We start from the raw sequence: 144,179 nt of genomic DNA on the forward strand, positions 1-144,179 counted from the left end.
CACTCTTTCCCTTTTGCTGCGACTGCTCTGCGTCCCTCTAAGTTGGTGCATCTTAGAACCTCCTCAATGATGTTGTCACTGATGAATTTATCCAGGTGTAGGTCCTGGGCAGCTCCTCAGAATGATATTCTGCTGTGAGTGGGGGGATTCTCATTCCAGTAAGACCTGTTTTTACGAAAACTATTTGACTGGGTCTGAATTTCCTCTTCAGAAGACTCATCAGATGAGCCCTCTTTGTCATCTTCAGGAGAGACACACCCATAACTCCAACTTGACCCTGAGGCACATAGGCTGGGTCATTATCATCATCTGAGATTTCAGACTCAGGACCAATTCCATCCTCATCTTCCTGATCTAGTCCCTTCTGCAGCATCTTCACAATCATTTCAGCAGTGAATCTATGAATAGCCATGATCTGAATATAGAAAAGCAAATGCACAAAATATTATCATCAGTATACAGAGACAAGCTTGATAGTGAGGCAGCTAGGGTTTAATATGATCTTGAGGCATTTCTAGTGACAGGATCTGTCAACTGTCGCACTAAGCTTAATTTTGGTGTCTTGGTAGATTGCTAGCTACAATATAATATGCTAGAATACAATATAGCTATATTTTCCTCTCTGACAAGTAATGTACTTTTTCTCAAGGTAACTTAAACCTTATATTTTCCTCTCTGACAAGTAATGTACTTTTTCTCAAGGTAACTTAAACCTTATCAGTTATATTTACTTATATTTATTATTTATTTTATATTTACTTAGTTATATTTCACAAGTCTAGCTAGCTAGCAGCAGTTACTTTGACAAGTCTAACTAGCGAACTAATAGGCTAGTTATTTTTCTTTCTGAAATAAGTTGTCTAATATACTTATTTAATAGACTATGACTAATTCTCAGGGTAACTTAAACCCTTATCAATTATCATATACTTATGTTTCACAAGTCATCAAATGTCAACAGCTAGCTAGCTACGGTAGCTAGCTAGCTAACAGTAGCCGATTGAAAATTCTTCCCTTTCTGACAAGAAAAGGAGCTACTTAGTCTTAAAATGACCTTAAACATAATCAATAATTATGCAGAGTTATCACATCAAATTTATTATCAGGTAAGACGATAATTATTGTAAAATAAGACTTACATGTTTCAGGTCTTCAAAAATTTCCAGTGGTAAATACTATATGTTACACAAATGTGGGTCATTTCTGACCCATGTGTGAAAACTTCATGAAGACTGACAAAAGCTATGCTTATTCATAAAGGAAGAACAGAACACTTAATGTGATGATTTGTGCTGAATAAAACAATTAAAATTTACTGAATAGTTGGATTAATAAATGATTAAATACATAGATTATAAACATTCAGCATAGAAACACTCAGCCATACATGAAATAACATGGGAAATGGATATGGGTCATTTTAGACCCATGTTGTGCCTTAGAGGGGTTGTGACATAAAAAGTGTTTTTATTCAAAATGTAAAAAAGAAAAATATATAAGAAGGATGAATTATGATCAAAAACAAGGTAATTGAGGAATACCTGGAATGCTGAGTAATAAAATTAATTAATTGCAAAGATAAAGCAAATAAAAACTCAGTCGGGTCACTTTAGAGTTTAAAGTTTAGACCCATGTTGTGCATCATGTTGTGCATAACTGTCTAAAATGAACATGGCTATATCAAATAAAAACCACAATAAATATCAATTGGTGGAACTCAGTCCGCCAATTTCTTTGTCTCCTCTCTGGTCATGACGTTGTGGTGGTACCGTGAGTGAACTCAACAGGATGTTTCCCAGAGGACAAACTCACAGCATTTTTTTAAAAAAAAGCAATTAAAAAAAAAAAGTTTCTCCTGGAAGCAGTAGTGGAGTCTCAGTGGATTAGGCTCCTGAACAGAGGACGTTATTTAGAGCAGTTTCAACCACTGTGCCGCGGCACACCAGTGTGCCGTGAGATATTATCAGGTGTGCCGTGGGAAATTATCAAATTTTTGTGCCTGTGCGGTCTAGCACCTGGCAGAGTAACCATATAGTACTCTTCCATACCAGTAGGTGGTGGTAGATAGGTAGCTAATTGTTAATTGCATTGTGCTTGGAGACAAGCGAATTAGTGACGCATCGATGCCGCGGCAGGTGACGTTTACGGTGGCGTTGTGGATAGCGGGACAGCGGTGAGAGTGATGGATACATTTTTGAAGAGAAAAAATTCTGGCCCTGAACTGGACCCTGGACAAAATCCAGACCCAGATGAAGGCCCCAGTATGAGTGGAGGTCAAAAGAAAGCAAAGACGGTGACGTCGAGCAAAGTTTCTGGCGCGAGGCAATACAACGAAAGCTATCTTTCATTTGGATTTACTTTTACCGGAGATGCAACGGCGCCGACTCCATTGTGTTTGGTATGTGGTGAAAAGCTCTCCAACAGTGCTATGGTCCCAAGTAAGCTTAAACGCCATCTCCAAACGAAACACCCTTCACTTCAAAATAAAAATGTTGAGTATTTTGTTCGCCTGTGTGAACACACAGAGAAACAGGTAGATGTGCTCATCACTCACTGTTTTTTACACCGCGAAGCCCTCGTTGCCAAGACTTTACCAGCAGACCTCGTTCCTGTGTTTGATGATGTTGTGCACATGGTAAACTTTGTGAAGTCATGACCTGTGAAAAGTCGCATTTTTGCGGCTTTGTGTGAGGAAATGGGAACGGAGCATAAAGCCTTGCTGTTTCATACGGAGGTGCGATGGTTGTCACGCGGCAAGGTGCTGGCCCGTGTGTATGAGCTGCGAGAGGAACTTAAAGTTTTTTTGACAAATGAGGGTTCCGATTATGCAAAGCTGCTTGCATGTGATGAGTGGTGTGCAAGGCTGGCATACCTGGCAGATATTTTTCATCATCTGAATGAACTGAACACACGAATGCAAGGCCAAAATGAAAACCTGCTTACAAGTACAGATAAAATAAATGGATTCCGTTCAAAGGTGCAACTCTGGCAGCAACATGTGGAAAGTGGCAATCTTGAAATGTTCCCACTCACCAATAAATGGCAAGATGTTAATACTGCTGCACTGGGTGAGATAATAGTTAAACATCTGAAAACTCTTGAGGAGAAGATGTCATTTTATTTCTCTTCAGCCTCCACAGAGTGCCTTGACTGGGTTAGGGACCCATTCAGCTCAGCATCAGCTCTTGGAAAGGACATGACTTTACAGGAGCAGGAGCAACTAACTGAACTGAGACAAGATCGTGGTCTCAAGCTAAGCTTTGCTGATCTACCTTCGGACAGTTTTTGGTTGGCAGCTGCAAAGGGATTCCCAATGCTGGCCAACAAAGCTATTTTAACACTGCTCCCATTTTCCACAACATATCTGTGTGAGGTGAGCTTTTCAAGCCTGACTGCTGTAAAAACTAAAAACAGAGAAAGACTGAGAGCTGTGGAGGAAGAGCTTCGTGTGTGTCTTTCATCGATTCCTGCCAGGATATCAGCTCTGTGTTCATCCAAACAGGCCCAGGTTTCACACTGAGTGAGTAAAAAATGGAAAGATTGTAAAATACCTTTTTCGTTTTGTTTACTTGATTCCTATTCAAGACACTATAATATAACATAATTCTTCAGTGTTAAAATAAGCTTTTTTTCTGCTGGTGGTGTGCCACGAGATTTTTTCAATTAAAAAAATGTGCCTTGGCTCAAAAAAGGTTGAAAAACACTGATTTAGAGAGCCTGAATATTCAAGGTCAGTAGTTTTGACATCTGTAACACAGATCACATGCACCCCCTTGTGTCGAAGTAACGAACTACACAAAACTAGAACACGGTTTCCGTGTGGAGCTTCTACAGTAGGTTTGTCTACCTACATGTTGTAAAATCAGAACTATATCTTTATTTTGCAATAAAGATTTTAATATTCACATTATAAAATTAAACAAAAAAAAAAAAACAACTGAAGAGGACATCTTAAAAATCAGGAGTCTTTAACAATAGGTATAGTCTATTGCATACTTTTTTGGTTAACATTTACTGTGCTACTTTGCTAGGCCAAGGCTGCTGGGGTAGAGAATCATGATCCACTGACAGGTTCCTCTCATCTTGATGGTTCATGCCTTCTGCAGATAAATTGATATGAATAAACATAATTTTTTGCAGCAGAAAAAGGGGAAGCAGCGTGACGTCTTTCACACGATAATATTGCTGGTACAGCATGACATCACCAGCCTAAATATAATATGGTTAACTCAGCTGTCATCTATAAACAAGTGTCTGACATGAACGTCACTCACCTGACCCCAACCACACAACCCTCTTTACTGTAGTCTGACAAATAGGCTGTAAATGAAATTTCAGAAAGTAAATGGTAATAAATAAGTACCGGTACTGGCAATAAACTGGTTTCAACTCCTAAATGACAAATAATGTATTTCGTAAACCCTGTTAAGTGTACAGTGATGGCCTGCACGTCTTGACTGTTTTATTAGTAACTGCATAAGAAAAACATCAGAAATTCTATTAACTGACGATCTCGACTTGAACACAATCATATGGTAACTGTAAACTGCATTTATTAACCCAAACCAGCTCACAGAGCTCACAAATGTAACATCTTATTTACTGATGGCATATTCATACAAATAAATTGTATATTGTATGCAATTTAACAAAACTTTCCCTAAAAAAATAAAGTGATGTATAATAAAATATATAACAATAAAATAAAACACAGCAAACAGAATTACAACACATGGAGTTCAGACAGTATCTGAAGCTTTTCACAGAAAACAAAGAAAATAAAACTCAATCAATATTTTGTAACCTATTGTATGATTTACATAATTAAAAAGCATTTGCCCTCTATTCGACTGTGGACTTCTTATGAGTTTTAATGTGTGAAAGAGGAAATTGCCCCCAAACTCAATAGCTGGTTGAGACACCCCTGAATTTACCACTGCAATCAAGCATTTACCGTAACTAATGAGTGTTTCACTCTGCTGCCACAATCCTCTACCGAGTTGTTTCAATTCAGCTCTGAGAACCTAACTGGTCCCTTTAAGGTTATGCTTTTGTTTTCTTTTTGTAGCAGTAGTGGCATCATGGATTAATTGTTGATGTGCTCCAGGAGTGATTTTGGCATGGAATATTCAGCAGGTCTGGCACTAATTAGTTTTAATGTGAAGCTGTACTTATTGTTGATCACAATAAATTAATAATAACTCAACCTAAACAATGTGATCATTACAATAAATTCATGATTTCACCTATTGAATGAATCATCTATTCCAACTAGGGTCAGGTTTTGGATAGCTCATTGCCAAGATAAATATGTGAGTAATTTCAGGCCCAGTTTAGAGACAGAGGCACTGAGAAGATAGGATGTTGAGGTTGTCTGGGAGTAAAGAGGATGTAGAGGATCAGGAATGAGAACATCAGAGGGACAGCGCAAGTTAGATGTTCTGGAGGTAAAGCCAGAGGTGGTAAGGACATGTCAAGAGGATGGACAGTTAATACGTTGGTCGAAGGAGGCTGAGGTTGGAACTGCAGACAGGAGGTCTAGAGGAAGACCAAGAGGAGACTGATGGATGTAGTGAGAGAAGATGTGGAGTTAGTTGGTGTGAGAATGCAGAGAAAAGAAGAAGATGCAGGAGGGTGATTCACTGTGATGACCCCTGATGAGGAACAGCCCAAAGAAGGAGGTTTGGATAGCTATTTTATATTAATACATGAAATTATCCATTAAAAGATGTACTGTGTAGTTGCTGGGTTTATCGTTGTCTAATTTTAAAATTAGTATGATGATCTGAGACATCTCTATGTGATAAGGATTTGCCCCTTCCTCCTTTTCAAAACACAGCATGCTTACTTTGATACAATAGTATAAACCTAGTAATCTCAACTATGCCATAGTTGGGCTTGCTTAGTTTTATTGTACTAAAGCGACAAATTTTAATAAACACATGTGAAGGATGTCTTGCTTTGTTGGAGTGAATTCAGTCTAAAAACATATCAAATGCTCTCACATTGTACACAAAACATTCATGAAAGAAATTAATACATGAACCACTGCATCATGTGTGTTTTGGCCTCAAGCTGCATCCACACAGTCCAACTGTTCACGATAATCACTTTAAACATTTACATTAAGACAACAAGACCGTAGGCACACTCGGCTGTCATTCTGACAGCTGGGTTTTGTATCATCTCATCTTTTTACCTGGTCACACTCATCACTTTAGCACCTTCTGGAATTGGGTCCCAGCTATCCAGAATAGAAAACTGAAGGTAAATATTATTTAGAATCCACATCAAAACCACAACTTTGTCAAATTTGCCCCAGAATTTGGATCTAAAAAAATTATAACATTTTCATTTACAATTTCATACCAACCATCTGGACAAAAATGAAAATAAGGACACACAGTGTACACAATAGAAAAGGAGGATCCTATGGTAGCTACAGAGACCACACTGTCTAGAGGCCAGTGAGATCCACGATGACCTTGATGAAGATGGTGTCATCACGTATGTAGGAGTTTTTACAGTCCAGCTTAGGGAGAGGACAGAAGAGGGGGCAACCGCTGGCAATATTCATGTCACTGACTGGCCTCTGAAAGGACGAGGAGGAGATGTCGGGCCGGAAAGCATCGATTATGTGCTCCCTGTTGTTCTGGTCAAGCAGCATTAGGGTGACCTGAACACACAGGTTAGGAGGATATCCGCACTGATCAAATACATTGATGCCGACTCTTTTATCCATTAAACATTAGCTCTAATGTCTTTTAGGGGAAAAAACACATTTAAACTGCAAAACATCTCCCCAACACACATTTGGAGTAAGCGTTACCTTTTGGTTGAAAGGCCATTTAAGGAGGGCGTCGCTGTGGCCTCTCATGACCACAAAAAATAGAGATAAGTGGGTCCCACGGCCTGTGCCATCACCATTCAGGTAGATCCGCAGGCACATCTTATAGCCATATTTACTTGTATAAAATGCTGAAAAACACAGTAGACTCAATCAATCAATCAATCAATCAATCAATTTTTATTTATATAGCGTCTTTTACAATCAAAATTGTTTCTAGGCGCTTTACAGAATCCCAAGGCCTAACCCCAAACGACAGACTGGTAAAGAAATCAGAACTTCTGAGAGATCCCAATAACAAAAGTGATATTTTTCATAATAAAAAGTGTTACCGGATGAAAACATGGCAGGAGCACGACCAGCCACAGCATCTTGCCTCTTCTTAGTGAAATCTGAAATCTTCCAGACAAAAACACCATCATATGTGGCAGCAGACAACTCCCTCATTTTCTCATCAATCTCCACGATGGATAAGTCTCTCAGACTCACAGTCCTCTCAAGCTGACGGACCTGCAGTAACAGGAAGAGTGTTCAGGGACAGTAAAACTCATTTCCTCTACTTCATATACTTAAAAGGTCAGATTTTTATATATTTTGGAATTTAGCACAACAGAAGTACAACAAAAATCCTGAAAATCCTAATAGGCAATATAGGACAAGAATATTGGAGTTTGTCACTTGGGACACTTGTTATTGAGCACAATGATGAAATATTACAGATCTGTTTTTGCTACACAGCACACATGAAGCTCACAAACGCATACTGGGGAAATGTCCGCCTTGCATGAATGTAGATTGTGGCTTTCAGTCATTTTAAGCTATTTGCTGTCCAGAAGATTTTGTTTGTACTGGTCGATAAACGTTTGTCCCATTTTAAGATATTTAAACAAAGTATTCCTCTTCATTCTAAATTACCCCACCATGTTTTGGAATGGGATGAAATTGTTGCCATGGGAAGCATGTCAAAGATCTTTAAATGCTTTAGAATCTGAGATTTAAAAGAATAACTTATTCTGCAGGATATCAGGATGATTCCATGTGGGGGATAATTTGCAGAGGACATGTGAAGCTGTCATTGTAAAGATACTTATATTGTAAAACAGTAATGTTGGTTGATTTTCCCATGAATGCAAAATAAGATATTTTAATATCTCAACTGTCTGATCTACATTTTCATCCAAGAGTCAATGACACTGTTGGAATTATACATTTTAAGATATAGTGTATTCTACTGGCAAGGAAAGAAAACTTGGGTAAATCTAGTGGGACAATCTGTGTGCTGCGCCTCTGTTCTGTGGTTCTGATATATAGACTCCCTTAAAACCATCAAGGCAGAAAACAGTCATTCATTTTCAGCAGGGCCATCATCTTTAACTTTCCACAAGTGATGTGGGTAAGTTCTTCCTAAGCATGATGTCATCTGGTTTTGAGATGCTATTTTGAGATATGATAAAGCCTTCCACAATCTGATAACCTGGAGGATTGAGACAACATTGAGACAAAGATGTTTCATGCCTATGTAGAGGTATCAATGATAGCTATTGGAATATTTAGAGATACTTGGTCATTGACGTTTCATTTCCATAGAGCAGTTATGCAATATGTGACAAGAGATTCTCATTAAGTGTGATAGTTTTGCATTCTTCTTGATAAGAACAACTTCTTTTTTTTTTTAACTTTTCTAGACACCTTCATAAGACAGCTACATCAAGACTGCAGTTATTCGCATTAAAGTGCTTTATTTTAAGTTGCATGTTTTAAACATTGGAATGCCTTTAGCCATATTGTTGAGCTAATAATCACAGTTTAAAAAGCACTTTATAGGTGCAATGTAGTAATAGATTGGAATAATGAAGCTGAGCACCAAAAGTTGTGTCTTTTGAACCTAAAATAAAAGATTCTGCAGTTTCAGAACATTGGGCCAGATTCACCAATATGTTCTTAAGAATCTTCTTAGATTCTTTCTTAAGTTGTTCTTAAGAAGTTCCTTAAGAAAACCCTACATCGGATTCACCAACGCGTTCGTAAACCCCAGAATTGTTCGCAGCTGTGTTCTTAGATTGATGAATGCCATCTATTCGTAAATTGAAAGCGCGTGCCAGGTGAGTCTAATTAACATACGATTAGCATAAGTCACTGCCCACCAATGCCCATAAAAGGAACTGCAGCAGGACCCTGTAGACAGAGCAAAAAGCAGCCAAATGCCCAAAGCTTGCCTCTCCACGCCTGATTTCTGATGCCGTGTTGCACAATCAAGAAAGGATGGCTAACATGCTTGATAAAATTGCCTCAACCCTAATGACTATAGCCAACACACTTAAAGAAATCAACGAGAATGTAAAAAAAAATAAGAATGTAAAAAGAATAAAAACGTGTAAAAGCTGTGCTCTGAAACCGGTCTTTCTTTTTTTTCTTTTTGAAGTGAATCAAGACTGTTAGACTAAAATTGTGACAATAATGCATTTTATTCACAAATTAATCGCGCTCAAACGTGAACCGCGTGCCTGCAGTCTGGCCCCATCATTGCGTCAGGACGCACATCCTCAAGGGGTTGTGGCTCTGTGTCCAAACATATCCAGCGCCCCTTTAAAATGTCGATGGTGCGTTCAATGGTGGAGCGACTGCGCGCATGCATCTGATTGAATAAAATTTCCTGTGGAGTCTGAGGGTTGGTCAGTGGTGTCAACAACCCGGGAGCTAGGGCATATCCTCGATCCCCTAATAAAATAAATCAGGATAAAATCAAATAAAAAGACAGTTTTGGCATGGTTTCCAATTTGGTTGATTAAAGTTAAGTCATTGGCACATTTACGTAATTTTAAAATTCTCCGTAAATCACCAAAAATAGGAAATAAACAAATAAATGACAGAATTATCATTGTAATATTGAATTTTATTGATTTCCACAAGAGAAGAAAACACAACCATGCCAACATGTCGGCACTGAAATGTGCGTAAGAGTACTCCTGAGTGTTCGTAGGATTTGTTCTTACCTACGCATAAATCCAGGATAAGAAGAAATTGGTGAATGCCATAATCTTCGTAAAATGTTCGTAAATGGGACTTAAGAACAAATTTGTTCGTAAGAATGTTTCGTGAATCTGGCCCATTGATGGTAAAATGTTAAAATACGTTATTTGTTCCTTGAAATCTTATTTTAAAGTTCATTTTTTGTTCCACATCACACCTAGTGAAGCCCTTTTCACTTGCAGATTTTGTAATTTGAAAATATTTCTTCTTGATTTCTGCTCTTATATTTATATCATACGTGAGGAATGACAATGAACAGGACTGGCACCAGTCACCTTGTTGTTTAGGATTTCAATCTTGTCCTGGTCCAGTCGATGCTGGCGGTTGTATGCTTCCATGGTGGTGCATGAGCGCTCCACCTCCCTGTTGAGGACACACACGATGTTTTCGAAAGTTCTCACTTTTAACTCGAGGTCCTGGCAGCGCCGGCTCAGCTCAGCCACCTTAGTCTTCTCGCTTTGTAACTGTAACTCCAGAGCAGCTCTTACGCTACTAGGTAATGGTGTGAAAGAGGTCGCTACAGATGGGGCGCAAACACCCTGTGCAATGGTCAGACCACTACCGCTGATCTGGCTCATCTTAAGTTCAAGATCCCTGAGGGACTGATGAAGCTCCAACAACTTGTGACTGGCCACATCCAGACTCTGAGGCGGCAAGCTCTCCAGGCTGATCTTGATGCCCATGATGAAATGCAGCAGAAGATTTAAATGCTCATAGGAACACTGTCGCTCATGGTCATGGATTTTCTCTTTTTCAACCTTGGTGTCAAAGACACAAGCAGAATCTAGATGATTTAACCTTTACCAGAGCAAGAAAAATGCAATTTTAATGATATTCAAAAAACTGCAAATGAGAAAAAAGTCAAACTATGCAGCCAGCAGTAATTGTATTAGCAATGCATATTCAGTATAAATACAAATTGCCATATACATATAGTCCTACAAAGCTTTATAATGTGTATGAAGGGTGTTGGAATATTCTTTTCTATTGAGTCAAGAGAGTAAATAAGAGATTTCACTTGTACTAAGTTGCAATCTGTTATCTGTTTCCATAAATAATATTTTGTCTCATCACAAATGTAAAATTTTCCTCTATATATTATATATTGAATAGAACGATTTACAGGGTTAAAACAATATTCAACAAATGTTCGCCAACACCACAAAAGACAGTGGTGAGATTAATAAATGCACTTTATGTATTTCATATTATATGATGTTAAAAATAGAGCCTTAAATTTAGATAAGAAACTGCTGCATCTGGTCAAGCCACACTTATCACTGTCAGTACACATTATCACTGGTTACATCATTGCCTCAGTGTTTCACTTATATCTGATAATATATCCATCTCATTTAATCACAAATGTAATGTTGTAATGTATGTTGATCAATAGATTGGAAGAGGTTTTGTCTACTACTGCTATAAAGTTATAAGATATATGTTTCTCTATAACACACAGAACAAATTGTGAAAAAGTAGTTACTTACTGATGTGTTGCAGCCAACAACATGAAATCTGCACGGTGATTTAAATTTACTGCAGTACTTAATATGATCCACATACTAAAAATAGAAGAAAAACCAACTCACAATCTATTCAAGGACAATAGTATTGTTAAACTGAATTATAGGTTAAAAACAACGTCTACCTTTTCCCTTGGGATCTTTTTCTTTGAACAACCTTCACATATCATTGGATACTTTGGACAAATTTCATCATGAGCCTAAAAAAAGTCAAAAAGAGTTAGTAGACAAAAAAACAGAATATACAGTAGTGATATTATGTATATAATATGTACACTGTATGACAGCTTCAGTAATTCCCTGACAGTAGTGGATATTTAAATTTATAGATCTATTGGAGACAAATAACATTTGCAGTTATTATTAAAGACATTGAATGTTCACCCATCAGCACGTCAAACTGCAGATTGTATGTTCCAACATCATAACAGTCATTATAACTAGAATAACCTTATTTAACAGACACAAATCTTTAAAAAAAAAAAAGGCTGACCTTGATGTTCTTTAACTGGAAGGGGTCTTTGCAGTACTTGCAGTTGAGAGTCCGCTCTGGACATTCTCTTTCATTGTGACGCTCCTGTTCATTGACTCTCATAAGCTCTTTACAGGAAGGACACAAGATAATCATGAAGTCACAGCTGTCCTCATGCCTAGCCTGCAGATAAGAACAATTATGTTCACGGTAAGCCTGGGGGCATCTCAGACTTGATACCAAACTGGTCCCCAAAAGTGAAAAGAAGGCTCGTATAACATGTGCTGTACTTTTGATTGATTTAAGTTTGAAAAGCCCCACCAGGGTATCATTTTGAAGCTCTTTCATTCCCTTTTATAGTGATTGCTGTTGCTGCAAATATATAGCTATAGAAAGTAAGTAGGGTATTTCTATTTTCAAATAAGGTCCTAAATACAACCCCAATTCCAAAACAGTTGGGACACTAAGCAACATGTAAAGAAATCAGAATAACTTTCAAATCTCATAAATCCAACAGCGCAAAAGGAACATGTAGACATTTTTTCTATTCATCGAAAATATTAGCTTTGATGTTGAAGGCGGTGGCATCTTTAAAGAGTTGGACCAAAAAGCTGGAGCTGTAACTGGCACAAATAAAAAACAACTGGAGCAGCATTTGACAACTAATTAGGTAAACGGGTCAATACCACATCCAGCGATGAAGGCGTGCTGGGACTGTTGAGCAGTTACAATCCTGCACTGACAGGAATGGGATGACAACAACCCTCTCCTAAAACTCCAGTAACTGCTCTCTTTACTCCCAGACTGACAGTTTCTGTTGTTTAAGGTATTTTCTACTGCAGGAAATACATGTTAATTTCCAGCTGTAATGGCTAAAAGGCTAAATAAAAATGGCTGTCAGCCTACTGTGCATACCTCAAATTCTTTGATAGTTCCTGTCCATATGCATCCTTCATTGGGACAGACAGCAGCCAAGGCCTCCACTTCCCTCCGGGCTGCATTGTCAGGGAAAGCCTGGGAAACCAAACGCTGTTACAGCCTGACACAAGTTGGGATAAATTGTTTCACCAGTGTTGTGAGCAGCATTTATGCTATTCTCATGTGTATCCCTGCCATTCCACATTTTAATTTTGCTCTCAGAGGATTGTGAGTTGATGGCTCAATATTCAGTGATTAACTGATGCCAAAAGCACATGTCCACCTATACTGGTCAATGATAAGTCTTATGATGAAAGCCATGGAACAAGAAAATCAATACACTTTAAAAAGAAAAGTAAAGAAGAATTGAAATTACTTACACCACCTAACTTGAGAATAGAGGCAGGTTCCTCAAACAGATCTTCACTTATACATGCACTGCATGTCTGTGGTCCCGCACTTAAAAGGAAAGAAAATGACTTTTTAACAGTGTAAACTGTGCACAATGTGTAAAACTACAAAAAATAATATTGAGTTGATTCCTGACTGGTGAATATGAAGGGAAAATTACACCCTCTCTGAAACAAATAGTTTGTCCTAAATTGTCCTATAGATTGACCTTTACTCTCAGGCCTCTCTTATTTATTTGAAGTAGCTTCAGAGCTCTCTGTGACCACATCTTGTTTTTGATTCTTCTTGTAGACAAGGTAGTGCTGAAGAGACAAGCAAGCTAGAGGATTCTCCTGCATTCAAGGTTAGCATTCTCTGTTTGGGACAGCTGAAGACAGGCAGGCTGGCACCACACATTGCCGTAGCTAGCCAGTGACCTCTCACCCATTTTATGACTGATATTCCTCTCGGTATGTATGTCTCCTCAGAACTGGTGCTGGCTCTGCACGCATGAATTGTTCTTGTGTTGGTACCACTTCTCCTGACTTCATTTCATGTCATCTGAATCTCCTGTATGCCAGTTCCACAAACTCCATCTAGTATTTTCACACCAAATCAGGGTCACGAAAAGGATCTCAACAGTATAGCCTTGTATATGCAAAATTAATTTTAATTCTTTTGCTACTCTCATGTCTGTCGTTAATGAGATTCTACTAAAGTACCTTGTGGAATGGGAGCTAGTTGGATACTCTGCACAGCTACAGTGGAGAAAGATGCTGCCAATGGGCTTTAATAGGTAGCAGGTTTGAAGTTCAAACTTGACTGAGATAAGCAGTGAGTGCGCAAGTCATCCTTGAGAAGATGTATTGGATTAATTTAAAATATTTAACCTGTAATAAATGTGATTGTAATGAGGTTGTGAATAAAATTGGATCAAATATTAAATTAAAATTCATAAAAATAACTGGGCTACCACCTTATCGTGGTAGAGGGGTTTGCGTGTCCCCATGATCCTAGGAGCTCCGTTGTCTGGGGCTATATGCCCCTGGTAGGGCCACCCATGGCAAACAGGTCCTAGGTGAGGGATCAGATAAAGCGTAGCCCAGGACCCCCTCATGATGAAGAACAATATTGGTGCCAAGTTTCCCTTGCCTGGATGCGGGTCACCGGGGCCCCCTCCTGGAGCCAGACCTGGGGGTGGGGCACGTTGGCGAGCGCCTGGTGGCCAGACCTCTGCCCCTGGAGTCCGGCCGGGCACAGCCCGAAGAGGCAACATGGGACCCCCTTCCCGTGGGCTCACCACCTGCAGGAGGGGCCAAGGGGGTCCGGTGCATTGTGTTTTGGGTAGCGGCCGAAGGCAGGGACCTTGGCGGTCTGATCCCCAGCTGCATAAACTGGCTCTAGGGACATGGAATGTCACCTCTCTGGTGGGAAAGGAGCCTGAGTTGGTGCGCGAGGTTGAGAAGTTCCGACTAGATATAGTTGGCCTCACCTCGACGCACGGCAAGGGCTCTGGAACCAGTCTTCTCGAGAAGGGTTGGACTTTCTACCACTCTGGAGTTGCCGATGGTGAAAGGCAACGGGCAGCGGTGGCAATTCTCGTTGCTCCCCAGCTCAGTGCCTGTATATTGGAGTTTACCCTGGTGGATGAGAGGGTAGCCTCCCTTCGCCTTCGAGTGGGGGGACAGATCCTGACTGTTGTTTGTGCCTATGGCCCAAACAGCAGTTCAGCATATCCACCCTTTTTGAAGTCCTTAGAGGGAGTGCTGGAGAGTGCTCCTTCTGGGGGCTCCCTCGTCCTCCTGGGTGACTTCAATGCTCACGTTGGTAATGACAGTGTGACCTGGAGAGGTGTGATTGGGAAGAACGCCCCCCCCTGATCTGAACCCGAGTGGTGTTTTGTTATTGGACTTCTGTGCTTGTCTCAGATTGTCCATAACAAACGCCTTGTTCAGGCATAAAGGTGTTCACATGTGCACTTGGCACCAGACCACGCCTTAGACCGCAGATCGATTATCGACTTTGTAGGATAAGGATAAGGATAAAAGACTTTATTGATCCCACATCGGGGAAATTGCACGTTACAGCGGTAGCCCGTGGTGTACAATACAGAAAAGTACTAAAAAAAATAAAATAAACCTCTTATATTATTTACATTGCTATGTACATTGTACAGTATATACAGAAATTAAAAATTGTAAAAATGTACAGGAGGAGTGTCGGACAGCGTGAGGAAAAAAATAAGGTGCAAATAAGATGTGCAAATAAGACATTCCAGAGGTAGGATGATTAGTTAGTGCAAATATGCCAACCCTGGGTTATTGGTGCTACAATTAAGTGCTGTGCATGTTGAACAGTCTTACGGCAGTTGGGATGAATGACCTGCGGTAAGGCTCCCTTTTACACCGTGGGTGTAACAGTCTGCTGCTGAAGGAGCTGCTTAGGGGTGTCCATAATTGTCAGCTTGGCTAACATCCTCCTCTCACCCACCTCCTCAATGGAGTCCAGAGAGCAGTCCAGGACTGAGCCAGCCCGTCTGACCAACTTGTTGAGTCTCTTCCTGTCCCTCTCTGAGCTTCCACAGCTCCAGCAGACCACAGCGTAGAAGATCACCGATGCCACCACAGAGTCATAAAAAGTCCTAAGCAGTGACCTGCATACTCCAAAGGACCTCAGTCTCCTCAACAGATGAAGACGACTTTGGCCCTTCTTGTACAGGGCGTCTGTGTTATGAGTCCAGTCCAGTTTATTGTTGAGGTGAACACCCAGGTATTTGTACTCCTCTATGATCTCAATGTCCAAACCCTGGATGTTCACGGGTGCAATGTGAGAAGCCTTCCTACTGAAGTCGATCACCACCTCCTTTGTCTTCCTGGTGTTGATGCGCAGATGGTTCAGTGCACACCAGGCGACAAAGTTGGTGATGACCTCCCTGTATTCCAGTTAGTTCCCCTCAGACACACGTCCAACGATGGTTGTATCGTCGGAGAACTTCTGGAGGTGGCAGCTGTCCGAGTTGTGGCTGAAGTCCGATGTGTAGAGAGTGAAGAGGAAGGGAGAGAGAACTGTACCCTGCGGGCCCCCCGTGCTGCAGACTACCACGTCGGACTCACAATCACGGAGCCTCACGTACTGTAGTCTGTTGGTAAGGTAGTCGGTGGTCCAGGCAGCTAGGTGACAGTCGACTCCGGCTCCCTCCATCTTCCCTCTCAGCAATGATGGCTGGATTGTGTTAAAGGCACTGGAGAAGTCAAATAACATGACTCTCCCAGTGCTCCCAGTGCTCTCTAGGTGTGAGAGTTACCGGTGCAGCAGGTAGATGACCGCGTCATCCACACCAATGCCCGGTCGATATGCAAACTGTAGAGGGTCCATCTTGCTGTCCACCAGCTGTCGGAGGTGGGTGAGGACGATCCTCTCCATGGTCTTCATCAGGTGAGAGGTTAAAGCCACTGGCCTGAAGTGGTTGGGCTCCCTGGCATGCGCAGTCTTAGGAACCGGAACCACACATGATGTTTTCCACAGTAGTGGAACTCTCTCCAGACTGAGGCTTAGGTTGAAGATGTGCAGGAGTACTCCACAGAGCTGATCTGCACAGTCCTTGAGTAGTCTGGAGTTGATGCCATCAGGGCCAGTAGCTTTCCTTGTCTTGGTCCTCCTCAGCTCCTTCCTCACCTGATCAGCTGTAATGGAGAGGCGAGGTGTGACTCCTGGTGGGTGAGGATGGGGGTTGGACTGGGAGGGTTGATCTGGCAGGGGGTGGAGGGAGGTGGCGTGGTGTGAGGAGAGAGCTGCCGGTGCCGGAGATGTTACGGGGGGAGAGGGGGGATGGTGATGTGACAGCACAGTCAGGTCTGGGCTTTGGTGAGGGGGAGAGGGAGGGGGGGCAACACAGTCGAATCTGTTGAAAAAGGAATTCAACTCATTTGCCAAGTCCTGGCCCCCAGATTTATTTATGCAGAAGATTGGCCATTTTGTGAGGATAAATTTCTCATATTGAGAGGTGAAACGGTGGGATATTGGCCTTCAGATACGAACCTGGAGGGCTGGTTGAAAGATAGAGCTAAAGAAGCCATTATGAAATGTGCCCGCACCACTGGTGGCCCCTCTAAGTGGGTCCATCTAAGACACAAGTGGAATAATTTGGTAGGTAGGTACAGTAATGGAAATTATTCCACCCCTGCAAAAAGTAAACAACTGGTGTAGGTTGTAAGTCCATTACCATTACCGCCCTATGCAAAAACTAAAACAGATGCACATCAGGCAACTCAAAAGACATGAAAGTGCCATAGGTGTGGTCAATTCAGACACTGGACACATGACTGCCAATTCATAAGATCCCCACATCAACAAAATCAGGATCAATTTACCTCAATGGTCATCAGGCCCCACAATGTTGGTACACACTGCTGGATTACAGACTCTCCAGTATTTGCAATCGGCTAATGATTTTCAGCTTTGCTGGACATTTCCAGGTTTTAATCAATCTGAAACCTTCATCCTGGCAAGTATTCTCCATCCATTGTCGAGTCCAAAGATTCAGTGGCTTTTTCCCTACAAAAACAATTCCAGTTGACCTTGAAAATTATTTTCTTATTGGGCCTGAAGGGTGTTATTTGCCAATTCAATTGACAAGAGAACAACAGATTTAATACAGATTTCCTGATGTGTCGCCTCAAGTTGCTGTGAAGACAGGAAACAAGTGAGTGATATGATAAGAAGGTGCTACAGTCTGCAGTCTTCAGAATGATGTTGTCACGTCTTTGAGGAGTGAATGGTTGAGACTTCCACAGTGTCTCTCTCCCCCACAGCACTTTTATTCCACGGAGAATACCTCTTCCTCTTCTGTATGGGCCACCCTCTGATTCCTCTGAAGGTCCTAATGAATTATGGACCAAGCATGTGGGATTTGTGACATCTGCTCTGCCTCATGTTGTTAAACTCAAACCTAATTCTAAACTTCCAATGATAACAGAATATAAATTACCCCAAAAAGCAATAGCAGCAATAAAGGGTGTAATTCAGTCCCTCTTGGATCAGAGTGTGCTTGTGGAGATGAGCAGTCCATGTAACACTCCCATTCTCCCTGTCCCAAAACAGATGTGATGAAAGGAGGCTTGTTCAAGCTCTGCAAACTATTAATAACATTGTTGTACCTACAGCTCCAATTGTGCCTGACACATATTCTATTTTGGCCTCTGTGCCTCAATTTCAAAGTACTTCACAGTCGTTGATCTGAGTTCTGCATTTTTCTCTTTGCTTCTCCATCCAGATAGCCAGAATCTGTTTGCATTCACATTAATGTAGCCTCAGTTGACATGGACCAGGCTGCCACCCTTTCTTAGTCATGACTAATTATTTTTGTCAATGAATGTGACTATGGATCCGCTATTGACTCTGTTTAGAGAGCAGCTATGTTGCAGCATTTTCCTCCTACAGGACAATGGACAGATGAAATGCGCAAGATCCTTGTGGATTTAAAGAGTGCTTTAATCTCAACACCAGCACTGGACCTGCTGGACTACACACAGCCTTTCCATCTGTGTGCAACTGAGAAAGAGGGTTTAGCTTCTGGCCTGTTGGTCCAGAAACATGGGTATCGTCCGGTGGTATATAATTCGTCAAAGGTCTCCATCAACATTATCAAACATCAACTAATCAAAGATTCGTTGGCTACTATTCTGTTGCCTAAAAGATTGACTATTGTTACGTATGAAGCCCACAATAATAGTTCTGATTCTGTGTCCCTTGAAACATGCATGAGCTGATTCAGCCAAACTCCTCAACTTCTTTGGTTTATTAACGTGTTTCTACTTAACCTCCTGATCCTGTTGTGTCCTCTGTAAATGATGTGGCAGCATTGCAAACCCACGCTGATAGTGAGGAGAAAAGGATTTGGACATGGAAACGTGCTCAGCAGGAGTCTATCTTGTTGCTCCACTCTGATGGAGTTGCCCCTGGTCTCTTGTCCATGTGTTGGCTTGTGCGGCACACCGACCAACTCACGTTGGAAATTGAGAGATAAATGAGATAGTTCACTCTCAGTGGTTTGAACCAGCTATCACACATTTAGAAAACATTGGTAAACACTTATGATCTGTCAGCAGGGCTGGAAACCTCATTAAACCTGATCATCTGCCATCGCCTTTTGTCATATGCAAAGAGATTTGTACATATGCCGAGCTTAAGGTTATACCAAAACTATCCTATGCTACCAGAAAACAAGATGCAAAGACAGTTGTGAAATTTGGTGAAAGAAATAATCCCCTGTTTTGCAGTACGCATGAGGGTGAAAAGTGACCGAGGCCCAGCCTTTGACTCAGAGTCTAGCAGCGGTGATGGCAGTTACATGTTCCCTATCATCCTCAGAGCTCAGGACAGGTGGAGAGGACAAACTCTCAAACATCAAGGGCAAAATTGCCTTAAACATCTGCACTTGAAGAGCGACCACTCCACAAACTCTTGAAATTTGCACAAAGAGGGAAAAACAAGGAACCTGACTGTATTATTCTAGCAACCTACCTCACTTCACTGTATTGCACTCTATGTACATTCTTGTTTTTGGCACCTTATTTATCCTTTTTTTGCCTTATTTATATTTCTTGCTATTCTATTCATTTTTTATTTTAGTTTTACAGCACGATAAGCTAGAGAGAGAGAGAGAGAAAAATGGTATTTCAGTTCATCTGTATATTCAAAACATGGAGTGAACTGACAATAAAATGTATCTTTATCTTTAAATGCCAAAGGTAATGGTGACGACAGGTCTGAACTGGCCGGACGCAAGCCCCATTGTGCTATATTCAGTCTGCAGCACACCAAACATCACAATGGGGATAAAACTTCATGAGGCATCGATGGGCTGGTCTATGTTAAAAGGGGCAAGTCAACCTTTGACCATCTCCACACACAGTCACTTTAATGTGGACTGATGATTACCGTATTTTCTGGACTATATGTCGCTCCGGAGTTTAAGTCGCACTAGCCAAAAAATGCATAATAAAGAAGAAAAATAGATATATAAGTCGCACTGGACAATAAGTCGCATTTTGGGGGAAAATTTATTTGATAATAAAGACCAAGAACATACATTTCATCTTGAAAGGCAATTAGCAATCCATTAGTATGGATTAGCAATAGCGTTACGGTATGCTAACATAACAAATTCAGCTACATGACCCACAATCGAACTGAGTACGTATCTGCTTTGTTAACGTAACATATTAACAGTTATTCAGATAACTATAGCATAAAGAACATCTAAGAAAGTTTACCAAACAATCAAGTCTAACTCCAAAGACGAAGCACCGCTTCTTCTTCTGCGTCGCTAAAGGAACTCGTTTCTCAGGTACACACGCCTAGAGCGCCCTCTTGTTGCTGTCAGTGTGAAAATAATGAAAATATGAAATTCTGTAATAATGTATTTATATAAGTCGCTCCAGAGTACAAGTCGCACCCCCTGACAAACTATGAAAAAAAGTGCGACTTATAGTCCGGAAAATACGGTATATGACCAAGTAGGTGAGATGCCTGAGCGAGAAGTTTTATTCACAGGTTTCTGACAGGCTCCCCAAAACCTCAGCTGAGCCCATTCAACCATTTTAGTGTCATGATTATGTACTAATTAAATCCTTGGATAAGGATTCTCTTTCTCCTAGGTGGAAAGAACCATACCAGGTGCTGCTGGTGAAGAGAATTGTCTTTATTTTATTATCATGTGTTGTACCATATGTTTCTGTTTTCTGTTAGAAGCACTTTAGAAGTTAGGAATGGTAGAATGTTTAGTAAGTGGAATAAAGATAAGCAGTCAGTTGACTCTTCCTTGACATGAATGATGTTTAGACAGTTGGAGGCAGGAGGAGACAGTCAGATGGAAAGAGTTAAACCCCCATCGTAAAACGCGACAAAATAGTTTACTGGTGTTGATAAGTTCCTCTGCAAGAAGGTGAACTTTGAACTGGCCATTTGGGACAATGGAGAACAAGGACTGTGTAAGCATCCAATGGGACTGGAAGAAGAAGACGAGGTCATCCAAGAAGAAGGACTGGATTGGACTGAATTAGCATTGATAATTTGCATCTGTGTTTCTATAAAAGATTGGGTCAAGGGATAGTTAGGTTGTCAGACTTCATGCCCTGACAATTGACTCTGTTATTGCAGGGTTATGAACTGGCCCGGAGCTCTGTTGTATTTGTATCTTGAATTAATTCTATTGTTAAATACATTTTGAAATTGGCATTATTCTTCTTGAAGTCTTCATTCAAAGAACACGCGGATTGGCAGTGCAATTTATTCATGCAATGTGGTGCTGGCTGGCCCCAGTGGCAGGGAGGGCCCAATAGGGGCATAGCCATTTTTCTACTTTTCCTCCTGCTTGTGAGCTCAGCACGATCTGACGTCACTGAGGACAAAATCTCCACAGCTTGGAGCCATAGCAATGAGACAGAGAGAAACATATCTTTTCCTTCTCGGAGACAAGGTGTAACCTCGATGACTGTCACATTTCATACCCTGACTGTGATTCTGACAGTAACTGGATGTGGAGCACTGTTCATCACACTGACTATTCCACATTTAATTTCTGACACTCCGGATCTGTGGTGTTTTACCACTGCACCGTTGAAGGCCATCCTTGAATGTTCTAAGTATGCAGCAAACTTCCATGGATTGCATGCAGATAAAATAGAGACACTTTGTTTTGGAGAAACAGCTTAATGCTTTGAGGCATGCTATGCTGGCTACAAACAAAGTACTGCAGCAGGTGAAGACTGTAGCACTGCAGAACAGGATGCTCTAAGGGAATAGGTCCTCAGTGCTGGTTCTGTATTTCTGATGCTAGCAGGGGTTTCTGAACCCTGGGCTCTCCTGTTTAAGAGGTAGTAGCTCAGTCTGTTGTGGGTTGGGCTGAGAAGCAGGAGGTTCTTGGTTCCAAGTGATTTCTGTTTTACTCTGACTATTATTAATTATGAAGCACTTGTTCTTTTTGTAAGAATCAGTGAAGCTTTAATAGTCAAACGGGCTGTTAAGCTGTTATGCAGATCTCTAAAATCGCCGCCCCTTAGTTTGAGTTTAATCATCCATCTCTGAAGTTATACGGTGATGGTAGGAACATTTTTCAATTGGGTTTTTGTCGCTACCTGCATAACCCTCCTCTCTCATTTTCCATTCTTTCTGTAGACAAAGCAGTGCTGAAGGGAACATGCTAGAGGATTCTGCTGAATCCAAGGTCAGCATTCTCTGTTTGGGACAGACAGGCTGGCACCACACATGCCTGTAGCAGCCACTGACCTTCCACCTATCTTATATTCCTCTCAGTTTCTCATTCAAAATGAAGAGCAGGAATATTTTAGCAACTCCTGTTCTAATGATGAACATTAATAAATATAATAATGACACTAGCTTCAGAATTACTGACTATAAACTTTCTCATAGAGGAAGGGTTACAGCTTCAGAGGGAGTCATCCTCCTACACCTGGACAGGAAGCTGGTTCCACAGCAAGTGAGTCCAGGCCCCCCATTTGACTGTTCATTCTGGTAACCATGAGTAAACCAGCACTCTGAGAGTGGAGCAGTCTACGGGGATGATCTGATGCTCTCAGCTTCTCCAGACACAAAGGAGCTTGGCTGCTGATGACCTTCGTGGTCAGGAGGTGCATTTTGAAATCTATTCATGATTTCAAGGGCAGCTAATGTAAAGATCATGCAAAACTATAAAGTATGAGACTTTAGCAGGTATGCTTCAACTTCCACAACCCAGTGGGAATGCAAGCACACCAAGTCCTCCTTTCAGACAATCAAGAGATAAAATATTGCAATTTATAGTAGATTGTGTCTGACATGGGAGTGCATTTTGTAATTACCATTAGAGACAACCTGCCTGAGATATAGGTCAAAATTCTTAGAACATTTTCTTGTTATTCTGTCCATGTAAACTAGCTTGTGACGTGAACTTGCATTACAACAGCAGAGAGTTAAAGCAAGGACCAAGAACATGTGAGGAACTCTAAAAGCTCTAATTATTGAAGCATCACATCCATCAACAGCTTCTCACTGAGGAACACGTGCTTCATTTTTTTCATGTTATTGTAGTCGTGTAGTCATTATGAGGAGTGACGAATGATCTGCAGCCATAAATCAAATTCCTCTCCTCATCCCTGGATAAACACTACTGCTGTTCTGCTTCAGCAATACAACAAACACACCCTGGATTTTCCCTGGGAGGTGCTACAGGTACATTTAAACCAGGACCAACAGATTCAAACCAATTACCATCAGAGACAAACTGAAACATGGCCATGAGTCTGACCACTGCACAATATGCACACAAACTGGGAACACTGGAGTGTCTCTCCGCCACCGCTCTCACCACTGGATGTATGATGACACCCACCACAGGCTGAATAATAGCAACACATAAAGAGAAACTGCTAAGGCCATGAATGAAACGAACCGACCTAATATACCTGTGAATGGAACAATGAATTAAACATTGTGGTAAAATGATAAACGCGTCTCTGGCGTACAAGCCCACCCCAACACAGCACAGCAGTAACATGAGGACCGTTTCAGTCACTCAACCCTTCAAAACATTGAACATTTGTCTACTTTTGACAAGATTTACACAGGGAAACCGTGTGGTTTTAGTCACGTACCAGCTTTAAAGTGCACACTCACAACCAGATGCTGATGGACAGACAGCAGGCACAGCTGACGAAACTTGACATTAGACTGGGAAAACTGGTCAACCACCCGTTTGCTGAATCTCGTCTCTTTGCAACTTGCCATCGTAAAGTTCAGAGAAAATTAGTCGTTTTGGATTATGTATATTCTGAGTGAGGATGAAGACGGGGCGCTCAGGTGATGCTAAGTGGGGGTTTAGCTAGCTGGCTGGCAACAATAACAGCACTCACCTCACTATTTTGTGAAAACAGAAGGAGCAGAAACGGTGTCCACACTGAGCTTGTAACGGCCTTCTGAGGACCTTCTGGCACGATTTACACAAGTGTTTGTTTTCCAGGTTGTTTGCCAGAATTTTCTTCGGGAATCCTGGTTTGTTGCCCTCGAGGGAAGACGGTGGAGACGGCTCCTGTGAAGCCATTATCCCCCCGAACAAGGTTGGTGATCCGCGGTGCGTGTTCAGGAAAACTCCTGCGACTTAATGGAATAATACCACCGTTGTTAGGTGCACTGCATTATACTTTGACAAGTAATTAAAATAGGTTCCTGCTAGTATTAAAATGCTGTCCGTGCACACACAGCGGCGATGACAGTGTAGGACGTAAGGGGCTTCAAAAGGATGCTATGTCCAGAAGCAGGGCGTTATAGTTGACGCTAGATGGCGCTGTGGGAAAACTTCTCAATACAAACATTTTAAATATAGCTAATGATGTCGGGGATTCCTATTGATACTTTAAGCTGGATCATAATTTTAATATACACAAATCACATAGGATTTCTTGCTAGAAACAAACAAATAATAAAACCAAACCCGTAGCCCCCAATGAATGGACATGTGAGTAGCACATGCTAACACCCTCTGGGAATCCCGTGATTTGTCTTTATGCTTCATTAAAGCATACAGTTATAATAATAATAATAATAATAATAATAATAACATTTTTTCTGTTGTTATTATTGTTGTTGTTATTGTTGTTATTATTATTCGTAGTAACAGTAGTAGTACTAGTAGTAATAGTTGTTTTTTTTGGTTTTTTTTACCATGGTTGACCTTATTTTGAAAAGTTTGAGCGGAAGTGGTGCGTTTACGTGTTCCACTTGACGTTCGGACATCAGCGCAGCTGTTTTCTTTGCAAAGGAATGTTACTGAATTTCGGCTGTCAGGATACGGATGGAGGACTGACGGGTGCTTGGGGAAAATGCCGGGACTGCGGCCTTTGGTTATGCTGTGCAACTGTGAGTTTTTCTTGTTAATGTTACTAACGTTGTAGGTCCAGCTGCCGCTTAGCTGCCTGTCACAAGAGGGGAAAAGCTAAGCTAATACCGATTGACGGGCTAGCTTTAGCTAGAGCAGAACCATAATATAATTTATGCTTTCTCGCTATCAAAACACACTACATCGTTACTGGAGCCTGGTATCTTTTTAGGACACCCCACTGGTGTAATTTTTTTAAAACACGTTTATGCAGACTTAATGTACCGCCATACGTTAACCTCTCGGGCAGCAGAGTAGTAAGCTAATGCTAGCATGTGCCGTTAAGGGAGAATATTTCTCCTTAAAAATAAATGTTTTGTGTTTTCACATTATTGCACAGTTTGATATTCTGTACTGGAGTCTGACAGGATACCAGTGTACCTTTGCTAATAATAAACTCTGAAGAAGGTAGTTAATAATATATTCTGTATCCCTTCAGGGAAAATTGTCAATATGATTTCAATGCATGAATGCTTTAGAAGTCGATTATTTTATCACTTACGTTTAATCTTCAGCTGCATATCGATCCTGCATAATGAATTTCCTTTCCTGCCACAACATTAAACCACTAATTTTAGTTTTTATACTTGTGTATAGCCCTGCTTGATGATGCAGATGATGGTCAGTTTTTTTTAATCAACATGTTATTACAATTTAATCGCCTTTATGATCTGAGGATAATGAAATCTCTCATTACTTTTTCAGCATGGACTATATAATTCTTCTGAGACTGTGTCAGACTCCTCCGTCATCTAAACTGTCCTCTGCTCATACAAGCTTGTGAGAGCCTATCGAGATGTTGTCGGCTCTGAAGAAACTGGTGGGTTCTGAGTCTGGCCAGCTCAGGGAACGACACATCCCTGCTGGGCTGCAGTCCATGAACCAGAGCCTTCAGAGACGCTTCGCCAAAGGAGTCCAGTATAATAGTGAGGAATTTCTTCAGCCATTAATGATGACGTGTGCATTTCTTTAAAAGATGCACGTCCTCCCACTGGGAAGCTGCTTAACTCTATCATTTGTAACCTGCCATCCTGTTAGTGGCAAAATCATTAAGTGTGCATAAGTGACCAGGGAATGAATCTGCAATCGTTGCACTTTTTTTTGCCATATACCAAGTTTAAAAATAATCAGTTTACAGGGATGCACTAATTGTGAATTAATAAAATAATTTCATTGCTTTAAAGTTATTCAGCGCACCATTACACTGCCTTTGAAAGAGGACAAATTCTGTCGTACAAGTTGATGAAGCAAATTTTGGTGGAAGGCCTAGGACGCAGTGGACACACAAGGCAGTCGTAAACACGACAGTGTATTATTGGGGTGAATGCCTGAAATCGGTGAATTCTATCTAATTTACTAGACCAATGTCAGTCAACAAGGGGAATATTGGCCGATAACAATATTTGGATATTTGGCCGTTGTATGGGTAACATCCCAACCAGTTTAGAAGGACTAGATGAAGCAAACCTAAGTAAACATGTTGAGAATCATTAAAACCTCACAGTAGGACGCTCACTGTGCTTTCTTCATGAATGGAAACATGACACTCATCCAAATTACTTAAATTTCAATGCTACTGGAGGTTCCACAGTACAACAGTCCATTTTTGTAAGACAACAGACTGATCAAGGTTCTTTGCCTTCAATGTTTACACAGGATCTCCGGTCCCAGTTTGAAATGTTTGCCTCTTATTTGCTGTGTGATTTCCTCTTCAGTGAAAATAGTGATCCGGGGTGATCGAAACACTGGAAAGAGCACCTTATGGCATCGGTTGCAGGGCAAGAAGTTTGTGGAGGAGTACCTGCCCACGCAGGAGATCCAAGCCACCAGTATCCACTGGAATTACAAAAGTAAATGTTATAACTCATGCCAATTCTTTTTCACATGTTATTCACCAAATGTGTTTTGATGAATGTTTTTGGTTATGTATTTCAGTGGCTCCATATCAAGGTAAAATGTCACCATTTAGCCTGTGCTGTAGCTAACCAACTGTAGTCTGCAGCAGTATTTTTTAGATCCCCACATCCCAGAAGCACCAGTGTTTGTTAACAGCTTTAGCTGCAGATCATCCTTCAGACCAAACAGCGTCAATAATGCATTCATCTCTGTTTCTGTCTCAGCTACTGATGATGTGGTGAAGGTGGAGGTGTGGGATGTAGTAGACAAAGGTGAGTGACAAACCAAAGAGCTCCACATGCTGCTGAGCTACAGCGAGAAATGACTTTTTCCATTCAGGCCTCCAGTTTTAATATTGTCCTCTCTGCACATCTGCCACACTTCAGGACAAAAACATCCTCTTTCTGAGTGTGCTGGTGAGCACTGCTGCAGTGTTTGGCCTTTAGCATGTGTGCAGTGGGTTGCCCTACCTCCCTACACGTTTGTCTTCAGGCTGTTTTAGACCCAAGTTTAGTGCTTTGCTAGTATTTGTGCTATATTTTACCCCAAATGTTGGCAACCCATTCAAGGGTGCATCTTGGAATGTGTTGCCATGTCAAATTTAAAAGGAAACAGCTTGTTGCTTTAAACATATTGTCTTTCTACTCTTTTCAACTGTACATATGTCCAAAAGGTTGACATCTTATTTAATCATGTCTATTTAAGGTTTTGTCCAGAATATCCATAATTTTTTAAGAACTGAGTTTTGTGTTAGATTTCTGATCATTTTGCTACTGAATTTTCACAGTAGTGTGACAATAAAATGAGTTCTTTTCCAGAAGTTACCTAATTTGTTCTCATATTATTGGAAATGTAACTATAAGCTCCGACACAGACTGCATCCTATAATAGCTGTGGTACAGCAACCGAACCATATGAAATACAATTTTAATGCTAATTTTGCTGTCACTCACAGGCTGTTGTAGTTGTCTGCACCCTGACTTGGTCCTTGTGTTCTCAGTGTGGTGTAAAATAATAGGGTGATTAGAAATTCAACTCCTACTTGATGTTCAGTTTTGTTTCAGCTCTCTTTGTGTAGAAATGCTTCCTCTGGCTACTAAAGAGGAGTGTTTTGTGTGATTTATTTTCTGTGATTCTAATGTGTTAATTCAGGCAAAGGCAAAAGACGGGGAGACAACCTGAAACTGGAGAATGAACCCCAGGAGGTGATTGTCACATTTCTACTGGCCTCAAGAGTCATCAGGCTACAATTCATGTCTCATACTTGATCATAACGGAATAAACATAGTGAATGGTGGTAATCTGCTTGTATCACAGTCAGATGAGGTTGCTCTGGATGCAGAGTTCCTGGACGTGTACAAAAACTGTAATGGAGTCATCATGATGTTTGACATCACCAAGCAGTGGTAAGACTCGTGTGTCTCAGCAGTTACATTATTCATGGACAGATGAGCTGTCAGTTTGCAGGTTTCCACTCGGTGTTGTTTCCCTCACAGCTCCACCAGACTGGACTCTGCCAGTATTTTCCCTCTGCTGTCTCTACCTAAAATGAGGCGCAGTATCAGGGAGAAGCAGTGTGTCAAATCCGCAAATCATTTTAGTGATAAATTGACACACATTTGAAGTTTTCTCCTTTTTATATTTGGGAATTCCACAAAAAAAGAACAGTATTTATTTATCTTTGTAATTATTCTAATAAATTGTACAAAATTTAAAATAAGCTGAAAATAGATGTCCAGTATTGTCGGTTTTGATTAAAATAAAAAAATATGTGAGCATAAATGTTCAAAACAGAGTTTTAATAGTAACTTTGACTCAATAGAATTTTTAAATTTTAAAAAGATTTAATATAGTGGATATGAGTTTGTAGTTTTGTACATTTAGGCTATGAAGCCTCTCCACTGATAAAACCATTATGATTTTGCTAATTGCAGGACATTTAACTACATCCTGAGGGAACTGCCTAAAGTCCCAACTCATGTTCCTGTGTGTGTGTTGGGAAATTACCGGGACATGGGGGAGCACCGCGTCATTCTCCCCGATGACATTAGAGACTTGATTGCTGGACTAAACAGGTACTGGAACTTACACAGTTTACAATACAACTCAGTTTCTTGTAGCTCAGTGTAGGAAGCCTGTGAATAGATGTGCATGAGACCCCTGACCTCAGCCACTGGAAAAATATATTTTTTACATTTATTCAACTTGAGAATGCCATAATTCAGTTTATGATCCATAATGGGATCCATTCAGTTTTCAGCTGTGCTGCACAATTGCAGAAATATTTTCTAATAATCTATTAGCCTTGTAAAATTAGAAACTTGGATACCAACCAAGCAACCATACCAGGACATGAATGCACAAAGTTAGATCATTCTATATAAAGTTTGAATTCATTTGAGTCGCTGATTTGAATTCTTTGTAAATTCTAGAAATTTATAAACTCACCTCAGACCATTGGGCACTCACGTTCCTGTACATCTACATGTCTATGTTAGAAAATGTTATATTTCCACTGTTTGGTGTCTTGCAGACCATTGGGATCATCTTATATCCATTATGCTGAGTCCTCCATGAAGAATGGGTTTGGCTTGAAATACCTACACAGATTTTTCAACATCCCCTTCCTGCAGTTACAGGTGAATGTTTTACCTTATTCTACTTCACACAACACAAAGTTTCAGTCACCACCCGAAGGGCGCTCACAAACCAACTCGGGTCAAAAAACAAGCCAATATTGTTTAACCTCACTGGCTCGTTATTACCAATTTATCTCTTTAAAGGCCCTGTTTCAGAGTTAGCCTGTGCTTGATTTACCGGTAGACAAACGTGTGCATTTTTATGACAGGTTTGGTGTGTATGCAGCCCCATCAGATTCCAAAGCCTTGTTACCTACAATATTACAATGTTGCTGCAAAAATAAATGCAAATGTACCAGGATCTGTTCAGGACCCTTTAGGCATTCCATTGTTTCCTGTGTGTGTGATCAGAGAGAAACTCTTCTAAGGCAGCTGGAGACCAACCAACTGGACATCGACGCCACCTTAGAGGAACTTTCTGTCCAGCAGGAGACTGAAGATCAAAACTATGATATGTGCGGTCTTTTATTTTCTTAGATCTGATGTTTATAAAAATCATCTGACCTGACTTGCTCCTGGACATTATTCCAGTTTACTCATTGTCCTTTCCTAATTTCTGCAGCTTCCTGGAGAATTTGGAGTCTCGCAATAAAGGTTCAGCCAATGGTCAGAGTCCTTCCTCTGGCTCACAATCTCCAATCATCCCCCCCAGTGGGGCCTCAACTGGCAGCTCCAGTCCCAGCACTCCACAGCCCCCTGTGTCCTCACAGGTGCTACCACAGTCACCTTCTATGCCTGTGTGTTCCATCCCACCTTCCTCAGCAGCAGTCACCTTGACAACTTCACCTGCTAATGAATCGCTGCCGTCAGCCCAGTCACCAGAACACCTGCAAGCTTCAGCCTTGGTGACCCAAAAACGTAGCTTCATTTCTCGTTGGTTTGGTTCTCCACCTGCATCTGATGCTCCTGCTTCTGCACCAGGTGACATTCTAGACTTTAATGTCAAATGTTCTATCCATTCAGGTCTCATTAGCTGTTGAATGCAGCATTTATCATACCCTTGGAGGTAATTGTAACTCCAACACAAGGAGATGTGGCAGTGCCCACCAGTTTAGTGAGAGAAAACGTTTTAACTGCACCTTCCTTGTTGTTGGGATTTTTGTATAGAATAGCAGTGAAGTTTGAAATTGGCATGACAATCATTTATGAGTACATCGTCAAATTGAAATAAAGTGCTTTTCTTCAAGGGCTGTGGCCATAAACAAATGACATTATCAGCTTTTCTTCAGCAGTTTATATATAATTCTAATTAATTATAATACAAAAACTTGAAAATCAGGTATCAGAGATAATAGTGTGGGTGGTGGGAGATCTGTCTGTTGGGGACTGGACTTAGAAGCAGAGAGTTCTTGGTTCAAGCCCCAGTGCAGACAGAACATGGAAGGTGATGTGGTAGTAGGGGGAGGTGCCAGAACACCCTTTGAGCACTGCTGAGGTACCCTTGAGCAAGGTACCAAACCCACAATTGCTCACATAGGGCTCTGCGATGAAATGGCGACTAATCCAGAGGTGGACCCTGCCTTCGCCCATTGGGTACCCTCCCCATGACCCCGAAAAGGTTAAAGTGGTTAAGAATAATTCTTTCAATCTGTGTGATGCCATGGAAAATATATAAACCAAATCTTGGCAAATTCTAATTTTCTGTCAGCCTACCTCCTGCCTTTTCTCTTCAGAAATATAATTTATAAATATAATTTCTATAGTTTTACGCTTGGTCAATCAAAATGACTCGAGTTTGGGAATGTAACACATCAAATAACATGATTATAAAAAATGAATGAGTAAAGGGTTGGAATTGTATTCATATATTTGTTGCTACTTTGCTATATACTTCCTGTTTGTAGAGTGCCAGGCTGCACCAGTGTGTGCTTCTAAGGTGCAGAGTGTGGATGATTTTGTACCAGATGAACGGCTGGATAAAAGCTTCCTGGAGGACAGTTTACCGGTCAAGACCAAGGTGCCTCAGAATGCAGCTTCTGCTGCCGTAGTGGACAGTGACAGGTGATGACATTTATTGTATTTCTGAAGCTCAGACAATATTGGTCATTTTGCTCAGGGATTTGTACTTCAAATAAAATTGTTATCAAATTTTCCAGAGTGGTTGCAGTTGCAGCCACTGTTATTCTTGGAGCTTGATAACTTATGGTTTAGTTTGTCTGGTGGCTATTTAGTAGACAGTATTTCAATTTGATTATATGTCTTCAGTTGTGTCCCTGTTTTTTCCTCACGGTTACATCCTGCATTCTCTCTCCAGTGATGCTGAAAACAGAGGAAACCCCTTAGTTTCTAGGTTTCAGGATGAGCTGGACCCCGATGACTCGGAGCCTGGGTTTTCGCAGCTGAAAACTCTCCCCCAGAGCAAAAATATTGCCCTGACCAGTGATGAAGAAGAAGCTCCCAGCAGAAGACTTGATGACCTGGACAGTGAACCTGACCTGAAAGTGTAAATGTGGCCTATCGCTATTTCCTCAGAATCCTCCCAGTAGGATCATCACTTTCTCAGAGCCAGCATCAGTCATTTCTCTCAATAATTTATCATTTGAGAGCGTTACATTTAAAACTATTTCAACTCAGACATGTTTAATTTACTACAAATATTGAAAATATACTCGACACATTGTGCTTCCAGTCATTTTAGTGATTTTGGTTTGTATTAAAAGTAATTCAGTAGTCGGTTCAGATGACGTCATTGAGCCTGTGTTGCTGTTGCTGAAGCAGCTCCAGGTCATGACTGCATCCACATATGTGTAAGGTTGTCACAAGCAAGATGGGGATATGACTTCATCAGGTCAGGTGATGCAAATCAGATTTTGAAATTCTTTAAAATTGGACTTTGATGCATATCTTGAACAGTTTACAAATGAGTTAAGGATTTTATTTTCATTGTTTCGGTAGTTCAATAATGACAGCATGAAAAATGAGTCCAGACAAAATCTGTCCAAAATAAATCTAAATGAGGAAACACACTCAGGATGGTATATATATATATATATATATATATATATATATATATATATATATATAGGTGGGGGGAAATAGAAACCTGACACAGTTAAATGGTTGGAGGAAAAAAGAGTGCGGAACTCATTTTGACATGTCGTGGAATGATAGTTTCATACATAAATACAGCCAGCACAACTGTCTTCCTGAGTGAAAATCCTTCTAAAGCGTGGATTTTGCCACCGTACCAACAAACAAGATACTGATACATCTCATTGTGTCTTAACATTTCAGATCTGTGATTCAGACCACGAAAATGAAGGTGGCTTCAAAAACTGCGGCGTCCAGAGGCCCACCTGCTGCTGCCATCTCTCTGACTCCAGCAGAACCACTCTCTCAACAACAGAGCAAGAAGAAAGGAGGTCCACACAAAGCTGATGACTCGGACACGGACCCCGATGCTCCGGTAGCCCAGCAGATGCTCTCGTTTGTCATGGATGACCCAGACTTTGAGTCTGAAGCATCAGATACACCTAGGATAGTGAAGGTAATGAGACAAGCACGTTGACTCTTTTTACTGCTTTGACTACACTTGTGTCTCTCTGACACATGAAAATTCCATTTCTAGACTTGTGAAAATGTCTGCATTCTTCCCAGGATACATTTCCAGTCAGGGACGAGCTTCTCTCTGACCTGTCTGATGATGACATGCAGTTAGGAAAGGTGCTGGAGGTCCAAAAACCCACCAGCATCTCCTTTAAACACAATGATGACACAGACCTGTTTGGATTGGGCATCCAAGATGAAGCTGAAGCAATTGCCAAAGACAGCAGTGAGGATCAGGAGGGTAAGATGATGAACGTTCCTGAGACACACAGCTAAATATACATGATGATTTTTGATCAGCCTTTTACTTTCTGTCCAGATTGCTGCATAAACAACATGTAGCTTTATGTGACTGTAAATAACACGCGAGTAAACATGTTACAATTAATACTGGAAGATTTAAATTCTAGGAGGCCACACCTGAATCATTATAACTACTTGCTGGCTAAAGTTCCTTGTTTTATTCCTCTTTCAGAGAAAGAAAGCAAACAGCCCTTCAAAGAAAAGAAAAAGAAGAAGAAAGGCAAAGAGGTTAAGAGTATGATTTATTATGCATTGAGTGTTTTTTTTTTTCATATTATGAATCTCCGAATATGATTTTTTTTTTTTTAGTTTTGTGAACATTTTCTAGAACCTTTCACATCAATTTGGTAATAATGATGCAACGATGCTGTTTCCAGGAAGATGAAAAGAGCAAGAAGAAGCACAAACACAAGAAGAAAGAAAAAGATGATGTTGTTATAGCAGAGGAGAGGGAGAAAAAGAAAAAGAAGTCCCGCAGTAAGAAAACAGAAGTGGATGAACTGGAGGACTTTTTGGGGGGAGGAGCATCAATTAAAAGAGATGACAGAGATTACGAAGAATTATAATGGGTCCTGATCTTACCAGGAGGTGGAGCTGCAGGACACCAGTCAGGCTCTTATTGTGCAGCGTCTGAAAGCCATAAACAACACGTGAGGCTATGACACTATCATTTGACCAGGTCTGGGACTTTACACTTCCTCTCGATGGTATAATACTGTCGTTTCCATTCCAGCTGAGCTATGGTAAGGAGGATGTCATGTACAGCATTATGTGACATTTAAACTGCATTTTTTTATGTTACAACAAACTGGCCGTTGGGCAAGATTACTCGCAGTGATGCACTGATGCACTCGGCATCTGCAGGTGTAAACACGGTTACTCTGTTGTCTGAATGTTGCTGTACTAATCGAGAGCATGCTAAATAGTGATGAATGTCTCTATGACACTCCATAAACATTTCTATCTTGTTTTCTTTCTTACAATGATTAAGATTTAGTTTCTAACGTCCTAGTAAATGTTCGTTAATTCAGATCATTAGTTAAAAAAAATGTTTTTGTAACTTGGCTGCTAGAATGGTTATCACTTAATCTGACAAATTATTTTCTCATTATTCCTGCTACATCTTGTAAAATTGATCCACCAATCATCTGTTCTGGTCAGTTATAAGTTAATGGTAATGTTATTGGCTGGAAATGTGAGTCAACAGTACTCCTACTACTACTACCAATGATGATGATAATAAATTAATAATAACAATAACAACAATAATAATAATAATACTCATACATTTATGGTTTTGGTAAAAGAGCATATTATAAACTAGGTATGTTCCGATCACTTTTTTTATTCTTTTGATATCAGTCCCCATCCGATACTTCTGGAAAAAAAGGCGCCTAAATGATCCCTTAAGGGTTTTTTGTTATTATTGAACCAATGAACAGATCTATGCATCAATATTAATACAGCACCACCTACCAATGACAGGAAGCTACCTGCTTTGAGGCACTAGTATGATTGGAAAAAGTTGGGAAACTTTGTACATAGTTCAGAACTAGTGAAAAATTCTATATTATTGGATTGGTCACTAAAATAGACATAACTGTGCCATGGCCCATGTGTGTGAGATGGCCTGCTCAATACTGCTGGAGCTCTTAGTATTGAAACAACATACCGTATATGGCTGTTGAGTCCTCGTCTATGTTATATCAGACAGAACTACATCGACGGACTCGTTTTTGCCTGAGTTTCTGCAGTATACGGGGAGAATTGTGCTGGCTGCTTGTTTCTCGGTTGGCAAATGCACGTAATCCCCATCTTGCAGACGTTGCATGTTGCTCCACTTTCCTCAAAGGTGTAGTGTTTACAACATAACGTACCGTCCTGTGATCAGATCAGGGATGTTTCTATTACCGGTACAAGCAGTTGCAATATTTTACAGGAAAAAAAACTGTGACCATAAACTTAAAAAGTTGGTGAAGATGTAAAAACAGGACCAGTAATTTATAATTATTTATAAATTATTATTTATAAATTATTATTGTTATTATCATTATTATTGTTATTGTTATTTTTTTTCATCTCTGGTCAGGAGAGTATGACAGCTGGCATTTATCTGTCGTTTTTCTGTTTGTGAACAAAAGAATTCTAAGAGTTATGAATAGATTTTAATGATTTTCTTTTTTAAGGAAATGTTGCTCATGGGCCAAGGAACAGGTGATGACATTTTGATGATGTTTTGGATACCCGGGGGACATTGACCTTGATCTTTCAAACAACCTACATCAATATTATTTTTAATTCTTATTACTATTGTTATTCATTCAGGAGAGAAAGCCCTAATCATATTCACATACATTCCTGTTCCTTTTCTTCTACAATAACAGCTCTAACTTTATTATCAATAAAATGATGATGCTGAAGGCAATGCAGGTCTGCAGCCAACAAGAGGACAGGAAAACTTGACACAGCGTGAGCAAAATTTGAGCCATCACAGACAATTGGTCACAGTGGTTCATCGAGCTGGGGGGTTCATTCATCTGAGCACTTCTTCATGGTGCCCATTGCTTTAAAATAGAGCCTGAGGGTTCATGGCAACATTAAACTGAGATAAACCTCAGTGTGTTTGTTCACAACTACTGTAAAAATCAAGATTTTATACTTACTATATTCACAATACAGATGGATATTCAAGCTGCCTCACCTGGAACGCTTGTCAACCGCCTGTATATCAATTTGCCTTATTGTCAAACGCTTATGATGGAACATTTGTTCGTCTTTTTCCTTCTACAGTGGTATGAGAAAGCACCCTTGACAATTGGCATTATTTTTATTCACCAATCATTGGGTGTTTTAATTCACAACTTAATTTTGATATATCAAATAACTGATGAACCCAATCATATTTCAGCAGTGAAATGAGGTTTATTGTGTTAACAGAAAATGTGCAATATGCCCCAAAACAAAAGGCCTGTGCATAAATTTGGGCACCTTAATAGAAAAATCATATTAGTATTTAGTAGAGCCTCCTTTTGCAAAAATAACAGCCTGTATGAGTGTCTGGATCCTGGATGATGGTATTTTGGCCCATTCCACCTGGCAAAACCTCTGCAATTCAGTGATGTTTGAAGGATTCTGAGAATGGACAGCCTGCTTCAAGTCATCCTACAGATTCTCGATGATATTCAAATCTGGGGACTGGGATGGCCATTCCAAAACATTGTACTTGTTCCACTGCATGAATGCTCGGGTAGATTTTGAGCAATGTTTGGGATCATTGTCTTGTTGAAACACCCATCCCCGGCGCAACTTCAACTTTGTGACAGACTCTTGCACATTATTCTCAAGAATCTGCTGATACTGAGTGGAATCCATGAGACCCTCAATTTTAACAAAATTCCCAGTACCAGCACTGGCCACACAGCCCCACAGCATGATGGAACCTCCACCAATTTTTACTGTGGGAAGCAGGTGTTTTTCTTCGAATTCTGTGTTCTTTTGCTGCCATGCATATCGCCTCTTGTTGTGACCAAACAATTCAATTTTTGTTTCATCAGTCCACAGTATCTTGTTCCAAAATGATATTGGCTTGTCCACATGTTCTTTCGCATACCTCAGGCGACTCAGTTTGTGGCGACTGTGAAGAAAAGGCTTCTTCCGCATCACTCTTCCGTACAGCCTTTCCTTGTGCAAATTTTGCTGTATTGTTGACCGATGCAGAGACCCACCGTCTGCAGCAAGATATCCTTGCAAGTCTTTGGAGGTGGTCTGTGGGTTGTTTTTAACCATTCTGACCATCCTTCGTCTTTGCCTCTCTGCAATTTTTCTTGGCCTACCACTTCTGGGCTTAACAAGAACTGTGCCTGTGGCCTTCCATTTCCTCACAATGTTCCTGACAGTGGAAACTGACAGCTGAAATCTTTTGGACAGCTTTTTGTAACCTTCCCCTAAACCATAGTGCTGGATAATCTTGGTTTTGAGGTAATCAGAAAGTTGTTTTGAGGCTCCCATGTTGCAGCTCTTCAGAGGAGAGTCAAACAGAATGAGAACTGGCATTTGGCCACCTTAAATACCTTTTGTCATTAAGTTCAAGGCTTAGCGAGCTCACCAAACCAACTTTGTGTGTCCAATTATCTTGTGGTGATTAGTTACAGGCCATCGAAGCAACAAAATGACAAGGGTTCCCACATTTTTGCACAGCCTATTTTTTTTACATTTGATTTAATTTCATACAATTGCATACTATGAATACTTAAAATCTGTGTTTGGAAATCAAGCTAACATTTGGCTCTTATGGGCAAATGAAGGACATGCCACCAAGATAATTGTGTGTGAAGTCCATTATTACACAACTTCAAAGGGGGTGCCCAATCTTTCTCATACCACTGTATGTATGTAGCGGATTTGCAGCAGAACACAGTTCAGCACTCCCAATAAATCTAAGGAAAAGCAACGGGATACTTTGGCAGGTGTGCACCTGTGGGGGGGATTTATGTTTCACTGCATGTGAACATGAAATATGACAATAAAAAACACCATCATTTGATCCACCTCTGGTGAAAATGAAAGCTGGTGATCGTCACAGGGCTGCAGGGGGTCCTGCTCCACCTGGGTTGTACTGTATGGATCCAAAAACACAGGTAGCTATGGTTCCTGTTATATTTTCAGTTCTTTAAAACCTGAATGTTCATACACTTTGATGTTTTTATGTTCTCTTAGATCAGCCTGATCATGTGTGTGTACCTGATATACAAACATGAAGATGTTTGTGAGAGTTTCTGCATATTAAATAATTGTTGGAGAATAAATGAACTTATCATTTTACTGAGTGAATAGTTGCAAATATATCCCAAACCTTGAAATTAAAGAGTCCAGTTGGTGGAAATCCTGGAGGCAGAGTTCTCTGATTGAGGATGAAACAGGATTTTTGTGTGGATGGAGTAAAAAGTTTTTCTGGGATCTTATATGATAACATTTGCTAAATTATTTTCTCCACTTCTCGTGTTGACTGGGATTTATTCCAGCACCGAGGTCTAGATTGTAGTTGTCTGGATAAACAGAATTTCATGGTGCTTCCTCATCGTGTAACATGTCAGAGAGCTGACTGTGCCCTGGCCTCATTATCAGAATACCAACATCAAGTTATTGTTTGTTATGCTTTAATTATTGTGGTTTTATGTGATTTATTTCAAACCTTTTTTATTTAGATACATTACATTTTCTTAGTCTCTTTCCTGAGTTTCTTCATCCAATATGTAAAGTTTATGATGAAATACATTCTGTCTGCAACCAAGTTTAAAATGTGAAGCATTCTTGCTTGTGTCTCAAACTGTGAATTAGAGATGTTCTTGCACTTGTGATGACACACTTGGGTTGCAAATAAATCCGTGAAACTATGCAGCAGCTGAATTCTGTTGAGTTCTGCTGTGTAGAATGAGGTAACTGAGGCTATTAATATGTATTTTCAAAACAAGACATAAAAAGAAATCCTGTCAGTTACGTTGGTCTAACTATTTGAAGTATATATATATAGTATAACTATATTGAACTATTTGATGTTTGCTTAAAAAATGACAACTTTTGGAATAATGAAAATGTACAGGAAAAATCCAAAATAATATATTTTTTATGGGAAATAGACTGTTTTTCTAGATTGTATGACATTTTGGATTTAATCCATTCTGAGACTTTGATTATCGTTCTTTTTCTTTATCCGTAATTTGTTTATCTATGTCTTATCCAAAGCATTTGGTTGGACTTCTATGATTTCCCATTTTGATGTACTGTATATGTAGATTAAAGCAAGGCCAAGGTAATAACCTTGAACAGACAGTAGGTGTCAGTAAAGCCCAATTTGACACATCTGATTCGCACAATTAAGGCCCGAAGAAGAAAAGCGAGGTTGAAACGCTTTCGCGCATGTCTGCTGGTCTCCATGTGTGTTGCTCTGAATAGTGGTCATGGTGAGTGGGAAAATGAGTTCAGTATAAGAATATTTTAATAGTTTTTCATAAAAAGAACGCAGTCATGCTAGTAGGAGACATATCTAAACTAGACTGATAAATAGATAGGTAAAAGCTAGCTACTACCGCTGTTTGATTCAGGTTGCAGACTTTGGTGAAACCAATTATTACCGGATCACTTTTAGTTACATAGTGTCATTTAAGGAAAATAACTTTTCTTCACCAGAGCTACTACTGCTGCTGTAGGTTCTCATTACATCCTATAACGTCTGTCATAGACACTCTTCAGATCTGAACGTTGCTGTTAGCAATGCTACTACTGTTAGCAATGCTACTACTGTTAGCTTTCTAACTTGTAGGTCTCTTCCTGCATCAGGCATTCTTTCAACGTCTGTTGCTCTTTTCGCACATCTACGTCCACTTACCACATCTAACTTTGGCTTTGTACAAAAACACGCGTGACACCTTTACTCCTATTGTGATCATTCCTAATGCACCGTTGCCGTTCTCCAAAGAGAATCTAAGCAACTCTTCCAGTGCCTTAATTCTGATATTACTGCTCTGAACCATATAACACTGCCTTGCTGCATCCTAGTTCTCCTTTAACTTTACAGATTCTGGAAAAATAAATAACAGATTTGATTTTCTGTGTCCTGAGTGGTTGGAATCAAACATTCCCCAATAGTATCATTAAATAATGTTACTGAAATGGCATTTAGCTTCTTTAGGGATGCTTCAGTTTAATGATCCTGATGCATCATTATAAAATACATCTGTACTTAGAGCAAAGGCCAAATTGTTGCCTTTCAGATTGGTATTGTGCATGTGTGTGTGTTTTTCCCAATAAATACTGTGTTACCAAGAATGGAATGTTGTGATAAAACTGCAGCTTCGAAGAGAAGTGAGGCTCCGGCGGGAATACTTGTACAGGAAGGCCCAGGAGAGCCGACTTCGAACTATCGAAGAGAAAAAGCACAAAGTTAAGAAGGCGCTTGAGGGTAGGTTCATCACTTCAGGTTATCAGTGTGCATTTACAGTTTGACAGATTCTTCGCAGTATTATCTGAAGAATCGGTTTGTTTACAGAAAATTGCATTCTTCCAACTGAACTACGGAGGGAAGCTCTGCAGCTGCAAAAGCTTGTAGAGTACGATGACGAAGGAGCACAAGGTCAGTGTTTTCTAGGCCAATAGACTTCTATCAGTCTTAATCCTCTTTAATAATCAGAGTATTTGTTGATGCTGTGCACAGGCGTGAGCTCACACATTGATGATGAGTATAAATGGGCTGGAGTTGAAGATCCCAAGATTATGGTGACCACATCTAGGGACCCCAGCTCCAGACTCAAAATGTTTGCCAAGGTCAGTGTCTACAGCAAGCCCCTTCACTTCTGAAACATTTTGTTTAAAAAAAAAGGCCTCAACTCTGTTCTTGTAAAACAAAAATGTCTGTTACACAATCATCATATATACCTTAATCAGGTTGAGGTGTGATTGACAGGTTGAGGCCTGCACTGTCACAGATTTTAAAATCTAAATCTTAAAATGAAATCACAATATTAATGTATAAACAGCACATTATCTGTTGGTGCCCCTGTCTTAACACGAGGTAACTATTGGATATCTGATACAGTGGCCTGTTTTTATTTACTCTATCATTATGGATAATAAACACATCTTGTGATGAGATAATGCAGAGGTCAAAGGATTATGCAGTCAGTGATGAATCTTCTCGTGATGTTGGCAGATGTTTCTTGTTTGTTATACACAACAACAATAACTCATATTATACAGGATATAGGTGATATTAGATTAATCGTAATTCTTTACAGTACAGTATGTCAAGACAACAAATGTGAGACAATACATGAATTAATACAGTAGATTTTATAATTTACCTACTTTGTAGAACTAAATTGACCCATTTAACTTCAAACTTTGTCAAGAGATAATTATTGCGGCAATATAGGTAGTTAAAATGACAAATACCAAAGAAGCAGCTGCAAATCTGCACATGAAAGTAAAGAAAATCACACATTCTGAAGATTACAGAAAATAATGAAACAAAAATGGAATCTGTGTATCTACCAGTCAGTCAAAAGGGTTGGAATAAGTTGAGCAAAGGGATTTCAGAATCAGGTTTAAATCACTGCTCAAAAGATCAGATGTGTGAAAGTAACATAAAAAGGTGGCGTTAACGGCATGTAGAGCTGAGTCATCATTGTTGTGCTGTGATGCTCAAACAGGACAGGTCACAGGAAGTACAGATGTAATGCTTTCACTGTTGTAGGAGGTGAAGCTGATGTTTCCTGGAGCTCAGCGCATGAACAGAGGCAACCACGAGATCCCTGCACTAGTTCAAGCCTGTAGGGCCAACAATGTCACAGACCTGGTAATCATGCACGAAACAAGAGGGCAGCCAGGTACAACTGTTTCTTCCTTCACTCTAACCTTGCTTTGTCTGCTGTTCTATAATTCACCAAATAAAAAAAGCTTTAAGCTGTTTTCAATGTAAATACAGCCTGTTTGACAGTTGCAAGGCCCCACTAGCTCTCACTCTAATTCTGACCTGCAACCATGACCATTCTCATGACAAGAACGATGATGCAGCAACATCAGTGATTAATTCCAGATCATAAAATTGTTATAATCTGCAACGACTGATTTTTTGTTATAACTCCGCAGACGGCCTGGTGGTGTGTCACTTACCGTTTGGACCCACAGCATATTTTACACTTTACAATGTGGTGATGAGACATGATGTCCCAGACATCGGAACCATGTCAGAGGCATTCCCCCACCTCATTTTTCACAACTTCACCTCACAGCTGGGGCGCAGGGTGAGTAAATGCAGCCTGCAATTTAAATTATTATTCAAATAATACTGAGACTCCATCCTAATGAGATGCACTCACACAGGTGTCAAATATCCTCAAGTATCTGTTTCCAGTCCCCAAAGAAGACAGCAGACGTGTGGTCACGTTTGCCAACCAAGAGGATTTCATCTCCTTCAGGTTAGGATGTCCCTCCCATAAAGCTTGCGCAAAGAGCAAAACAATTTTATTCATTCAAGTTTTTTCTTGACCATCAATTTCCACATAAAGCTTTTATGCTGTGCTGTGCATTGTGTAGCAGAAACACTCCCATTTTGGTGAATATCTGCATTTCCACACAGGGAGTCATGTCTCACCGCGGCACTTCACTATGCCCAAGTTCTATTAATCAGCCACTGTACTTCCATGATGCATCAATCCATGATGCTCAGATTGCACCAAACAGGAAACATAGACAATATCCTGTAAATCTTACAATGACACAATCTAGGATATTGATATATCTCATCACATCATGTTACACAAAATGTGAGGTTCTGAAGAAAGATGGACAAAATATTTAACAAGACGCCATGCATCCTTTCTAAGTATACGAACCGAAGGAAGTTTTTGGCTCTAATGGTAACTTCAACCATTAAGTTAATATTCTTATGCGTTTGACTTGCATGATCTCATGGGAATACAAGTAGCTCTTGCCTGGTTTTGTGACCTGGCAGTGCTTCAGACATGCCTCCGTTGGGCGAAGGTGTTCACAGAAATGCACTGAGAAGAAGCTTTATGTGGCAATTGGAGGACAGTCTTTTATGCATTTGTGAGAAAAAGCTACTGCTTTGACTGTAAGACTCGAGGGATGGCTGGTTGAGGCGCTAGATTATAGGCTAAGATTCCGGTTAGAGAACTAAGGACTTATGGAGAATGGTTGGGATGGATCTTGCTTGCCGAATGACCTTCGGACAGGATGGTTCGATGACTTAAATGGGTTCTATGTTTTTATCCACAAGATTAGGCAGGAAGCTTAAAGCGTTACAGGTTCAAAGGTGATAAATCAGAGATTGACATCTAACGTTGCACACGTGCAGGTTGCACATAGTGGTTAAGCAACGGGTAGCAGTAGTTTGGTGATCAAAGACTCCCTGGCTTTGCTTATGTGCTGTTTATACATTTGCGTAACGTCAAAACGTCTTTTGATTATAGACATCATACATATAAGAAAATGGACCACAGAAATATTAAGCTAACAGAAGTTGGACCCAGGTTTGAAATGAAATGTAAGTAGTTTGAGATACTTTCAATGGGCATCAATGATTACTTTCAGGAAGTAATATATTTGCTTTTTTTTTTCCAGTGTACATGATCAAACTGGGCACCCTGGAGAATGAGAGCACAGCAGACATTGAGTGGCGTCTCCATGCATACACACACACAGCTAAGAAAAGGAGGTTCGTGAGCATAGAATAGGACAGGGTCTACTTTGGTATTGGGAACCTATTAAATTGTTAAAGCCTACAAATGTCACAATAACGATTCAACATGGTCAGAAAAATGCATAACTGTGATAATATTAAAGTCCTTTTTATCTTAAATGTGTTTGTCTTTTTATTATTTTGTATTTTTATTTATTTATTTATTCATTTATTTTATTATATATTTTTTCCTGCATCCAACCAACCAAAATATATACAAAACCTTAATTAGGTTAGGTTGCTTAAATTGAAGGCACTTGTTTAACAGAGAAATCGTAAATAATAGTGGTACATGAGAGAAATACATTCACAGATGGAGATTTTAATTTCTAATCCGATATTAGTTAAATATACTGTATATGTATGTGGATGTTTACGTGAAGAGGACGAGCTCAGGTGAATATAGACACACGTGGTTAATATCCACCAATGAGAAGACGCTGCTGGCAGAACCGTCCAATGAGGACGAAGCACCGCGGAAGGTTTTCCGCTTTCCTCGAACTTCTGGACATAAGCGATTAGTGATTGAGAAAATTCAAGATGGCAGCCGAAGGTAAGCGGTTAACCTGGCTCCAAAGTTAGTGCAGTTAGCGGGAGAACGACTACTCGTGCGAAGACAGATGTTAAATGGCTAACTACGTTGCTCTACAGTTGAGTCACTAAAAGACGGTGTGTTTTACGGTATTGTAGCTAAAGTGGCTTATAAGTCACCCCCTCCCCCGGTAGTTGGCTAACGCCAACAAACTAGGCTTCATTAAATCTCCAGGACATCTAGTTTTTCAGATAGTGAACGAATCTCCTTCAATCACTGAATGTGCCAGCTAACGGCTAGCTAAAACCGCTTATAGCTCAGCTCTGGGGAATTAACTAATATTTGGATAACTAGTGTGACTATTTCCTTTTACCGTACTATCCTGATATGCACCACTGCACCCTTTTCAAATCTTCTGTTTTAAGTTAAAATTGTTATAGCTGTTTGATATATATATTTAATGTATATATATTTACCCGCTCTTAAATGTCGACTCGCAAAGTAAAGTCCTATGCTAACATAAGCTAGCTACGCTGACGCCAGCTCCTGACGTTAGCCCTGAAGTGGAGAAACTCAAAGATCAAATTCGGCTTCTCCGCTTAGTTTCATCGCGCAAGGTTAAGAAGTTTCACCTGCCGATCTGGCGATAATATACGCAGAAATCTCACATTAGCTATTAGCTACATTAGGTCTTTCGGGAATGAACGTCATTGATCGCTTCTATTTACTGCGACTTTTGGAGTTTTTTGTCTTTTATTTGAAAATAGACTGAAACACCGTTTTAATGGGAACCAGATTATTTTGCTCCGTATTTTAGCTATTAAAACAAAATGTGCTGTTTTATTCCCTGTTTTCTTGCTCATTGCTCTCTGCACCAGGGTTTTCTTTTCCAGTAGCAGGTTTCATCATTGTTTGTGGATCATTACTGTTCATGGAGTTTCTTAAATATAACTGCACTTAAATGTAATGGTTGACTCTAGTTTGACTGAAGGAAATCAATTGCTGTAGATAAACTTTACATTTTAGATGCAAATTTGAAATCTAAATGTAGATGGATACGGATTGTAAATGAGGCATTCTGCAGAATAATGCAGAGATCAGGTCAGCAGTTCTTACTGAGCATTGATCATGTTGGTGTGTGTTTTGCTGGGTTCACGTTTTAGCTCCTGCACATTCATCTTCATGTTTGTCTTACTGGTAATCCAGTGCCAAAGTCTGCCTCAGACATTTGTCGGCTGATAAAACAACCACACCATGAAACACCGAAGGCTGCTGACACTTGTCTTGCGTTTAAGCTTGATTGAGATGTTTTTTTAGTCTGCTGCAGCCCAACATGTCAGGCGACAGCCAGCGGACGATGTTGACCGTCTTACATTTTACCTTTTCTTTTAAAATCATGATAATGCATTTGCATAGATTCCATGTGCTGTTGTGCTCCTTAGAATGGTCTAGTTTTACTTTTGAGGGCTTCAGATGTTAAATCATCTATAATTAATAACTGTCCTCATGTCTGTGCTCTGGTTTAAATGTGTTTTTATGTCTGATGTTTATTTTTCAAGCTCTGTCATTGTGTGATGGACAATAAGGTTGTTTTTTTTAATTTTGAATACTTCTGATAGAAATAAGCATGTCAGCGAAGTGCAATGTGCATTATACTTGTAAGAGAAAAGTAATATGAATGAATTACAGTAAGATAAGTTGTTGCTCCCATTATTTCTGTCTCAAGTTTTGGTTTGTCCTAATTGAACTTTTTTCTGGCCGGTCTTGAATTCCCTCTAGAGGTCGATGATGTTTAACCTTTTAATCTCAGTTGGTTTGGGGCCAAAATTGTCAAACACTGGGCAAAAACGCTTAAGAATAGTTATTGATACTCAACAGTACACAAGGGTACAGAGTAAATCCACAAGTTCTTCAAATAGACAGATTGCTTCCTCACGTGATCGGTTATCAGTTTATTTAAGCTCGTGAATTGGCCCCAAAAATCCTGCTCATGAAAAGTCTTGTTAGTTTTATAGTAGTAACTTGCTAAAACACCTCAGGTTGAAACAAAATGTGTATATTTACATTAAAACTAGTAGGAGCATTTGTACTTGGTATGGAGAGTACTCAAAAGTGCTATCAAACATCGCTTATTGTTAGCTGTAGTTCCATTATCTCATTATAATAAACAATTTTACAATACAATTATGGTACAAATTTAAAACGTGGCTAAATTATTTACCTCTAATAGCTAATTATTTAATAACTAAATAAAATACCAGTGAAGTTAGAGGATTGGGATTGGCCCCGGGTGTCTGTGGTGATTGTTTTAATGGTCTCTAAGTATCCAGACTGAAACCTGTTCCTGTTGTCTTGCAGGTTCCCATTAAAGTGCATCTCTCCAGTGAATATCTGAATTCATGAGGATCTTCTGAGGTTTTTCTCTCCATTCCTCCATCCCTGTCATCACTCGCCTGTCACGATGTCCTCCACCACATCCTACTCTTCTTCTGGAGAGACGAGTCCAGAGGACATTCCCCGGGGTGGAGGCACCATCCGAGTCTACCTTCCCAACAAACAGAGGACAGTGGTGAGCTGACTGTCTGTATGACCCAGGGAATGTCAAAAATGGTTCAGCTTACATCAGTTCTAACACTGACATGATGTCTATACTTCCATTTAATTTAGATTTACCACTCCAGATGCACAATTAGACACTGGTTGCAAAGATCACTTTTAGAGGGGCCGCCATCTTGCCATCTAGACACACATCCTCACTATCAGTCATTCAACTGTGTTACTCTGTGTGCTAATGTTTATTACAGCTGGATGACATAGAACAAGAGAAGTACCTTCAGATCAATAGTAGTTACTGGATCTGACTATTCTCAGGTTTTGTGCAATCTACATGTGTAACTGTTGAATATATTTTTAAATGCATAGAGAAACATTCAGCAGGAGGATTTTAATTTTGATTTCACTCCGATGCATTCAGATGTCTGGGCTGACTGGATCTTAATAAATCGACAATCATTTTATCTTTACCATCAAAAAATTAATAATTTTGTCCCTCAAAGGACAGACAATTTCACACTAGAGTATATGAATGAAAAATCGTAAAATACAACCAAAAATCTATTTTTAGTACATTAAGCTCAACTGTGCCAACTGTCAGTAAATGCAAAAGAAGAATCATTGCATTAACAAAAATGTTATTTCTAATATTGAAATAAAAGGATGTGAAAGAATGCAGGTATAATATTTCACTCTGGTGTGTTGCTGTGATTGGGTGATGTCACCTGTTGATGGAAGCTGTTATGGTTACTGGTGAATGCAGGAACACCCCAGCAGAATCCAGACTGCAGTGATGCTGCTGTCACACAGGTCGGTTAGTGACAGCCACTCAAGGATCATGTGCAAATCCACCCACACCTATTGGATCAGTTTCACATCATTCACCCTTTGAAGACTGGTTTCAGAGTTGTACAAAATCCCACAGTATAAAAAAAAAAAAGCTCAAAGGCTTCTGCGGGTTACTTCAGAGTGTTTGTCAGGAGTGTGTACGACATTCTACGCACACCTACAGCATTTTGGCCACCAGAGATGACAGATGGTGTCCTTGGAGATCTCCCAGACCCGGACAGCTGCAGGATCATTAGGGCAGAAACATGCACACAAGTGATCTGCCGGAGGTCAGTTTGCAGGTCTGTGGCAGTGATCCTCCTGTTACTACATAAAAAGCAGCACAGTTGACAGCAGGCTGGTTCTTTCCCTCTTCATCTTCCATGAGCACTGGCCTGTGTCTCCTCCCTGTGACGCCTTCTTTTGAAGTATGTAGCTTGTGGATAGGCCATCTCTTCCATTTTCCCAACATGATGTGTAATTCATAACCACTGTTGGTTTTAGCTGGGGCAGTGGGGGGGGGGTGAAGGGGGTTGTTTTGAGCGCATCAGCAGTGAGGGTGAACTTTAAAGGTTGTTGATATATTTAAAGTAATTCCACCCATCAGTCGTTCCACATCTGGATCCATAAAGAGCTTTGTGTGGAGGTGGCAGCCCTGGCTACATTTTTCTCTCATCTCTGCATATCAGCCTAAGAATGAGGCCATGAACACTGCCTACAGCAGCATCCATGTCTGCTATAACAGTGTGAACTGCAACAAAAATGAGCATCATAACCTGCATCCAGTCTGTAGTTGAATTACTGCTGCCCCAGCAGAGCAGGAACTGCAACATGCTCTTTACTGGCAAGGTTGCAACAGGCATCATTGTAAAACATGTCAAGAGCGCATCGTAATATAAACGTTGAAACGTTGACAGCTGTGTTTGCTTTAAACATTCTTTGTCCAAAGAAATGTCTCCACTCTTGATCAATCAATTTTCCATTACAGGTAAATGTCCGCCAAGGACAGACTGTGCACGAGAGTCTGGATAAAGCTCTTAAAGTCAGAGGTCTAAACCAGGATTGTTGTGCTGTATTTCGCCTTCTGGAAGGGTAAGCGCACAGTCATTTCTGTCAGTTGTTCTGTTATTTAAGCAGTTGTTAACAAGCTGTCAGGGCATTGTGTTCACAAATAAATCAACTGCTTTTGTGAGTGGAGAACAAACATGTTTATTGAGACGTATCGGCTCAGATTCTCTGTTCTTCTCTGCCTGTTTTGCAGCCGAAAAAGATTGACAGATTGGGATACAGATATCACTCCTCTGGTAGGAGAGGAGCTTCTCGTCGAAGTCCTAGATGATATCCCCCTTACTATGCACAACTTTGTAAGTGCTGTCACACATACCGGTATCTGCACATATTTTACTGTCACAGGAACCTGTCAGGAACCACTGAATCTTCAGCTTTTGGAGCTTTATTTTCTTATTTTCTCTTGTGAAGTATTCCTGTTGTTTCCTCTCCGATTGTGCAGGTTCGGAAAACATTCTTCAAACTGGCTTACTGTGATTTCTGCCACAAGTTTCTGTTTAACGGCTTCAGGTGTCAAACATGTGGCTACAAATTTCACCAGCACTGCAGCAGCAAAGTTCCTACAGTGTGTCTAGACATGGGTACAGCAAAACGGTGAGCTGGGAAAGAATTATGTGTGTTTTTTTTTTTAATATTTTAATTTGCCAGTAAATTCCTGTTTGTGTGGCTCACATGAAATGATATTTATGATAAATCATAACTGCACCTCACACAGAGTGACCTTCAGTTACGCAATACAGAAGGATAAATAATAATAAAATGATGAACAGCAACACATCGCTCATTTTCCAATCCACAGAAGTTATACTTATTTATATTTAATCAGTTGATTCTATGACGGGCACCTGAATGAAATTGCTGTGAGTTTAATTCTACATAAATTTCTGATGATATTTACAGAGCAGACATTGCCTGTAATTATTTTTTTTATTTTTAATTATTAGCACTGACGGCTAATGAAAAGCCAAAATTCAGAGATTGTCTGTCTTTTTTTTAATGCTGCTTTGTTTGCATCTATGATTCCAGTGTCGGTGTAGATGAATACCCACAGATACTTTTGTCTGAAAATTCGCCATCACAGAGTAACCTAACCCCAGAGCCTGCTGGGTAAGTTCTGGCCCAAATACTGCCAATACTGCAGCATAGTTTAGGTTGATGTTCCTCAGATAAATATTGGGACGACCTTTCTTGTTGCAGGATGGACCTTTCCCCAACTCCAGCATTTCACTTCCCCATGCCAGGTGGAGATGGTCAGTCTTTACAAAGGCATCGTTCTACCTCCACTCCCAATGTTCACATGGTCAGCACGGTGGGCCCAGCTGGTGCCAGCATTATAGAGGTCCGTGCTGTTGGAACAGAAGTAAACCTTTCCTTTTTCCGCAGTTGATGCATTTACAAAACTGTTAAGTGGCTTCTTAAAAATGCATTTAAATGCATTTCTAATGCTTCTTTCCATTTTTAGGAAGTAATTAAATTCAACAACATATTGGGTATGTTCTCTTTTTGTTAAATGTCTCCTTCTGTTGCAGTTATTGTATTCATACATTGACTATGGTGGGGTTTTTTTTGGTTTTTTTTTATAAAACTGCTTATTAATTTAGGTCCTGAGCCATCACCAAAACTCTCCACCAGTCCACCATCTTCGTTTGGCTCTCCTGGCCGCCGACCCCCCAAGTCCCCCTCTGAACAGAAAGAACGCAAACCCTCCTCATCTGATGATAAAAAGAAAGTTGTACGTGACCTTTTTTTCTCTCTCTCTCTTTCACAGTCGCCATCCTTCACAGCAGAGACTTTGGGGATTTTCTAAATAACCAATGCTGTCTAATTTCAATTGTACTGTGTTTCAGCACCGGGGGGGTTACAGAGACTCCAGTTACTACTGGGAGGTCCACCCTAGAGAAGTGACCATTCAGAAGAGGATTGGTACGGGTTCATTTGGAACAGTCTTCAAGGGCAAGTGGCATGGAGATGTAGCAGTCAAGATACTCAAAGTGACTGAGCCAACGCCTGAGCAGCTGCAGGCTTTCAAAAACGAAATGCAAGTCCTGCGGTAAGCACTGCTGCAGCTCTTGGTGAACAAAACAAAATGTCTTTTTTTAACCTTGCTTTGCCTGTTATTTGCAGGAAAACTCGCCACGTCAATATTCTGCTGTTCATGGGCTACATGACAAAGCCCAACTTTGCCATCATCACGCAATGGTGTGAAGGTAGCAGTCTCTACCGTCATCTGCATGTCACAGAAACCAAATTTGACACAATGCGTCGCATCGATGTGGCCAGACAAACGGCCCAGGGCATGGAGTAAGGCTTGCACCATTTCACTCTATCCCCTCATTGCTTTGAATGATTCAACAATATAGTTGCTTATGATCATGAAATGTTTCCATTGTGTGATAATCTGCTGTTTCAGCATCCGTCTTCGGAAGTTCAGCAATTGAAGCTGGATTTTCTTTCTTCTGCATGGTCAGTTTGACAGATGTTTGATCATTTCCATGTGTTTTTCAGTTACCTTCATGCGAAGAACATAATCCATCGAGATCTCAAATCAAACAGTATCCTTTTGTTTTATGAATGTTGAAGACAACAGTTTGAAGGACACTGTAGCTCGGCAAGTCCAGTTCAACCTTTGTCATCCGTCAGGAACTCACTGGTCTATTATCCTGAACTCTGCTAGATATTTTTCTCCACGAGGGCTGGACCGTTAAGATTGGAGATTTTGGTCTGGCCACAGTGAAATCTCGGTGGAGTGGCTCCAAACAGGTAGAACAGCCAAGTGGATCCATTCTGTGGATGGTAAGCTTTCCAAAACATCTGAAGGTCTGTATATATTTGTTAGTTTAAAATGTAAAACTTGTTTTTTTTATTTTTTAGGCTCCTGAAGTCATCCGAATGCAGGACAGTAACCCATATACGTTCCAGTCTGATGTTTATGCTTATGGAGTGGTTCTGTTTGAACTGATGTCAGGAAGCCTGCCCTATTCCAATATCAACAACAGAGATCAGGTACAATTCATTTAGAGGGAATCTGGGTTATGTTGCTCTAATGGCACAAAATCAAATAAGTTTTAACCAAATATCAAATGAAAGTTGTTTACGCTCCCACAGAGAACTATTTTCTATATCTTTGATCCCTCAATCCTAAAGCCTTTTCGGCAACAGTCTTTCCAGCAGGTGAGTTTGTATGACAGGAGGTTTCTAAATTACAGAATTTACATGAGTTACAGGAACTTAAGGACTTCAAGTGAAGGAATTGTTGTAGTTTAAAACAAACCAGCAGATTTTAAGCTTCCACATGCACAGATGGTGTTAGAAAGTGTCTATTTTAGTTTTTAGGATCATTTCTTGGAAGAAAAGTCAGGAGGAACTTATCAAATGGACAGTCGGCTGTTTATTTATCTGCACGGGAGCTAATTACTTTTTTAATTTTCAGTTGCAATTTTTAATTGTGTGTGTATCCAAATAAATAATTCCTCTTTTCTTTCACAGATCATCTTTATGGTTGGACGTGGTTATTTGTCTCCAGATCTCACTAAAATCTTTAGTACATCACCCAAGTCGATGAAAAGGCTCATCGTTGACTGCCTGAAGTTCAAACGTGATGAGAGGCCCTTATTTCCACAGGTGAGGTGTACAGCACCCAAGTGCCACGGCCAAGAGAATCTGGACTTTACACAAAATTAAGATAACAATCTAGACATGTCGCGGGCTTTATCCAGATTTGCCTTGAGGGGGCAGTATTTCACTTCTGCAAATGACGCTGATGAGGGTGTGGATACTTGTACAGTGGCAAGAAAAAGTCTGAAACCCTTTCGAAATGTCATTATTTTCTGTGTTTATTTTTCATAAAGTGTCATTTGATTTTTATCTAGATCAGTTATGTATGTTTGTATTGACAAATATGATGTGTCTAAAATCACACGTCTTTCATGTCTTTTAATTAATGACCTCAAAAGAGGTCAGGACACATTCTTCCTAAATGCTTTACATCTTTTGGGGTCATGGGGAGGTTACGCAATGGGCAAAGGCAGGTCCACCCTTGGATGAGTCACCAGTTCATCGCAGGTCCCTATATAAACATTTGAGGGTTAAGTACCTTGCTTAAGTTCACCTTGGCAGCGCTGTGTTCTGGCACCTGAGCCACCACCGCACACCACCTTTTCAGGACAAATTTGTCAATACATTTGACAAGATGAATATCAGATCACATTTAATGAGAAAATAATGCTGAAGTTCCAAGAATGTCACTTCATGCCACTTTGCATTAATACAAGTATGTATTAATCTTTGTTAGCATTAACAGCTGAAACATGCTAAAATCTGCACAGCTGACTGTGTCAAACTCCTTTTCATTTGTTTCTGCGCATTTGCGGATTCTTGTAGGTTAACAACAATGACCAACACAACTTTGGTCTTCATCTTGAAAATAAATTGTGACTGAATATGTGGTAGATGACAAATTATTTGGTTGTTGGGTTATACAATCCCAAGGTAGATGTTCACATTACCTTCTTTTTCCTTGTCAGATCCTGGTAGCTATCGAGCAAGTTCAAGACCTCCTGCCAAAAATAGAGCAGAGTCGCTCAGAGCCGTCACTTCATCGGGCTGTCAATGCAGAAGATCTGAACCCACTCCTGTTCCACACCACCAGACTCCTGCCCCTGTAACGGCAGCACTTTTCGGGTAGAAGGGTCTCATCACCCTGGTTGAAAGCACAACTTTGGACTGAGAGACTTCAGACTGAGTGTCTTCTCTGTAAAACAGTCAGCTGATTCCTTCACAGCCCCTGGAGCTGTAGCACTCAACACACATCTCTACTGGCGGGAACGATCACAACATACTCGCAACACTTTCTGACACACCATAAATCATTCCACGCTGAAGCTCCTGGTTCAGGGTATGTGATCCCATTCCACATTGGTCCCTTTTTGTCTGATTTTATATATATATATATATATATATATATATATATATATCACACTGAGGGAGTAGAGTGAGATTGCAGCATGTGTTTTTTTTCTGAAAAAGCTTAATGAATGAAACACAGCTACATACTTCACTTGAGTTTTTCTTGTGATATAAGATGGTCGATGACAAAGAACATCCCAGTTCAGTTGTAATGACCATCTTAAACTGGCTAGACATGCGTTGATTTCAAATATCATTGTTGGTTCTCGATCTTGGTATCCCTTCTTGCAACCAATCAACTCATTCAATATGTATCCACCAGAGTCTCCATCTGTGTGTGCACAGACCATCCTCCTAGTTCAAACCAAACTGAACACAACATGGTGACACCCTGATGTGGTTCTTCTCATAAACTGGGCTGCAGCCTCCAGAGTGTTTATTTGACAGTCAACCTAAGGTCCTTTAGTATCACCATTAATTATTAGGAAATAGATGTGAACTAATGAGGAATCAATAAATTCTAGTAATGTTCTGTCTTAATGGTTCATTCTAGCAGCTGCTAATGTTTAATCCTCTCTGTTTCTGTTAGCTGCCATCCAGCACTCCAGCTCCTAAGTGGGCCTTGCAAGGGTGTTGGAGTCAGTCTGGAGTAGCCAGAGAAAACCTGTGCAGGCGCAGGAAGGACATGCAAACCACACAGGGAGGTCCGAAATTGGACTCAAACTCGGAACCTTCTGGCGACACAGATTCCGTTGTGTAAATGGTCGGTTCCACTTCTAAACCATGAGTTCTTGGTCAATCAGATCCCTTCACACAGTTATCTTGATGATATACTGGAAAAACCTGAACTTAAGTAACATGACAACAACAGTAACATGATCTTTATGGCCCTCAGAATTTGAAATAAAGTATAAAATCAAAGTCATAATTAAAAACTGAGTTGATATTTATGAGATCTGGATCTGTTTTGGTTTACTGACTCTAACCAGATTAATCATCCGTAGACTTAAAACCTGTACTGTTGTCAAACATGGCTCTGATTTTATTGCCTTTAATCCTGTTGAGGGCTTCGACTGGCATTTATCTTGTCCTTCTGAAGAAATGCGTGAGCCATAATTCAATTTCAAATGTAATATTGGATGTCACTGTCACCTTATTACCTATAGACAGGTAAAATTGATGTTCCTGATTAAAAACACACCTTGACTTGTTTAATCAACAGTGGGATTTTAAAGCGCGAGTTATTTTCTTCATTTTCGTCACAAAACACAATAGGGTCTCACAGCAAATGTAATGAATGATCTAAAACACACACAAATACCTACATAAAATCCCTAACCAGGCTCATATATGCTGAACAAGTTGGTATATCATATTTTATGATTATTAAATTCCTAATTTGCCTGAAATTGGGGATGTGAAGGGCTTTTCAGGACTACTTCAACATTGGGATATACTGCAATCTCTGTGGCGCTCATTCTGTGGGACAATGGCCTGTCATTTATTGTGACCTTTTTTTCCAAAGTATGTACATTTTATTTTTATCCTTTATATATATTAAACTTTAAATCAATTAATTTGAGGACTTGGAGGTGCAACATAGTAGAGGAGGAGGGAGTTGTAGTGAAGGGGTGAGTATGGATAACGATATCTACCATATATATCATCATACCTTTGCTATTTCTGGGGGATAATACTTTATTTGCCAGTACAGGAAATTTTAGATTGCAGTGTTTTCTTGAGCCAGTCTAACCGTTGTTGATTGCCCTCTACAGGCAGCGGCTCGTCATTGCAGTTATTTTGGTTCATTTCCCTACCGTTTCCTGCATGTACCTTGGACTTCTGTTCTCTACAGAATTGTCAAAAATACTGTATCTGTGGTCTCTCTACTTATGTCTTTACTCAATTCTGACTGAAAAGTGATTACGGTGAAAAACTTCAAGCTGTTATGTCTTTAAAAAGATAAATTTGTCATTCTGTCTCATCTCTTTCACTGAGTCACTGTAGGGGGCTGGTTTAAACACTTCCTCTTTTTTTGTCACTTCTGTTTTTTTGCCTTCAGATGTTTTTCAGAAACTTGAGAGATGAAGATATTAAGCGATAGGTTTAATCACATAAATAATTGGCAAACTGTCAGTGAACCGCTGAATATTAGGTTTTGTCTCCAGTACTTCACACACTGTTGGATTGTTTGTTTTCCTAGTTTTGAGGGGACGTGACCTTACATTGACCTGTGTTTTTGCCACAGAAGTATGAAAATGCGGCATGTAGGTTAAATGCTGCATTTTGCATCCATGTTTGTTAATGGGGAGCTCAGTAGCTTTAACATTAACTTTTAAAAATACTTTTTCCTCAAAGGATGAACCTGACACCCCCTTCACCAAACTAGGATCTAGTTTTTCCTCTGTCTTTTCATATCTACAGCTGAGTTATAGTGTATTTAAAGTTTGAGATGTCAGGGCTGTTTAGTTTGCAATAAATCCAATTCTGCTGTGTACAGTTACATTTTTAATTACAGAAATTGTACTTATTTCTATTTTTGTGTGATGTTTTAAGAACAAATTGTGTTAAAATATAAAGGAAATTCTAGCTTTTTATGTGTTTTTTTTTTTTAGTTTTTGTCTTAAAATATTGATGCAGGTTATATTCTTTAAATAAATTCATCTTTTGTGCAGTTTTTCTGGCTTTGTCATGTTATGATTTTTGAGAACAAGAGTCAGAAGAAGGGAATAGGGGAAAAAGATCTAGCATGTTTGAAAAGAGGAAGAGCTGATGGTTGACTGAAGCACAGGGGTAGAACAGGATGTGGTGAGCGCGCACCCTAACTGCAAACTCTTAAATCGGCGACAATGTGAAAATGAGGGGGTATAAACGAAATATTTATAGCAAGGTTGGTGTGTCATTTGTTCTTCTCATTTTTATTTTGAAATTCTGAATTGAAAAAAGTATTCTTGGATTTTGCATCTGATGGCGAGAGTGTTTCCTCTGGTTTTTTTTCATACTTTGGTGACTTATTGGATTATTTTAGCAGATGTTAAACTTTAACATTTGAGTTGTTAACGTCTTGAGTTTGGTAAAATTGTACAGATGGTGACAAACAAATACACCCTCATGAAGTGAAACGATGCATTCACTGAACCTAAAAACACTGCTCCTCTTTGGACTTAGACTTAAAGACCATTATGTTTATTGTATTAAAAGTCTCCAGAGGCTGTTAAAGCTCACTCTGCTTTGTCCACAGAAACAACAGCTGACTTCAATTTGAGAAATACTTTTTAAACTTTTATCTTGTTTTTATGCCATTGGATTCAACCGTGAATAATATTGTTTAAATATGTAGAAATGATGCACAGACCTCAAAAGCTTTCATAGGTTTTCTTTCATCTTTTTTGATAGAAAAGAAAAAATATATAAATAAACACATTGTGGAATATGCGACTGCTGTTCTGTATCTGTCCTACATAAAGAGCTCAATTTGTAATGAAGACACAGGTTGGTGTCTACAGCTTGTATCCCAGTCCAGATTTGCTGATGTGACAGAAGAGTGTCATGGCAAAGCACATTCCCAACACCTGTGGAGAAGCAAGAGTTGTTACAGGTCAGCCCCAACACCAACATTTGTTACACAGTTCTTCTTTTTTAAACTTTAATATGCACAATATTTATGAAATGAGTCAACTGACTCCAGAACCTTAACTCAAAAAGAAATAGGGTTTGGCCACCTCCAATACCCCTTGAAACTATGTGGATTTGGTCTGAACAAGAGGGATGCGGGTCAGTGATTAGGCATCACATGAACCACAAAGGTGGCTGAAGGCTGAACTAAAAGCCGAGGGAGAAACCAGTCCTCTCAACTACCTGGTTGATCACGGGTCCATGGCTCACCTGTGCTCGTGAGCAGTGACGATAAAAAGTAAATGATTTACCTCAATAATGCAGATCACGATGACGGAAATCCCCGTGGTTAGATAGTTTTCCTCAAACCGATTCTTTAATACCTCCAAACAGCCCTGCAGACAGAGGAGCGTTAGGTGGAGCGACGATAAAGGAGGCAACTTTCACCACGGTGTTTACCGTTTTGTATGCAGCAGACCCGTTGCAGGAGGACACACAGCAGGAATTGGGAATATTGGTGCCCCAGTCTGTATAATTATTTACCCCACAGCACCCCAGCTGAAACACAGAACATTCAGGATAAATTGGGCCCTTGTACCTTTAACCAGACTCTTTCAGTCTCACCTTATTCTGAACCAGATCCCAATTGCCCATCCCTTCTGTGGAGTTTGCCTTCTGAAGATCACGAAACAATTCCTCCTTTACTTTATCACCAATCTGGTGAAGGGACAGTTACGGGTTATGAAAAGGCACGTCAAGAAAGGTGATGCGTGAGTGTGGGACTCACCTGTGACTCATTTATCAGCAGTATACACGCCGCGGTCAGCTCCATCAGCATCAGGAGAAACAGGAGCAGGAAAAACTGCCAGAAATCACAGCCACAATCCAACCATCAGCATCGGATTCTGCATTAATGACATTTTCTTGAACACATTCACAATCAAGTATCAAGTAAATACCACATATCGAAGCTTTTTAATTCATTAAGGGGCACCCGTTTTGACCTATTTATTGCATCATTAACTAAGAGAACACCAACTATAAGCTGTTAATTACTGCTAATGGTCAGTATGACCCTCATGAGGTGGGTCTTAGTTAATGCTTTGTAATGAATAATATGGCACTACAATGCTGCTATTACACGTTAGTAAGCAGGTAGTTAATGGTTAGTCTGCGCTATCTTAATTAGGAAAGTTATAATCATGAGCTGTAACTGAATAAAATACTCTTGATAAAATATGTAAAAGGACAACAACAGTCAGGTAACATTGTAGCCGAGTTTAAGGAAGTGATGCTTTTGTTAACCGCTGTGTTTGCACAGAGAGCCGCTGTTCTAATCTGAGCTCTGCTTAGGTCGACTCGTGTTGAAGTACGCACCCAGCCAGCCAGCCCCACAGCTGGAGGGCCAGACCGTGCTCTCATCTTTTTCCAGTTAAGAGTGAGTTTCTCCTGTTTGGGGATAAGACTCTGGGTGTCTGTAAAGTCCCTTGAGACCATCTGAACTGTTGCTGTATGAATAAAGTTAAACTGGACTGAACTCTAGATAAAATTTATGGAAACTGGAAGAGAAACTAACCCACCTGTTGAGTCAGCATGTTTTGCTAAGAATCTAGTCTAAACATGTTGACTGTATTTTCAGTAACCATATCGAATTCAACAAATTAATGTTATTTCTTAGTCGCATGAAATAAGGAAAGCAAACTGAAAGTTGGTGCACCGTCAGCAGGAGGCAGCGGTTTTCCTTCAGAGCCCCCATGAAACCGAGGAAGGACACACACGTGATGATGATGCCGCTGACGAGAAGAATGTTGGCCATGTTGAAGCTGGCAAGGCTGGGGGTAAGCACGGCCATCCTGAAGTTCATCAGCAGCCAGATGCCAAGGCCGAGCACAGCCACGCCACAAATCTAACCATAGAATAGCTAATTTCAGCAAACACGAGTGCTTCAAAGCTGCATTTCAACATGGACACAGGCTCAGGACCCTGCAGGCTGAAGTTCCCCTGAGCAAGATCCTGAACTCTGTGTCCATACACGTTTAAATGTTACTAAAGGCTCATCACGTCCCACCACATTAAACTTTATATGGAATAAGCCACCCCCCATAGAGAGGAACCCCCTTATCTGAGACTGTGAACTATAACATTAGGACATATTTATCTTCAGGATTTCTGCACACTTAGACTTGTTGTTTAATAAAAGTCTAAGCATGAATCATCCTATACTTCAAATGTTAAGACACATTATTATTATTATTATTATTATTATTATAAGGATATACATACAAAACAGAGGAAGTTGGCTGCACACATGGTGAACTTTAAACACTTCAGACACCTCTGAGCCATTTTTAACCTGTGACGAGACCTGCGGCACAAGAACAACCTGGTCATTTAACACAGTAAAAATGAAGCGGTCAGAGGGCGAAAGTGCTGCTTAAACTCTTCTCAAAATAACATCCGAGATTGAAAACAAAGGAGATTATTCGCAACATTTGTGACTGTAAAACCCTTTAGTGTTAAATAGTAATGAACTTCAGTGTAAAAACGCAAGCTACCGGTACTTTGATTTTTTGTTATTTTTGTGAAGATCGTTTTTGTTTTCTAACAAGAAAAGTTAATTTCTTACCTTGTTTGTAAAAGCTGGAATAAAATGCAGGCGTTGCTGATACTTCTCTCTCTCGTCTGAAGCAGATAGTCACGCAGGCTTCAACAGGTTTTTCCGACTTCCTCTTTCTCTCCGTCTGTTGCATGGAAATGGTAAAACTGCAAAAGTCCGGAAGAAACAAAATAGTAGAAATCCCCCTTCTAAATTTTTATTCACAAAAAGGGAGTGAATCACAGACAGTTTCTCTCTTTGAATTACAATCAGAACTAAGCTGACACATCTGGGTGCAGTTATGGAATGTGGAGTTTGATTGTTGTACATATGTGACTGCAGGGCAAACAGTCTGATCCCTCCTGGATTTGTTCAAATCCATTTCATTACTTGTGCATTTGAGTGTGCATACTTCCACCCAGTCTGAAAAAGAAAGGGTTAATCGAGGATTTGATGTTTTTTTTAGGATGGAATCATGGAGGGTTTCAGTCTTTAAGATTTAGTCCTTAATAATGATCTCTGCAGGAATGACAGAGGTCTGACAATCTGTCAACATCAGTCAAAAGCAAATATCATCAGAGGGTAGAAGTAGGACATACAGTTTGTTATACATGGCTGCCATCTGAGTGGGATGAAAAGAATTGTTAAAAGGCCTTAGGTAGTACCTAAGTTAGAGCAGAGACTGATTACTTAAGTAACCGTTTCTTCTCAGACACTATTTGGTCACCATCACTGAAGCTTGAGACTGAAACTCACACCTACACACACACACACACAGAACTATTAGAGTTCTAGGGTCCTATTGTAAACGAGGGTCACACAAGAATGGGTGGGAGTCATGATCATAACGGGTGGACAGAAAATCTGCTATTTTAATCTTTTAAAATTCTAAAATATCTTGTCAATTCTCTATTAATTAACATATAGGCTAGCTGTTAGCTTAGTAAAACAGTGGATAAAAACCATCATCATTTTCTGTTAACTGTCAGGTATGCCTAATTAGGGTCGGGGGGGTGGGGGGGGGGGGGTGTTCCACTATCTTTCCACTATCTGCTGCCCACTTGCTGAGTTTAAAATGACTCAATGTAACCCAGGAGACTTCAGGAAGCTCCATTTAAATTTGGAGATTCAATTGACTCAGAGTAACCCCTTCCCCTTCTCCACCCCCACCACCACCCCCACCAACCCACAGACTGTTTAATTAAACTTTTTTGTTGTTGTGAACTCAGCAGGTTGGACTTAAGCTGTTGGGGGAGGGTCTGTGTGTGTGTGTGTGTGTGTGTGTGTGTGTGTGTGTGTGTGTGCTGGGGGGTAAAGAATTCTGCCCTGATAGTCACAGGATTAGTTCCCTTTATCTCTTGTCCCTAAAGGTGGGGGTGGAAGCAAGAAAACATCATCCAGGAGCTTCAGACCGTTGTCAGGACCTGCAGTGAACACACAAAGTGGTTTTAACCTACAGATTTGAGATGTTTGCATAAAAGTTTCAAAAATAAGTCGATTGTGCATCTTTTCAATGAACAGTCAACTGGAGAAAAACACATTTTCTTAAGCTTCTTAAATCTGGGTGATGAGAAGAAGCAGATTACTGGAAGAGCAGATTTGAAGACAATACGGCCAATTTCTATTGTTTAATGTACGTGTCTTTAATGTACTTTCTGGATTTAAATTCTGAGAAAATGTAAAGTCTTCAAAGTTTTTGTTTAGGTCATACTTTTAAAAATATACAGACACAAGCCAAACCAACAACAACATGAAGTAATACAAGTGAATAGGCATGTGTGTCTATATACCTATATACATACATATGTATATATTTTGACATGAGAAAAGGAAAACAAAGAAGATGTTCTAACTTAACAGGCAACAGTGTATATAAATGCAGCATTAGCATAATGCGGCATGCAATCAGTATAATGAAATTATTTAGTAAATGTTGAGCAAAAGATTTGCTAAATGATAAATGCTGATGTAAAATACACCAAAATAAGATTTCTATATTCAATTCATTGATTGTGTACAAACATTGAACTTTGTGATTCTATATATTCTCTTTTTACCCTCCACTGTTAATAATGTTTATCTTATTGAAACTTGTTGATAATTTATGGTGATTTGATTGGAAATTATGAATGTGAGTGAACTCGACATGTCTGAAGTAACACATGACTCAGGAGGCTGATCCAGGATTCCAGCTCAGGTTTTCTGGCAGTCCTGCTGCTGGGGTGATTACCAGCTTTCCTCCAGCCTTGTTTGGTCCCCCATCTCAGACCCCTGTCCGCCTCTCCACAGAGGTCAGGCTCTGAGATTCTTCAGAGTACCAGCTAACCGCGCCATCTCGGATGGATAGCTACGCCGCACAAAACTGGATGGAGGATCTGTGAAAGAGCAGAAGCGTTCAGCACTGACAGTACACAGCTGGGAGTCACCATGGACCTTGGAAGAGTTTGGTTCAGATACCAGAAAACGATGCTCATAACAATGATGATGTTCAAATTAGGTAAGACACAATCGTTCCTCAGCAACCCAGTTGCCATCAAATCAAAATGACCAACAGCAAGTATCCAAAAAGTGTTTTGGAATCACTTGATTTCTTATGAAGAAAACAAGAGAGATGAGCCCAACTACTGAAACTCTCCATGTAGAGTTAATCTACCTTCAGTAAACCTCTTAAGGGAATTGCTTTTTTTTCCTTTTAATTAAAGGTCTCTTTTTATTTTTTACAAAACTTTTTTTGAAGCTTGCTAAATAATTCAGGGATTCCCACAGTGACTAGTTCCCGGTGATGTTGTGAGGCTCTATTTCTTGTTCTCTTACTCTTTCTGTGGGTGTTGGGGGTGTCTTTGTCGACGCAAGCACCTTGTGAAGCCCCATTGACCTATTTTTTCCCGTAACCTTCACTTGTGTGAAGTATGTGAACCTCATTTAAACGGTTGTGCACAGAGGGCTGCCATTGGCTGCTTGTGACATTGTTGAAGATCTCCATAGTAACGAACCGAGCGTCTGGCAGCACAGCTTTTTTTCTTTGTGCGTTGAATGGAGGGAGTGATGATACTAAAAGCATGACACACTGAGCTTAAGGATTGAAACATTAATGACACTCAAACTGAACCATTCGTTTGAAATCCTGAACTTTCTTATTCTCATTTATTACTTTTTTCCATCCCAGCTGACAAATTATAGAAGAATGTGATGGTGTTCAACGATTGAAGGGGTGAACTCTTTGGTGTGTAATATCTTGGGCCTGAATAAAAGCAGCATGAAAGGTAAAAGGCTGGAGTTGGGCAGGGACGGAGCTGCCAGCTCCAGATGGCATCATAGACGTGGTGCATTCTAGGAACCCTTAGCAACAGGATCTCTACATGAAGTACAAAGTTTTAGGCAATTATCTACGATGCCATTTGAAAATTATTAAATACGTTTTAGTTAAAATTAGATAGTAGATATTTGGGGAAACAACTAGATGATCAGAATTTATGTTTAAGACGACCAGAACTGGTGGGAACATAGATCTACCAGCTCGTTTAATAACAAACTACCATCATTTTATCATAAAAGTAAACCTAAACATGTTATGGTAACTAACTAACTAACTAACTAACTAACTAACTAACTAACTAACTAACTAACTAACTAACTAACTAACTAACTAACTAACTAACTAACTAACTAACTAACTAAGAGAGGAAGGGAAATGCTGTGATTAATGAGACATTTGTGTTGAATTCCTTTGCTGTATCTTTCTCTACTGGTTGACCTGAAGGGCTCAGAAGCTCTGTTCAGTGTTACACCAGTACCAGTCTGTACCAGGATCAGTGTTGCTTGCCCTTAATGGAGGCCTGAGTAATGGGGTAGGTCCATCTGTTGAAGGAGCTGTTATCAGCTAAGTGGAATGTGTGAAGCTTTCGTTGTGAGGAGGACATCGTGATTGCTCTGCCCTGCCCTTCTCTTCTTTTCCCTCCTCCTCACTTAAACATAAGCTGCTCTTGCTTTGCCACCTTAACTGACCAACCCAGGAATCACAGGATTCATTCTGGTGCTGGAACACGCTCGCTAAAATGAGGAGCCACATTCATGTTTACCATGTTATCGGCCTCACATTTGTGCGTAGGTCAGTTGTCTCTGACAGTGGACCATTACCACTGTCATTAGGAAGCATTTTAGACCAGCTTTGGTATTTAAATTCTGATATCATCATATCGACTTGACCATGATCCGACCAATGTTGATGGCCATAACGTGAAGGCTCATCTTAGCCATCACCTCTCTCGGATAGCCTTTACAGTGTAGATTTTGTAGTAGTTTTATAGGACGTAACTAAACCAGCCTCGAGAGTCTTGATATCTGAGGATAAAAATATCATCCGAATAAAGAGAAATGAGTTTAACCTCTTCCTGGAAGGTTCACTGACAACATCCCGGACGACAACAGTGGCACTAAGAACCGATAAAGTCCATTAGATGTATTAAAGGTTGTCTTCCACTGCCCCCTCCCTTATTCCAAGCTGGTGATAAGCATTAATGCTAATTTTCTGACAGTCTTTATCACCGAGGAAGAGGATGATGCCAGCCTGGAGTGGTGGAAACTTAATGTACTCCTCTAATGCTTCCTCTCAAGGCCGGATAAGGACTATATCCTTATGTGAAGCTTTTTCCAGAAGGTCACTGGGACATCTGCAAACCCAGGCCTAAACACAAACCAAATCCAGCCTGTGGCAGACAGGCCATAATAAAGACCCGATAACTTAGACTTCACCACGGAGATGGAGGTGATCGGAGGGGACTGACAGCAAATAGGATTCCTTCAATGCTGCTGCCTGAACAGGACTCTCAACAGGATGAGACCAATAAAGAGCCCAAAGCAGAGCCAACTCTAGTAATAACTGGTGCAAAATAATCTAGTCAAGTTACCAGTCCAAGTTAAAATTTTGGTTAAAAGACAGGCCAATGTCAGAACCTGTGATGAACAGAACAGGAGGAGACATGTCTGGAGAGCAAACATAGAGACAAGATAAGCTGGTACAGAAAGATGTAGGAACTGCCAAATTCAAGTGATGGTGATGAGAAACTTGGTGAAGGAAAACAATGTGAAAAGATGATCAGATAGATGAGCCCATGACCTTGTTCCTTTGTTGGGCCATGGCAACTATACTATAACTATAACTAGAGTCCAACTGAGGTCCTCACAGGGGAAGGTTCTTCACTCCTCCTTCTCTATTCTGATGGACAACTCTTGCTCTTGTTGCAGCCTGAACTTAGTAATGAGCTCCCTTCTCCGATTGTTGTTCAGTGCCAGGTTCTTGCTGCAAACGTCTCATCACTGTTTGACCTAAGAGACACTGCTGCTGTGTCATATGTCACCTGCAGAGTAAACAAGCAACATTCTGACACAAATGACTCTGCAGTGCTATTTTGAGGAATGCTTGATGGCCATGTTTGTCAGAAAAAACAACAAAACTGGTAGAATAAATCTGAAAACACAGGAGCAGCATATTTCTGTTTGGCTTGAGGACATGTCTGAGGACCTGTCTAAGGACATGCCAAAGTGCAGTACTTATATTGCTAATAATACTTTCTGTCTTACTGTCATTGTCTGTGCAGATATATTTTGTCCTTCCAGACCTTTCTGCCATTTCCAACAAACTGAAAGGAAAAGCGAGACAGTCTATTCTGAGGATGTTCACGTTCTTTATGTACGGTACTGACCATCCTCTTTGTCAGTCTTCATTAGTCTTCATCTGTATTCTCAAGGACATACAACCTTTCTGAGGTGTCATGAAGGGCTGAATGATGAAGTTGGATTTTATGGTATTGATGTAAACACATTGTGATACTTTTTATAGATCTTTTCTGATTTCAGGCCAGCCAGTAATCTCCATAGGCTCCTATTACATCGGTGCAAATGTTGTCCTGGAACTGATCATTTGAATTATTCTTTTGGAATCTTTAGAAGGAATTGTCATTTAATTATAGGCCCGCTAATTAAATTCTAATTTGGGGGTTTATCTCCTTCCAGGTCTATTGTGCACAGCAGCAGCAGACAAGTGTTTGTCATCTCCGTGTCGCAACGGTGCCACGTGTCTTGACAATCTGGATGACTACGTGTGCTTATGCCCTAAAGGACCAGTTTGGTTCATGGGCAAGAACTGTGAAGAGCTGTTGGATGCCTGCATCACTGCACCATGCTCCAACTGCACCAGCATTCCTGGGACTGATCAGTTTTCCTGCCACTGTCCAGCTGGTTTCACGGGTTTGAACTGCACTGAGGATGTGGATGAATGTCAGAGTAACCCATGTGATGGCGTCCGGTCACTTTGCGTCAACAGGGCGAACGGATACTCGTGTCACTGTCCCCTTGGACTTGGAGGACAAGCCTGCCTGGAAAATGTCACCACATGCTCAGAGGGGCTCTGTCAGCATGGTGGCATTTGTATAGATGTCCCTGACAACGGGTCCTGGTGTCAGTGTGCTGCTGGCTACCAGGGGGACAAGTGTGGGAACAACATAGATGAATGCCAGTCAGAACCTTGTCAGAATGGAGCCATTTGCAGAGACAGTGTTAATGGCTACCAGTGCTTCTGTGTGCCTGGATTTCAGGGCTATCACTGTGATTTGGACATCAATGAATGTGCTTCCCGTCCCTGTCAGAACAACGGCACATGCATCGATGAAGTGGATCACTACCGGTGTGAATGTGCCACAGGCTTCACAGGTAAAACACTCATGTAGTCCTGTTGTTTATTGTTTGGAAATGAAGATAAATGTACAAGAAAGGCCACGAATCATTGCAATATGGGCTGTATATACTGTAATCGTGATTAGTATCTGTGTATTACTAATGGGTGAAACCAGTTAGCATGTTTTCCTGACACATCTGATTCCTCACGTTCCATCTGGGTCATGGTTGTGTGAGAGCTCCAATCATTAGCTATGTCGCACATCCTGGATCCTTTCTCCCACCCTTATATGTAGGGACTAACTGTCAGGCTGAGATCGATGAGTGTGAAGAGCATCCCTGTCAGAATGGTGCCACTTGCCAAGACCACGTCGCCATGTACTCCTGCCAGTGTGTGACCGGCTTCCAGGGCCTCGATTGTGAGGTCAATATCGACGAATGTGCCAGCTCACCGTGTCTGAACGAGGGCAAGTGTATCGACAGGGTCAACAGGTGGGACACACATACAGAAAGGGAAGAATAAGGAGAAGGGCCTGGAGAGGCCCCTAGCAAAATTATAATACTGATAAAATAAAATGGCTCTCAGTCATAAATGTTCAATCATACTTATATTTTATTTTTAATGCACTGGCAGTAAGTATATGTCCTGAAAACATTTCTCAACACCTTTCCCTCTCTGTTTATGTAAAATGGTTCAGTCCACCTGCATGAGCCAGCAAAGAGCAAGCCTTTTACAGAGAGGGAATGGAGGTGGAGATGCCTCAAAAGTTGTGGGGTGTGGGGGGGGGGGGGCGTGTCAAAAAGGAAAATAAACTCAAACAGGAGCAACGTAAGAAGGGTCAACAGTATGCCACCCGTTTGTTTCGTAGGTGGGCTTGTTTATGTCCATGGTTTATGTGATGGGAAGTTCTGGAACATTAGCCTGTTGTCTAGCTTTGTAGATATTTTATAAGATAGCTTGCTTTTCTCCTCATATAAGCCAAGTCAAATAGGTCAAAGTCAAATACAGTCCAAATATGATGCATGTTCTGAATAGAGCGTCCGTCCGTCCGTCCGTCTGTCTGTCTGTCTGTCTGTCTGTCTCCCACCTGAACAACCAAGTAGGGGTTTAATTTGTTTCTCCACAGATTATAATTGCAGTTCTTTTTTAAATGGAAGAGCTTATTTTGTATTTTCTTTTTGAATTTTTAGGTATTTAATCTTAAGGTAATTTTATGATCAACTATTTGAAGAAACAGATGGTTTTTGAAATATATAGAGTATCAGTCTTGCAGAAAAAAATAAAATCTTATTACATTTCATTATTTTTAGTTTTAATTCTACTAGGTGGCCGTTATGTTGTTCTTTTCACAAATATAAGGATAGTCAAAAATATAAAAATGCATTGTCTTATGTAAATCATCAGCATCGCAGTTTTCTACTGACCTTACAGCTGGCGTCAGGGGGGCAGAATTTCTTTTCACGGGGCCCAAAAATCGCTGGCAGCGCATCCAGGAACACACATTTATGACACACTTTATATTTCAAATTCCCCAGTAAATGCACTCAATGGGCCATTCTCATGTCATAACTCTATGACAGACAGCACTGTTGACCAGCGAAGTAATTCCAATAATCCACTTACTCTCAGTATTTAGAGTGAGTCATTGATGGAGCTGCTAAGAATGACAGATAGAGGGAATGGAAGAGCAATATCATGTGTGCAAAATGAAGAATAAGCTGTTTTTTATCTACTCAGGATGGGTAAATACAGTATGTGGCTGTTTGTGTTTGTTACAGCTATAAGTGTGACTGTGAGAATACAGGGTTCATTGGTGACCACTGTGAGGAAGATATTCCTGAATGTGCCTCTAATCCCTGTCAGCATGGAGCTACATGTCTGGAGGAAATAAATCACTACAGCTGCCAGTGTTGGCCTGGTAAGTGAATCCTCTAGAGCAGCTACGCCTCTGCAAAATTAAAGTTAAATGCAAGTAGAATGTGTTATTAATTAGGTATATAAGTCTACTATTTACTCCATGTGCAGGATATGAGGGAGACCACTGTCAGGTGGATATAGACGAATGCATGCAGAATCCCTGTGAGAATGGCGGCGAGTGTTTTCAGCGCTCGGATGTCCTGATTTATGAGATGTTGCCTCAATTTAGTGCAATGAGTTTCAGCCATGAAAGAGCAGCTGGCTTCATCTGCTCCTGTTTACCAGGATTCACAGGTAAGGAAAAGAAACCTGCTCTGAACTGTCCCTATAGTGTCAGGATGAAGAGACTCATAAAGACCTCCTCTCACAGGAGATCAGTGCTCTGACAATGTGGACGAGTGTGTGTCTGCTCCCTGTCAACATGGAGGTAGCTGTCAGGATCTTGTCAATTCTTATCGGTGTGTGTGTGCAGATGGATTCACAGGTAGGAGAGACTTCTCATCAGGGTTTTCATATTTTTTACTAAAAAATACACCTTGCCTAGCTGTAGTTAGTGTTTTCTATGATGTTTTTGTTTATATAAAATCTGTTCTTTGTATAAACTATAGTGTTATATGTTTCCACATTAATCCATCACTAAGTGAACTGATCTTCATATTGACATTCGTCCATCAACTGATTCTATTTTAGGTGTATACAGTATTGTCTCTCCTCTTTAATAAATAATACCATTTCAATGTTTAGTGCTGACAGATTTGTGCCATGCCTCAAAATATTATTTTTAGTCCAGTATTCATCTTCCTCTAGCTGATCGGCACTCCCAGCCCGTGATAGCAGTAATGCCTCTAGAGACTAAATCATCACTCCAGCATTGCTGTAAGAACATTTACAAAGGTTAACCATAGCATGTCACATTGTAAAATCAAAGGCTAAACTTGTGCAGCCTTTATGGCCAGTGAGGGGACATGTGGAGGATCATAGAAGAAAACAACAAAGCCAATAAAACCCACCATATGTCAGTGGTCCACCTCATGTATTAAACAGGGGCTCCCAGGAAATTTGTCCAGTGGGGGAGATTACAAAGTTAAAAGCTGATTAGAAGCCTAATTAAAGTCTGATGAAAAAAGGTATTTTGTCAATATGTAAACAGCATCTCCCCATATGTGTCCCATGTCTCACTGCTGTCATGTAGTAGTATCCTAACACATTTTGCTGTAAAGGAGCAAGAAATATCCACCAGATTGGAAAGTTCAAACATAAAGTAGTTTTTAAGTTCTGATGAAGGTAATTTTGGTTAAAACAATATCTGTTAATTTTGACTCACCATAAACTCATTAAAAAAATCCATCATAACAGATTCATGTGTTTCAGTTGAAATGTATAAAACCTGTTAACATGTTTAAAGATACAGAAGTTTGGTAATTAGAAATTGTGTATTGTGAGGAAAACCCATTACATAAAAAAAACCCAAACATAAAACCATCAGTCATATCTCTGGTTATAGATGGCTGCCCAGTGCATGTCACTGGAACCCCAAAGTCTCAGAAAATATCTTGACTTATAACATTACAGGTTTTCACCTGTTCTTACTTTTTTTTTTTTTTTGGATCACAGTGTTTGAGATCGGTTTGAGATCTTTTTTTACTAACCCTAACCCTAACCCTTTTTCCCAGCAGAAATGTCAATAATCTGGGCATGGATGGTAAAACTTAACTCAGCTTTCAAAAAAATAAAATTATGGCACCTTTACCCCGATCTAAAATTAAAAAAAGATTAGCTGAAGCATGTCAATGTCGTTGATTTAACGAATGACAAACAAACAAACAAACAAACAAACACTTTCTGGTCCGATGTGCTGTACCGCCCTCTGCTGTTGGATTGTAGTAACTTCACGTGGACCAAAGGAGGCGGAGTTGCCGCAGAAAATTCCACCTGTCACAATGACAGGAAGCAGCTGGTAGAGTATTGGTGGATGGATCAGGGTCAGAGCACTTGCTGGAGGGGCGACAAGCAGGGGAGGAAGGGAGAAAAATTAGACAGGCTGGGTTAACATGTAATCACTCTTCTGCTGGAGTCAGGGAGTGGAGGTAAAAACAATTAGGGAGGAGACAGAGAGAGAGAGAGAGAGAGAGAGGGAAAGAAAGAGATTCCTGTAGATCTGGATCGTAATGGGTGAAAGCAGGTTGATGCTTCTGTTTTGCTGCTGCTGCTGTTCTGGACCTTGGTGGTTGACAGGTACGCTAACAAAGAACACACATGTTTGCGGTCATGGCTGTAGTCCTAAAGTGTCATTCAGCTTCCTTAAGTGTAAAGTCCTTCACCGGACTATCCTAATGAAAGCTGACTGCTCCTGCTAGGCCAGTGGGAGGAGCAGAAGAAGTCTTTATAATGTTAACTACTGTATTTTAACTATATATAATATAATATATAATATTAATGCATATGCCAGATAATGCCAGATGAAAGTTAGAATTATTGTATTTTTTAAACAAATTATTGCAGTCATGTCTCCTCTAGTCCTTCCGCCAGGCTGCTGTGAACAAGCTTTGCCTGCTTCAGTCTTTTTGCTTGTTTTTATGCTTTAGTGCTTGTAACTTTAGTCTAATCTGGTTTGTCCTCTCTTAAAGGCACACACTGTGAGGTGGATATTAATGAATGTGAAAGCAATCCCTGCCGAAATGGTGCCACATGCAACGATGCTGCCAACCTTTACACATGTCAGTGCCCTGCACCAGAGCCGGGTGAGGACCCCTGGGGGGGAAGGGACTGCGACGTCCGCTTGGTGGGATGCCGCCAGCATCGGTGTCAACACAGCACAGGTTGTGTCCCCTTGCTGAGAGACAATAGTGAGCAAGGTTACAGGTGTGTTTGCTCGCCTGGCTGGGCCGGGGACCTCTGCAACACCTCCACCACTTTCTCCTTCACCTCAGAGGGCTTCGTTCACCTGCAAATGCCACCTCCCACAAACAGGACAAAACAGGAAGCCAAAGACCACGTTTACGGGCTCCACATGCAACTCCGATTCAGGAGCACACTGCCAAACATGCTCTTGTTCAGCCGTGGAACTCTGGAGCATTATGCTTTCCTGGAGCTTGTTGGGGGTTTTCTTCTTGCCAAGGTGAAGTCTGGAAAGGTCCTACAAGTCACTTACCCTCGTCCAGTCAATGATGGAGAATGGCACGAGGTTACTATGAGCATGGATGAGAGCCTGGTTTTGACTGTCAAAGGCCCCAATTGTGAGGATGAGTGCCAAGTGAAGAACAAAGATTACAACCACCTCATCTTCCTCCAACCCAACTCCTTTCAACAACTATATGTTGGTGGGGCACCGCGGGAATATTTGTCTCATACATCAAGCAATAAAAGTTTCATTGGCTGCATGGAAGACCTAAGAGTTGACCATAAGTTGCTTCTGCCCCAGGATCTCATCAGAGAAGAGAATCAAGGCTTGGAGTTAGGATGCAACAAAAGAGACTGGTGTGGTGAAGACCCATGCATACAGCGTGGACATTGTGTAGACATGTGGGTTCAGGCCAGCTGTGTCTGCCATCGGCCGTACTATGGAGACAAGTGTGAGAAAGGTGAGAGCCACTGCCTGACTTGTTTCCTTTCGCCGGAATGTGCTTTTCAGCAAAATGTTGAGAGGGCAGTAGACCGAAAGCGTATTAACTCCTTGCGGTGGGGGTGTCTGTGCCAACACAACAGGGAGGAGGGATGCTTTTACTGTCCCTGCAATAGGTGGGAATCCTTGAAGAAGACCAACATTTGCACCTTGCTGAATATTAAATACCACTTAATATAAAATTTTATTTAATTTGTTAACATTCAGTTATAATGAATCATAAAAAAGCAAGAAAAGCATTGCAGGATAGAATTCTCAGCATGACTTCAGGTATGTTTGCTTTTTTATATGAATCGTAGAATGAATATTACTGGGTAAATTGATGAAACAAGAAAGTTTAGATAGAAAATCAATGTATTCTTTCATATGCTTGTCCTCTAGTTTTACTTAGATATTCATGACATTCACCGGAAAGTATATTTTGTCTAATTCTTGAGTGCCACTTTTTAATGACAATACATGTGTTGGTAGGAAGTAAACAGAGGTGTAAACGTTTGTTTTTTTTGTAATCTGGCCTCCCAGAAAGTTTATTCCCAGATAAATTTATGAGGACGAGTGCTCAAAGCATCCCTTCAGGCTTAATCTTTGACCACATAATCAACCTGCTAGTTTGTTCACTCTCGGGGTACTTTATTAGGGCCAACATGACAGTAAGATGTGGGAACCCCTCTTGCCTTGAGAACTGCCTTTCAACAAAGTGATGGAAATATTTCTCAGAAATATTGCTGCAGATTTGTTGCACAACTATGATGTCATTCTTCAGTTCCACGACAACCCAAAGATGCTCCGTGGGATTGAGATCAGGTGACTGTGGAGAACACTAAACTCACTGTCGTGTTCCACAAACCCGTTTGAGAAGAGTTTTGTGACAAGGTGCCTGCTGGAATTAGCCATCAGACAATGGTCCTCGGGGGTCATAAGCAATGCTGAATTGGCACTAAGGGGCCCAAAGTGTGCCAAAAAAAGATACTCTACACCATTACACCACCTCCACCAGCCTGAACAGTTGATAGAAGGCAGGACCATGTAAACTTTCATGGTCTTTGTTTATAGCAGTGGTTTCCAGTATGGTCTTCTGATGCTAAAGACCATTTTCGATCAGGGATTGTATTGATAGTATTCTGCATTCCTTGATTGTAACTAGTGTTTTATCTTACTTACGGTTGTCTTTCTACCATCTAAAATCAGCCCTCCCATTCTTCTCGGACCTCTCAAGGCATTTTTGTCCAGATAACAGCCGTTTTCTGGATATTTTCTCTTTTGAACCATTTTCTGTAAACCCGATCGGTGTGTATGAAATCCCAGTAGATCAGCAGGTTCTGAAATACTCAGACCAGCCCTTCTGGCACCAAATGCAGGCCATTAAAAGTAATTTAAATCCTCTTTCTTCCCCATTCTGATGCTCCTTTTGAACTTCTGTCTTGACCCTGTCTACATAATTAAATGCATCAAGATCTCGCCATGTGATTGATTGATTAGCTATTTCTGTTAACGAGCAATTTAATAGGTTGTCCCTAATAAAGTGGCTGAATGGTTTTTTTTGTTGTTTAGAATCCACAGCTGCATCTTTCCTCATTAACCTTTTATATTCTCATCAGTGAATATTAGATTAATTCATACTCCTCTGAAGGATATGTCATTGAATAATTTGAGACAATTTATAGGAACAGCTTCATTTATTTATAGTACATATGTGATTATTTCTAATAAGTGTTTAATTTCTGATAAGTAGTTGTCAAAATAAGTCTTTGAATATTTTTTGATGAAGGTGAACCTTGTTCCAATCTGTAATAAAAATACAACTATATTTTTTGAAGTCATCTCAACAACTCATGCCAGACAGACAGTCTGCTTATGTCAAATAATTGAAGCTATAACTAACCTGAATGCCTGACATGAATGTTCAAGTGGATGGTGACTGATTTGTTCTCTCTCCTTTAGAATATCCATCCTGGACCTTTGGCCTTGAAAACACCACCAGCTATGCTGCCTTCCAGATCTCTGAAAGCCATGGCGAGAACTTCACCATCTCGTTTTTAATGCGATCCCTCAAAAACAGTGGTCTCCTCCTGCAGTTTCATCGAGATGGAACGCCCTATCTCACTTTGTATCTGAAGAACAGCAGCGTGGCCATTTACAGCCCCCACACAACACTCATTTCTGAGGCCAAGGCTGTCACTGATGGCAAAAACAATTCAGTCACAATACAAGTACAATATGGACATGTCATCTTTCCTAGAGCGGGAAATAATCGCGCCTTAGGCAATGTGAGTGTAGAGGCTGGGGATGTAGCATATGTGGGAGGGCTCCCTGCCGGCACCAGCATGAATGCCTGGGGTGGAAACTTCAAGGGCTGCCTGCAGGATATTCGGCTGGACAACAAGCATCTGACAATTGGAGACCATCCAGAGGATGTTCGTGTTTATCAGGCAAGCACAGAGGAGAACGTGATGCTGGGGTGCCAAAGCGATAATTCATGCAAGGTAAAATGCTAGAGATCATTTTTCTTTTTACTCTCACATCTTCTGGTGCTGTGTGACCTGTGTTTAACGTATGGCCTCACGTCTGCTTGTATTGTGGCTGTAAATCCTTCTGAGCCGCAAGTTAGTGTCTCAATCCACTTGGCAGCTCTGTGGCCACATCAGGTGAGATACATGTTCTCCTAATCCATCCATCTGGGTTTGTGGGTGTGCAGGATGAGCCATGTCTAAATAATGGATCGTGCCAGATCACCTGGAATGACTTCAACTGCTTCTGTCCCATTGACTTCACTGGGCGACTGTGTGAGACCCATTTATGGTGCATTAATGACCCCTGTTTTTATGGAGCACGCTGTGTGGATCTGCCCGATGGATACGAGTGTAAGTTATCCCCTTCTCAAACATCACGTGAGCTAAGAACACGCATTTCTCCTAGCTTTAAGTACGGTACCTTAAATAAGATATAGCATGACCTTCAGCATGGAGAAGTATTTGGCAAAATGGCCATCATTAATTTAAATTCAATTTCCTGGAGGATTATTGGAGAGTTCTTAGGACAGATGAAGCATCTTGCTTTAGGGGTGAAAAATATTACACTTTCTTTGAGTCTTTCCGAGACCTCAAAGAATTGACTGACAAAATTCCAAAATGGCTGGCAAAATTGGCTTTTCCTTCAGAGAAGGGTGAAATACAACACTTTTGGTACAAAGTGACTAGTTTTAGTGGGCTGAGGCCAACTCAGGCACCAAAATGGAAAAAAGAATATACTCCAAAGAGTTAAAAAAAAAAGCACCTGCTTTTAGTTACTGCCTGTAATGTTATTCTATACCATTTTGCTCTGAATCAGACAGATTTCTACTCAGAACTGGAATAATTTATGACAAATAAAACTGATAAGTAGCCCTTTTAGCTTAAGATGTTTGTCCACTTTCCATTCTGCCTCAACTCAGAACTTCTCTGACTTCCACAGGTTTAAGTGATGCCATGTTTCAGGATAATGCTCTGGAATATGTGGCCAACAGCTCCTTGCTTAGCCCTGTCACCAACATCACCATGGCCATACGCACACGTGACCCAAATGGAATTCTTATGCGGGCCTCCAGCACAGCCGAGGTATTCTGCCTGGGGCTACTAAATTCCTCTTTACTGGTTAAAATGGACAGTGGAGAGAATGCCCAGTTGCTTGCCTTCACGAGTGAGAGCATAATTGCAGACGGAGCATGGCATCAAATCCAGTTGACCATGGTCAGTCCCGTGCATGCATCCTCCCGATGGAGACTCACTGTGGATCGTCAAAGAGTTGGTGACAGCTTTGGCATCGGAGGCCAGCTTAACTTCCTCAACGAAACCAAAATCTGGCTGGCAGAAAAATACACTGGATGTATAGGTGAAGTGAGGGTGGGTGGAGTCTATCTGCCACTCATAAATGTCCCAGAAGCCCCACAGATGACCAAGTTCTCCATGCTGGGTGGACACGAGCCAATCGTCGGATGTCAGGGAACTCCAGTTTGTGATTCCCTGCCATGTCGTAACCTTGGTGTATGTCAGGATCAATTTAATGAGTTTAACTGCAGCTGCCGTGCAGGATGGGAGGGTAAAGTGTGTGAGACAGAGATAAATGAGTGTTCTTCAAGTCCCTGCATTTATGGGACCTGTAAAGACCTGCTGGCAGACTACCAGTGTGACTGTGAACCTGGATACGCTGGGAAAGACTGCCAAGATGAGGTGAATAACTGTCTCGAATTTAACTGCGTGAATGGAGGACTCTGCATAGAATCCGAGGGGGTGCACACATGCTCCTGCCCTCCTGGTTTCATTGGGAAGCGCTGCCAGTGAGTACCTTATGTTTCCTAGCTTATTTTCAGTTTTGGTTAGTCTAAAATTCACATTTTCACATAAAGCAATCTTTCCAAATGCATATTTTTAAAAATACCTTGAAATGACAAAGACAAATCAGGCACACAATCACTGACACACAGAACATTTTCATGTATTTATGAAGTCTAAACAAGTCCTGATCTTATGGACCCTGAGTACCAAATCAATTGTGCTCCATGTTGAAGTGTGTTAATATTATCCACACTGATGACATTTATGATTTTTTAGTTGCATCATTTCCATGTGTGTTAAAGTTTATTTCTATGTCTTGCTTTAGGTACTTTTTTAAAGACAGATCTGAATTTGTTGTGCATGTGTGTTAGAGTTCTGTGTTTTTTGTTCATGTTGGTCTTCTAGTCCCCGCTTCTCAGCTTTTTTATGTTTACATATGTATTTACGTGTAAAGCTAAGAAAAGGTTAAGAAGGTTAAGAACAACAAAGTAAGTTACGAATAAAGATTAAAAAAACAAATAAATAGGAATAACTAAAAAAATAAGATCGACATCTAAAAACTTGGCAGCAGCATCTTTTGGAAATGTGCTATACAAATAAAGTTGATTGATCTGATCATCTAAGATCCATATTTTATAAAATATTTGTTTGCCGTAGGTGGCGTTTCCCTCCAGCAACATGCACCATGAACACAGACTGCCTCAATGGTGGAGTGTGCGTGGGAGGAGAGTCTGGTGGAAACTGCACCTGTAAGCAAGGATACACTGGAGACAGGTGAGATCTGAAGGTTCAGAAGTGTCTGAATCAAATTTAGTGTTGAGGTTAAGTGTGTGTAAGCACTTGCACTGTCACTTAGCATTATGTTAAACCCTGCTGATGTTTTTCAGGTGTGAGACGGAGATAGACGAGTGTAAATCTAATCCGTGCCGCAATGGCGCTACCTGTCTGGACAGGCTGAACCACTTCCAGTGTGAGTGTGCACCAGGCTTCAGCGGCAAGTTGTGCGAAAACAACGTAAGTCTCACACTTTCAGTGAGAGTAATTATGGGTCATTGATGGATCTGAATGATGGCAGCAATGGCATGAAGGCCGATGGGACCTTTTTCTCGTCACATATATCTACTTTGAACAATTTCTTTAAACACATTGTTTTCAATCTCTCCTCAAATGATTTCAATTATTTTTTCTTATATTTACTTCCAGTTTAAACTACTGGTATGTATGTACCATTTTGATGAGTGCTGTACAGGGTCCTTCACTGCATTTAAAGGCATCCATAAATAAAATGTATTACTATTATTGTTAATATTATTATTTGACACAATTACAGCATTCAATCATCATTTCTGACAACTGTGATGAAAACTGTAATGATCCTTCTCCTACAGAAAGACGAGCACAGAGAGCACATTCCCTGGCTGGTGGTGGCCATTCCTCTGACAACCCTCTGCATGTTACTGGCCATCTTGGTGGTGTTTTTCCTTATCATGACGGCACGGAAGAAGCGTCAGTCAGAGGGCACATACAGCCCCAGCTCACAGGAAGTGGCTGGGGCTAGATTGGAGATGGGCAGTGTCCTCAAAGTGCCCCCGGAGGAGAGACTGATCTGAGGTCTGCAACCCTGCTTGTGGCACTGCATCCATTGGATGTTTCTATTTCTGCAGAGTAGTGACAACTTTGTCTGGACTGTGGATTAGAGGAGGACGAGGACGAGGACGAAGTGATCCCTCTGCTGGTAAAACTACTGATGTTGTAACTGCAAAGATGAGGAAGTAAAGTCTTCCAGAAAGGTCACATTTCTCAGGTTGCCTGATTGGATGGATTATAGTCAGAGGATCATTTAGCACAACCTCAACTTAATGCTCACGGCACCAAACACGTGATCAAAATGCACTGAAGAAAAGTCCCAAAGACTGTCCTATACTGACATCCTGAAGAGACCATCAGGGCAAAGAATTTTTAAAAAGGTCTTCATTACATCCCCATTTTTCATCAGTGAATGCTAACCTCCATCTCACCAAGTTTATTTTTCTAGTGTTTTTAATGACAAGTCCATAAATCTCAGTCACAACAGTCATGCCATTACAAAGTGATTTAATATCAAATTCTAAAAAGGTAAATCCACAGACTGACTTGGATAGATTAAAATGCAGTGCTGCCAACAACTCAGTGTAGTTGTTAAACCTTTGGCACCAAGAGCCAATTCAGCTTTGGTAATATCCCATGTAGACATGTTTGTTCAGAAACAGACAATGTTCTTGTTAGTGATGATGACGTCTGGTGTTCCAGTCTAACCATGTTTTTAATGCAGCAGACTCTGTTTTGTCATGGATTTCTGTCTATAAAGAGACAAGAATGTTTGTACGGAGGCACTTCAACCTCAACATGAGTGAAAACATTTAATAACTGTCGTTACTGTGCACTGAATGAGTTACTAGACTATTTCCTTTATCATGTTAAGATGCTTTGAATGTTTTTTATGCCTTTTTTAGGTATCAGTTCTGAAGTATAATTGTGTTTTCCTGTTATTGTTTGTGAGTAAAACATTATGTGAACATTTTGTGTCTTCTTAACTTGCACCAAGCTTTTCAAAAGTGATACGGTCTTCTTCTTCATCATAAAAAGTCTCTTCACACTCTTTACATGCACCTCCACTGTTTTTTCTTTCTTTTCTCCGAAACTACAAAGATGCATTCCTTCCTGTGAGTGACTCCCACCCTGCTGCTGCTGCTGCTGCTGCATTAGTCAGGTTCTGCTCCTGTAATCTAATATTGCATCATTCTTACTCACCCCTCCTCTTCCTCCTCATACTCCTCCTCCTCCTCCTTGCTCTTGACAGGTGAAGATAAGGACAAATACTCATCCTGTATCTGCAAGCCAGCAAGGACGTGGTTCTAGCTAGACTATAATGTGAAAGGATTCCTATTAATCCTGCTATTGCAAGATGAGGGTGATTCCTAATCCATTGCTCTGTCAAGTACTCTGTTTAATATTAACCAGATCAGACCTTCACAAAGAGTGAGTGATGTTGGCAGAATGTTTTAATGGCAAAGGTAAGTGTCTCTATAAATATATATATTACTGGTCTTTCTCCAAATTAATGGAACCCCAGATGACTCATCCCTTTCTACCCACTGGAGGAGGCACTGGGGGCACAGCAGGGAGCAGGTTTGCACACTAGTCTACTTGAAATTTACCACAGGGCCCTCCTACAGGCTTCATGTCTCTTCAAACAGGAGTTTCAGAGCATCAATTCCTGTTCTAAAATGTAGAGAACTGATGTTTCCTTACGCCACTACATGATCAGTTGTTGATAAAAAGATAATTTTTTTTAATCATCAACATGTAATACCAAAAACATTTTAGACTTAAAAATATCAGTTAATGCTGACAATTCAACATCACCTCATCAGAAAATTAAGAGGGAAATTCAGGACTGGGCTTCACATTAAGATTGTCCTGCTCAAGGTTTATTTTTGTTAAAGGGCAGTTTTTACCACTGGTTTCTTGTTGGGGATCAAGCTCTGCTGTAAAGCACCCTTTGATTCTAACAGAAATGATAAAAATAAAAATGAATTGAAGTGAGCATTTATTTCTATTTTTCAAACTTACATGTTTTATTGGACTACACATTGTTATTTAATGACCTGACATTCGGTGTCGTGGTTACATATTTTAATGAAACACAAGAGAGGACGTGGTTGATGAAGAATATGAGGCCAAGCTGACAGTGTGAAGCACCAGACTGTAAAATTTACAGAGAGGAACAGAACACGAACAGAATAAAACAAATATATGTTTACGTAAAATGTTCATGCTCATGTGCCCCCTCAGCTTTTTTTTTTGTCCATATGCTGTTTGTGTGAGTTTATTAGTGGATTAGCACTATACACATGTTTTGAGAAGCTGCACACAATATTTGAACCACACACATGTGGAACCTTCAGAGCTGAGGAACATCTGTGCTGTCAATGAGTCGGAATGTCATGATGCATAATATATGCTCATCTACTCCTGTAATGTATATAACAACATAAACAATCAGAACATTTTACTTGAACCAGCACAAATTTGTCAGTGAGTTATTAATCTGAGCTGGTATGAAATATCACTGTTTTTTTTCTGCAACCCCCCCCCCCCAAACTAACAAAAAAACATCAACATGGCCTCATCTATATGTCTCCAACCTCATTAATCAACCCATCCTTTTTCCTGCATCTGTCCTAAAACATTTTGCAAATCATGAATATTTTCAGAGCAATTTTAAGAAGTTCATTTCCTCTTCACTAATTACTACGAAGAGTAATTTACAATTTACATTTCCAATGCTCTGTTTTTCTACATTAACATATAAAATATATTATTATATATAAAAATATCTTAATAATTTTTTAAAAAAGATTCAATTCTGTGAGTTCAAGCTGTGGTCCCTGAGACTCTGGTTTACAATCTTCATTAGATCCACTGCCTGGAATGTCTCCCCCTTCCATAGATGACTGGTTGATAGGTGCTGTTGTGTCAGCAGGGAATGGAGCCTCCTGGTTGTCTCAGCCATCATAGTGCCAGCGTTCAGGTCTAATGAGGGAAACTTCCGCGTCAACATTCCCTCTCTGGTGTCAGGGATGGTCCAACAAATAGAGCACCTTATAATGGGCCCAGCACAAATGGTATGTTGACAAATGCAGATATTTCAATTTTAATTGACACCACGAGGCAGTTTGGCAGCTGCCTCATATCAGAGAGACAAACACAAAGGAAATGGTTTAATATTTGTGCAGTGTATCCTTCCTGTGTGTCTCTCTGTATGTTACAGTTAAGGGCTGAGATCAGAGGTGTGCATTTTTGAACATAATCACTCCTGAGAGAACAGCAGCCATACAGAAAACTAACTCTAGTCCAAACAAAGTTTTCACTGGTTTGACTAGTGTCTTCAGGTAATGGGACAAAGAAAGGGAAAACAATGCATTGAAAGCTGTGAACCCTCTCTGCAACTAGCACAGAGGGATTCCACAGAAGAAACACTTGCTGATGCTTTTTGTCCCCTGAGGGACTAGGATTTTTGTGCCTGCCAGCATACATAGTCACCTCCAGATCCATTTAATGTTTCCAGCCATTGAAGGCGAGACACACAAAGACCCACAAAGAGGCCCCCTTTTCTTAAACAACTCAACTAATGGTCTGAGTTTAATAACACTGATATCAGACTCCAAATGATTTTTCAAAATCTAAATAGGTGGAACATTTTTCATAAAACATGAAAGTCCAGCTGGATGATTCAGATTCAACTCAATCAGTGCAGTTTAAGACAACTGTATTTACACAGCTTCTGTTATAATGATCAATGAATCAGTTAATCAGAAAACATCCCTGGGCACTTATCAGAGACCCCTTAGCCAACAGCAGTGGCAGGTAAAACTCCCTTTTAAAAGAAAGAAAATATTGTAATGATTTAATCTTCTTTAAAGAGTATTAAAAGAAGGTCTAGAGAATTCTAGAGACAAGAAAATGCTAGGGTTTTTTTGTTTTTGTTTTTTTTGGACCGATTTATGAGTCCCAGCTCATTGCAGGGCCCTATGTCAGTATTTGGGGGTTCGGTACCTTGCTCAATGGTACCTTGGCAGTACTAGACTCAATCTCAGTGACTCCTGACTGTTGAAGCTGGGTATCTTCTGAATTGATTTCAATTGCAGTCCAACCTTATTTACAATTATCACTCACCAGAACCTTCAGATTTGTGTTAATTTTGCTGGTTTGGTTGGACAGATGCACCTAATTATTTAACCGTGAAGGAAACAAAATAAATGTCAGGTCCTCAGCAGATGTGGCTCTTTAGCCAAAGTTTAGCAGTTGGTGGTGCATGGTGGGCCTTTGTTTTGTTCTACTATTAGTGTGCACCATCCCGGGCATCCAGAACAACTAGTTGGTACCACTGGGGAGTGGATGGTTGTGGATCCAGCTGTTCCAGAATGAAGGTTTATACTCGTATTTTGCAAAAGGGTCATGTATATGTGTAGAGCAGTACAGCTTAACCAAAGTAATCGTCTTCTTAAACCAAGTTAAGTCAAATTATACAACCCTTTGGTTTACAGTTAGACACATGTTTATTTTTTGAAAGAATTGTTATTGATGGTGTACTGTATAGGTAGATGTTACACTGATATTACAATTTCTAGGTGGTTTGGTGTGCAAGAAAAAAAAACACATTTCATTAAGTGATTTTAAGTACACATGTAATTTCTTCGCATGGACTGCAGTGCCTGATAATGGCCAGCAGGCGTCAGGCACAGATAAGTAGATCAGTATGAGTTTCCCATAGAGGCACCAGAGAATATTTATTGTGCTTATGAATCAGTGGTTAATTGTAAGTATTGCTTTGTATGAATATGTGGGGCGATGTTAATGTGGACCTGAGGGTCCACATGCGAGAGAGTAGACAGCCATCATTAAAGTAATTACACCTATAGCCAATGAATAAATTTGAAACACACACAAACACACACACACACACACACACACACACACACACACACACACACACACACACACACACACACACACACACACTTCATACTGTATAAACCTTTGATATAATAAAAAAAATCATGTCATGTTGGATTTTCTAGAAACCACAACTAGAGGGTTTTGGAGTTAATACATATCAACAGAGTGCTCTAGATTTCTTTGTGAAGGAAGTACAGCAGCTCATCACTTGAACAATTATATTTTCTATTCTTATCCCAAGTTTTTTTTTCTGCGTGCTTTTGCTGCTGTTGCACTGTAGATTTCCCTGTGTGGGACAATTAAAGGAATCTGAATACACAAATTTACAAGCTTTTTAAGCAAATTAGTTTGGGTCAATATTATTGAGGGGTGGGGGAGTTCTTAATGATATCACCAAATTCCAGGGAAGAAGTCATATACAGTCTGAACAGACTCTGACCAGCTTGGCTTATATGATTCTGTGAATGCTAACTTAATATTTAGATGACATTTGTAGAACTCATACCATCTAAGTTAAAGTTTCTGTTCAAAATCTTAACAGAAATGCTGTAGGAGTGTTGATGATTGTTTAATGATGTAAAGGAAACACAACTACAACATCAAAATCCTAAGATTTAATGAAAAGAAAAATTGGCTACACCTACAAACACATAAATTACGACAAATGTTTCTTGAAATTTAGTTGAACAGGAAGACCACAGAGAAAAAAATATATATAATGAATTTTATATCCATGCTTGAGTCTGTGATCAGGAGAACATCTTCCATGTCCGGCAGCCTCGTCTGGGCCTGATGCTGTCAAAGATGCTGTGGAAATCAGAGAAGGTAATGCAGACAGTGCTGGACACATCTGAACACAATCTGTACACACCTGAACAAAACTGAAGTATAATTATGGGGCAAAAAAGTCACAATTATGTGACAAAACTGTAAAATTTTGAATTTTAAGATTAAAGGGTACAAAACAAATGCAAATATCTAATTTGCCAAACACATTTCTGCATTTAGGCATGTGAGCATTGTAAAGGTGACCTGCTGATGTCCACTTCAATGCACTGGCCTCAACATTTACCAGATCTCTCCAGTGGAATCTATTAGATCTATAGCAGCTGTTTGATGCTGTCATTTTGATATGGACCAAGATCTCCGAAGGTTATGATACAAGAAATTAAGGCACTTCTGAAGGTAAAAGTGGATCAACGAGATTCTAGCAATGGTCAGTGAGTAACAATTAACAGCAGCAATAGTAGTAAAAAATGTTATCATTGCTATTATTTTTAATAGTAATAAACACTTTGAAATATGGTGAGATTACTGAGATAATGAATGCAAACTGAGATAGCTGAGATAATGAATCTGTCTGGGTACAGAGGTAGTTTAGTCTTTAAATCCATAATCCCAGAACTCTGTGTGTGTGTGTGTTTGGGGGGGGGGGGGGGGGGGGGTGTATGATGAGGTGATTAACAGCATGGTCTGCAGGTAAAGGAAGAGCATTTTGAAAACACACCACATGTAAATGTGTTTGTCCCTTTGACAGAATGTCTCAATTAAGGCTTGAGAAGCCAAGCAGAGCCAGCCCCCACCACTGACGCACACGCTACAAACACACACTTAAGGCAGAGCAGCAGAAAGAACAAAGATGCGACTGCTGAAGAGAGAGGAGAAGCCTTCAACACAGTGACAGGAGGGAAATTCTTGAAAGCAGTCGGTAGGGGAAATTGACAACAGGAGAATTGTACTGTAATGATGAAGCGCACACACACACACACACACACACACACACACACACACACACACACAATTATGCTGACCAAACTGAACAAACTTTAAATTGTCATTGTGACCAAATACATAGTCAATATGGCAAAACACCCAACAGAGGACCTCTGAAGCACCTGACTGTCAGACAGACAGACTGACTGACTCTCCACTGCTGTTGCAGCACAGAGCTGAAGGCAAGGACAGGCTGATGTGCTGCTGACTGGCTGGGTAACAATTTAATTAATCTCCAGACAGATGGTGGCACCACAGACAGCAATAGAGAGATAGCACATAAGAAAAATAAAAATAGAGATAGGAACTGCAGCAGCCAGATAAAGTCTGTCTTCCTATCAGCCCTCAGGACTCTAGAGCACTATAGGAGTTGCCAACAATCTCTCAGGCATGCTGATGGTGTAACTGTCCCAAGTCAGAGTGAAAGCAGGAATAGCCTTATGTGGAAAGGATGGGGAGTACATATTATAGGTTGAACAGAGAAAACTGGCCTTTGAGGCAGAACATATTTAAGTTTTATCAATGTGAGAATCATGGATATTATGGATATTACAGGCCAGATTAAAGGCGGTAATTGCATCGGTACAAACCAGTACACATTAGATATTAATATTAGAGATTTGTAGCTAGTTGGATTTTCAGATAGAAAACAAAGAGCTTTGAAGCAGCAATGAAGTGAAGAGAAAAAGGAAACAGACTGTTTATGCAAAAGCAGTTCTGCAGCATCCCAAGTGTGGATATAACATTTGTGTAACCTTTGTGTGCATCACCAATGATTCTTGGGAAAGAAGGTATTTATTGAGCAACAGCTTCTGGAAATGCAGAGGATGCAAAAGAACCCCACAGCCACCTCTCGCACCTGCTCTCCACACAACCAAGTTCCAGCCAACCAGCTGCAGCAGCTCCATGCAAACAACAGTCAGCCTTTAACAGTTGCATCCAGCAGCACGCCACAACAGCAGCTGTCCACCACATAATTAAACACCAACGCTCCAAAACCAAAGCCCTCTGATGCCCCAAAAAGTCAGCTCAGCCCCCCCACATGAGCCCTATAAAGTTAACATGACATTCCCTACAGGAAAGGTGACAAATTGGAAAGGTAAACAACTGCCTTGAGCCTGGAATAGGGCCCAGCATTCCCCATAGGTATGAGTGGCAGTTGATGGATGGATGGATGGATGGATGGATGGATGGATGGATGGATGGATGGATGGATGGATGGATGGATGGATGGATGGATGGATGGAGATTGTTATCAAGAGTACATTAAACTGAAAGTCTGCCTATATAGTTAGATGAGCGTCTGTTTTTTTTAAAAAAATAAGCTTTTATAACAATTAATATTATCATTAATACAGCTTTAATTCCAGCATTACCCTTGTTCTGCACCTAAAAACAGTTATTTGCTCATTTACTTACTAACAAACATCACCAGGAGGAGTCCAGAGGAGGAATAGGCCAATAACAGCAACATCACCCAGACAAATTCACCTTGACAAATGAAACCTTAACCATCGACCATTGACAGGGTACGATTCCACTGAAATTTAGTCAAAAATTTATGAAATTGTGCTCTGCTCCTTGATTTAACAACCAAACAACAGCTTTCAATAGCAAGTATTTGAAGAACATTTTGCCTCTCAGGTGAACCACTGCACAGCACACCTCTTGACCATTGGAGAGCATGCATAATACAGATTGGACTCCACAAGCAATGAATGATAAAATGTCCCATTAGATGTGTATATAAAGAAAGGTTCAGCAGGAGATATTTCTCCTTGTTCTACTCTACAACCTTGGCTATATGTTCTCAAGCTGAGTGTTCAATGCTTTGTCATAAATGAACATCAATGAGGAAAATCTCCCCTTCTCCATCAATTAGAAAGAGGGGAATCCCACTGGAAGCAGGGAACCAAATCCAAAAACCAACAGGGTGATTGTTACCCATCCTCACTTGCCTGATAATCATCATTTCAGCTACATAACAATGGTGTCATCTAAGTATGATCACAGCTAATTTACCGTAAAACAAAGGTCAGGCTACGCTGACCTTTTGACCAATGAACTTACATAATTTATTTAACACCTAGTTGGATCTTCTAAATTATTTTGAAAGCACCTCACATGTATCCTATATCCACCTGAAAGCTTTTAACCTCCTGAGGTTCCAAATAGGCCTCTACTGTCAGTGTTTTACTGTCATCTCTTACCTGTATACAGTTTTAAAAATTAAATTAAACATAGTAGTCTAGGCTCTCTATCTGATTCCCAGTTGTTTGGAGTTAGTCTGAGGAACGGATTCTTGTGGGTTTAGATTTTTAATGCTGCAGTAGCTTAAATCCATGTGTGTTAATGTATTCTGGAGTTAGTTTATGCATTTCACATTTGTTCATTGGCTATAGGATGTCTCCTCTCTTTCAGGTGGAACCTCAGGTACACATAAACATCACATCTCCTTTTTCTTCTTAACTGCTATTTCCCTTGCAGGGTTGTGGGGAGGAGGCTGGAGCCTGTCCCAGCTGTATACAGGCAGAGGCCGGATAAGTTGCCAGCTCCTGTGAGGTTGGGGTGTTGGTACCTTGGCAGTGCTCTGAAGGTGTCCTGGCACCTCCCCCTACTAAGAGCACACCTTCCGAGTTTCATCTGCACAAAGGGCTTGAACCAAACACCTTTCCGCCTCTCATCCTAGTCTCCTGCAGGCTGAACTACACCCCCCCACACACATTTATATACAGTGATATTGACAATTAACAACTGCATTATCAGCAGAGTAAATATTCTCTGGTAGAATTAAGGCCCTTCTGATGTCAGAAGTAGGCCAACCAAGCAGGTTCCAGCAATGGTGAAGACAAAACATCAGAAAGAATAACGGTAATAAAAAATAACACCATCTTTTATTATTGTTAAAAATGCTAAATATTGTACTTATTAGATTACTTATCTGGCATAATGTTTGTGTGTGTGTGTGTGTGTGTGTGCATGCGTGTGCGTGTGTGTGTGTGTGTGATGAGCTGATTAACAGCAATGTCTGCAGGTATATGAAGCCCATTCTGAAAACACACCACATGTAAATGTGTTTGTCACTTTGACAGAATGTCTCAATTAAGGCTTGAGAAGCCAAGCAAAGCCAGGCTAACCTGCCAGCTCTGGTGACCCCTCCAATGTGTGTGTGTGTGTGTGTGGTTGGTTGTTATGCCACATGTATGGGCCTGCAGGTTACTGAGGTTGTGCTTACAGGTACCGGTAAGCACACTAGTACACACTAGTAGATCTGTGCAGTCCCCTGACATGGAGAACCTGATAACATGTTTAATTAGGTGTAAAGGGAGGTGTGTGTGTGTATCTCCTCCCCCTCTCTATCTCTTTTTCTCTCCCTTTCCCTCTCTCTTTCTCTGTCTGTGTGTGTATATCTCCACCCAAGGGAGCTGGTCAACTATTATTTCATGCAGGAGATTACACAGCTTAATCAGGCAACCAGATCAGATGCAGCTGATGCTGCATGCACACCCACCCACGTACACACACACACACGCACACGCACACACACTTGTGCTGGTGGCCATGACAGCAGGAACCTTGCGTTCCCTGAGGTAGACCCTCCCTCTGTGACATCTGGTGTCTCCACTTAAGCTGTCTCAAAGGTGAAGTCACAACAGAAAACCAGAGTAAACTTTAGGCTTAAATTGATTTATTTCACTCAAAAGAAGCAGAATTTTAAAAATCCAATATTTCAAGAACTGATTGGGCCTGATTGTATCGTGGTCTTGTGTGTTTTGTGCTCAGCAGCAGTAAAGAACAGCACTATATATATATATATAATATTTTAGTGTTATGGGAAATAATTGAGCATTTATAAAAGTGATTTTCTAAAGCAAATGATAAATATACACAAATATATTTGTTCTAAGTCATACATTTATCTGTGATGGAGGCCAGGCAGTACAAACAAGTTGAGCATATTCTTAAAATCCATCCCCATATTCGTTTTGATTTAATTCCCACACTCATTAAAAATGAGATGTCCCGTGTGAGTATTGCCGCTCCTTGTACGGTACTCAAGTTTGAGTATAAAGGACAAAAGAACATTATTAGAAATGTTGTGTAATGTTAGATAACCTCTATGTTACCCACACATCTGTGTAGATTTGACAGTTTTCCACAGACTGTTGAAGGCACACACACACACACACACACACACACACACACACACACACACACACACACACACACACACACACACACACACGCACGCACGCCTCCAATAACCGGCCTCCCATGGCAGCATGCTGTGGGAGCTGGTCAGTGGCGTCAGTCAATTGATTGCGCTCAGAGGCAGTGAGGAGAAGGAGGAAGGAGCTGCAGGCCATGAGCAGCAGAGGAGGTGAAGACCTATTGGAAATCAGTGCACCATGAGTGTTTCTGCCCCGTATGGACAGAACATGCAGTCAGAGAGCGAGCGCAGCCCTGTGCTGCCAGCCCATCACACACTGAGAGGCAGACTATTAACTCTGTGAGCACATCCTCCTGTATCATCCTTCATAAATGAAACCCATTGATATTCAGGTCCGTTCCAAAGAACTCCCCCTACCTATGATGGCATTCTTCACATTTACAACATCATTAATGGGCCACAGTTACTGACTGTATTTTTGGACTTGATTTTTCATATCAGAAAACAAGTTCATTATGTAATATTAGACAAACAATTAATGTAATATTCTTTAAGTTATTCTCAGCATAGAGGGGGGCAACCCAAATCCTGATTCCTTTGCTTGAAAGTATAAAAAAAGATGTGATTTGCTTTATTTCATGTATTATTATTGTTATTATTATTGTCAATAATAATAATGATATACATTATAAATTCCCAAATAATGGAATTCCTGAAAAACATGTTTTGTGGAAAGCAAAATCCAAAGGTTCAGTGGCCTAAAAGTACCATAATTAGATGAGCCGCTACACGCCAGACGTGTAAGACTCCCGACATTGATGCAATTTCCTTTGTTTGACGTGACTATATGGAAACACAGACCATAACTAATGTTCCAAGCTTGACTTTGGAACATTTAAGTTCAGCGACACTTCAAATATTAGGATTTGGGTTCTATTCTGCACTAATTGTTGTTAATAAAACAGAAAATTCTGAAAGCTGCATTGGTTCACAAGAACATATGGCAATGAAAATTTCTTTATAAATAACTCAATTTAACTTAAACTACCGTAATTTCCAGACTATAAGCCGCTACTTTTTTCCTACACTTTAAACACTGCGGCTTAGCCTACGGTGCGGCTTATTTATGTTTTTTTTCGTGGTGCACTATCACAACTATTGTGAATCAGTCATTTTTACTAACCCTCATCAACAAGGAAAATACTAGAAAAAAAGCATATGATGCGACTTTTAAGTTAAAAGCGATCATTCTGGCGGTTGAAGAAGGAAATCGAGCTGCCGTGCGTAATCTTGGCATACATTATGGTAATCAATGGCGCGAAGGTGGAGACGCCAGCATAAAGAACTGATCCAAAGCAAAAAGACGACAAAAGTTTTTAGACGTAAACATCGCAGGTGGCCCGAGCTTGAAAACGTTCTGGAAGACTGGGTCAACACACAGAGAGCAGGCGGCTGCGGTATTTCCGCTGTAAAAAATAAGACGGAACGGAAAAGCAATCACCACCGCGATGAAAATAGAAGATTTTAGAGGTGGGCCATCAGGGTGTTTTAGATTGTTCATTGTTTGAGTAAAAAAGCATAAACGTAATTTGTGTGTAGCTGATACAAACGTATATTTCAAGGTAGCTGCATTACAGACACTGTTAGAAAAAAAAAAAAGCATTTACTGGTACAATATATTTGTTTATGTTGCTAAGCGGATTAAATTAAAAGAAAAGTTAAAAAAATCCTGATGTGATAAAATTTGGATTTAAGGTCTCTGTATAAACATACAAGTGAAAAAAGTAGCTGTTGTTTCTTACCTGTCTGTTTATCACTCGTCAGTGACTCGTCTCTTACGGTAATAAAAACATATACCGGTACTGAATGTTTTCGATCTAATTTTTCATATTACTACGTGGGATACCTGCGGCTTAAAATCTGGTGCGGCTTGTATAAGTACAAAATTGATTTTCTTTCTAAAATTAGATTATGCGGCTTATAATCAGGTGCGCTCTATAGACCGGAAATTACGGTAATATATTTGTTAAACTGAAAATGACAGTGAAATAGAGCAATGACAATCCTGAAAAATATCAGGTTGTGAAATAGGTTTCATCAATATGAATCCTATGACTCAACAAAACTTTCACCTTAAACTCCGGACTTGTTTTGGGGTTCCCAAGGTCCCAAGACTTTTGATCATAACAGATGATATAAGAATAAAGTTGATGAGGAATCAATCCAGCAAATCACAGTATGCATGCGATAGGTCCATGAGGCCTTTGAACATATCTAGGTAGATGAAAGTGTATCACCATCCCTGTTGCAGTGTTGATGTGTGTGTGTGGTGGGGGGATTGGGAGGGGGTTCTGCAGTACCAGCTGTAGCCTCTTGGTGCCAGTGTGGTGTCAGTAACAATATTGACGATTGGCACACGGAGGAAACAGGAGGATGGATGAACCTAATAAATCAGTTGAGGAGCTGACGTCCATCAGTGGAAAAGCCAATGACATATTTTCTTCATGTCACTTGGTTGCCCAGCTGCACCTCTGTGTGTGTGTTTGTGTGATGCGTGTGAGACATATGAATATATAAGTTCGATTAACTACGATGTGGCAGAATTATATGTAGGTGGCCTAATTAATGCTCCAGTGTCCATGAGGTAATAAGTGTGTATCTGCATCCAATTTCATATATAATAGCCAAGCATTGGAGCTGTGGGGGCAGACTGCAGGGAGCCTGTGCAGGAACAGAGCTGGGATCATGGAGGCAGCTCTGCAGGCATCTGCCCCCAGGAAACAGCACCAGCCCTGCACAGCTGGCAGTGAGGCCTTCATGAGCCAGGAAATGGCACACCTCCCTGGCTGTCACCTCCCCCTCACACACACACACACACAGACACACACACACACACACACACACACAACCTATTATGTTCTATTATTTTGCAGACATACCTCGAAATCCTTGTTTATGTGCAATAACTACCATTGTTGTTAAATAATGAAAGTAATTAAAAAGTGTCTAGAAGATCATTTTTATTGATGTACTAGTAATTCACAGGTAACTAAATAATAATAATTTATTTTATTAGCATATTTTAAACATATTATTTTCTCTCTAAACAATTTTGTGATTAATTTGATGTCTTTTAAAATAATTTTTGTTCTGACTGAGCGATTTGAAAATAATTGTGAAAGCATCAGCTCTTCCAGGCCTGACAGCAACTAAGTGATGAATTTTGAATATTGGTAGTTAGGAAACAGGAACCTGGAAATGCTTATGTCCTACATATTTTACATAACCAGTTCTTTGGGGAATTCAAAGGCGGGCAATTTGACAATTACAGCCTTCCCCTTCTTCCTCCCCCTACAGTGAAGGTCCTGGATTCCCTCAAGAATATGGAAGACGTGACATAAAATTTATGTGTATCTATCTGTGTCTCGCTGTGCTTCATGTAAATGCACTTTGATTTATGATTTGCATGTATTGGGATTGGTGTTTGTGTATCTTTGCATGTACAACACAGACTACAAAGCTATGAACTGTTTGGTGTTTGCGTCCATCATATATGACAACCAGGTGACAGAGCGACAGACACTCACCTTGGATTACTTCCACACTGAGAAGGCTGCTCTAGGCCTGACCGCCAGGGCAAACAGGGTGCTAACAGGATGCTAACAGGCTCAGGCCTCAGCCATCCCACATGTACCTCGACACCGGCAGGACTGCAGGGTACAATTAGGCTGATAGGACACTGCACCTCCGCTCACCTGTCAGCCAGGCCAGATACATGCACAGGCTGCAAATTGACATGAATGTCACAGCCAGGCCGACAGGAGATCGGCATCTGGAACAAATTTCCCTAACAAACCCTGGTGTCTTGTCAGTTAGTGTGGGGGGCCACCTCACAATGACCTCCCCCCAGACCAGGCTGGATGGGCCAGGCCTGGTCCTCCCAGCCACTGTTGGCCCTGTCAGAGATGACATGGTCACATGCAGGCACCATCAGTCATTACCTTCCTCCTAACTGGTAGAATCTATGGGGGGACATTACCTCAAGGCCTGACCTGAAAATGGCACAAATGCTGAGCTTTTGAACTTCCAAAATAATAGTGTGTGTCAGCACACCTGAACACTTGCTACTGCTCATGTCAGTGTCTTTCAGCACAGACTGAAATGCTTCACTCAGGTTTTAAAAAGCAGCAAAATACTTATCAAAACCAATAGCAACATCAGAAAACTTTGTTTTGTGGAAGAATGAGAAAAGGAAAATGTGATTTGTGACATAAGATTTTGAGAAAAATAATTTAAATCTCTGCTGATGCAGTTATCAGTCTGTAATTTACCATTTGGAATGTTACAAGGCTAATGCACTTACTTTATTGACATTTGGAGTAATCCATTTAATTCTCATTTAAATGAGAATGAGTGAGCGGCATGTTTTAATGATGGTTTACTGTTAAGATGGCCAAAATTAACCTCCCTAACTGAAGGACGGTCAAAATATGTGAGTGTGTGTGTGGGTGTGGTCTGCAGTTTCCTATCTTTTAAAAAGAAGAATTATGTGGATGAAAAGAAAGGTAGCAGTCAATTAGCCTTCCATATCATTTAACACAAGTAATGGTTTTGCATACTGGGTACTGTATAAGAGCCAAATGCAGGGCCAGTACCCCTGGCGAGGACGGCTCATCCCAGCCTATTGTTCTCTATCACTGGACAAGGCTGATTCCTGTAATTAGCTGTCAGCACAGAGCCCTCAGCAGCTTAGTGCTGTCCGCTCAAATCAAACTAATGAAATGCAATCCACTCAAATGTCCTGGATGCATATCTGTAACAGGCCTGCACACACGAGAGCGGATACGAAGAGGGGGAGGCAGAGGGGAATCTGTGCCATGGCAGGGAATCATCCCCCTTTGCCAAAGTTACCATTCAAATGCATGCTCATTAATCCATTAATTCATCTTGTTTTTGACAGCCAATTAATAAAGATGAGGAGTGGGTGATCTGGGCAGGATAGGAGGTGCCTCAGCACTGTAACAGTAGCAGGCATGAGGGGGGTGAATGGGTCTCAGACCCCAGCTTAATGCAGACGTTTCGCTCTGTACGGTTCTCCTATAAACCAAAGAGATCCAGTGAGAAACACACTTTGCATATATTTATTTTCTTAATTCCCATATGAATATATTTATTTATCTTCAACAGACACACACTTTAATGGAATATTGCTATCAAGAGACCTGATGCATCATACAATATAATATTAAACTACTCTTTTCAATATGGTTCTAATTAACATATTATATAATCTGACTAATATCAGTTACAATCAAAATATACATTATATGCTGCTATGTCATATACATTACAAAGGCATTGTAAAACATTAATATTCGTTTAAATGGCTTTTCAAATGTCATAACTTTAGAAAAGACAAAGCATCTTATTTTATATTGAATTTTCTTTATAGATTTGTTATGACTGACATTTATTGGCATTGTTATGCTACTTTTGGTGATTAAACCTTTAAAAAAATCTAAATATGATGATAGTCAGGAAACTGCAGGATGTCTTCAGAAAAACCTTTTCTGTGAGGAATCTAGTCAGTGGTCAGAAGTCTGTGCTGGTATTGAACATTTTCTTTCATAATTGTGGGATTTCCAGCTATTTAACCTTGTGGTTGCATATCTAATGACTTTCCCTTACAATGCCTTACAGCTTTATAATGCTTTTAGTTTAACTGTTAAAGTCATTTGTGATTGTAATTCAACTGAATCTATTCAAAAAGTCATTTGATTTACATATAGTTTTTCTGCTCTCTCCTCTCCTCTCCTCTCCTCTCCTCTCCTCTCCTCTCCTCTCCTCTCCTCTCCTCTCCTCTCTCTCCTCTCACCTCCCTCTCCTTCTTCCTCTCCTCTCCTCTCCTCTCCTCTCCTCTCCTCTCCTCTCCTCTCCTCTCCTCTCCTCTCCTCTCCTCTCCTCTCCTCTCCTCTCCTCTCCTCTCCTCTCCTCTCCTCTCCTCTCCTCTCTCTCTCTCTCTCTTTCTACCCAGCCGGCCATCAGTAGGAGGGTCCCCCTACATGAGCCTGGTCCTGCTCAAGGTTTCTTCCTGTTAAAGGGTAATTTTTCCTTGCCACTGTTGCTTGTTGGGGGTTAGGCCCTGGGATTCTGGAAAGCGCCTTGAAACAATTTTGATTGTATAAGACGCTATATAAATAAAGATTGATTTGATTTGATTTGATATCAATGCTCAGAAAGACAGGAGGAGAAAAAGAGCAGTGTTTCCACTGCTCTTTTTCTCCTCCTGTCTTTCCCTCTTACCTTAACTTCCTTTCCTCTCCTGTGCCATTTGGGCTTGTATGTGTGTGTGCATGGGTATGTGTGTGTGTGTTTGAAGCCTGGGGGCATTAAAAACAGCCAGGGTTTTTGTGAAGTGTTGGTGTGCTTCTGGTCTCCACTGAGCCATGATCAGATGGGTCCAGGCCACTCAGGGACTCAGCCTCAGGCACTCAACACCACATCTCTGCCATGTGAGAAAATTTGTACTCTTCAATTAAAACAGTCATCTTGGATATTCTGTCACTTTAACAAGATGACATTAAAGAAAGGTGAGAAAATCCTGTAACACACTGCTGGTCAGAACTGCTCTCATACATAGGATTCTAGGTGTGTTGGTGTTTGATATGACGTCTCATGCAGGTGATTTTTAATGACAAAAACACAAAACAATAAAATGTGTCTTAGGTCTGTATGTCTGAGTGTGTGTGAGTTTCTCTTGTGTCTGTGCTTAGGTGTGTATTGGGAATGAATGTGGTGGTCACATGTGTGGCCATGCTGCTTCAGCAGGCTGAGGTCCGACAGCCTTTAAATGCATCTCATTGCTCATTACTGCAGAGCAGCGGCTCTCAGGTGTGCAGGGAAGCAGCAGGACCACCTGGACACATATTAAATTCTGAAGGCTGCTCTCCCTAATGGCTGCAGATTAGATCATTACCTTAACAAATCATGGAGGAGTCTACTGGCAGACAGGATGCATGAAGTCGACCACCACAGGTGATGTTTAATCTGCTCTGTCAAGAAGTTGATATATGGGAACAAGTGAAGTTTAAGACACTAATGCAGACCAGTACAGACAGAAGGGTTTGACATGAAGAGGCGGACCAATGTCTTATGTTGAATTACACTTTGGGATTATGAATACACAATGTTTGACATTCATTTCTAAAGTGACTTATTGCTGTAATAGAGGGAAGATCCACATTCTTTAAGCACAGCATTCTGAAAATACAGATCAACATAATGCTGGAATCATAGAAGCAGTGCAAACTTCATCAAACTAACAGTGAATGTCATCTGAAATCTGTTAATCCATTTTCTATGTAATTAGTTCACTTACCAAACATTCTCAAACCGTGCCTCTTCTTTAACAACATTAGGTCAGAGACCACAGAGAAAAGTCTGACTGGATGAAGTTAGGGATGCCCAAACATCTCCACTGTCCGAGGTGAAAAATATGAACTTCCCTTCCCGATTGTTTCAAACAATACTACCTTTGATAATATATTCAGTTATATACATTTATATTCATGTTTTTTCTAAAGCCCCCTTGCTGTGAGAATGATGATTGTAATAAGATGCAATACAAATAACAATAAGCATAAAAGTTACACATCAAGTGCAACAAAGATTGGATGAATTTGTCTTGTATTGGAATATGGCTGGAGTGAGTGAGACAACAAAGTTTAATATTTTTAAAGGTGTGACTTTTTTTCACTGGTGTGACTGCGTGTGTATGTGTGTGTCGGTATTAATCTGCCTGAGATGGAGCGATGCCTGTCCCCAGTCTATTCCTTCTGGGTCAAAACTAATTGGTGCAGCAATGTTGAGACTTTGCTCTGATAATGACCACAAGCACCGTCTGCTTCTGCATGACTGACCCCCCTCCATCAGTGCTTCCTCTCCACCCCCCAGCATACTTACACAGGCCAGGACCATGGAACAAGGAGGGAGTATCAGTGGTCAAAGAAGGGTTGGATGGAAGACACAGAGAAGCTGATGAACCTGTACCGACCAAACAATGAACATTAAATCTTGTAGTCCTCCACGTCAACCCAGTTACTAATGAGAGGACATTATTCTTTGGTCATTACTTGGCATTTGTTTTAAAATGCCATGTAATGACCTGACATTTTGGAATGAAATAAGAATTTATCTTACTGTCAAACATTTTCATGCACAGTCCATCTGCATTTATGCATCTTTCCATACACAAATTATTGGATGCTAGCTTTTTAGATGGGGCCATGTAAATGTTTTATGCTTTCTTCCAGCTGCAAGAAAGACATCTAAACTTTAATATCCTCATCAAGATGCACTGGAAATACAAAGCTAACTCTCAATCCCTAAATTTCACTGAAAAAAACATGAGACCCATGTGAACACCACCAACGAAGAATGGGGTTCACTATTAATCACTCAAAGTGCCACCTCATTAACAACTCTAAATTTGAGAAGTGCTGAAAATTAAATTACTGCAAACAATTTTTCCAATAATGTCTTACATTTGGTCTCCATCATCATCAGATGAAATACTAAACCAAAAAAAAGATTAAGGAAGTCTATGAACTCAACAATTTGCCATGGATCTGTCTCTATTTCCCCTTCAGCCTGATACTAAATTTCCTCATCTGGTGAACCTCTGTTTAACACGGCAACGGCACAGGAAATAACAGGGTCATTATTCCACATGGCTAAGCATTGCAGAGACCCCCTTCAGCTGAACAGCCTCTTCCTCCTCCTCCAACTCTTCCTCCTTATTGCATTACACTCTCTGTTCTTTCACTCATGCGTGGTCAGTGATTAAAACATGCAAGCAGACTTGAGGTATCTCTGTTTACTGGCAGAGAAGTTAGAAAAACTGTTCTCCCATGCAGAAGATGAATAAACAGCCATACATTCTCATCATAGCTCCTCTTTATGAATTCTTTTCTTTGACTCTACACTGCTGACCACCCAACTAAGGATATACTTTATGTTTCTTTCCCTGTTCATTTACATAGCAGTTAAACTCTTGGAATGCATGAATCAGAGATGCATTGAGTGACTGAGAGGATGTGACCTCAGAACCTCTCAGCAACATGGAGAGATGCAATGGTTTTAAAGCATTGCAGAGAAATAGTACAGTACAGGTATGAGAATTCTAAAAGAATACAGGGCATTAGATAGGATAGAAAAAACTCAAACCAGGCTTCTTGACCTCTCTGCATAAAAAGGAAAGTTAAATGATGCAGCTTATGGAGCAATTGTGAAAACATTAACTTTTTAATTGTTGTTTGCCCCAAATAAGGCATACAAACACAAAACTGATATGCACTGGGCAGTTTTCAATTACACAGATGCATCATCAAGTTTGAATGAAGTCATTCCATACTGTTTACAGGAATTCTTCAGAGGCTCCTTGAATATCAAAGTCATGACATCCTTTGTTGGTAGTGATGAGCACTCTTAAATCAATAGGTACTGTTGAAAATGATGACATCCAATTTATGCACATGGACAGAGAGCTAATTATGTAGCATCAGTAAACCAGTTATCATGCAAAACTAACCCCATTTATTGTTTGGTGTATTTCTGATGCTATCTTCAATTGCATTGTTGCATTGCATAAAACCAAACTTTGGGATTTAAGTTTAAATGATGATTTTAATCACACAATTAGAAAATGCATTTTATATTTTTGCAGGTTATCTTTGCTTTAATGTTAAACATTCAACAATGATATGAAAAAGTACAAGTTATCGTGCACTTCTTGGTATTCTGTCTACTTCTTAACTAATGCACAACACTATTAACTACCATTAATTGTTCATTAGTTGAACAGTTAATTAAGATATTATGATTACCGTAATTTCCGGACTATAAGCCGCTACTTTTTTCCTACACTTTAAACACTGCGGCTTATTCTACGGTGCGGCTTATTTATGTTTTTTTTCGTGGTGCACTATCACAACTATTGTGAATCAGTCATTTTTACTAACCCTCATCAACAAGGAAAATACTAGAAAAAAAGCATATGATGCGACTTTTAAGTTAAAAGCGATCATTCTGGCGGTTGAAGAAGGAAATCGAGCTGCCGTGCGTAATCTTGGCATACATTATGGTAATCAATGGCGCGAAGGTGGAGACGCCAGCATAAAGAACTGATCCAAAGCAAAAAGACGACAAAAGTTTTTAGACGTAAACATCGCAGGTGGCCCGAGCTTGAAAACGTTCTGGAAGACTGGGTCAACACACAGAGAGCAGGCGGCTGCGGTATTTCCGCTGTAAAAAATAAGACGGAACGGAAAAGCAATCACCACCGCGATGAAAATAGAAGATTTTAGAGGTGGGCCATCAGGGTGTTTTAGATTGTTCATTGTTTGAGTAAAAAAGCATAAACGTAATTTGTGTGTAGCTGATACAAACGTATATTTCAAGGTAGCTGCATTACAGACACTGTTAGAAAAAAAAAAAAGCATTTACTGGTACAATATATTTGTTTATGTTGCTAAGCGGATTAAATTAAAAGAAAAGTTAAAAAAATCCTGATGTGATAAAATTTGGATTTAAGGTCTCTGTATAAACATACAAGTGAAAAAAGTAGCTGTTGTTTCTTACCTGTCTGTTTATCACTCGTCAGTGACTCGTCTCTTACGGTAATAAAAACATATACCGGTACTGAATGTTTTCGATCTAATTTTTCATATTACTACGTGGGATACCTGCGGCTTAAAATCTGGTGCGGCTTGTATAAGTACAAAATTGATTATCTTTCTAAAATTAGATTATGCGGCTTATAATCAGGTGCGCTCTATAGACCGGAAATTACGGTAATATATTTGTTAAACTGAAAATGACAGTGAAATAGAGCAATGACAATCCTGAAAAATATCAGGTTGTGAAATAGGTTTCATCAATATGAATCCTATGACTCAACAAAACTTTCACCTTAAACTCCGGACTTGTTTTGGGGTTCCCAAGGTTCCAAGACTTTTGATCATAACAGATGATATAAGGATAAAGTTGATGAGGAATCAATCCAGCAAATCACAGTATGCATGCGATAGGTCCATGAGGCCTTTGAACATATCTAGGTAGATGAAAGTGTATCACCATCCCTGTTGCGTGATACAGCAGTTATCTGAAGTGTCAACAGCGAATGACCACAGAATCACTGCTTTTATCTGTTCCATATGTGTCTCAGCAGACATCCATCTGGCAGGCTGCATTGCTGTGATCACATGTGCTCCTCTTTTCAAGCTTCAACTCCTTTAGGAAACATCTTACACTTCATCCATCTAATAATATCTTATTGTGTAGACTGAGCACCAAAGCAGCTACAACAACAGACAACAAATAGGAACCATTCAATCAGGAGATGAGTGTCAAGGGAAATAAGCGGAAGTGACTTCTACAGGGGGAGGTGCCTTTTAAAGCTTCATGGCATTCCTGCAAATAAGGGTGAGGGTGTCCTCGGGTGGAGTGGCCTCTTATGTTACGCCATAGTCCCAGAACCCAACATTCATTAGTGGAGCAGCCCATAAAAGGGCACCCAGAGCACTTGACTGTTGCCTGATCAGTACAACCTTTCCTCTTTCCGTCTGTCCCCTCCTGTAAAACATATGGTGACACAGGGCTTCAACTGTTGCAGTTGAGTCTGCCACACTCATAAATGCTCTTTGGTCTAATGCAAGACAGAGGTGGGGGCCGTCTGGGGCCAAACCAGACCAGACCAGACCAAGTTTGTTACTCACATACAGGAGACTGTGTTGTGTTTGCACAAACCTAGACCCTCAACGACTGGTGATTACAGCACACGCATATAGACACACACATATGCACACCAACCTGGATGGAATGTATGCATCTTGGTCAAATTGGACGTTTCCAGGTAACTCAGCATGGGGCTGCAGCGCATGATTAGATGCACTTTTTCAGCCACACTTCCACCCTGGGTCAGGCTAAGTACCCCCACACATCAAACAGAGTGGAGACTCCAAAATGCAACAGCTTATGAGGAGAAAAGGCATAAAGAAGGAAGGCTTTCCGTATTTAATTTAAGCAGGTTGTTGCGATGAGGCTGGGCAGGAGGATCAAAGGCCAGCAGCATTCATCTACAGCTCCAAAATACTTGGCACATTTTCACTTGCTTTGATCTGATAATTAAGAGGATGCTCCAAGAGCAGGTGGCACCGATGAGGGTACCTCCAACCAGCAGTGGAGTGCCTACTCTCTGCTCTACAATCAAGGATGTACAACAACTCTCAACTCTCAGTTGATGTTAAAACACTGGGTAGCCTTTTGTAAATAGTTGAACCTACTCCAATAATGACAATGAAAAGATGAAAGTCATAATAGTTACAGCTTGATGGAGGACATTTGACCAATGAGAGCAAGAAGAGGAAACAGAACACTAGGCAAGACAGGAGCGGAAAGAAAAAACATATGAAGCTGCCCTGTGCATTACCAAATGTGAAGAACATGCAGCAACAGGAAGCAGAGGTGTTGTTACACAAGCTTTGAAATCCCAATGATCAAGAGAAGGTGCTCAGAAGGCAGGGAGACAGAGAGGACAAGTTTCCATCCACCCATCAGGCTGCAGCCTTTTTCAATTTTATTCTTGCTTTTTAGACATTTGTATGAACTTGATATGAAACCAGCCATAATATATAAAAAGTCCTCTTCTCAGAATAAAAATTACAATATCTATACAAAGTCATAATTTTAACAGTACACTAATCAATATTATATAGAGATTTGGAGTGCATTAGACGTTTATATTGGCAACAACGTTGTTGTTTTTTGTTTTTTTAAGGATATTTATAGTTACGGTAATATTCTCAGCTATAGTGTTATCGCTGAAAGTCCAGTGACCAATAAATAAATGATGGTGGGGTGGAGTGGGGGTTCAATTTCACAGAAACTCAACCATGTAGCTCTTCATACATATCAATTGTATACAAATTTCTAAATAGACATGACTTTCACACAAGGAACTGTAATGATGACAGTTAAAAGGATGTGTACAATATGTAATATGTATGTAAACATGCATGTTTTCTCTATGCTGTATGAGCTTAATAATATAGCTGAGTAGTTTCTGTAGTTTGGGTTCTGTGTTTATGTCAGTCAATAATTATGAACGAGGATTATTTTTAGAGCTAATGATGATAATTACTGATCATGATTGGTTTCAATTTTCAATGATGAATATATGAAAAAGTATTTGATTGGTCTATCTTGGTCATTCCTGGCTTCCAGGAGCTGTAGTAAAGGCTTGGTGTGGAGATCTAGTGTAGAATAAATCAGCCCCCAGAGCTTGAACTCAGTCATCAGAAAGAGATGGTTATATGGACCAACATCAGTGGAACATCTGGGAACAATAAACTGATTAACAAGATAGGTTCAGTACAGGAGGCTCCATATTGTTAGGAGTGTTGTTTGAGCCAGACAGGCATGCACACAACTAAAATCAATCCACAAACACATGTGCAAATTCAGTAAATATTAAAAATCACAATCAGTTGGAGTTAAATAAATGATTGACTTAGCTAAATTATTACCCACTGGACTTGCAAAAAAAGTGAAATGTGATCTATTTTATATATCAATTTTATAGCAGTCTTTGAACTTGATTAATATTTTTTTTACATATTAGGTGTGGTGAAATCATCGGGGGGTTAACAGTGGGGATTATCTGCCATGTCAAATCTGTCATGATATTTTATAGCTGAATTGAACAAATGTTGCTTAGTTACAAAGTGTAATCCATAGCTTTTTCTTCCAGGACCTGGTCACAGAGTCTCCTGTATTCCTTATTTACCTCAGTGTTTTCTCAGCATGTATTATTCACCTTCAATTGAAATGAGAACTTGAGAGCACACAAAGTAGTGGACTTGCATCTTCAGACATCCAAGGTAGTTTTCTATGTCAACTGGACTGGGTTTCTTCTCTTGAAGACGTTTCGCCTTCTATCCAGAAGGCTTCTTCAGTTCTGATGGATAGAAGGCGAAACGTCTTCAAGAGAAGAAACCCAGTCCCGTTGACACAGAAAACTACCTTGGATACAATGACCTGGATGATTGAGAATCTACACAGACATCTTCAGACATATTTTACAATACAAGATATTGCTCAAAATGAACATTAGCGCCTGTGAAAATAAATGAAAGTATATCAAAGAAAGATTTTTTTTATTTCTACACAAACACTTTATTTACACAATTTCACACCCTGTTGAAAAACCAGTACTTACAATAAAATAAACAAATCAACAAAAACAGTTACTCCACAAGGAGTTCTTCAATGTGAAACTGATATAAAAGCGCTTTGTACAACATTAAAAAAAAGTACAGTGAGTCTCTCACACTCACTGTACACACACAAAAAAAAAATGTCTCTCGCCCCGAACAGAAATGGGCACTGGTCCGACATAGCAGGATCCATCTTCCAAGAGAGGGAAACGGTGGTGGCTCGATGCGCAGGCTCCAGTGGGAGGCTCCATCCCTTCCCAGCCGGTCAGCCTACAAGCTGGTGCTCCTGTTTGGACAGTCATCTGAGCTGTTTCCTCGTTTTGCCCATGTGCTTCTTCTAACGAAAGATCTCAGGGTTGGTGAGGTCCGACGCTGCTCTGTGTTTGATCCAATGGCTGGCTGACTGGATGAACAGGAGCTTGTCGGGAAAGTATCATGTGCACCTGTTTGAACTCATCGCTGATAACGGCGGCACATTGGACAAGGTAATCCGTGCCGCCGGCTGCGTTAGCGGAGTCACCTGGACGAACTGCCCCCCAGGGTGATCCCCATCTCCACCAACCTGTTCGGCTGATCTACATTCTCTACAAACAGCACGATCGCCCTGTTCATGGGGGCGGCGGATTTATTCGAGCTGTGGCCGATTTCCTGGCCCACAGCCAGAGCCACCTTCTCCACACTGAACACGGAGCCCGCTCCTACTTTCACCCCGTTCCTCCTGCTCAACCCTTTCAGGTTGGCGTTCGACGGCCGCAAGCGGTCGGCCGCCCCACAAACTTACACACTCGCTAAACTAAGAAGCAAATAAATAAATATGAAACGCACAATAAAACAAACTATGTTCACAAACATTCACACTCACACAAAAAAGGTCAGAAATAGGAAAAACGCGTTTTTTCAGTCTCTCTTTTTTCGCTCTCTCTCCCGCTCACACTCACTCAATCAATCAATCTTTATTTACTGTATATAGCGTCTTATACAATCAAAATTGTTTCAAGGCGCTTTCCAGAATCCCAGGGCCTAACCCCAGACAAGCAACAATGGCAAGGAAAAACTCCCCTTTAACCTTGAGCAGGACCAGGCCCATGTAGGGGGACCCTCCTGCTGATGGCCGGCTGGGTAAAGAGAGAGGAGAGGAGAGGAGAGGAGAGGAGAGGAGAGGAGAGGAGAGGAGAGGAGAGGAGAGGAGAGGAGAGGAGAGGAGAGGAGAGGAGAGGAAGAAGGAGAGGGAGGTGAGAGGAGGTGAAAGGAGAGAGAGGAGAGGGAGAAGGAGAGGAGAGGAGAGGGAAGGAGAGGGAGAAGGAGAGGATAGGGAGAGGAGGGGAGAGGAGAGGAGAGGAAGAAGGAGAGGGAGGTGAGAGGAGGTGAGAGGAGAGAGAGGAGAGGGAGAAGGAGAGGAGAGGAGAGGAGAGGAGAGGAGAGGAGAGGAGAGGAGAGGAGAGGAGAGGAGAGGAGAGGAGAGGAGAGGAGAGGAGCGGACGGGCACAGAGCACAGAAACACACAAAGAAAAACTACACAGGACTCAGAATAACTAGTCTGCTTGATGAGGAGGAGGAAAGGAGAGGAGAGGAGAGGAAACTATGACCCAGTGGGGTGACAGAGGCCTGTCAGGTGATCATGTTTCCGGACCCCGGCAGCCTTGGCCTACAGCTAAGATGTTAACCTAATGATTAGACGACCCCCTAAGTATGATAATTTGTCTGTCTATGATAATAACTGGAACTACAGAATTAGTAACAATAAACTTTTTCAAAGAGGTAGGTTTTAAGTCTGATCTTAAAAGTAGCGATGGAGTCAGCCTCCCGTACCTGGACAGGGAGCTGGTTCCATAGCAGGGGGGCCTGGTAGCTAAATGCTCCGCACCCCATTCTACTCCTAGAAATTCTGGGAACCACAAGTAGACCAGCATTCTGAGAGCGGAGCGGTCTATTGGGCTGATAAGGTATCACTAGCTCCTCCAGATAGGATGGAGCTAGGCCTCTGAGGACCTTGTAGGTCAAAAGAAGGGTTTTAAAAATTATTCTAAATTTAATGGGCAGCCAATGAAGAGACACCATTACAGGAGCTATGTGATCTCTCCTCCACTCCTTCCACCACTGAAAGAAAGAAAGAAAGAAAGAAAGAAAGAAAGAAAGAAAGAAAGAAAGAAAGAAAGAAAGAAAGAAAGAAAGAAAGAAAGAAAATACATGCCACAAACAGATAATGATCTGACCCCATCTGAAAGGGCAGCATAGCTAAAGATTTATACCAAAAGGCACAGCAAATTCTTAAATCCTAACGTAAATGTTCGAAAACAGCACAGGAAAGTTGAGGAGCCAAGGCATTTTGAGGATTGGGCACTGGGAGATGTGAGGCCCTCTGGTTCTTAATGGTCTGGGGCTTGAGGCCTGGGGATAAAATACAGGGAGACCCAAAGACTCGGAGGCTTTGGGAGCAGAGGTGAATATGTTGCTCACAAGAGTGTAGGATCATCACTGATCCTCAGTGTCTCGCTGTACCACTGGAGGAGCAGCGTTTGGGTTCTTTGCTGGCTGGGCACTGCCAGTGTTGCGAAGCTCTGGCTGGGCACCGATTTGGTCACATCTTCATAATCAATGTTGCACTGGATTCAGCATTTGTTGTGCATGCCACAGATACAGCACCTGGACTTCAGAAGTTGTAGTGGCATGTTTGGAGGTGAGGTAATAGGCAGGTTGAAAGATGAATGCAAGAATCTGACCAAAAGGATAAAAAAAAACCCAGTTGAATGCACTTACCCACTGTGATGTTTTCACACAGAAATTGCCCACAATGTCCTCCTCTTTCAAGTTTTAAATCCATTGAATAGTGTCCATAACTTTGTAAGTTAAAAAGAACTGGAGGTGTTAAACCAGCTTAGATCCAGTCAAAAATTGCCTTGCCTAAAGTTCAATCAATTAATCAATCAGTCTTTATTTATATAGCATCTGTTGCAATCAAAATTGTTTCTAGGTGCTTTACAGAATCCCAGGGCCTGACCCCCAACAAGCAACAATGGCAAGGAAAAAAAACCCCTTTAACAGGAAGAAACCAGGCTCACATGCAGGACCAGGCTCACATAGGGGGACCCTCCTGCTGCTTGTCGGCTGGGTAGAGAGAGCGAGGAGAAGGGGGAGGACAGGTAGAGGAGAGAATAGGCAGAGATCATAGAGATACATTGATAGTACAAGCTGCTGGTATAAATCAAATCATTCTTTATTTATATAGCGTCTTATACAATCAAAATTGTTTCAAGGCGCTTTCCAGAATCCCAGGGCCTAACCCCCAATGTTACGTATCAGTTTTAAAGGCTCTCCCCCCTAATTTCATGGGGGCTCGCTCTCGCTCAGTGTTGGACAGGAAGAGTTTGTGGAGGGCAGGTGGGACTAGGTAAGGACGGGGTACCCCATACATTGCCGCACGTAGATATTCTGATTGTTATTTACACTAGGTTATGGGCTGTGGCCACCGTTGTGTTTTTTAATGTTTTAAGATGCCCTGTTTTTTGACTTTTGTTTTGGCACAGACCCGTTTGTTCTCCCTCCACTCCTGATAAATGCATGTGTGTTCTGTTAAGAAATAAAGCGCAATCTTGTCTGTTTCAGTCATTCCCTGGTGGTTTGTTAGTCTCTACGTTAACCCCCTCAAAAGGGTTGAACGTGACACCCAACAAGCAACAGTGGCAAGGAAAAACTCCCCTTTAAGAGGAATAAACCTTGAGCAGGACCAGGCTCATGTAGGGGGACCCTCCTGCTGATAGCCGGCTGGGTAGAGAGAGAGGAGAGGAGAGGAGAGGAGAGGAGAGGAGAGGAGAGGAGAGGAGAGGAGAGGAGAGGAGAGGAGAGGAGAGGAGAGGAGAGGAGAGGAGAGGAGAGGAGAGGAGAGGAGAGGAGAGGAGAGGAGAGGAGAGGAGAGGAGAGGGAGAGGGAGAGGGAGAGGGAGAGGGAGAGGAGAGGAGAGGCACAGAGCACAGAAACACACACAAAAATACACTATACAACGGGTCAACGGGCCGGAGGTCATCATGCAGCTCCGAAGGCGGCGATACCTGTAAATGAATAGTGGGGGGGGGGGGGGAGTACAAAAACTACACAGGAATCAGCATAACTAGTCTGCTTGATGAGGAGGAGGAAAGGAAAGGAGAGGAAAGGAGAGGAGACCATGACCCAGTGGGGTGACAGAGGCCTGTCAGGTGAGAGTAGTATAAGAGTAGAGTGGGTCAGCAGGGTCGGAGGTCAGAGGTTGGTAGGCCAGCATACAGCTATGAATGCGGCTAGGCCTATTGATGGATACGGGGGGGCAGAGTAACTATACAAGAAACAACATCATCGATGATCTACTCGGAGAGGAGAGGAGAGGAGAGGAGAGGAGAGGAGAGGAGAGGAGAGGAGAGGAGAGGAGAGGAGAGGAGAGGAAGCCATGACCCAGTGGGGTGACAGAGGCCTGAGGCCAGATTATGATGATGATGATGCCAATGATGATGATGTTTTCTTTTTTACCATTCAGTTCCTATGACATGACTGAAAATTACAATTTTCTTTATTGTAAATACCAGAGGTTCCAGAAAGAGATGTTTATTTTCAATGCATGCATTTTAAGTTAACATTAAGATTGTTTTTCTCCATTAATGGCACCTGAGTAGTTTTCTCATGATATTTTCCTATTTGAAAGTAGGATTAGTTGTGCTATGATGTTAGATTTCTTTGAAACTGAACAGAACAAGAAAAAGTATAATTTCTCAGCTGAGTGTTTTTCAGCCCATAAGTTTTAGAATATTATTTCATAGATAGCTTTATTAGAACTCATTGTTTGTGTTTATATAAAAGTGAATGATGCGTCCTTCCACTCTGCAATATTAACACAGTTCACTTCCTTCTTCTGACAAATAGCAGCATGAATTAAAAAAAAAGGTTTGGGGCAAAAAAGAAAGAGAGCGAGAAGGAAAGAAAAATAATTGGTCTCCCTCCAACCCCCATTCTCGTCCTCAGACACAGACATAATTAAAACAGGCCTAGTCAAGAGGCCTGGAGAGAAAATCTGCTGTTTGCACAAAAACCATATTGTATCCTTTATATACATGTCTGAAAATCGTGCTGGTTGCTCCCACAGATGTAATAGAGCTTTGCAAAAAAGCTGGCAAAGTCATTCATTCATATGATCCCAATGTGTGACTATTGCTCTAATTACAGAGCACGTCAGCCCCAATTAGTCCACTGCTTCATCTCTGTTTCACTGTTGATTAACGAATCCCTGGTAATTACAGGTTTCATGAGAAGGGGGGTTAAGACATTAGCTGGCCCACACAGCACGCTATTAACTGCATCTCTGAAGCCCATTGGTACGTGCCTTTCCACCCTTGAATCATGTACTGCTTGGTGTCTTCTGCAATCACTTTTCTTCACTTAGACTCCAAATTATTTTTTGATAATGAAAGGAAAATGATGGAGAGTTAAATTGAGAAGGAGAGAAAGGAAGTCATCGTGACAGGAACACGGTGAGGGCTGCAGCCAGCCTCGTGATAATTACACTTGTAAAGCCTGTTATATCAAAAAGAGAACACCTGCTGGCAGGAGAAATGAGACCTGTGCTGGTATGGAGCAGGTATGGAGAGAGGCTTCTTATGGGATCAACCATGTGAATTTTTTCATGCAGCCCAAGAATAAAAGGACATACTTCACATTTAGCTCATGCTTAACCAGATGGTTCATGAGTGTAGGTTCATTGAGTCAGTGAGAGCTAATCCGGCTCTCTGGTTATGTCAAAATTAAATTCGAACCTTGAATCCTCTTGACTTCTTTATTATCACAATAATTGACATTAGTAAATGTTCAAGTTCAAGTTCAGTTCATGTCTAAGGAATGTCTCTATGCAGTTCAAAAAAACCTTTGCACTCAGAAGTGGCATCAGAATGGTACCAGGCTTGTGTGGCGGAATTTGCTGTTGATGGCCGGCTGGAAGAAGGGGAGACACGGCAGTAACTGCTGAGTGATACCAGAATACTGGTAATACCTGATTAAGGTTTGGGTCAAGAGCGTTTATATCACTTTTTTGTGTGATGTGCATTTGTTACTGTTTTCAGATCATTTTGAGCATATTAGTAATTAATCAATTAATTCATTAATTTGTTTCCCTGTAAAGTCCCTTTTGATTAAATCTCTTTTTCCAGCCAAGAAAGCACGCATTCTTAATAACAGATCATAACAAGACAGACAATTTCACTTAGACGATGCAGATGCAATTTTCCTTTTGTACATAATGTGCCTTCCTTCACTTCAGCACCATGAATCAGAAGTGACCGACAGCACATAACCTCGCACACTGGATGCGTTTCTGAAACATCACAAAGCGGAACTGCATCACGGAACCACACAACAACTCCATTCCACTCTCGCGAAAGACATTAGAAAGTAACTGAAATAATAATTAACTCGGCTGAACATAACATGTTTTCTTCTTTTGGTTTGTATCCCTATAGAAAGGATGTGGAGTCGCATAGCATATTTTCACTTCAATTATCAGTTTTTCCTCTTTCATCCTTCCTCAGAACCTTTCTATTTCACCTTAAAAGTGACAGGATATGAATTTTGAATCAAATAAGATTTTACAATCTGTAGGTCATATCCTAGAATGTGCTGCATTGTAAAATTTACCAGAAGTTGGGTATGGTTCCTGTTTGGTGTGATCAGAGCAATGGGGATAGATGATAAATGGAAGCGTAGTCACTGGAAAAAATAGAACTGGAGTACATCTTTGCTGCAGCACTTCTGGGTCGCTACAGTTACGAACTGTGCTGCTTACTGTGGAATTACAGTTATCCACCAGATAGGGAGTGTATCTGACACACAGTGTGCTGCACTGCGTAGCATGTCACAGATGCTTTATGTGGAATTTGGTGGTTATTCTGTCCTTTTTACTATGTACCCTTAAAATCAACACATGTCCTCCACAACTACTGCTACTACTGTTACAAATACTATTACTAGTACTAATTTTAATATAAATATATTTATTTTATTTATTAATATAGCAATTTCTTGATGAAGTGTAACCAGACTTTAGACGGTACAGGACAGAAGGGAAAATTTACTATCAACACTGAATGTTAGCAGGCCCACATAACATAATACCAGGGAGGCTGACCTGAGATGAAAGACTAACAGCAATATCGATATCTGTGTCTCCTATAGGCTATATGCCAGATGTGTGGAGGATGTGGCACCAGTATCTCTGCCCACTACAACCATCATGCAGATCAGCTAGATTGCATGATTGCTTATTTCTCCTGAAGAGCATTGGCAGCCTCACAAGATGCCACCTCACTGTCGCTGACTGCAAACTGAGTACAGCTCTCAAAACCACCATTGTCAAATACAGCTCCAGGAATATCTGTAGGTCCCGATTAACCTCTTGAGCACAGCCATAGGGGTAGGACAAGCCGGTTTTATCTTTATGTGGGTCTCAAACCTGTATAAATACAGAGGGTTGAAGCAGGAAGGGCATCCAGTCTAAAACTGTGCCAAGCTAAAATGCAAGTCATGAGGTTAGTGAGCAATCTCCTCAAAAAGATATTTGCAGATGATTTTGTGATTTGAGGTGAGAGCGGGATGCAGGTGGAAGAGTACTTAAAGAGTTGGAGGTCTGTCCTGGAAAGGAGATGTATGAAGCTTTGCCAGAGGAACACAGAATACATGAAGAGAGGAACCAAGGTGGAGGTGAGGAAGGTAAGGAAAGAAGAGGATTTGAGTACTTAGAGTTACAGTAAAGGAGCTATGGAATCTGTGAATAATAGATGAAGAAGTGTAGAAGCAGGATGAACAGAGGGAGTGAAGAGTCAGGTGCGATAGTTGATAAGAACAAAGGGAAGGATGGTGTTCAGACCAGTGATGCTGGTTTAAAGACAGAGGCACTGAGGAGAAGTGAGGAAGCAGAGCTAAAGGTGGCAGAGAGAAATATGTTGAGGTTCTATTTAGGAGTAACAACAATTAAGATGATCAGGAATGAGGACATCAATGGAACAGCACATTTTAGATGTTCTGGAAGGGGGAAGAGAGGCCAAACTAAGATGCTCTGGACATATGTGACTATAATATGTTGGTAGAAGGATGCTGAGGATGGAGCTGCAGGCAGGAGGAATACCTGAGACCAAACAAATGACACAGTTAGAGAGGACATAAAGTTAGCATGCTGTGAGAGAAGAAGGTTCCAACGAAAGAAGGAGCTGGAAACAGCTGATTAACTGCAGCGACCCCTGAAGGGTAAAAGCCAACAGAAGATAAAGATCACATAAGATACTGATGGCCCTGTAAAGAACATCTCCAAGTGTAAATCCAGGAGTGATTTGAATGAGTTCTACAGTGTCACGAATCTTATAAAACCCAGACAAAAATATAAAAATGGTTGATACAATTAACGACCCCAGTCAGTGAGATGGAACAGACAGTAACATCCTTTCCTTACTAATCAACAGTTCTGAAGCACATTGGTGAGATTAGATACCATTTTGAAGATGAATGAAGCCAATAAAAATAGAAAATTTCATCAAACTTCCACCTTGTGTTAAACTTACATGAGCAACAAATTTTCTTCTGAACTCAGACAAAACTCAGGTCCAGAAAAATGACTCTGGATGGACTGATTGTGGCCATCTGTGTTGTAGTGAGGAGGTTTTGGTCAGAAGCTGTCCATTGATTCACATTTTAAACAGATATCTTGGACCACTTTTTAAAAGTTGCATTCGATCTCAAAGATTAGAACAATACACCACCTGAAAATAGTTTACGTGCTCTGTTTTGCTGCCATTATTTCCCTGTTTTACAGACTCCTTAAATTTACTATGGTACAACAAGCCCTGGATTTAAACTCTGTACCAAATAAGACTTGTTCCTGTGGAAGGAAGTGATATAATCAACTTCACACCCATCAGGGAAGCTTGTGTACATCTTGCCTAGGGTCTTGCAGCTTCGTACATATTCAAAAGCCTTTCTCAGTTCATTATAAACTCACAAAGTCTCTTCTTATCCTAGATGGCTGCAGTACATTCATTAAAAGGGAGCAATACACAGCCTCCCAAATTTATAGCGATAGAACTCCTTCATGCAATTAGAATTTAACTACCATCTCACATCTAACCCTCACATCATCAGCATCAAATGCAAGAGTGCCTAATGGAAGTTACAATTAACAGTCAAGGACAAACGGTAAAGAAATAAAAACCATGCCTCTCTCATGTTTATTTATTTAAAAATATCCTTCAAGACAAATTAACATGCAGCTCTGAAAAGTAAACACCTTTGTTTCCCATTGATACATCTCCCCCTGAGAGATGATTCGAAAGGTATGACCAGAATATATATTATTTTTTATAATACTGTATATGGATTGCCAGGGATCATTGGCCTGACTTGCATGGACCTGATCTCTCCTGCTGCTAACCAGTGCAGGCTCACTGTTTGGTAATGAGATAGGAAGACAGGGAGCCGTCACACTGACAGGGAGCCTGACACATGAAAATGAGACCTTGATCCGCATGCTAGGATTGAAGAGGAGGGCTGGGGAGTAACTGGGAGGGTGAGGCAATGAAAATGGAAAAGAATAGGAGGGAGGAGGGCAGAGCAGCAGCAGCTGTCAGAAGACTGAGTGACAGGTCAAGGAAGGTGGCCGGCCAGCAAAACTCCTCCCAGGGCTCGAGTGACAAAAGAGGAAAAGCACATGTCTGTATATAGAGCGGCTGCAAAACATCATGTCTCTGTTAGCTAATAAGCCTGTAAGGAACGGTGCTGCTCAGCAGAAAGACTGAAAGTCTCCTTTATTAAACCTTGTATTATAAGTTAAACATAAGAAATGTATCTCTAATCCAAATGTGTCCTTCCATGACTCACTTTTGATTTCTGCCTGTAAAACAACTTTTCCTGAGAAATGGCAAAGAATATCTGGCTATTCCTTCAAGATGCCCTCCTGAGCTGCTTTTCTGAGTGACTGTGGGATTATCTCTCCATTACACTGATTCTATCTGACAAGGCATTCTGTCACATCTCAAACGACTGCTCTCCTTGAAGAGCCAGGTGCGCTTTCAGCCCAGCTCATATCCGCAGATTGCAGAGATTTGAGACAGCCTCGCACTGCATTTCATCTTATGGGGAAAAAGCAAGTGCATGGGCTCAACAACACTCCCATCCTTCAAGGTGTTCTTGTTCCATCTGCTAGAGGGTCCAGCGGGAATACTTCTCTCTGAGCTCCTTTCTCAGTCCCAGCAAGCAGCCTTTCATGTCAGACAGGATACCAGACAGGAATCCCAGCTAGCACTCCATTTCACTTAAGACTTACATGTTGACAGACAGAGAGAGGAGTGTCCTCTTATCTCTGAATGGTCTTTTATTTAGACAGCCCACACTTACATTAGATGTCAAACTTATAACATATGCTGCGTGGTAGAGGATGGATCAAGAGATATGCAGTCAATGCTACAGCATGATAGCGTCACATGTCACTGCAGAGAAAGAAGGCAAACTATACTAAAATTAACACGAAATCTGGAGTTTGTGCATATTTATTATTTGTATCACGACTCTGTAGGTCTTCTTTACTCCAAACATTTAACACCTAGAAACTTCTGCTGACTCTTTTAACGGTGGCCTTTGTGGCCTTAAAAAATAAGGAAAACATTGTTGCTCACCCTACATTTCTGTTGTCATGTCAAATAATGTACGAAAATGTGTGCCCCCCTTGCGAGCTAAAACAATGCAATAACAGCAGAAGAAAAATGCTTTTAAAATGTTTTAATCTAATAGATTTACTGGGCCCGTCTATGAGCAGTGGGTGCCCCCTAAGAATTCAAGGCTGAAACAATTTTGGGGAATATTAAGGGAGCCCAGCCACTGATTGAAATGATGGTTCGATGCCATCCAAAACATTAGTGAGGCATCTTTTATGTTTGTTGTTGCTGAAAATGACAACAAGGGTTCACCAATTTTCCAACTAAAATGGGCATTTTGTGGGGGGTGAGTGCAGGGGGTGGAAATAACGAACTGGTAAGTGAAACACAGACAAAGACAACCAGTTAGAGGAGTTCATGAAAGGATGATGTTGAATTGGCTAGAAGAGAAATCGATACAGATGCTTCAAGCGGAGGCTCTGGGGGGGGGGGGGGGGGGGGGGGGGGGGGGGGGGTCATGTTCATGTTCGTTGATGTTGGGTTGGAGAGCAAGAAAGCATGTCAATGAAATGTGTGAGTGCTGGTAAGGCGATGTGGCCTACAAGGCCTCTCCACTGGAGTGGTAAATCAGCCATCAGCCATGTGACAAGTACCCCCCCCCTTCCACTTACACACACACACACACTCCACCCAAAGAGACGTTACCCTCTCAGCCCCCTCTTCCATGCAGCCATGCAGCTTTGATATTCCTTCATGCTCTGCTGACCAAGCGATGGGCGGGGCACACCCACAGCATTCCACTGAACCAGCCAAATGGAGCAATTGAATATATCCCTCAATGCAACAAAAGCTAAGAGGAGCCACAATGGCCTTTGGAAGGGGAAGGCTGGGGGTCCTAGGTCAGCTGCTAAAATCACTGCTGACCCGACAGGGGCTCGCAACTGCTTCCTGTCTGCTAGCATTAATGTAACCAGCATTTAGCCGAGGATGAATGTGTGGCCCCTCACCTTCTGGAAGGTCTGGAAGGAGAAAGAAACAACATATTTTTTGCCATTTTTTGTTTTATGTGGGTCGATTTGAAAGGAGTCACTGATGTGGCTGTTAGACACATCATTTGTTGGGGTTAAGCAGCAGCTGAACCAGTCAGTGATGCAGCCGGTCAAGATGCGCTTGATGGTGCACCTGTAGATGATGCAGAGTACCCTGGAGTGCATGCAGAGTCTCCTCTGTCTGAAGAGGAAGAAGAGCTGGTGTGATGATGTGAGTCCAGGTCAAGTCCTCTGAGGTGTGAACTCCCAGGCAACTGACTCTTGAGGGTGGGTTGTTCTCCTGGCCCCAGTCGTGTTGGAGTTGTGTATTGCTACGCAATCGTGTTAATATGAAATTTGACCAGATACAAATATAAATTTATAGAGAGAGAGAGAGGTAGAGAAAGAGAGAGAGAGTTGATATAATTTATATCACCACCTCTTAGTCTCTCTTCTCATCAATCAATCAATCAATCAATCAATCAATCAATCAATCAATCAATCAATCAATCAATCAATCAATCAATCTTTATTTATATAGCGTCTTATACAATCAAAATTGTTTCAAGGCGCTTTCCAGAAACCCAGGGCCTAACCCCAGACAAGCAACAGTGGCAAGGAAAAACTCCCCTTTAACAGGAAGAAACCTTGAGCAGGTCCAGGCTCATGTAGGGGGACCCTCCTGCTGATGGCCGGCTGGGTAAAGAGAGAGGAGAGGAGAAGAAGAGGAGAAGGAGAGGAGAGGGAGAAGGAGAGGGAGAAGGAGAGGAGAGAAGGAGAAGGAGGGGGAAGAGGAGAGGAGAGGAGAGGGGAGGAGAAGGAGAGGGAGAGGAGAGGAGAGGAGAGGAGAGGAGAGGAGAGGAGAGGAGAGGAGAGGAGAGGAGAGGAGAGGCACAGAAAACACACACAAAAATACACTATACAATGGGTCAGCGGGGCCGGAGGTCATCATGCAGCTCCGAAGGCGGCAATACCTGTAAATAAATAGAGAGGGGAGGGGGAGAGAAGCAGAAAAACTACACAGGGATCATCATAACTAGTCTGCTTGATGAGGAGGAGGAAAGGAGAGGAAAGGAGAGGAGAAGAAACCATGACCCAGTGGGGTGACAGAGGCCTGTCAGGTGATCATGTTTCCGGACCCCTGTTCCGGACCACATTCACAATTGAATGTGTAACAGACCTGCAGACATTTGAACATTAATGGCTCCTATATTTAAACTGAATAAGGAATAAAATAAAGTAGATTATTATATAGAATTATATCATATCTAAAAGTGAAAAAAAGCTTAGTATATGATCTAAGATTACATTATAATGAACGATTAATTTTGTGTATTATATAACAATTTGACAGAGCCTGAGCAACATTATCCACTGGTATGTGTTCAGTGCTGTATTTACATTTAGTCTATGATAAAATTACAAGAGAAAAAAAAAATCTAAAACCTCTTATATTCCTTAAGGGGGAAAACCTGTACAGACACTACATCTAAATGTATTATGACTGTGTGCTGACAACAAGTTGTGGTGAGAGCATTACAGCATCTCTACTCTATGGTAAGAAGCCATGTTCATATTTTAAGGGTGCACGGTAGAAAGATATTTGGGGAGCAAATATTTCGGTTGTAATTAGCAGGTAGTTTGCTCTAAATGTTTTGGTAAAATGTAGAAGGCCTCTTTGGTTCTAGTAGCACCGGCAATGTCACTTCTATCATGTCATGTTGACAGAGCAGATTGAGCTATCTCAGCTGACCCTGGTGGTATAGTTTGTTTGTGGTATCAGCATCAGCCTAAAACTGTAGATTGTACGTGTGTGTGTGTGCGTGTGATGGGGGGGGGGGGGGTCATGGGAGGAGGACTCTCTTGGGGGCCCCAACAGCAAACAGCATATGTACTGCCTCCAACACCTAATGCCACCCACTGCAAGGAGCGCAAACACTGCCTCTGCCTCAGAACAGTCTTCTGGGACTCAGACTGTTGCACTCACATGCACTCAGCTTGCATCAGTGTGGTCGGGAGGAACCTCAAAACCAGTGTCAGAGAGGAACAGGGATTAAGGACTTTATGTGGACTACACAGGTTGTGATATGATTAAAGGTACACAAAAGAAAACTGGACCTGATGTCAGACATGGCTGCTGGGCTCTTCAGTTTAAAAGGGAGTCATGTTTCTACAAATAGATGTGATGTGATTCACACGTCTCTGAGGATTTAGTGAAACACAATACTAGAGCCTGCAAAACTGAGACAACCTCAGCTAAGAAATAAGGTAAGACACGAGACACATGTCAGGGTGGCACCAGTGGATGGAAAACAGATTTGGAATACTGCTGTATTCAGAGCAAAATGGCTCGAGCCTAATGGGACATTGTACCTCGGGACATCAGTATCTGGGACATCTCAGAACAATGCCAAAAACATTACTGTCCACACAACTGTTTGCTTACCATTAGCGTTGTTAAACATAAAATGGAAAAATTATTCCAGAGCTGAAAGCCATCACCTGGTTCAGAACTATTTGGTACACTTTAAATGATTCACGATATAGATTTCTTTAGAAAGAAAACAGTGTTTAGCACTCCATTGTCTATCGTATTAATTATAATATACAATCAATGATGGAGTGAAACTGAGGCCAAGTACAGTCTAAATTCAAAAGCATTTGAAAATTGCATTTGTTATTACATACTCAAAACAGAATGCTTTGAGATCATGCTTTATTTAATATTTTGATAGAGATGATCTGGGGTTACAACCTTCAGTCATATGCCATTAGTTCCAGTTGTTCCATAGTTACATCAGATGCCGTCAAATGGATTAATCTTCTTATTTATTCTTGAGAGTTAAGTTCTGCACCACAAATGTCTGAGCGAAGGATACCATTTCTGTGTTATGACAGCTCATCATTGTGCAGTTTTCTTATGTTCCACATACAATATTATCAAATTATCGCATAGTGTTTGTGCTTTGGATGAAGGCAAGTGTAGCAGATCTTAACATATAACTCCTGGTATATCGGTATTGATTATATTTAGTATGACTGAATATTTTGAGGATATTAGTGACTTTGAAAATTAGAAGCTTACTTAATTGGTTTGATCTATAGAAGTCTTCTCAGCAGCCACTTAGAAAACAATATTGTTGTCATGGAATCACTGACTCAACAGAGAAAAACGTAGTGTCTTAGTTTGAGGGCATACAGTTTTGCTCTGTCTAAAGTATAAAATATATTTCCTAAATGCTCTACAAAAATGATGTGGCATCAACATCACTGTATAATTGTCTTAAAATAGTAATACCCACTCAGCCTGCACATATCAAAAAAGCTTTCACACTGGTGGTAATTGGATGAATTTCTATGACAATGCAAATGAATGGTAATTACCACATCCACTCGAGGCCAGTACAAAATCACCCAGCATCTGGAAAAGGAAATAGGCCACAAGGCTCGCCTGCAATCGTAGCCTAACTGCTTTAATTTCTATTCATTGTGCACATCTTAAACAGCTCATTTGAATTTGCATGTTGCCAAGTGAGTCTCTCCTTCTTAACAAACAAACATGATGACAATATTGTAAGTCAAGCTGTTGTTTTTTACTGGGCAGTCAGACGACTGTGGCTCTGTGACTCCTGCACCACAAACCAGTGTGTAGTGACCTGACCCACCACTGAAGGAAGGCAGGACAATGCTGAGGCTGAGGAGAGGGACGTCAAGCATTGGCAGATGGGATGAAACAATAGAGATGCAGCCCACCTCTGACAGGCTGCACCAGCTGATCAAGGAAGCAGCTATTTACTGGCAGTAACAGCAGATCTTGCAAAACACCAAATGTTACTGAATAGGAAAGCTTTGCTTTTAAATTTACAATAATTTGTCACTTGACAGGATCTGTATGAGCTGAATTTGTGTCTTATTATCTCCTCTGTTGATGTTGCCAGAGTGGCTGTCTCTTTTGCCAAGTATATTCTTTATTAGGTGCAACACAGAACAGCACTTGTGTGTGACATGTGACATGTCAGCAAGTGCAGTGGGCTCTGTAAAAATGGTTGCTTACATATCTGTAGGTAATTAAGACAGTCACAGCATTGTAGATTCCAGCGATGATCAAACAGGCTGCGTTAATATGAGAAACAGAGGAAGACGAGTCTCCACCAACACACTTGTATCATAATCCCTGTTTCTTCAGCTTGATTAAAACATTTCATCAAGAGCTTGCACTGCCAGCCCGGGTAACACCAGAGATTGGCTTGGTGAGGAAATATCTCAGTTCCCTCATTAGTGAGAGAGGATTTCATTTGGTAGAGCTTACCAAGCACTCTGAGAGAAGTCGCTGTATTTACATTTAAAAGATTCAAAGTGGCCGTCTGAAGCCAGCTACCTCTTCTCTTAATTGCTGACTTCAGACGTCCATGAATACACCCACTTTATTACCGGCTCTCATTACTGGTTGACTCTATGGAAGAGTCTACTTTGCATCCCTTCTTCTGTCTTCTTTCCAGTGGGGCAGGGCCACATGGCACAAAAGACACAAACAATCAAGCCGGATTAGACCATAATCCTGTTTTTACTTTCATCTGCCACACATTCAAAGGGGAAGCTCTCTGAAGCATGGAATTCCCGAAGAACATGCATTGTGGGAAAAAAAAGAATCAGTAAACAATGAAGTCAAATGGGGATTAGAAGTTTTAAATGACAGGAAGACTGTGAGCCACACAGCAGATGTATACTTGTACCAAACTGAAGGGAAGGGTTCCTTGTCCAAAAGTTCAACAGGCTAAAAATACCATGATTAGATGAGCTGCTACATGCCAAACATGTCAGACTCCCAACTTTGATGCAATTGCCTTTGTTTTACATGACTATACTGAAACACAGACCAAAACTGATGTTCCAAGCTTGACTTTGGAACATCAGTTTTGTTTAGCGACACTTCAAAGATTAGGATTTGGGTTCTCATCTGCACTAATTGTTAATAAAATAGAAAATTCTGAAAGCTGCATGTTCACAAGAACATATGGCAATGAAAATATCTTCATAAATAACTACATTTGAACTACAGACTCTACAGAAAACAGTCACAACTACAAGAGCAGGCAGCCACTTTCAGCTATTGGTTTAGAACAATACTACTACTACCACTTCTACTACTACTACTAGTACTACTACTACTACTACTACTACTACTACTACTACTATTACTACTAAAGGTACCGCTAAACAGAGTACATACAACAGGTGCATGAGTGCCCAAGTGTTTACATTAACAGAGGACTAATTCACAAATCGCTGGTCCTCGTGAGAAATGCTGTGCATGAAGTTTCACCCTGTCAGAGAATAAAATAACATCTAATTATGTTGAAACAGAATGGATACAGGCTCCCTGTCCATCAGACGATGTGAAATCCATCTTTAGAGTAGGAAGATCAACTCTAATTCACAACAGTTTCAAACTGTTTTCACAAAATCACCTGTTGGCTGAGAGCAAACACACAGCCAGATCAGGATAAAACAGAGATTTTCCACCCAGAGACTCCATTTAAGTCCCACAGAGGAAGACTCAGATGAGATGGGACAATGAAATGAAGCAGTCCGTTGATTAATAGATTAATAAATGAAAAATTAATCATTTAGTTTTCTTCTGCCCATCATGATGCTGTGGAAGCTTCTTCTGTGATTACCAGTTCTTTCACAATCACTGTAGCTCCTATTTCTGTATTTTTTGAGCTTCCAGCAGCATTGCTGCCACCTTCTGCACTGAGAGTGGAACAGAATAGCCTATTAAAGTGCATCTACTGGTTTCCCTTGAAAACAGTGGGAAATAATGAAATCACAGCAATTACTTAGAAAGAAGCATCATAGGACAACATATTTAAACGGCAACATTTCTCTATTCAGAAAAAGCTTTTTTCTAAATCCCATAATGTCAGAAATAGCAAAGTGAGGTTTTATGCTGCTAAAAGAGCATTGCTGAGTAATCCAAACCCGTGTGTATGACTGCTCCAGTGGTCCCAGAGGGGAGATTGAGACTGCCACATGCACAGAAATGACCTTAACCCCCCCTCTATCGTATCACAACATGCAGCTGACCTGCATCACTCAGCAGAAGCAACACATGCACACATAATGGAACAAAGTAGCACTGCCCGGTCAGCCCAAAACTGTTTTCAGAATGAAATTAATGATGTTTTGGATATTCTGGCATGAAATTAAAGGAGGCGAAAGGAAATATCTTGTTGACAATGAACAGATAAAAATAAAATTAACTTGGAAGGATTGAAAATGGCAGTAATGTTCATATTCATGTTTGCCTTAAAGGTGAAAAGTAAGTGATGAGTTACATCTGGCAAATGTGCACTAAGTTTACATCAGCGTCTTTTTGCACGTTCTTTGCTGCAGGATGCAGACTGTTGTCTTGCTGTCAACACTCGAATCTGTCCAAAATTCTGCATAACACAGGAACTGCTGAGGACTTGGATAAATGACCTGAGGCCTATTAAAAAGTTTGTATTCTGAAATATAAGCACAATATGTATGTTTATTACACATAAAACCTCATATTTAACTTCACAAATGAAATACTGTAGATCAAAAGCTGAAAGTGAAATGATTACTGTTATGTTGCCACAATCCTTTTTCTTTGACAACTCTGCTTGAAGATGGCTGGATCTTGCAGTTCAGCAGCTCAACCATTTTCTGTTGGCTTTGTTCTCTTTTGTGATTCAAAAGTCAAATTATGTTTAGTAGGTATTAAGTCAGGAATAAACACAAGTTAATGGGAATTATTTCCTTCACATAAATTAGACATTATTCAACAAAAACTTAAAACTACAAGGACTTGTTTAACTGTAAAGTCTCACTTAAACACGGCTGTCATCATTAGACCAGTGCTAGTAATTTTAGAATTCATGACATCTTGGCCAGAGCATTTGCATCGCCACAAATAAAGTTCAATAATCAATAATCTAAAAAACCAATTAACGACGTTACTACAAAAAAGCTCCCAAAAAAACACAGATCACTGCTAAACAGGTCATTTCCCCTTGTTTTGTGACTTGCAACAACAGTCTTTCAAACAGGGGAGGCTTGGAATCTTGGCCAACAGTATGAATGCTTAAACAAAATAGCGAAACCATATTACAATGGAAATGCTGAATTATGTTAAACTGAAATAAGGAAATACAAGTGTGTTTAAGAGTGTTTGAAATGAACAATGGAAACCGTTCAGAAATTTCACCAAACAAATACTAAGCAACTTGTATACACTGTTATATAAATCATTCTATGGTTCTGATTGTCTTTGAAAAACAGAGGCGACCTTAAAACTTTATGGTGAGGGGCTTGCTACCTCACGCCCAAGCTGCACTGTCTGAAGATCTGCTGATTTATGGCTTATGACAAACATATATACCAAACACTTCCCATTCCTCTCAACTTCCTCAGAACTCTGGAAGATGCCTTATTTTCTCAGGTCAGAGGTTAAACAATGAAAAATTGGTCAGCTAAAAGCTGAAGTGGGGGCGGGGGTCACTTCTGAGAGCCCAGAATTCCCCACATCCAGTTTAAAGGTTTAGCTCATATTTAGTAGCATTCCTGGGGCTTTCACAGTTTCCACCAGCCAATGATTCCCCAAATAAAACAAATGTTGTAATGTGCACCAGATTTATACGCACAGGTGCTGGTTATTCAATGTAAACAAAATGACATTCAGTTCCTTTGACCCTCATTTCTGCTGACTAGAAAAGCCATTGGAGACAAAGAAAGTATGGTTTTAAAAGATACATACTATAAAATCATTTACAATTACTACTAGACAACAATTAGACAACAGAATAATTAGGTCTAAGAGCAAAAGTCCTTGTCCTTCAAAAACATGGTAACATGTCTTCTGTGAACTTCTATGAGGGGAAAAAAACACAATATAATAACATGTCAGCCATTTCTTTAGGCTAAATGAGCTGAAAGAGAAAAGTATTCAGTTCGGGACAGAACAGAGGTGTAGTGACAGGCAGAGCGAATTCAGGCTCAAACGTCTGGTTCCCTATTCATTTGTTTTATGTCCTTTATCATTCACAAGCAAGACTCAACAAATACTTGTAACCTGTGTTGTACACCAGAATGCTTTGGTGTTCCAGACAAGCCCATTCTGCCAACATCTTTTCACCTCTGACAGACTCTGCTCCCTCAACAGCAGTAGAAATAAGTCCAGGATAGTCTATACATGGGTCTAATGCCTTATCTTTCTTGGTGAGGAAGCTGAAGGATGAGGGTCAGATAAGACCATAAATTATACGTTTTTGTATTGTTTCATAGTTTCAGCTCCTGTCAGTGACTTCCACTGGCTCCAGAGAGATCAGTGGTTGGGAAGTTACAAAACTACAGGGCATTTGTAATGTGAGTTTATTGTGATTTTTTTCTTTTTTCCCGTGGTTCTTGTGGTGGCAAATTAAACTTCAACACAAGAGGGTGCTGGAAACACAGTTCATGTCCTCAGCGACTTCTCCAAATTTTGGAGCATTTCCCTTTACAATTCCTCTGCTATTTTAAGTGAACTCTCTCTTTCTGTTATTGTCATTTAATCATTTGGAAAAGTCTCAACAACTTCAGAGAGCTGACCTGACTGTACCAGCCCCAGAGTTTAGCATGAAAATTAAAAGAAAATAAAAGACCACTGTTTGAGGAACACTGAGTCTGATTTTCACTCAAAGGGAAACAGACACAAAACTGGATGTTTATGAAGAGGAGGAAAATTAGAGTGATCGATACTGAAGCTGGTCTGGTGCTTTCTCCAGTCTCGGTTAATGTTCTCGGACAAGTCTCCATCTGACCAGAAACTCTGCTGCTGCTGCTGCTCTCACTGATTCTCCATGACAGTCATTCACAATAAGCCAATAAAAACAAACAGAATAATCTAATATGATATTGTATAATAATAAATATGCATATATAGATACTTATTAATGCATGTGCTAAGACATGCATCCACCAATGGAAAGGTTAATTTGCAGTTAATTTGTATTATTTGATTGTTTAAAAAAAGAAAAAATATTTAAATTTAATTTAAAGTGCTGTGGAATACTGTACTGCAGAATTTCGTAAAATGACACATTTGTAAGCATCATACAACAGCAGTAAGTCAAAGGCACAGAAATCTTCATTTCACATGAGCTGCAGCCAGACTTCATCTCTACACCATCTGCTCCGTATGCAGAGCTGCCAGCTACAGCTCACACACAAAACTGTCTCATGAAAACCCACATTGTCTCACACTGTTGGCACCACATGTGTGTAACACTGGATTTGCTACCTGCTCTCATGTCTGAAAAGTACTACAGGTCAGTAAAATATAGGAGACTTAAGTTTTATATAAGCGTTAGGACTTCACATGTACTGTAGTGAGGACAGCCGGGTCAGTGTCTGCTGTGACATGAGAAGAAGTCTGCCTTTGTTAAGAGCCCTCTTTATGGGTCATTGTTCACCATATGGGCTGTGTTAACAGAGCCAAGGACAGCAGGTAAATCACAGGCTAAGGTTCACACACACTCCATACTGCCAGTCTGTGTGTGTGTGTGTGTGTGTGTGTGTGTGTGTGTGTGTGTGTGTGTGTGCACGTGTACTAATACGCTTGCTTTTTTTCCCTTTCCCTGTTCATATACTTGAGAATTAAAATCCTCATTCTGCTAGCAAAGTGAGCACATACAGTATTTTGGAAGTGAGGATATTTTTGGTTGGCCCTCACAACTTCAAACAACCGCTGGATTGTTAAGACAAGATTTTGAGTTGAAGTTAGAATTTGGTTTTGGTTTGGGTCAGGATTTGGGTCAGGGTTAGGGGTTAGTTGTGGTGGTTAGGGTTAGGGTAAGGAGCTGGGGAATGCAATATGCCTGCAAAAGTCCTCGGAATGACAGAAGTACAAGAGAGTTTGTGTAAAGAGTGAGACAACTTTTTTTTTTTACTGTGTATGTGCCATTAATTACCGACATTAAAGACAGGGGTGTGACAAGAAGAGTCATTTACAGGTGGAAGATGGTCTCCCACTTTTGACTTCTCTTCTTCCCTTTTCTTCTTTTGTGCAACAGTATCCTGAATATATTCCACGTATTTAGTGATGTGGAAAAAAATGTACCCTATTACTGTCCTTTGATAAATTAATAATAATAATAATAATAGTAATAAAAGCTATTAATTTATAATGCAATAATTTCCAGTTTTTCTTTTCCGAGGCCTGCCCACCTCTTAAAATAAATGTATTAATCCCAGCTGCTGTAGATGTTTTGCACACTGTGTCTCCATCTGCCCTTCCTCCCTCGTTGCTGGAATGCTCACCTAGCAGGGGGGCCTGTAATCCCAGCAGCACCATTATGTGTACTGGTGGGTATTTACCCCCTCTTCTCCTCTGAGCAGTACTCAGCTGACTGGCAGAACGGTGGGAGCAGTAGGAACCCGACTTCCTCATTTCTCGTCATACTGACCAGACTTTTCTCAAAACAGGAAGATAAAGAGCACCAGACATGAAAATGCAGAAATGTTGCTTTGTCTCAGGTCATTGTGTTAGGTCTAATGCCAGCAGTCTACATGTCAAAATGTCCTTGAGCAAGACACTAAACCACTAAGTTGCTCCTTAAGTTGCAAACCTGCCTGAATGTGCACCTGAGTTTACATGAGTGTGGACCAAACCATTAAGGGAGGGGTATCAAATTCATCTGTCATCAGGCAATTGGGAAATAGAGGACGAGGGGACTGGAAATTAACTGGGGTAAAAGCTATTTAATTATTTTCTTGCAGTTTATTTTGTAATTTTTGTACTTCATTAAACTTTGAAAACAACAGTACAGTATTGATACAGTAACAACATCTTTCTGTTTGTTTTGTTGCCCTCGTCCATCCTTGTGACAATATACTCTCAATTTTAGCAACATCAAATGATTCCTTTTCTCCAAACGACTGTGGCTGCCTGCAAACCACTCAGTTGTGCCTCCTATGGCCTCTGCAGTCTTTATAGGGCACATGTGTCCTCTCTGCACCACTACTCTGCCAGTTGGCAAGGATATACCAGGAAACTGTCAGTGTCTATTGAGTTTCGTAGAGGAACTCCTGCTAAAGCAGCCTTGCTGGTTCCAGGACCCAATTCTGTTTCCAAAGCATGGGAATAAAGAGTTCTGCATTCCACAGGTCTGAACTGCCAGCTTTCTCCCTACTCACAGTTCACAGAGAGTCCTGAATGAGATTAACAAAAGCGTTCTGTCAGACCCCTCTTGGCCAGGTTCCACGTCAACAGCTCACAGGGTCAAGGGTCACACTAACTACATTCATTCCCAGCAGACCCTTTGGTCCAAACACAGGCTGCCAGTCACACAAACTCTCAGTTTTTCCTCTAATCCCTTGAGATATGTCTGATCTCTCCACATGTTTCTGCTCAATTAAAGCAATATCACACCTCGCAAATGGAATACAGGAAAAGAGAGGGACATCCAACACAGTGCTAGGACCAGTGCTGCTGTGGAAGTGAGAAAAGGCAAATGAATGGATCACAGAGGATGAAAGAGTGGTCAGTTAATGGAGTTATTAATGTACTGGTGCAACACATGAGTCTGCACATCTGATGCAACACCAGAAGCTGTAGCTGGATGGACATATGAATGACATCTCTCTCTCGCTCTCTCTCTCTCTCTCACTCACACACACACACACACACACTCACACGCACGCACACACACTCACGCACGCACACACAAGCGCGGTCACAAACCAGTCTGTGACAGACAGATTTAATTCAAACAAAAACTGGTATTATTCTTTCATCTCTAGAACAGTTCAACTATTAAAATAGTACAACAGTAACTACTGGGACTCCTACTGTGCTTCATTTTCATTCCATGTGAAAAAGAATAATTAAAATAAACTTTGAATCAACTTCCTTCACTTGAGTTCTGAGTTTGAACGTCAGCTCAGCTCAGCTCGAAGGTAGAGGCAGCTCTGGTGTTAAGATCTACTCCAACACTTGTCTCAGTCATGGCCAACTGTTGTTGGTTTAGTTAATTCTAAATTTATTCCAATATTCAACTCAACTCAGACTTTCAAAAGGTTGTTGAGACAGTTTACTTGACTTACTTTAATTGCTATTTACAAGTTTTGTCATTTAAGGAATATTCATGATTAAAAAACATTACAAAATTGAATACAATTTATTACATTTATATGTCTTCAAGTGACTAATAATAAAATTATTAAAGTAAATATAAAAACTGAAGCTTACTGGATATCACCTGTGGTTCCAAGTGATTGTTGCATAGATTTATTGGATCTTTTGTCTTTGTCATTTACTTATGTAGATGCATCAGTCTGAACCATTATTGATTCCAGCAAACATTAACTATTTTTTTTCTTTTAAACTGCCTTAAATGAAGAGCAACAGTTTTTTCAAACCCTCAAAATTGAAATTACACCCTTCAAGCATCCAAACATGAATGTTTCAACCATTCAAATGTAAAATTACTGTTTTACTGCCGTCGCATTTAAAGCACCTAAAGGTCAAATTGATCATCACTACACAGAGTCCAAACCTGGAAACATAATAATGTTTGTGGAGGAGGGATCATAGTTCAGACTGGAAAGCACACACACACACACACATGCACGCACGCACGCAGGCAGGCAGGCAGGCAGGCAGGCAGGCAGGCAGGCAGGCAGGCAGGCAGGCAGGCAGGCAGGCAGGCAGGCAGGCATGTACACAGACATACAGACAGGGGGAGAAGGTTGATAGTGTGGTTGGTTTGGAGGTGGGACATAGTTGGAGGGGGTTGTTCACAGACAGGATCATACATTACTTTTTTCTCCCCCAGTATTTCTTGTCCTTGATCTGCCTGCTTTTCTTTAAGCTGGATCCAGAGCCCTGCCCCCCTGCTGAGTCTCCAGCCCAGAGGAGGGGAGGCCTCAGCCAGCTGCAGGCTTCAGTGGAGAGGTTGAGGGGGAGGAGGGTAGTGGTGGTGGTGGTGGTTGGGATGGGGGGGGGGGGGGGGGGGGGGGGTTGTGCTGCACAGAAAGACACAGAAGCTGTGAGAGGCAGTTGATGACAGCATGAGGATATGACCCTCCAAGACACAACATGAAGACCCTGACAGATTGAGTTTCAAAGCGTAGAAAAGGCTGGATTTGATTCACTTCCGCAGGCCATCCAGTACTGGGATAGCAACAACAGCAACACATCCTGATGTAATACAGGCAAGATTCAGAAAGAATCTCTAATAAATCAGGACTTCACCTATATTTCTTAGTCAGAGTGGATCTATAAGTGGTTCTGGAACCCAACACCTACTTAAAGTTTAAAAAAAAAGAAATGTTACAGCAACTATTTAGCTGGATTACCAACTGACAAGATTCTAAAAATGTATAAATCATTGTCTTAAGATGCCTTTATGAATATAAATAATCTATACATTTGTACTACATGATCAACACAATCACTCAATTTGTACAAATTGATTGTGTTATGTTGAATCTTTGTTTCAACCATAGCATTTTTATATACTTTAACTGGATTGATCTACTTTATAATTATCAACCTGTCTGGCCAACATTTCTTTAACATTTGAGTAAAAACTATTTTAAGGTTAACGTTTCTTGTTTAATTAATAACTCCACTCCAATATGAGCGAGGTTGCTGATGTTTTTGAAGGTTTCATTTGAGCTCTTCACCAGGAACCCTGACGGGAGCAGGAGGACATGTCCCCCTGCCATCAACAGAGGGAGCTACGACTCAATCTGTGAAATGAGCAACAACCAATTGTTTGGCTGAATTAAGTGTCAATGTGAAAATGCTCTTTCGGAGATGGAGAAACTATAGAAAATGTGGCCTGAGTTGTTTCCCTTCAAGAATTATAATCCTGAATGTCTCCATGAGAAGGTGCTCGGCAGATCTCACAGGGATAATTCTCAGATGTAATCCATGTTTTTCAAAAAATCTATCTATCTATCTATCTATCTATCTATCTATCTATCTATCTATCTATCTATCTATCTATCTATCTATCTATCTATCTATCTATCTATCTATATCTATCTATCTATCTATCTATCTATCTATCTATCTATCTATCTATCTATCTATCTATCTATCTATCTATCTTCAGATCTAAAAGAATAAAAGCTCTGTCTGCAAAATTAACCAGAAAAGCATCCTCTAAGCACTTTCTGAGGCATTAACACCTACGCTAGTACTGTTTACACACAACACAGCAATATAGTCCAAAGAGTGTGTTTTATGAATTTTATGGCTGTAAGAAATCAATTTTATTTAGTTTTTTGTAAAGTGTATTTTTGTGTGTTAGAAGGTTTTGTTCTTCACGCTTGTGTAACATATATAGCAGAACATATCTGCGCTTTTGGCTTGTTCTCCACATTTAATTCTTATTTGAGACAGATAAAGCATTAATAAATATCAGACATTTATACAACTAAAGTTAATTTGCAGTATATTTAAGCATAATTTGGATAAGCAGTAAGGAAAAGCTTAAAATTATAAGATGATTTGTCCTTATTTAATGACATTGGTCACACTGGTTTCAGTAAATCTGAAGAAAATGTTAAAGAAATAAATTCATAATAATATCAAAATCCCACATTTTTGGGTGTAAATGAAAGTAGATGTCTATAAAAAAAAACAACTTTAGTGGGGGTAGTGTCCACGTATGGAAGCTTGATGTGGGCCCCAGTGCAGGGGTGAGACAGGAGGCAAGAGGGGCCTGGTGGCAGAGCCCAGGTCTGGGTGGTGTAGTGCTAACAGGCCCCCGGGGACCCAGCACTGCAGGACCATATGGGGAGCAGTGAAAGAGAGAGCAGCAGCGGGAGCCCTGGGCTGACAAGCCACCACTGCCCCTGCTTCAGCTGTTTCCCCCAGCCCCCAGAGCCCCGCGGGACCCACGGATTAGAGACTCACAACACAAAGACAACACATGCATTAAAAATACTGGCAGTGGACACCAGTAGTGTGAGGCCAACCAGTTTAAGCTAAAAAAAACAGACAGGTACATACAAACTCTCACACACAATGGTTCCAAAATAAAGAGAAAAAACAAGGTTGGCTTTAAACCAAGACAGCGGAAACAGCAAGACCCACGCCCGTTCATCTACAGCTCAAAGGAGTTCCCACATCCATCCATCCATCCATCCATCCATCCATCCATCCATCCATCCATCCATCCATCCATCCATCCATCCATCCATCCTCTACCGCTTATCTGGGGTCGGGTCGCGGGGGAAGCAGCCTAAGAAGAGAAGCCCAGACTTCCCTCTCCCCAGCTACTTCTTCCAGCTCATCTGGAGGGATCCCCAGGCGTTCCCAAACCAGTCGAGAGACATAGTCTCTCCTGGGTCTTCCCGGGGGTCTACTACCGGAGGGACATGCCCTGAACACCTCACCAGGGAGGCGTCCAGGGGGCATCCTCACTAGATGCTCAAGCCACCTCATCTGGCTCCTCTCAACGTGGAGGAGCAGTGGCTCTACTCCGAGTTCCTTCCGGATGGCAGAGCTTCTCACCCTATCTCTAAGGGAGAGCCCAGCCACCTTATGGAGGAAGCTCATTTTGGCCGCTTGTACCCGTGATCTTGTTCTTTTGGTCATTACCCAAAGCTCATGACCATAGGTGAGGGTAGGAACGAAGATCGACCGGTAAATCGAGAGCTTCGCCTTTTGGCTCAGCTCTCTCTTCACCACTACGGACCGGTGCAGAGTCCGCAATACTGCGGACGCCGCACCGATCTGCCTGACGATCTCCTGCTCCATTCTTCCCTCACTCGTGAACAAGACCCCGAGGTACTTGAACTCCTCCACTTGGGGCAGGATCTCCTCCTTGACCCGGAGAAGGCAATCCACCTTTTTCTGGTTGAAATCCATGGCCTCGGATTTGGAGGTGCTGATTTTCATCCCAGCCGCTTCACATGTGGCGGCAAACCGATCCAGTGTTAGTTGGAGGTCACGGGCTGATGACGCCAACAGGACCACATCATCTGGTCTGATCCTGAGGTCACCAAACCGGATCCCCTCAACACCATGACTGCACCTAGAAATTCTGTCCATAAAAATTATGAACAGAATCGGTGACAAAGGGCAGCCCTGGCAGAGACCAACCCTCACCGGAAACGAGTTCTACTTACTGCCAGCAATGCAGACCAAACTCTAACACCGATCGTACAGGGAGCGGACAACCCGTATCAGCGGGCCCGACACCCCATACTCTCGGAGGACCCTTCACAGGACCCCCCGAGGGACACGGTCGAATGTCTTCTCCAAGTCCACAAAACACATGTGGACTGGTTGGGCAAACTCCCATGCACCCTTGAAGACCCTACTGAGGGTGTAGAGCTGGTCCACTGTTCCACGTCCAGGACGAAAACCACATTGCTCCTTCTGAATCCGAGGTTCAACTATCCGGCGGACCCTCCTCTCCAGTACCCCTGAATAGACCTTACCAGGGAAGCTGAGGAGTGTGATCCCCCTATAGTTGGAACACACCCTCCGGTCCCCCTTCTTAAAAAGAGGAACTACCACCCCGGTCTGGCAATCCAGCGGCACCGCCCCCGATGTCCACGCGCTGTTGCAGAGTCGAGTCAACCACGACAGCCCTACAACATCCAGAGCCTTAAGGAACTCTGGGCGGATCTCATCCACTCCCGGGGCCTTGCCACTGAGGAGTTTTTTGACTACCTCGGCAACTTCAGCCCCGGAGATATGAGAGCCTATCCCCAGGTCCCCAGGCCCTACTTCCTCAGTGGAAGGCGTGTTGGTGGGATTGAGGAGGTCCTCGAAGTATTCCTTCCACTGATCCACAACATCCCGAGTTGAGGTCAGCAGCACACCATCACCACTATACACAGCTCTGACAGTGCACTGCTTCCCCTTCCTCAGACGCCTGATGGTGGTCCAGAACCTTTTTGAGGCCGTCCGAAAGTCGTTCTCCATGGCCTCACCGAACTCTTCCCATGCCTGTGTCTTTGCCTCGGCAACAGCCGTAGCTGCACTCCGCTTGGCCTGCCGGTACCTATCTGCTGCCTCAGGAGTCCCACAGGCCAGTAAGGCCCGATAAGACTCCTTCTTCAGCCTGACGGCACAACAGGCACCAACCACCTTGCGGCCACAGCACCGGTCAGCCGCCTCAACAATGGAGGCACGGAACATGGTCCACTCGGACTCAATGTCCCCCGCCTCCCCCGGGACATGGTCAAAGCTCTCCCGGAGGTGTGAGTTGAAGCTCCTTCTGACAGTAGACTCTGCCAGGCGTTCCCAGCAGACCCTCACAACACGTTTGGGCCTGCCGGGTCTGTCCGGCATCCTTCCCCACCATTGGAGCCAACTCACCACCAGGTGGTGATCAGTTGACAGCTCCGCCCCTCTCTTCACCCGAGTGTCCAGAACATGCGGCCGCAAATCCGATGACACAACCACAAAGTCGATCATCGATCTGCGGCCTAAGGTGTCCTGGTGCCAAGTGCACATGTGGACACCTTTATGCCTGAACAAGGTGTTTGTTATGGACAATCTGAGATGAACACAGAAGTCCAATAACAAAACACCACTCGGGTTAAGATCAGGGGGGCCGTTCTTCCCAATCACACCTCTCCAGGTCACACTGTCATTGCCAACGTGAGCATTGAAGTCACCCAGGAGGACGCGGGAGCCCCCAGAAGGAGCACTCTCCAGCACTCCCTCGAAGGACTCCAAAAAGGGTGGATACGCTGAACTGCTGTTTAGGCCATAGGCACAAACAACAGTCAGGATCTGTCTCCCCACCCGAAGGCGAAGGGAGGCTACCCTCTCATCCACCGGGGTAAACGCCAATATACAGGCACTGAGCTGGGGAGCAACGAGAATTGCCACCCCTGCCTGTCACCTCTCACCATCGGCAACTCCAGAGTGGTAGAGAGTCCAACCTCTCTCGAGAAGACTGGTTCCAGAGCCTTTGCCGTGCGTCGAGGTGAGGCCAACTATATCTAGTCAGAACTTCTCAACCTCGCGCACCAACTCAGGCTCCTTTCCCACCAGAGAGGTGACATTCCATGTCCATAGAGCCAGTTTATGCAGCCGGGGATCAGACCGCCAAGGTCCCTGCCTTCGGCCGCTACCCAAAACACAATATACCCGACCCCCTTGGCCCCTCCTGTAGGTGGTGAGCCCACGGGAAGGGGGTCCAATGTTGCCTCTAAATGTCTCACTGCTGCTCTTGTGTTCATGATAATCATATTTGCCTTCTTACAATGTGTATTTTTTACTTTGGATTTGCCTTAAAAACAAGAATATGGTCAAGAGTCTCCAGCTGTTGAAGTTCTGCTGACCCATGTCTACATTAAATCCCTGTTTTATCTCTCCATTATTTCATTAGCTCATCCTTTCATCAAGAATACATACGCAGGACTTTCCAACCTTTAGCATTTGCTCAGACTTCAACAGCTGCAATCCTTCTCTTTGTTTGGTACACATTTCCAATCACAGATTGATCAAAAAAGTCTGCAAATATGAACGTTAATACTCTTCATTACAGCACTTTGCAGTATAGACTGCCAAAAGGATACAGGTTAGTGCAACAACATTATAACCATAGCTAGATATAAAGAAAAAGCACCAGACATGGGAATAAAGGTTTACTGCAGTTTAGCTTGTGTAACTTATAAAAATTCATTTTGAATGTCCACACACTGGTTTTAATACAACTGCTAATTCCAATTTGTGTTTTATGTAGCACAGGCAGAGAAGGACTGAAGGATTTAATTACCTCAGTGTTCCAGTGAAATTCTCTATGACTTATATTAATCATTAAACACAATATCCAACATAATGCTAAAGAAAAGGGAGTTAGAGTTTAGTATGACCTTTATTTTACATGAGGGGTGAAAAAAGACACTCAATTTGCAGGTTCCCAGGGTTATTTGTGCGGGACCAAACTGGAAGCTTTAACCAGTGCTAAATCTGGCCAATGGCAGCCGGTACCTGCTGCCTGTAACCTTCGTCCCTGCTGTAGCCCGAGGCCATGACAGCAGCCTGCACTGACATTAGGATACATTTCCTGGGGCTCGGTCAAACACAGAACCACCTGTTCTCCACTAATAAGACAAAAATATAGCTTCCTCCTCCTCTTGGCCTTCCATGTTCACAAAGACAATGCGCTACTGCCTTTTTGGAGTGAGCACAGAACCTGAACTGTTGGGCAAACCCTCCACCAGGATAGAAGGAGAGATAGGGGTAGACATTTTCATCCATTCCTCATTTCAGCCTCGGATATAAAATGTACACCAGTATATGTCCTATTATCCAGACATATGCTCCAATAATGCAAATTCATATTAAAGACAGTTTATTCATAAGAATTAAGGAGATATTTGTAGCTCCTTGAGAAGGTGGTGAAGATGGTGATGGGTAATCACAGTACTCTCATAGCTTAAATTCAGACCAAATGTTCTAAAAGGAAGCAACCAGGGTGGTCACTTGACTCCTGTGCTGGATTTTGGATGGGCTGCCCCTTAAATCCAGAATTGACTTTAATTTTTGTCTCTTGACTCAAAGGCCAAGGTCCACTATATCTCGAGCACCAGATCATCCCAGCAGACTGCTGGTTACTAGACCCTTCAACAGTAGAATGGGGGCCTTAACATTGGACCCCTTGCTGTGGAACCAGTTCCCTGTACAGGTACTCTCTACTTTAGGATGAAGATGAAAACCTTCCTCCGTGAGCAAGTAATTATAATTACAATCACTAAATTACGTAGCAATTGTCATTATTCAAGTTAAGCTAATGGTCATAGTTAGAGCTCCCAAGGTACAAAAACATGAAACTTGACAGATTTCTGTCCCCCGTTTAGTTGATGGTTATCTTCACCCACTCTCCTCTCCTCTCCTCTCCTCTCCTCTCCTCTCCTCTCCTCTCCTCTCCTCTCCTCTCCTCTCCTCTCCTCTCCTCTCCTCTCCTCTCCTCTCCTCTCCTCTCTGGCCTTTGTTCTCTAACTCACTCAGTCCTAGTTCTTCATTTTACCTCTTTGAAAAAGCTTATTGCTACTAATTCTGTAGTTCCAGTTACTATCATAGACAGACAGATTATCATACTTAGGGGGTCGTCTAATCATTAGGTCACATCTTAGCTATGCTGCTATAGGCCGAGGCTGTATGAAAAGATATAGTGAGCTTAGCTTGATCATCTTCGGATATAAAGCATTAACCTCAAAAAGAGGTTAACAAATTCATATTAAAGTCAAGAGACTTTTAACAATCATGAAGTAACGTGAATGCAATAAAGATTCAGCTCCATTGAAATGACAACATAGCTCTGGGGACTCAGAGCCAGAAACAACACACATTTCTGCCAGGTTGGCCAACAGTATCAGCAGGTTGATTATTGGCTTAGAATTTTACATATGTTTTTCCTTTAGCTCTTATATTGCATATCTTATGTGTCTTTATATTTATAACGCACCTAAGGTAGGGAAAATGTTGTGCAAGTGTTCTTCAGTAAGTAATAGGAAATGTTGATGTTATATAATAGTTAATAAATAATAAATATGTCTAAAACAAAATCGTCTTGCTCGTTTTTTCTCGGAAAATCTAAATTTTGTCTTTGCTACGAATTCCAATTTTTGATGATGGTGTGTAGAAGACACGTCTCACCAGAAAAGTGTGTGTTGATGTTAGCTGGTAAAGTGAAAGGGTGACTTCGCTCTCTGTTTTATTTTGCCTGAGCTTAACGCTGAGACAGCCTTTTACTTACAGAAGGAGGGGCCGCAGCTCATAACCCTGCTGCTGTGGGCTGGGAATGAGGGCAGGTCCTGATCATCTCCCCAGGGACTTTGGGACTTCAAACTGTCACCTCTTTGTCCTGACGTTGCACACCTGAGGCTCCCGGTACTGATCGTACTTCCCTTCAGTACCAGCGCCCCCTCCCTCTCTGTTGAATCAACCTATCTGCCCCGCTGACATTATACATCTCATAGTGTGTGTCTGCGCGTCGGCTGATCAATAATCTGGTCTCAGAGCACATTGGTGCAGGCATCAGCCTCATTGATCACATCCAGCCGCTGTAGTTTGGATTTGAAAGATAATTGGGTCCAGGAAACCTGCCTTTTTATGAGTGACAGTGATCACCAACTGGCCACCATCTGTCTGTCTGTCTGTCTGTCTGTCTGTCTGTCTGTCTGTCTGTCTGTCTGTCTGTCTGTCTGTCTGTCTGTCTGTCTGTCCGTCCGTCCGTCCGTCGGTCGTTATATCAATTATATATATAGATCCCTTATATATCGATCTATATATATAAGCTGCCATTAAGAATTTATTTGACAAACTATAGAACCTAAAAATAAAAATAGTAAACTCAAAAGCAAAAATGAAGCAAAACACTGATATTGACTTAGCGCTTAATTAAGACAGAAGAGCTACTGCTTTCGAAAAGGATCCTCCCTCTGCATCCTCCATCCCTTCTCAAATTAAGTGTGTGCCTCAAAGATGATGTAAGGCTTTAATAAAAGGCCTGGCTGTTTATATTGATATTCATTATTATGTGGCCTCAGGTAACCCCATTATGTTCCCATTACGACTAATAACATATATACAACTAAGTCATTTGTTTTATTTGGCTAGTCTGCATATACAAAATTAAATGACACCGGATGGTGACAAAAAGAGATCGAGTGGGTTTACTGGTTTAAGAGGAAAAAAAGTCATCACGATATGGAGTATAATGAGCATGCATAATCAATATTCCATGTGTGAAAGTGAGATTTATGTTGGTTTCCCTGACACATGTTCTGAGTGGGTAACCACTGCACATCCTCAAAAAAGCTCAGTGAGGGTTTTTTGTAGCTGCTGCATGTGGGTGAATGATAGTGTGCCCAGGGCACAGGTCCACATATTCACAGAGAACAAGGCTCAGAACCTGTTTTTATGGAGTGAAGCCTGCTAAAAATACGCCAAACAACATGAAATCACAGCCAGCAAAAGAGGAGGAGCAACCATAAGCAGGTGGGGCTTGGTTTTAGCCCCTTCCTCATTTAAGTTAGGAAGCTCTCCCAACTCCACTGTGGCCCCCTCCACTGCTGTTGCCCCATCTCTGAGCCCAAGCCCCCTTTGAGACACTGTGCCCCCTCGCTCGAGCTGTCAGGCCAGCACACCAGCTCGCTACCGAAAGGCATTATGCAAATAGAAGGGCCTCCCGCTCTCCTTCTCTCACTGTTCAGTGAATCGGCTTGCCTTAGGGCCCTGCTGCTTGTTTTGACAGAGCTTCCCCTGATAGTTAGGATTAGTCCAGCTTGTTTGGCTAAACTAGGAGAGGGGGATCTTAGGCTACTTTGAGTTTTTCGGAACTCTGGTAGAGCCAGATGCCTCTTGCTTTTATCCCCATCAGGAGAGGGCCTGCATCCCCCAGGGCCTGCCTACAGTCATGGGCATCAATAACCACGGAGGGAGTGTCAGGACCCATACTGTACACACAAGAAAAAACAAAAAAGAAAACAATAAAATAAAAAAAACACATACACACAACCCAAACAGAAGTCTTATATCTTATCAAGAAGTTAAAATGCTCCAGAATGTTTAATAAATGCCCTTGGTCTGAAAGAGGCAAATGTAGATTCTCATCTTTGAGTATGAATTTTAAATCAGAAAAATTGTATAAGCCATCAGGCACAAATTTATAAATAGCAGGTATTGGGTAAATTCAAGTGCCAAATGCCCCATGTCCAGGACTAGCATGAAAAAAATTAATTTCTTAAATGTTTGGATAGTTGCACTTTTATGTTGATTTTCAAAATAATGTACATTATTTACTAGCAGGAACAGGAAAGTGTAAAAGATGACTTTTATCAGTGGAGTCAAATGTCTCCTCTACTCATAAACATGATAGTTTTGTTGGTAATTGTAATTTAGATGTTAATAACATAATACGTTTTCAAAGAAATAATGATTTAAATGAAAATTATGTATATTTTTTTAAAACTGCCAGTGGTGAGCAAGATGGGAATAAAACTGCAGGTTGTCCACACTTCCTAGGGAAACCTTACATGAGGAAGTACTGTTTTATGACTACATTCCTGCTTTACATTAATGGAGGCATTGGGCTGCTAGCCCTTTGAGAGAAGCTTGAACTTTTCTATTAAAGCGGCTGACCTGTGGTCAGTGGTTCAAACAGTCGGTATGCACATTAACATCCCGGAGCAGGCTTTAAAAGACAGAGGGGGAGAGAATATATAAGGAGGGGTGGAGTGATATCCCTTTCAAGAGGCATCTCTAACAGAAGGCCTGGGCCATATTTTATTCACTAATGTCAGGTGGGTTCACACACAGTGAGGGTCGTCCTCAGACCTGCATGCTTCAGTGTTTTCATCAAGGTCAGCTGGATGAAAAATAGAGCTGTACCCCTGTTAGCTGAACTACTAAATACTCAGGCACAGAGACCAAGAATTAGGAGAACAGCAAAGAAGAAAGTGAAAAGAAGAAAAAGAAGGAGCAAAGGAGAAGACAGAGGACGAAATTACAAAATATGAAGGAAAGTACATGAAAAGCAGAACTGGAAGGATAGTTTGATATTGGGAAATCAAGAGACTGAACAAAATAGGTATTGAAGAACTGAAATAAACACGGTTACAGAAGTAATGAGGGAAAAATAAGGACATTAAAAAATCAAACAAGAAGCAATCAAGGAGAAGAAGAACTAAGCGTAGTGTAAAGCTGAGGTGATGGGCGAGCAGAGATAGAAGAAAGTGAGAGAAATTGAGAGGATGGTCTCAGAAGGGCTAGTTCATGGAGGCCCAGGGGTGATGTCAGCCTATTAAACTGATTTCACAGGTTCCCTTAACGAAGCCCCAGGCATGTTAAAGGGCAGGAAGCATCCTTTTGCAGCTTTTCCTTCCCCTTGCCTTTTAAGCAGAGTAAGCACACAACTTATCGACAGCTCCTCTGACAAACAGGCTTGAAGGAGGGCAGCTTCTGGGGCACCCCTCTCAGGACCCAAACACAAGGTGGTATTCAGCCATTTACCTGCCGATCTCAGATTCAGCCAGATTCCACCTCTGTGCCCACAGATTCCTGATACTGGCTGATGATGACTCATTGCAGGCTAAAAATGCTACTGCTATTTAAAAAACAATCCAAAAAACCCAGGAGTGTTTCATACAATTATGCCTTAACTGACGTAAGCTTGTTTGTTACCTGAAGTTAAAAGTCTCATGTCAGCAAACAGCAAACACAGCACATGCACACATATGTTTTATCCTCATGAAGACAATTTAACATCAGACATCAGAAATTGGTATAAAAAGGTCAGACTTGACCTTTGCATGTATATATACTGTAACTATTTTTGGTGTAAGGTAAATGTACAGAAACCTGAGAAACTGTTGAACCAGCCAAGGGGTGAATGTGGGGACCGGTGCAGCCCTTAATTTTTGCGTGTTAGTTTTAAAATGCATGTTTCAGTAAAAATAATATCAAGGGTGATAATACACTTCCGTTGAGAAAACTTATTTAAAAAATGGCTTGCAAAATACACTTTGAAAATATATATTTACTTGATACTTTGACTTTTGAGATAAGAAATAATATAACACAGTTGAAAACACCAGGAAAAATGTATTCCTCGTTATAAATGAGTGTTTCATTTAAAACATACACATTACACATTTATCATCATCCAGGTGATCATACAACATGGAACAAGAAGACAAAGATTAACAGAGAAATAACATGAACGTATGTTGGAGACTCTGGGATATAAAGTACAGGGATTAGAAGATTCTGTGATGGCTCGATGACTTCATTATATAAATTTAACATTCTGTTTCATGTCATAAACCTTCAGGGCAACTGTTAAACTGATATAATAATTATAATTGACAGCTCTGTTCTGCAGACACTATCATTCCACACACCTCAATTTAAAGCCATGAAGAGTGGCTTGTATACTGAAACCTGGCAGTTGCTCAAACCCAGAAGTATATATGCACAAAAAAAAATACAGATGTATGAAACCATTTCTGAATGGAAGAATTTGCTTTATAAAGTCAAGAAGAGGAACTTTAACAATTGCTAGTTGGAGAAACCTGTCAATGAAGTTCAGGCATGGAAGAATATTGTTTTTGGCACAAAAGAGGAGTTATATATTCTGTATATTTTGAACCAAATTAAATGATTTTCTCTTTGGGAATTTTACACACCACTAAGACTATTGTAAGTAAATTCAGTTGTGCACATATTTGTATACACATGTTTAATGGTTGGAGCAGCAAAAAACAGCAAGACAAGTAATGGTGCTGAACACAGGATTATATTCGGTGGTGCACATGCTCCACGCCTGTCAGGAGGATTCATTATAGGACAATTAAATGGCTTACTCAACAAGAAGCCGCTCATCCTACACCGTACCAGTTTGTAGCCTGTTGCTGACCAAGCTGTTGGTTAGAATAAATGTTGAGCCGATCCAGGCTACCAATACTACTTAATTGCATTTGCGCATAATCAAATCAAATCAATCTTTATTTATATAGCGTCTTATACAATCAAAATTGTTTCAAGGCGCTTTCCAGAATCCCAGGGCCTAACCCCAGATAAGCAACAGTGGCAAGGAAAAACTCCCCTTTAACAGGAAGAAACCTTGAGCAGGTCCAGGCTCATGTAGGGGGACCCTCCTGCTGATGGCCGGCTGGGTAAAGAGAGAGGAGAAGGAGAGGTGAGGGAGGGGGAGAGGAGAGGAGAGGAGAGGAGAGGAGAGGAGAGGAGAGGAGAGGAGAGGAGAGGAGAGGAGAGGAGAGGAGAGGAGAGGAGAGGGAGAGGAGAGGCACAGAGCACAGAAACACAGACAAAAATACACTATACAACGGGTCAGCGGGGCCGGAGGTCATCATGCAGCTCCGAAGGCAGCGATATCTGTAAATAAATAGAGGGGGGGGCAGAAGCAGAAAAACTACACAAGTATCAGCATAACTAGTCTGCTTGATGAGGAGGAGGAAAGGAGAGGAGAGGAGAGGAAACCATGACCCAGTGGGGTGACAGAGGCCTGTCAAGTGATCATGTCTCTGGACCCCGGCAGCCTTGGCCTATAACAGCATAGCTAAGATGTTAACCTAATGATTAGACGACCCCCTAATGATAATTTGTCTGTCTATGATAGTAACTGGAACTACAGAATTAACAACAATAAGCTTTTTCAAAGAGGTAGGTTTTAAGTCTGATCTTAAAAGTAGCGATGGAGTCAGCCTCCCGTACCTGGACAGGGACCTGGTTCCATAGCAGGGGGGCCTGGTAGCTAAATGCTTGGCCCCCCATTCTACTCCTAGAAACTCTGGGAACCACAAGTAGACCAGCATTCTGAGAGCAGAGCGGTCTATTGGGCTGGTAAGGTGTCACTAGCTCCTCGAGGTAGGATGGAGCGAGGCCTCTGAGAACCTTGTAGGTCAGAAGAAGAATTTTTAAAATTATTCTAAATTTTATGGGCAGCCAATGAAGAGACGCCAGTACAGGAGTAATGTGATCTCTTTTGTCAATACTTTTCAGCATCATGCTGCATCAGTAGTTTCCTTATCTTTGCAATGTTTCTCAGGTGAAAAAAGAAACTTCTAGAGACTAATGTGTGAGTTGAAGGAGAGATTTTGGTCAAAAGTTACTCCTAGATTCCTCACAGAGAGACTAGATGTTAATGAGATACCATCGAGAGTGATCATGTGATCTAATCTATCCCTGAGAGGTTCAGGACCAAACACCATGACCTCAGTTTTTCCTGGGTTAAGGAGGAGGAAATTTGAAGACATCCAGGACTTTATGTCTTTAAGACAGGTCTGGAGCTTCACTAACTTCTCTGTCTCCTCTGGTTTCATGGATAAATAAAGCTGAGTGTCATCAGCATAACAATGAAAATTTATCCCATGCTGCCGAATAATGTTCCCTAAGGGAAGCATGTACAAGGTGAAGAGGATTGGTCCAAGCACAGAACCTTGAGGAACTCCATGGCTAACCCTACTGTATGAGGAGGGAACACCATGGACATGAGCAAACTGGTATCTATCTATCAGATAAATATGATCTAAACCAGTCTAGTGCTGTCCCTTTAATCCCAATCACATGTTCCAGTCTATGTAACAGGATGCTGTGATCAACTGTATCAAAAGCATCACTGAGATCCAGCAGAACCAGCATAGACCAGTCCATGATCTAAAGCTATGAGAAGATCATTAGTAACTTTAAGAAGTGCCGTTTCTGTGCTGTGATGAGGTCTAAAGCCTGACTGAACCATCTCAAACAAGCTGTTTCTCTGCAGGTGCTCCAGTAACTGAGTCACCACCACCTTCTCAAGAACTTTAGAGATAAAAGGAAGGTTGGATATTGGCCTATAATTTGCTAATACGCCAGGATCCAGTGATGGTTTTTTAAGCAACGGCTTAATCACTGCCACCTTGTAGGACCGCGGTACATAACCTGATACTAAAGAACCATTGATCTGGTCCAGGATAGAACTGACTATCAATGGTAAAACATCCTTCAACAGGTGTGTTGGGATGGGATCTAAAAGACACGTGGTGGTCTTGGATTTCTGAATTAGCGATGACGCCTCAGAAAAATATATAGGGGTGAAGGAGTTTAAGGGCTCATTGGAGAACCTGTATGTTCCCACAGTCAGCACATCTGGTGATGGTCCAGTTGTTGAGATGGCCTGGTTAGCTTTCTCTCTGATAGATAGAACTTTATCAGTGAAGAAGCTCCTGAAGTCTTCACCACTAAGGGAAGAAGGGATACGTGGATCTAAAACACTGTGACTCTTAGTTAATTTGGCCACAGTGCTGAAAAGAAACCTGGGGTTGCTCTTATTTTCCTCAATTAAAGAAGAAAAATAAGCTGTTCTAACCCTGCAAAGGACCTTTTTGTAAACTAATAGACAGTCTTTCCAGGCTACATGATAGCTGTCAATTTTACAAGAATGCCACTTCCTTTCCAGTCTTCACACTTTCTGATTGAGGGTCCTGATATGTGAATTATACCAGGGGGCACACCTCCTCTGATTTACTATTTTCTTTTTCAGAGGGGCAACAGAATCAAGCGTGATTCTCAGTGAGGTTGCTGCACCTTCCGCAATAGAGTCAACCTCAGCAGGGCTAAGATTATAATGATTTATTCCTGGGGAAACACACAGTGGTCCTGGGATTAGCACAGGGATCGCTTCCTTAAACTTAGCTACAGCATTATCTGAAAGACATCTGCTATAGTAAGACTTTGTTCGGAGCATAGAAGAATCCTTAATCATAAATGTAAAAGTGATCAAAGAATGGTCTGACAGGAGTGGGTTGTGAGGAAAGACTGACACATGTTCTACTTCAACACCATAAGTCAGAACTAGATCTAGGGTGTGGTTGAAGCTATGAGTTGGTTGGTTTATCTGCTGAAGGAAACCAACTGACTCAAGTAATGTAATGACGCCGTTTCTAAAGCTGTCATTTACAACATCTACATGGATATTAAAGTTTCCAATGATAATGACTTTGTCCGTTCTAAGTCAGATAAGAAATCAGAGAACTCAGACAGGAACTCTGAATGTGGCCCAGCAGGGGGCCGATATACAACTACAAACAGAAGTGGCTTTTCTGCCTTCCAGTTCAGATGGGTGATGCCAAGAGTCAGGCTTTCAAATGAACTGGAGCCATATTTTGGTCTATGATTAATTAATAACTTGGAGTGATAGATTGCTGCCACTCCCCCTCCTCGACCAGTAACACGTGGAATATGATAATTAAGATGGGTAGGAGGAGTAGATTCATTTAAGCTAACATACTCCTCCTCCTGAACCCAGGTCTCAGTAAGACAAAATAAATCAATGTGATGATCCGCTATCAGGTCGTGTACTAACATGGATTTACACAAAAGAGTTTTAATATTTAACAGTCCACACTTAATTGTGATATTAGTTTCTCCAACTTGTGCTTTAGTATTAATTTTAATAAGATTATGGTGATTGACCGTTCCCCTGCTCTGTGCTTGGTGAACTTTTAACCGTGGAACAGAGACTACCTCTATAGTGTTAAATATATTATTGTTGGTGGATGAGGGTTCTATGGAAGCAGCAGAGAGGTGTGTAAGACTACAACTCTGCATCCTGGTCTGGACCCTGGATTGTCAGGTCACGTTGGGTCTAATAAAATTAGCCAAATTACTAGAAATGAGAGACGCACCATCCCGTGTGGGATGGACACCGTCTCTCCTAATCAGACCAGGTTTTCCCCAAAAAGTGCTCCAATTATCTATAAAGGCCACCTGGTTTTCGGGGCTCCACCGTGATAACCAGCAACGAAGCGATGACATGCGGCTAAACATCTCATCGCTGGCCAGATTGGGGAGGGGACCAGAGAATGCTACGGAGTCTGACATTGTTTTTGCGTAGTTACACACCGACTCCAAGTTAATTTTG

At 41.1% G+C, this 144,179-nt stretch overlaps 6 protein-coding genes across 15 annotated transcripts; 4 read left to right on the top strand and 2 right to left on the bottom strand.

Moving 5' to 3' along the window:
- Nucleotides 1–4,534: 4,534 nt before the first annotated feature.
- Nucleotides 4,535–24,303, bottom strand: LOC101075779 (TNF receptor-associated factor 2-like). 2 transcript variants are annotated; one of them, XM_029829695.1, is made up of 11 exons: nucleotides 24,094–24,303; nucleotides 13,174–13,252; nucleotides 12,791–12,889; nucleotides 11,897–12,058; nucleotides 11,529–11,603; nucleotides 11,368–11,442; nucleotides 10,153–10,635; nucleotides 7,337–7,357; nucleotides 7,180–7,246; nucleotides 6,830–6,978; nucleotides 4,535–6,676 (listed from the first exon to the last, which is right to left on the bottom strand). In XM_029829695.1, exons 1-11 carry the CDS (start codon nucleotides 24,279–24,281, stop codon nucleotides 6,458–6,460), a joined length of 1,617 nt encoding a protein of 538 aa, XP_029685555.1. In that variant the 5' UTR covers nucleotides 24,282–24,303; the 3' UTR covers nucleotides 4,535–6,457. The 2 variants fall into 2 exon arrangements, with proteins under 2 accessions (XP_029685555.1, XP_029685554.1); XM_029829694.1 differs by having other exon boundaries at nucleotides 7,180–7,357.
- rabl6b (RAB, member RAS oncogene family-like 6b) lies at nucleotides 24,193–35,158 on the top strand. 3 transcript variants are annotated; one of them, XM_011619410.2, is made up of 18 exons: nucleotides 24,193–24,297; nucleotides 24,999–25,096; nucleotides 25,713–25,736; nucleotides 25,821–26,041; nucleotides 26,831–26,965; nucleotides 27,236–27,283; nucleotides 28,164–28,216; nucleotides 28,329–28,417; nucleotides 28,946–29,086; nucleotides 29,545–29,650; nucleotides 30,002–30,105; nucleotides 30,213–30,571; nucleotides 31,495–31,651; nucleotides 31,905–32,093; nucleotides 32,885–33,137; nucleotides 33,248–33,437; nucleotides 33,672–33,727; nucleotides 33,877–35,158. In XM_011619410.2, the coding sequence occupies exons 4-18, from the start codon at nucleotides 25,912–25,914 to the stop codon at nucleotides 34,063–34,065; spliced, it is 2,199 nt and encodes a 732-aa protein (XP_011617712.1). In that variant the 5' UTR covers nucleotides 24,193–24,297; nucleotides 24,999–25,096; nucleotides 25,713–25,736; nucleotides 25,821–25,911; the 3' UTR covers nucleotides 34,066–35,158. The 3 variants fall into 3 exon arrangements, with proteins under 3 accessions (XP_011617712.1, XP_029685552.1, XP_029685553.1); XM_029829692.1 differs by lacking the exon at nucleotides 25,713–25,736; XM_029829693.1 differs by lacking the exons at nucleotides 24,193–24,297; nucleotides 25,713–25,736 and having other exon boundaries at nucleotides 24,941–25,096; nucleotides 25,893–26,041.
- Nucleotides 35,159–39,313: 4,155 nt separating this feature from the next.
- On the top strand, nucleotides 39,314–43,874 carry imp4 (IMP U3 small nucleolar ribonucleoprotein 4). The gene is made up of 9 exons (XM_011619409.2): nucleotides 39,314–39,459; nucleotides 40,349–40,457; nucleotides 40,545–40,628; nucleotides 40,710–40,819; nucleotides 41,748–41,880; nucleotides 42,143–42,297; nucleotides 42,377–42,471; nucleotides 43,486–43,559; nucleotides 43,637–43,874. The coding sequence occupies exons 1-9, from the start codon at nucleotides 39,457–39,459 to the stop codon at nucleotides 43,747–43,749; spliced, it is 876 nt and encodes a 291-aa protein (XP_011617711.2). The 5' UTR covers nucleotides 39,314–39,456; the 3' UTR covers nucleotides 43,750–43,874.
- A 323-nt stretch (nucleotides 43,875–44,197) lies between these two features.
- On the top strand, nucleotides 44,198–56,317 carry araf (A-Raf proto-oncogene, serine/threonine kinase). Of its 7 annotated transcripts, none has more exons than XM_011619402.2 (17): nucleotides 44,198–44,307; nucleotides 46,645–46,855; nucleotides 48,656–48,759; nucleotides 48,929–49,031; nucleotides 49,178–49,329; nucleotides 49,762–49,842; nucleotides 49,933–50,095; nucleotides 50,198–50,225; nucleotides 50,337–50,467; nucleotides 50,583–50,785; nucleotides 50,860–51,036; nucleotides 51,241–51,287; nucleotides 51,410–51,528; nucleotides 51,607–51,738; nucleotides 51,841–51,906; nucleotides 52,222–52,356; nucleotides 53,259–56,317. In XM_011619402.2, exons 2-17 carry the CDS (start codon nucleotides 46,748–46,750, stop codon nucleotides 53,397–53,399), a joined length of 1,890 nt encoding a protein of 629 aa, XP_011617704.1. In that variant the 5' UTR covers nucleotides 44,198–44,307; nucleotides 46,645–46,747; the 3' UTR covers nucleotides 53,400–56,317.
- Nucleotides 56,318–56,532: 215 nt separating this feature from the next.
- On the bottom strand, nucleotides 56,533–60,041 carry LOC101074448 (leukocyte surface antigen CD53). The gene is made up of 8 exons (XM_003978092.3): nucleotides 59,882–60,041; nucleotides 59,539–59,620; nucleotides 58,973–59,161; nucleotides 58,043–58,117; nucleotides 57,880–57,972; nucleotides 57,715–57,813; nucleotides 57,567–57,650; nucleotides 56,533–57,212 (listed from the first exon to the last, which is right to left on the bottom strand). The coding sequence occupies exons 2-8, from the start codon at nucleotides 59,599–59,601 to the stop codon at nucleotides 57,141–57,143; spliced, it is 675 nt and encodes a 224-aa protein (XP_003978141.1). The 5' UTR covers nucleotides 59,602–59,620; nucleotides 59,882–60,041; the 3' UTR covers nucleotides 56,533–57,140.
- A 2,094-nt stretch (nucleotides 60,042–62,135) lies between these two features.
- LOC101075117 (crumbs cell polarity complex component 2) lies at nucleotides 62,136–78,928 on the top strand. The gene is made up of 13 exons (XM_029829736.1): nucleotides 62,136–62,348; nucleotides 65,864–66,559; nucleotides 66,820–67,015; nucleotides 68,303–68,442; nucleotides 68,550–68,735; nucleotides 68,812–68,925; nucleotides 71,069–72,022; nucleotides 74,005–74,546; nucleotides 74,759–74,924; nucleotides 75,514–76,375; nucleotides 77,031–77,147; nucleotides 77,261–77,387; nucleotides 77,762–78,928. Exons 1-13 carry the CDS (start codon nucleotides 62,279–62,281, stop codon nucleotides 77,981–77,983), a joined length of 4,392 nt encoding a protein of 1,463 aa, XP_029685596.1. The 5' UTR covers nucleotides 62,136–62,278; the 3' UTR covers nucleotides 77,984–78,928.
- Nucleotides 78,929–144,179: the final 65,251 nt, after the last annotated feature.

This window comes from Takifugu rubripes, chromosome 21 (genome assembly GCF_901000725.2).
Source record: "Takifugu rubripes chromosome 21, fTakRub1.2, whole genome shotgun sequence".
Classification (NCBI taxonomy): domain Eukaryota; kingdom Metazoa; phylum Chordata; class Actinopteri; order Tetraodontiformes; family Tetraodontidae; genus Takifugu; species Takifugu rubripes.

Bases quoted from the DNA above. Each gene is read 5' to 3' on its own strand.
- rabl6b (XM_011619410.2), top strand. From the start codon at position 25,912: ATGTTGTCGGCTCTGAAGAAACTGGTGGGTTCTGAGTCTGGCCAGCTC. The intron at 32,094-32,884 runs GTAAATGTGGCC...TTAACATTTCAG, and splicing joins AGTGAACCTGACCTGAAAGT to ATCTGTGATTCAGACCACGA. The intron at 33,438-33,671 runs GTAAGATGATGA...TTCCTCTTTCAG, and splicing joins CAGCAGTGAGGATCAGGAGG to AGAAAGAAAGCAAACAGCCC.
- LOC101075117 (XM_029829736.1), top strand. From the start codon at position 62,279: ATGGACCTTGGAAGAGTTTGGTTCAGATACCAGAAAACGATGCTCATA. The intron at 72,023-74,004 runs GTGAGAGCCACT...TCTCTCCTTTAG, and splicing joins TGGAGACAAGTGTGAGAAAG to AATATCCATCCTGGACCTTT. The intron at 77,148-77,260 runs GTGAGATCTGAA...GATGTTTTTCAG, and splicing joins CAAGGATACACTGGAGACAG to GTGTGAGACGGAGATAGACG.
- imp4 (XM_011619409.2), top strand. The intron at 40,458-40,544 runs GTAGGTTCATCA...GTTTGTTTACAG, and splicing joins AGTTAAGAAGGCGCTTGAGG to AAAATTGCATTCTTCCAACT. The intron at 40,820-41,747 runs GTCAGTGTCTAC...TCACTGTTGTAG, and splicing joins GACTCAAAATGTTTGCCAAG to GAGGTGAAGCTGATGTTTCC.
- araf (XM_011619402.2), top strand. From the start codon at position 46,748: ATGTCCTCCACCACATCCTACTCTTCTTCTGGAGAGACGAGTCCAGAG. The intron at 49,330-49,761 runs GTGAGCTGGGAA...CTATGATTCCAG, and splicing joins GACATGGGTACAGCAAAACG to TGTCGGTGTAGATGAATACC. The intron at 49,843-49,932 runs GTAAGTTCTGGC...TTCTTGTTGCAG, and splicing joins CTAACCCCAGAGCCTGCTGG to GATGGACCTTTCCCCAACTC.
- LOC101075779 (XM_029829694.1), bottom strand. From the start codon at position 24,281: ATGGCTTCACAGGAGCCGTCTCCACCGTCTTCCCTCGAGGGCAACAAA. The intron at 12,059-12,790 runs GTATGCACAGTA...TCTTATCTGCAG, and splicing joins GAACTATCAAAGAATTTGAG to GCTAGGCATGAGGACAGCTG. The intron at 11,443-11,528 runs GTAGACGTTGTT...TTCTATTTTTAG, and splicing joins AAAAGATCCCAAGGGAAAAG to TATGTGGATCATATTAAGTA.
- LOC101074448 (XM_003978092.3), bottom strand. From the start codon at position 59,601: ATGGCTCAGAGGTGTCTGAAGTGTTTAAAGTTCACCATGTGTGCAGCC. The intron at 59,162-59,538 runs GTATGTATATCC...TTCTATGGTTAG, and splicing joins CAGCCAACTTCCTCTGTTTT to ATTTGTGGCGTGGCTGTGCT. The intron at 57,973-58,042 runs GTGAGTCCCACA...TCCCTTCACCAG, and splicing joins TGCTGATAAATGAGTCACAG to ATTGGTGATAAAGTAAAGGA.